The sequence below is a fragment of the Hemibagrus wyckioides genome, linkage group LG03, assembly GCF_019097595.1.
Source record: "Hemibagrus wyckioides isolate EC202008001 linkage group LG03, SWU_Hwy_1.0, whole genome shotgun sequence".
Taxonomy (NCBI): domain Eukaryota; kingdom Metazoa; phylum Chordata; class Actinopteri; order Siluriformes; family Bagridae; genus Hemibagrus; species Hemibagrus wyckioides.
In genome coordinates, this window is record NC_080712.1 from 18083018 (window position 1) to 18205597 (window position 122580).

A 122580-nucleotide genomic window follows, 5' to 3' on the forward strand; every position below is an offset into this window, starting at 1 on the left:
TTGGAGGTCTGTAGCGATTGACTCTGCAGAAAGTTGGCGACCTCTTCGCACTATGCGCCTCAGCATCCGCTGACCCCGCTCCGTCAGTTTACGTGGCCTACCACTTCGTGGCTGAGTTGCTGTCGTTCCCAAACACTTCCACGTTCTTATAATACAGCTGACAGTTGACTGTGGAATATTTAGGAGCGAGGAAATTTCACGACTGGATTTGTTGCACAGGTGGCATCCTATCACAGTTCCACGCTGGAATTCACTGAGCTCCTGAGAGCGACCCATTCTTTCACAAATGTTTGTAAAAACAGTCTGCATGCCTAGGTGCTTGATTTTATACACCTGTGGCCATGGAAGTGATTGGAACACCTGATTCTGATTATTTGGATGGGCGAGCGAATACTTTTGGCAATATAGTGTAGATCCTTAATGGTTTCCTTAAAATGGAGCCTTTTCTTTTTCCCTTGGAAAAAGAAAAGGGATCCTATGATACATAACGGTTCATAAGGGATTCTATGATACCACAGTAATATACAGCACTCACCATGGACAAGGCTGTATCTGCATGAGACAGAGTTCATGAAATGTATTAATGCCACCCTTTTAAAGAAAACTTCAGCTTCACACATGTGGATGTTTACCTCCTCTTAAACAATATTCCTGTAATTCTGCACTCTGCTGTGCTTGTATAAATCCACATTAGACTTCACACATTATTTTAGAAAAAATCTCTGTGGTAAGTAACTAGACCATTACAAATATTATTGCCTGCAATTGATATGGAAGACCCGCTAAAACAACTCTCAGCACCAGTGCAAAAGAGTGGAAATATTAGTCTCTGAGGGGAGTTGGTATGGTATACTTGGTACAACTGTGTAAAAGTACCTTAACCAAGTGGACAAGTCCATTTTCTAAGGCACATTGTAGGAAAAAGTTCATTTGAAATATAACACAAAGCTTTATTATAAAAAATGAAGTACATGCGGTCTATTTATGAGGTCTGAGTACCAAATGTTCGTTTCCTACAAGTTTTATCAAGATTGAGAACGGGATAAAATTATTAGGAATAAATAAACACTATAAAAACATGCCGTCATCTAGTGAGAAATATGATACAGAAGTAGTGTTTTATTTGAGAAAATTTCAAAAGACAAGCCTTTCAATAGACAAGATTAATAAAATGACATAATATCGTCTGGTCTAATTCATTTCTGGCTCCTGTGTTCATTTAAACAAACAGTTTCCACTTGATGGCTCCTACAACCATTACCTTCAGCTGAACCGTATCACTTAGCCAGCAGCCTGCAGAGACTTGCACCTCAACTGCCACCTCAACTCAACTCAACTCCCACCTTTTATAAGCCTTTCCCTCATCTCCTTTATATTTGTATGTGTATATCTTTGTCTTTATCTGTACGTGCAAAATAAATATGTTGATCACTCTTCCAACTGATGATGCAGAAGAGATAAGTTAACAAAAAGAACAAACAGCCTATAGAGCTGAGATGGAGTCTGAAGTTGAGCAATAATGTTTGATTTTATAGTTTGATTTAAAACAGGCTATCACTTGAGTCCCGCATCAACTAGGGGTGGATAAATCATCTTATACCAGGGGTGGATAAATCATCTTACTCAATACATAATAAACAAAAGATTCCTGCAAAAGGAAAAAAAATGCTTTATCAGGAGATAGGGATTTCCAAAATGCAACATACAGCTGTTTCAGTTCTGAATGCATGAGTGCGTCTTATATTTACAGTGTGCTCTACTTTGGCCAGTCTCCATACTGTAATGAGTATGAATTAGGAACAACTCTTTGTAGTTCTGGCTCTACTCTTCACAGATAAAAATGAGTTACTGATAAATATCCAGTGTTGGTAACTCTCTGTGGGTCACAGTTTAATCCATGAGAGGCCCCAGCATGAACGCCTATATGACTTCACTTTACGGGTTAAAACTACAAATGGTGTGGAAAGAGCTGACAGGTTAATTAATAGCATCATTGGAGAGTCTAAGGCAAGGCTAACCTAAAGATGCACACACTGTGGAGGAACCTCTGAACAAATGCTGGCCTCAGAAATTCAGGTGTTTTTGTGAGAAAGTCATGCAGATCATATGAAGAAAACAATAATTAATGATTAAAAAATCATCCATAATTGTGTAAACAATTAGTCAGTCACTAAATGGTTTATCCTTGTTATAGTCATGGGGTATCCAGAGCCCGGAACACTGGACATGACTTGGGAATACTGGATAGGATGCCTTTCTATTGCAAAGCCAAGCAGAGACACAGAACTTTAAATGTTGTATCTTGATGTGCATTACAGGCCTTTTATTTTATTGGTCTCTGCGTTATTTTGTAAAATGACAGAATCTCCTCATGCACCTTGCAATATGATTTTTTAGGACAACAGGATTTTCTTTTTTTCCAAATTTTGGAATACTAAATATCAAGAAAAAAGTATCACATCTCATTACTGCAACACTTATTCTGTGCACAACTGAAAGAGTTCTATAAAACTGACAAATTGGCAACCAGTGAAAGAACCAGTGTAGCAACATCCATAAACGAGTTCAAGTTGAGTTCATTTTAAGGATGGAAATATCACTCAGTACTTCCATGATCATGTGTTAATTCCGTTTCCCCAAATTCTTTAAACATTAACAGTCAATCTGACAAAACCGAAGACATTTCATGTTCCTTTTTTCGTTTTAATCTATGCTATTATCAAGATCTACAAACAGCATAGTTGACTGTAGCCTAGTATTAAGCCATATTTGCCATTAGTTGTGCTTTTATTTAACATTGCTGTGTCAAATCTTAAAACCCATGTGTGTTTCACTAACTTTTAACAGCATTTGTTGCACTGAATAATATGTCACTGATGGGCTTTTTTAAAGCTACATTCTTTAGTTATTCTGACAGCACAGATACTGGCATGGTTTTGTCTTACTAAATGATCCTGAATGACAAAGTCAAAATGAGGGATTATGTAAACAATTATGTAAAAGAGTGGGCGCCGCTGATTACTGTAACTGATTGAACATACACTATATTGCCAAAGGATTTGGGACATCTGCCTTTACATGCACATGAATTTAATATGGAATTGGCCCATGATTTGCAGCTATAACAGCTTCAACTCTTCTGGTAAGGTTTTCCACAAGGTTTTGAAGTGTGTTTATGGGAATTTTTGACCATTGCACTAGAAGTGCATTTGTGAGGTCAGGCACTGATGTTGGACGAGAAGGTCTGGCTCACAGTCTCCACTCTAATTCATCCCAAAGGTGTTCTATCGGGTTGAGGTCAGGACTCTGTGCAGGCCGGTCAAGTTCCTCCAGACCAAACTCACTCTTCCATGTCTTTCTGGACCTTTCTTTGTGCACTGGTGTGCAGTCATGTTGGAACAGGAAGGGGTCATCCCCAAACTGCTCCAACAAAGTTGGAAACATGAAATTGTCCAAAATGTCTTGGTATACTGAAGCATTAAGAGTTGCTTTCACTGGAACTAAGGGGTCAAGCCCACCCCCTGAAAAACAACACCTGAATTCAATGATTTGGAGGGGTGTCCCAAAACCTTTGGCAATATAAGCGTACAACAGCTTCAAAAGAGCACAGCAGGACATTACTGCCATCTAGTGGTGGTTTATACCTGAAAGCATCGTCAGGCAGTTCATCTTCAATGAACAGTGAACATACACTATATTGCCAAAAGTATTCACTCACCTGCCTTGACTCGCATATGAACTTAAGTGACATCCCATTCCTAATCCATAGAGTTCAATATGACGTCGGGCCACCCTTTGCAGCTATAACAGCTTCAACTCTTCTGGGAAGGCTGTCCACAAGGTTTAGGAGTGTGTTTATGGGAATTTTTGACCATTCTTCCAGAAGCGCATTTGTGAGGTCACACACTGATGTTGGACGAGAAGGCCTGGCTCTCAGTCTCCGCTCTAATTCATCCCAAAGGTGTTCTATCGGGTTGAGGTCAGGACTCTGTGCAGGCCAGTCAAGTTCATCCACACCAGACTCTGTCATCCATGTCTTTATGGACCTTGCTTTGTGCACTGGTGCACAGTCATGTTGGAAGAGGAAGGGGCCAGCTCCAAACTGTTCCCACAAAGTTGGGAGCATGGAATTGTCCAAAATGTCTTGGTATGCTGAAGCATTCAGAGTTCCTTTCACTGGAACTAAGGGGCCAAGCCCAGCTCCTGAAAAACAACCCCACACCATAATCCCCCCTCCACCAAACTTTACACAATGCATTCAGACAAGTACCGTTCTCCTGGCAACCACCAAACCCAGACTCGTCCATCAGATTGGCAGATGGAGAAGCACGATTCGTCACTCCAGAGAACGCGTCTCCACTGCTCTAGAGTCCAGTGGCGGCGTGCTTTACACCACTGCTTGGCTTGGCTTGGATGCAGCTGCTCGGCCATGGAAACCCATTCCATGAAGCTCTCTGCGCACTGTTCTTGAGCTAATCTGAAGGCCACATGAAGTTTGGAGGTCTGTAGCGATTGACTCTGCAGAAAGTTGGGGATCTCTTCACACTATGCGCCTCAGCATCCGCTGACCCCGCTCCGTCAGTTTACGTGGCCTACCACTTCGTGGCTGAGTTGCTGTCGTTCCCAAACACTTCCACATTCTTATAATACAGCTGACAGTTGACTGTGGAATATTTAGGAGCGAGGAAATTTCACGACTGGATTTGTTGCACAGGTGGCATCCTATCATAGTTCCACGCTGGAATTCACTGAGCTCCTGAGAGCGACCCATTCTTTCACAAATGTTTGTAAAAACAGTCTGCATGCTTAGGTGCTTGATTTTATACACCTGTGGCCATGGAAGTGATTGGAACACCTGATTCTGATTATTTGGATGGGTGAGCGAATACTTTTGGCAATATAGTGTATGACTGCATATATATATATATATATATATATATATATATATATATATATATATATATATATATATATATATATATATATATAATAAAAGAGCTGGAATTCCCATCTTTATTTTTTTTTTTCGCACATGCAACTTTATTACATGGTGAACGTAATAAATGAGCAAAGGAGTATTTGCGCGTTAATGTACCGTATTTTTGAGCTTGGTCCCTCTAGTGGAAAGAATAAAAATAAAAACAAACAAACTAGGTAATAAGTAAACATTAATGAGCTGCAGTGATATTTACAGCATTGTTCCAAATGGGGTATTTTTTTGGGTAATATATCTCATACTCGGTCTGTTTTATTTTTCAGTATCCGTGTTTCAGCTAATGGGGAAAAAAAATGCTGTTTAAAAAGAGACTTTTACTTTGAAACTTGGCCAGTCCTGGAATTTGGTGAGCTGCTGTTTCGCCCTTCACGAGCTCTTACGTGGTTAATTGTGTAACTAGCATGTGTTATGAGTAGTACACTTAGGAAGAAAGCGAATTTCAATGGATGTAACTGTACACGAATAAATTTTTGAACAGAAACAGATCGTTCTGAAGGTTTGTTCTTACTTAGATATCATTTTTCCATCGATGACTTGATAGAGAAAGAGCGTATAGCAAAGAATTATGTCTGAACATCATCTGTTCCTCCGCTAGCTAACAATAACAATCCCGGTGGCTAACAGACAATAGGCCACTCAGAACTGGACACCTGCTGTTAAAGTTAGTCTAAACCTGGTTTTGTCTTATTGTAATCAACAAACAGTTAAAGCTTGGGTATTTTATTTGGTTAGTTTAGAACATGAGCAGCTTTTACACAACCAAACGCACACTCCTGCTAGTAGTGGGCAGTCTGCTTATGTACTCTTAGCCATTAAAAGTTTGACACCTGTCTCTGTGTATTTCCTGCGTGTTCACATTGAGACAGCCTTCATGTTGTATCTCTGTAAATTCTCATGTTCCCATCCCCGTTTCCAGCTACATTAATATGCCTATAGACAATAATGAGGACTCAGACTGCCCTGCATTGTCCAGTCCAGTGAGTGCTCTAACACCAGGAGGGAAAGAGGACAATGGGTCCAGCAGGGTATCGAGTGGCCTCTCCATCCCGGAGAGCAGTCAGGAAGAGCCAGCTGCTGCAGCCTGCCCTAGTAATGCTGGACCAGAAAACTCCAGGAAATCACAGCTCCTGCTCCAGATCAACCGTCAGGAGATCCAGGCGGTGGCTCAGAATGATCAAGCAGCCGAGCTCCAGGGTTTGGGAGTGGACGTGTATGATCAGGATGTTTTGGAGCAAGGAGTACTTCAGCAGGTGGACCGAGCCTTCCAGGAGGCCAAACAGGCCACAGCGAGGGCTGATGCGGAGAAAGAATATGAATCGGTTCTGGATGATGTCAGGTACAGACAATCTCAGAGAGCTGCCAGTGAGTTACTGTCCACCATGTAGTCATTTATGCTTTCCAAGGTACCAGGTTTGATCCTAACTGTATTCCCATCTCACATTCGTTGTTCCTAGGATAGGCAATGGATCCATCGAGACCAGGATAAATCGAAGGGATAATTGAAAAATGAGAAAAAGCATAACACAGTATAAAAGGTGCCTTCACCTTTCAGATGGCCTTTTTAAAATACATTAAATAGACAGAAAGAAAGAGAGTCTTTTTGTATTCACACTGTCTTCAGCCTTAGATCTTGCACATAGGAGACTTGCTGATACCTTTCACCATCATTTCTTTTCTTTTTTTTTTTCTAAACACATTAATGTTTTTATGAGTGGTTACTGCAGGGTTCTTTATACAAGGCTCACTCCGAATATTGAGGAGAGCCACCACACAACTGCTCACACCACCATTTTTTTTAAACATCTTTTCTCAGATGTACCATCACATTAGCAATGTGAAGGAAATCTTCTGTATCGAAAAGGTTATAGAAACATTCAAAAACATTACATCGCTCAACAAATGAACCACCTCCTTCATTTCAAGTCCATTTCAATTGGCTGAAGTGAGGAAAACGTACTTAAGAGAATGGAATTTTTGAAGGAGAAAAAAAACATCATACTTAGTCAATGGATGGACCTGACCTTCTGTGACCTCTTAATAATTTTAAGTTAATTCCCAAAGCTTTCTTCTCCTACAGACCAAATATTATGTTTTGTATTGCATCTTATTAGGTCATGCACAAGTGCTCTAAAACACATCAACAAGATATTAGAGCAGCTTACTCCTTATGCCGCCTCCAGCAAGGACATCAGCCGGAAAATCGACTCTGTCAAAAGGCAAAAAGAAAACAAGGTAATTAATTTTTTAGCATTTTTCGCAAAAGATGTGACCCTGAGTAATCTATCACACTATGACATTCTAGGTTCAGCGATGGTAAAATATATCTCTATATAATATATATATATCTGTATCAGCATGACGGTAAGTTGTGGAATCATTTTTATCATTTATAGGAGAAGCAGTTAAAAAAGATCCGAGCCAAGCAGAGACGTTTACAGGCCTTTCTGAGTGGAGAGGATATTCAGAAGATCGAGGCAGAGTTATTGACTGAAGATGACACAGGTGAGAATGAAATACCGCCTTGTTTATACAGTTGGATGTCACCCAGTGCTTATCAGGGTAGCATTAAGGTACATTATGGCATTGTTAATGCAGTGCTTAGCTTTGTCCCAGTGGGTTAACTCCTGTAAACTCCTGCTGCCAGGTCCTGAGAGTTAAATATTGAACAACATGCTCACAATAAATGTCATATATATATGAAGTAGTGACCTTGGCCAGTATGTGTAAAGCAACCCGGACTGAAACCTTGTGAATTTTTATAAATCATAATGTTTATTCCTACACCTTGCTTTAAGAATGGGAGCAATGTGCAAAAATTCTTAAACCTTAAAAATGAGCGAGTATTTCGGAGTGCTTCAGAGTTGTGAACTTTAGCGAAAGGTGGCAGCAGTGAGACAGAAAAGACATGCACACAATCACTACAACTCTACTGTCGCTGAGAAATCCAAGACTCATAAATATGGTCCATGTTGATTATGAAGTTATAAGTTATTTTTTTCCACCAGTTTTGATTTCTAATCAAATACACTGCATGTTTGCATTTCTTGAGAGACAAGCAGTTCACACTCGCTACATCTGGCTACTCTGGTAAATATAAAAAAGCACACATTTCAGTTCAGTTTTAAGTGATTTGGCTCCTAAGCAAAATTATCCTGCATTCACTTACACCTAACCTCAGTATTAGCAGTATCATTTCATTTTATGAGGAGTGCTGAGCTGTCACAGTAACAGTAATAACCAGTCACAGACTGAGAAATTTCAGCTAATGAGGCTTCTTCTGTCTGTAGCAAAACCAATGCTGATATGCAATTTATGTTTTTTTATGCAGGGATAATTATTTGTCTGAGACATTTTATGCCCTTTTTTAATGCTTAGAGCTATGACCAACATTTTGTTGCTTATGCTTACATGCTGCATAAAGATACAACATGCAAAGCATTAATATCTGATTTATTTGTCACATGCATGGTTTTATACAATATATGGCTAGCAGTGAAATGAAAACCTGGCCAACTTCTCCTACTGCATTAAAAAAAAGAAATAAATGAAAAATAAGACATAAGTAGAAAGAAAGCTAAGTACACTGATCAGGCATAACATTATGAGCAGTGAGAGGTGAAGTGAATAACACTGATTATCTCCTCATCATGGCACCTGTTAGTGGGTGGGATATATTAGGCAGCAAGTGAACATTTTGTCCTCAAAGTTGATGTGTTAGAAGCAGGAAAAATGGACAAGTGTAAGGATTTGAGCGAGTTTGACAAGGGTCAGATCGTGATGACTAGACGACTGGATCAGAGCATCTCCAAAACTGCAGCTCTTGTGGGGTGTTCCTGGTCTGCAGTGGTCAGTATCTATCAAAAGTGGTCCATGGAAGGAACAGTGGTGAGCCGTGATGCACGTGGGGAGTGAAGGCTGACCCGTGTGATCCAATCCAACAGACAAGCTACTGTTGATCAGATTGCTGAAGAAGTTAATGCTGGTTCTGAAAGAAAGGTGTCGGAATACACAGTGCATGATGGGTCAGGGCTGTTTTGGCAGCAAAAGCTGGACCAACACCAATATTAGGCAGGTGGTCATAATGTTATACCTGATCTGTGTATAGCGCAAAAAGAGTATGTATACAGTAGAACTGAAAACAAAAAAGTAATGTATATGTCATATGTACAGAAATGTGCAAAAAATATGAATCTACAAAATATGCAGCAATGCTTTGCGTAGTAACAAAACAAGGTGCAGTGTGCAGGATGACAAGAAAGTTTCAACTCGGATTAAAACATTTTTCAGACTTATGTCGACTTCCTAGAGAGTTTTTTAAAGAGTCATTTTCACAAACTTTATACCTCCTGCCCTGGTTTACTTACATGGGTAGATTTTTAGTAGATTTTGAGACAGGATGCAGGGAGAGAAGTTAGTGGTGATTTTTGTAACAGAAAGTTTGTACTATTCTATATGCAGCATTTCCTTTTGCAGGATGAGGGGCCCATTTTCACTTAACTGATAATAGACTAAAGTGTTTAGGCTGTTTAGACTTCATGGTCAGTACATTGGCATTTGATTTGAAAGCTTATAGAAAGGCCACACCATTTTAGCTATGCATATAAAACCTATTAGAGAGTGATACATATGTAGAGCTGCAACCTTGACATTCCTTCATTTACAATGCCAATGATACAATACTAAAGTTTCTTCCTTTCTACTTTTCACTTTCCTTTTGTTAAAAACAGTTGGAAGAACAATAAACTGATGCACTAACATTGTTCAAGTAGAAGATAGGGGCACCTTACCCTGAATTTTTATTAACTGTGTGTTTTGTTGTTTGTTTGTGTGTGTGTGTGTCAGAGGCAGGCCCATCCACTCAGGGCAGCATGCTCATGCCTGCTCAGGAGACGGAGTGGGAAGAGCTCATCCGCACAGGTCAGATGACCCCTTTTGGCACACGCATCCCTCAAAAGCAAGAGAAGAAGGAACCACGCAAGTTGATGCTTAGCGAAAACTCTGGCTTTGACCAGTACCTCGCCGACCAAGCTAAAATGGCAGAGAGCAGAAAGAAACCTACCCCAAAGAAGAAGGGGAAGGTGTCCAGGAGTTCTGCAGAAGTCCAAAAAAACAAGCCGTCTTCCAAGCAGGAAAAGAAACTGCAGAAACGGATGCAGAAACTCCAAAGGACTGCCCTAAAGGCTCACCCCAAAGCAAGGCCCAAAACTGAGAAAGAATTTCCCCAGACCAGACGGAAGAGCTACAGGGACGATGGCTCGGACAGCGAGGGCTCTGAGTATGTGCCTAGTGATGAGCTTATGGATCCTGAGGAACCAGAGCGAGATGATGAGTTCTGGCAGGATGAAAAGGAAGAGTATGAACTTAAACCTTATAAGAAGAAGAAGGAAACTAAAACGAAGAAGTCAAAAAAAGAGGATGAGAGCGATGAATACCTTCCCAGCTGTTCTGAGGACGAGGACACTGATAAAAAAGTCAAGGTGAAGAAATATAAAGATGACGGGGATATTGAATACTACAGGAAAAGAATTAGGTAAGGCCAAATTTGCCTGGTCTGTGCTAATATTTTAGAAAGTTCATTGTCACAAACAAAAATATTTAGTTAATGATTCGTGTGACCATCATTTGCTTATTATGAGTGCAGGAATTGATAATCTGGCAGCTGTTCCTCAACTAAAAATCCATTCATTGTCTTCTTATTATAATATGCATGTATTTATTCCACAATGTGAAAATAGATGGTACCAAACATAACAAGATTTCAAATTCATATTTATAGTAAGAAATTGAGTTGGCACAGTGACTGTTTTCTGTACTTTTTGCACTGTGATTTGGAAATGAATGCAGATACACACTGGCGGTTTGTTGGCTCTACAGTGTGGAGTGAAGGAGGAAGGGGGGAAAAAAACGTAATTAACTGAACCAATGCTTAGTCTTGACTTAATTACAAGTCTTGCAGTCTCGGAAGCCCCAGATAAAGGGAGCAGTTTCATTGTGGAGTGACAGGGCCAGGTCCAAATGAAGATGGATTTTTTTTTTCCCTTTCACTCCTTTCTCCACACCTTTCTTGGGGAGCTCAAACTCCTAATTGTCTGTATCAATCTTAATTTGCTTCGATGATGACACTGCCACTAACTGCCGTATCCCTGCAGCCAGAAGTGGTTCAATTAAAGCTGCCCGGAAAGAATGATGGCTAGGGAGCTAACTAAGGCAGCACTGTGGCCTTTCTCTCTCTCTCTTTCATTCTCTCTCTCTGTCTGTCTCTCTCTCTCTCTCTCACTGTTTCTCTCTCTCTCTTTCTCTCTCGCTCTCTCACTCAGACTAGGAAATTAAAACTACCTGCCCATACAGTACTTCACCATGTTAAACCAAGTTTCCCAGAGGTGGCTAAATAAACAATGCTTGCCGAGTCAAATTAAGAATGCGAGCAGTCGAATCGTTTCAGTTGTGTCAGACTCATTTGGCTAATCAAAACCTAGATTGGACATTATGTCAAATCAGCATGAGAGCTATTTTCGGTAATGCAGTGACTGTCCTCCTGCAGGAATTGGAAGAGGCAGAGACTCCAAGAGAAAGAGCAGAAGAGGCAAGCAGAAGAGGACGAGTCTGAAGAGAGTGATGCAGAGTTTGATGAAGGTTTTAAGATGCCAGGATTTCTCTGGAAGAAACTCTTCAAGTGAGGAAATGGGAGCTACACTTAAAAACATGAAATGCAATCACTTTATGATTTATTTTATTCTTTATATGCTGACTTGTATTTGCTTTTGGCAGTAGTCAGACCATCAGCTTTTCAGAGCCATGATTGATTTTTTTTTTTTATTATTAAAATTACTTATTTATTTGAAAGAATTATGTGCAAGCTCTGTAAAGTAAACTAGTTCATGGAAAGCAGCATCTCTAGTACATAGATTTATGGTTGTGTATGTTTAGAGTTTAGGCTTACAACAGGAAGCCTCTGTTATTGTATTGTGTTTTACAACAAATCAATTGGGCAACACTTACAGGCCATTTATTTAAAATCAATAGAGATAATGGCCCTATGATTAATTGATCAGGTGCAGTGTTTGTGTTGTGCTGGCCTGGCATTTTGTCCTACATGCATGCTTTTGTTGTCCAGGTATCAGCAGACAGGTGTCAGGTGGATGTGGGAACTGCACTGCCAGCAAGCAGGAGGCATTCTGGGAGATGAGATGGGCCTTGGCAAGACCATCCAAGTAATAGCTTTCCTGGCAGGCCTGAGCTACAGCAAGTTAAAGACACGCGGCTCCAATTACAGGCAAGAGACCCCACGTGTCCAAACCCCTTAAATGCTCCTGTGGTCTCTCTCTCGCTCTCTCTCTCCTTCTCTGTCCCACCCACCCACACACGTTCTGGCCAGAATAGTCACACTTAAAACCTAGGAAAATAATTGAATTATTTGTAACTCTGTAATCCTAACTCTCAAATGTCTATTCTCCCAGGCTTTCTTTTTAAAGCTTATACAAACGTGCAAAATCTTATGCCACGCCCACTCTCACCCCATCCCTCCAGACTGGAAAGTCTTGATTGCAATGAATATTTCAGCAGCTGGATTGCTGGTGGAGAGAGGTTTGGTGTGAATTATTAAAGACGTTTCAATTATGATATCCCTCTAATTCTCTTAGTGGCGACATCAAAGGAAGAACAAGAACGTGAAATGAGAGCAAGTGTAGGGGAGGGGCAGGGAGGGAAATTAAACATGAAACACATAATTAAATACGTTTAAAGCAGTGCCTTTTTGTTTTTCAGTGCCGTGTTTGCTTAGGGTGGGGGCCTCCTTCCTGGTCAATACTACTATGTCTGGCGTCGTCCATCCGCAAATTGATTGTTTTGCAAACTCAATTACGGCTCAATATCAATGGCTGCCGTGATCCGGAATATCATATCATATGCTATAAGGCTCCTAGAGCCATTTAGTGCATTTTGTCGATTCATCTCCATTGGCGAACGCACAAAGGGAACATTATGTTGCCCTAGCTTCAGCTCAGAGTTCATGACCTCCTCATTTAGTTTAAATGTGTTGCAGAGTGACATACCATTTTCTCACCATTTTTTCTTAGCATTGCTGGGAAATGTAGGCCTCTCAGGATTTTTTTTGTTTGTTGGTTTAGCCTTTGAATAAGAGTCTCACCTATATTCAGAAACTTCATTTAATTCATGCTCTCAATCAACTGCTAAGGTGTGTTCATTTAATCAGTTATTGTTGATGTATGCAGTGTTATAGTGTCTACATATTAAATTACATGACATAATTCATTTTGTACCTCTTGTAATTTTCATACCATTCTAGTCATCTGTAGCATTTTTATTACAATTTCCATAACCACAAAAAGGACGTCTCTGTTTTATTGTAAATATTTCTGATGGGTTTATCATTATATGTGCAGGTATGCTGGATTGGGACCCACAGTCATTGTATGCCCAGCCACAGTCATGCACCAGTGGGTGAAGGAGTTCCATACCTGGTGGCCTCCATTCCGTGTGGCGGTTCTCCATGAAACGGGTTCTTTTAATAATAAGAAGGTACATCTTAATGTGTTATTCAGAACGCTAGCTATGACGTCCATGTGTAGGTCTGAGCCAATTTTAAAAAATCTTTGCTAGATCCAAGTTGTCAGAGATGACCATCGGGTTGCTGATGTCAGGATGATTTTTTTTTTTCCCTAAGTTTAAAAAGGCTGACGTTGTGGCACATAATGTTGTGATGATGTGGCACAACAGCCTCATAAATAGACATGACAGGGATTGCAATTTGGGTTACATGCCATTTTTAGAGTTATAGTTATATCAATTTAATTTCTTAAGTAATAATCTAGTTCGGATTGAATTCACGCCTTACTTTTTATTTTTGTATTTTTCACTAGCTAGCATTGCCCTATCACATGACCATTACCAAACAGGTTGGGTGAAGGCTAACACGTGGCTTCTCCAGACACTGTATCTTTTCAATACATTCAGAGGCAGCTGAACACACTCTGCACATTTACTCCCAGACACCCAGAATTAGCTAGTGTTGCTCTGATTGACAGGAGAGAAAGTAATGCCATCCATCCCACCCAGAGACCACAGCCAATTTTGCTCTCATGGCTCCTGGCCATAGATGCCTGTGGCATTGTTGTAATGATGGACCAACCAATTATCTGTTGCGCCAGACAAGAGCCCGTATTCTGTCTTACTTGTAAGTCATTTTGGATAAACACAACTGTGGAAGGAATATATGTAAATGTATTTTGAGTAATATAAACCCCAAATAGTGTTTTTTGTAAAGGGTTTGGTTATTTTAATAACAATGTAATATCGACTCTCACTTATAAGAGGGTATGCTTTGCTCTTATGCTCTTATGCTTTGTACTACATATAAAAAAAAAAAAGCTCTCCTGAAATGTTTATTCAGGTTTGTAAACTTTACCCACACCACACAACGGCCTAACACGACAACAAGACTGAGATGAAGCAGTACAACTTTGATTTACTGTATTTATGCCAGCATGGTATTTTTCCTTCCGTAAACAGATATCCTAGTGTGGAGTAGATCTGGCTCCAAGGAAATGTTAAATTAATTAAAGCTAAGGTAGCTGGAGCTGCTATAGGGCTGCTGTGATGTGTTTACTCTGAATGCTCTTCTCCACTCTCCCCTTCTCCCTGCCTGACACAGTGATTAATGGGGGCTGTTGCCTGGCAATCCACGCTTTGCCCTCTAGGAGGAGGATTGGTCTCAGGAGTTTGGTGGGGTGGTGAGGAGGGGTTTTAGTTCTGCTGCATTTGTGCCTAATGACAGTTTTCATGCTCAGGCTAACACTACCTCAGAACAGATGTACCTTATTAATTGGCTGCAAAGTGAAAAAGGGGAAAAACAAGGGGTTACATGGCTGCTGCGCTTTTAATTGGAATTCTCTTGAGGCTTTTGGTGTGAAGCGTGGAGGTGGACATGGACTCCAGCACTTTATAAAGAAAGGAGCCTTGTGCAAGTGACCTCCAATAATGTATGAATGTAACTGTAACTGAAAACAGCTTTCTAAGCAGTCATTATTATAGTCATCAAAGTCATACTCATAATGTTTTGTCTTGTTTTTCAGGAGAAGCTCATCCCCGAGATAGTCGCTAGTCACGGGATCCTCATTACGTCTTACTCATATGTACGCATTATGCAGGATTACATTCAGAAATACGACTGGCATTACATCATTTTGGATGAGGGCCATAAAATTAGGAACCCAAATGCAGGTGTCACTGTTGCATGCAAGCAGGTAACTGGGCCTTTATTTCATTTAGTATAAATGAAAAGACATTTTTAGTATTTGCAAGAGACATATGTACATAAGCAAACTGTATGTTGTTGCTCTGATTAAATCATTTGCTCCAGAGTCTTAGTTGTACTAAGCTGAAATATCATCTTACCTTGCATAGATATCTTATTTTACTGCCAGCCACTTCTTAATTAATTTATGTGTGCTGTAGCATTATGGATTACTGTATTAAAAAGTCCATTGGAAATTCCACATTGTTTCGATTTAGTATTGAATAAACTGAACCTAATGGTGCTTCTAGGACTAATGTATCATGAATTTTGATTGTCAAATAATTTTCTGATTAATAACTGCATAGTCATACCAACGAGGCTCCAAAAAATATTCTTAGTCCACATATTTGCTTCTACAATCGTTTTTGAAAGAATACTTCATATTATTTCATTTTGATCTGATTTCTTCCTCAGTTCCGGACCCCTCATCGGTTCATCCTCTCTGGTTCTCCCATGCAGAATAACCTGAAGGAGCTTTGGTCCCTTTTTGACTTTGTGTTTCCAGGGAAACTAGGCACGCTCCCTGTATTCATGGAGCAGTTCTCAGTGCCTATTACCATGGGGGGATATTCTAATGCCTCTCCAGTGCAGGTGAGGCCAAGCTGATGCTCACATTAAAACACTGACTCACATGATATAAACTTGAGTCTACACATATACATAGAAGCATAAACCTTAACTTAATGCTAATAAACTCATTAGCTTATACCTGTAACATGAACATCTTTTTAGTGCAAATAGATGATCAGCCTATACCAGGGTTTCAATCTGTTTCAAGGTACAAAAATTCAACAATAATTATTCTGGAGCATTAAAAGGGAATTCGTAACTCTACTGACATTACGTAATGTTTTGCCTTTGGACTGATTTTGATAGCACCCACTGGTAAATTATTATGGGTTTTTGCAAAGCTGTGTTATGTTAGATTAAATTCCATAGCCATCTATGCTATAAGCACAGACTGCTATTTCTAAACCAATAATTTTATTATGTTAGGCCTATATATATATATATATATATTTATATATATATATATATATATATATATATATTTATATATATATATATAATTAATATATATATATATATATATATATAAATATATATATTATATATAATATATATATAATTTTTTTTTTTTTTTCTTTTCTTATACACACACTTAGTAATTCTTTAACAATAGCCATTTGAATGTTATTTCCACTTTTGAGAATTTTATTTTCTCTCTTGTTTAACTCAAAATGCTTCTTTTCCGAAATATAGGAAATCATATCTTTAGTACGTTTACATAAAGTTTTGCAATATTTCATAATCACAGCTGTCAGGTTTAGAAGCCTACTATTGTTTAGCTATCGAGAATTATACTTATTTATCCAATAAAAACATTAAAAATCATAATTAAAAATTACTATAAGTAAATGTCAGTAATATATTGATAGTAATTTAGCAATTTCCTCCAAGTTCTGTATCCATATGTCAAGACTGATATTTCTACTGAGTTAATCAGCAATGAGAGGTGTACATGATGCCTGGAGCATTTTCCATAAGCTCCATTACTGTAGCATATGCTGTCCCACCCTACACATGCTCTCATTCATCTAATCGTGCTGTCCTCCCCTCAGTCGTTTCTTCTTCTCTCTCCATGGTGCTCTCTTTTGTTTTCTCGAGTGGGCTCTAATCCAGGCTTATTGTGTGCCCTGCAGTGTTGTGGGCCGACTGCTGGCTTCCTTTTGATCTGCGGATCCCTTTAAATTACTGCTAAATGGCATTTGGCCTAACACTGGATCAGGAGAACATTATTGATAAAAGCGTTTTGGCCCCCTCTGGAGTCCAGCAGCACTCTTATGAATCTTTAATGTGTCAATCTGCTGAAAGGAAGAGAGGAGGGGGCTGCTGCTGCTGACATGCCTCAGGACACACTGCTCTGCTAGCACTTCATAAAGTGTGTACTTGTTTGCCGTTATTTAAAGTGAATCTTTTCTGCATCTGAGATTAAAATATGTTCAATGAAATCTTGTAGTTAAACTTCTGTCAGTCCTTCCTTAAGGTATGATCATCAAGGTTCACCAGAAGTAAACTGCTTGTAGTATTTCAGGAAGTTGTTGATATTTTTGTTTGTTTGTCTCTTCAGGTGCAGACAGCCTATAAATGTGCCTGTGTCTTACGCGACACCATCAATCCGTACCTGCTGAGGAGGATGAAGGCTGATGTAAAGGCCAATCTCTCATTACCCGACAAAAATGAGCAGGTCTGCCTACAAACAACGCTAATGTCTTACACATGTACATATGACACCAGTCTGGCTTCAATAGTTTTTGTGTCTTTTCATATGAATAATACACATTTGCAAAAAGTTATTAAAGTCAGAATGAAAATATATATCCATATGTTTTCAGGTACTGTTCTGTAGATTAACCGAAGAACAGCGGCAAGTCTATCAGAACTTTTTGGATTCCAAGGAAGTGTATCAGATTCTGAATGGAGATATGCAAGTACGTTTTCAACTTGGCTGAAAAGTCATGTAGTCTTAAAATGGGCAAGCGTGAAAAAATGTAGGACATTTTATTGTTGGAATTTGTTTATAACTGTAGCCGTAGATAGTAAGCAACTGATTAACTATTGATAGCTTGGAGATTGATCAGTATAGACTGTCCATAGATGTAGTACTCAAATAAAGTGTTTCCAGATGGGGCTACTGTGTTCATTTACTGTTCATTTGTTTGCTGGAGTAAGAAAGCCTTATTCATTATTCACTTTACTCTATAGCAGTATGTCTGTTCCATTGCTTCACTTTCTTATGTTTGGAGAGTCAGCTTTCAAACTCCTAATTTTATTTGCAATATATATTTTCCTGTTTATTACTATACATCTGCTAATATAACCTATTTAAGGTCTTTTGTAATTTACATTCATGTAATGCACAAATGAACAGATTCAAAAATACAGTGTATAAACAATCACCAACTCCACAACTCTACTTTTATCTGTGCAACAATAAATATTTTTCCAAATAAGCTATTCATCACTGAGCTCTAAATGTGAGCGGAAGTGAATGCTGTGCAACTTTAGTGCAGTTTACAAACCCCCTTTTTGTGGTCACTGTAGTCCATTAACCCACATATATAATGCAACATTGAACACTCTGAAGTAAGAGACTTTACCCTGCTCTATGACCCTTATTAAATCAATTGAATTTATTAAAGCCTCTATGAGTAATGTTTGACATAAGGAATCTATTTCCTTATTTTTCTAGTATTTCTATAAATATGAAGCTTAATCCTGTTGTTTTCATTGTCCAGATTTTCTCTGGCTTGATAGCCTTGAGGAAGATTTGTAACCACCCAGACCTGTTCACTGGTGGACCGCGCATGCTGAGAGGAATACCTGCAGAGCAACTGACTGAAGAGGAGCACTTTGGCTACTGGAAGCGCTCGGGCAAGCTAATAGTAGTGGAGTCTCTGCTCAGGCTGTGGTTCAAACAGGGACACAGAGTCTTGCTCTTCACTCAGTCCAGACAGGTCAGTGCTTCATGCAGAGCAGGAACGAAAAAAAAATCAGTTGTTGAGAGATATGACGAGACTACTTCCTTCAGTCTTTTACAATAAATATGATAAAATATCATGAAGTAAATACTGCTTTATATAATGTGAATAGTTTTGCTGTTAAGTGCTCAATGATGATTTTAAATACATCTTTTACATTCTATTTAAAATATTTATGACTAAAATTTTATTTTTACAAATTTTATTTAAAAAAATTATTTTAAAATTTTAGTAATAAAATTTTAATATTACTTATCTTTTTTTTCGACCAACTGAAGACAACACCATTCAAACAGGATAGCTCTGATGACATTATACATTAAGTTGGTGGACTAAAAAGATTACATAATTGCAAAAAAATGTTGCCGTTATCTTTTCAAAATTCCTTTAAAATCACCCATTTAGTGTCTTCCTCTGTGGACATGCCTTTAAGTAAAAACATGCGAATAAAGCCTCTATATGATGGATAAGCTGCACTTGCCGTGTCTCAAGAAGAAGCAGCTAAAGCACCAATAAAGTTATTATGTCATTTTCCCCTCTAACAGAATTCATTATGAGCTCTTATTGCATTGTAGGGTGTCTGTCAGGACCCAGCTGTCTTTGTTCAATAGAAATGAGATTTGGCTTCAGAGAGAACCTAAAACCCACACAGTTGGTACTTCTGTACATGTAATATTAATCTCCCTTAATCCTATTAGCACTAATCCTGTTCTCAATGCTCTGTCTGAAACCATTTCTCCCACACACACAGATGCTGGAGATCCTGGAGGTGTTTGTCAGGGAAAATGGATACACCTACCTCAAAATGGATGGCACCACCACCATCGCGTCTAGGCAGCCGCTCATAACGCAGTACAATGAGGTGAGTGATTATTGATTGCTCATATGTATTGTGATATTCTATGCTTTTATTCTGTTAAATTGTATAAATATATTAACGGTGTGTCTAAAAAAAATCATTTCCTGCAGAACAAGGATATATTTATTTTCCTTTTGACGACCAAAGTTGGAGGATTAGGCATCAACCTGACTGGTGCAAACAGAGTAATTATCTATGATCCAGACTGGAACCCCAGCACAGACACTCAGGTTTGCCACAGTTGAACATGCTTGCAATGATTTGGTAAAATGTGAATATATCCACCTTTGCTGTTACAGCTGATTGAATGTTTTCGGTAGGAGCTCTGATTAAACAGAGTCTCTAGACTGTACTTATGTCTTGTCTTTAGGCCCGTGAACGTGCTTGGAGAATAGGGCAGAAACAGCAGGTGACTGTTTACAGGCTGCTCACTGCTGGGACCATTGAAGAGAAGATTTACCACAGGTTAGTTCAGTGATGTAGTTTTAAAATAAACAATGTAGTGTTTTTGTAAGACTATTGCTTTATTTCTGATGGCTCTTTTGCGTAGAAGTTGATAATTAGAATAGTTTTTTTTCGATAATAAGTTGTTAATAAGAATTGCTTTCTATTCCTCAGTGCTGCCTCTTCGCAGATGATTTAATTGACAGAAATTGAAATGGGTTGTATTAAATATCAAAGCAACATTTGCAAATTTCCCAATAAAGGCTATCCTAAATCATTGTGTGTGATTTTCTAAAAGGAGCCAATATGAGATCTCAGGCAACCTAAAATTATATTATAAATATATTAATGTATTAGTTTATGGCTGACTTGCTAATATGTTTGTACTATCAGCGGTTTTGGGTTAAAGCGGGTTAAAATCTAAACTGCTATGTTATGAGTCATTATGGAAATAGTAGAAATGTGGGTTTGCATGTGTGGTAAGAGTTATTCCTAAAAATCTAATCTTTCTTGTCTAATTCCATAGGCAAATCTTCAAGCAGTTTCTCACAAATCGAGTACTCAAGGATCCAAAACAGCGCCGTTTTTTCAAGTCTAATGACATTTACGAGCTCTTCACACTTAGCAATCCTGACGGCTCCCAGGGAACTGAGACCAGTGCAATTTTTGCAGGTATTAATGAAATGATGAAAAGGCATGAGATGATTTCTCTATCAAGACTTGAACGTAGCATGTTTTGGAAACAACTGAAAACTGTAAATTAGAGATTTTATTTATTATACTTCTTAGATTGTAATATTTATTAGATTAGCACTTAATTTCTTATTGTATTGCTTACTCATCATCCTTTATCATATTTTTGAAAATAAAAATGTACCAAATTAAGCACGTTTGTAAACCAAACATTCATTTCATAAAATGACCACAACATGGTTCTGCAACTACTCTTTTTAGGCACTGGCTCAGATGTACAGATTCCAAAGAGACGCAAGGCACCTCATCCTTCACCATCAAACCTGCAACAAATGTCATCAAAGCCAGAGAAATCCCAGCCGTCTTCACTGTGTAAAGAAAATGCTTCGTCTGAGCCTTTTAACAGAAGCACACCAACTCTCAATGGCCTATCCAGCAATAATGCCAACAAGGAAAGTGACTCTTTAGATGTTACATCCACATCAAACTCCAACACTCCTCAGAAACACAGGGACAAGAAAAAGCACTGTGATGTGACAGAGGCAACGAGTCAGCCCACAGATGAACATAAACATAAGCATAAAAAGCGTAAACACAAAGAAGATGCCCGGTTTGAGGGTCATCGAATCTCTCACCTGGTGAAAAAGAGGAGATACAAAAAAGAAGACAGCGAGGATCAGAAAGAGACAAAAGATGAGCAGAAGAACGATGACTATGTTCTCGCCAAACTCTTCAAGAAGTCTGGGATCCACAGTGTTATGAAGCATGACACAATCATGGAGGCATCAAACCCAGACTATGTCCTGGTGGAAGCTGAGGCCAACCGGGTTGCTAAAGATGCACTTAAAGCTCTGAAAGTGTCCAGACAGCACTGCAGGCTGCCATTCAGAGGATCTGCACCAGCAACACCAGCCCCTGTCAGGTAAGCTAAGTAAAGCCTCTGTTGCCTCTATCATGTACCTCTTTATTTGTATACACAACTTTCCACAACTGCTCCTGGAGTACTACCTGATCTGTACGTTTTAATGTTTTCTCTGTTGTTCCCTGCTCTTATTATTAAACTTCAACTCTTAATGAGCTGTTTAAGTCGGTTTCTTCTGGGAAAACATTTACCCTAAGCTGAATATCATATATTTAAACCATTTTTCTGTTTTAGGAAAAGATTTGGACAGAAGAAGAACTCTCTTCTCAACAAGTCCTTGAATACAACACAAAAAACAGGAGAGAAATGCAAGGTAAAAATTGTCTTGTGTACACTGTAAGTGTTTTTAATGATTTAATATAGATAAATCTAAATATTTGGTTGTCTGTTTAGGATGCAGAGGTGATAAAGAAAGTAGGCATCAAGAAAGCAGTATCTTCTGCCCACTTCAGTGGTGAGGGAGTGGATGAAGAAGCGCTTTCTAGCTCCCTCTCCTCCTCCTCACTCTTAGCCAGAATGAAGGCCAGGAATCATGTAAGCTTACCTCAGAGCCAAGATGAAGAAGAAGATGATAATGAGCAAAGAGCACAGTCTTCCACTCCACATGCTTCCCCTACTGAGCACGATGAGCTACTGGTGGATTTGAGGAACTTTGTGGCTTTCCAGGCTCAGGTTGATGGCCAAGCCAGCACTCAGGAGATCTTGGAGTATTTCACGCCGAGATTGACCTCCACACAGACTCCAGTGTTCAGAGAATTGCTTAGGAATATCTGTGACTTCCATAGGCTTCCAGGAAAAGAGGGGATGTGGAAACTCAAAGCTGAGTTCAGATGAAATGAAGAGAATATGTACTGTATACTGTTTATAGATTTTATAAATTTCCGAATCCTTACCATATGTGGTACGAGTCTGCACTGGAATAAATTAAGTCATTTTTCATGGTTAATGTATATTATTGTGGTCATGTAGCATGTTGTTCAATAACATGCAATTGATATAAAATACCTTGTTATAAATTTCATTTAAATCATTTTGTACTTTATTTTTGCAATATACTTGACAGGATTTTGTTTATTTTTTCTGCACTTTTTTCGTTTGTTAAACCTGAGATTTACTTGATAATGTGCTCTGTATAACTGACAATGAACACTTGTCATTCAGGGAGTTAAACATGGGCTACAAATGTGACTGTATTAAACTTTCTGTTTTGTTTTTGTCAACTGTAAAAACTTTATTGGGTAATGTCAATCTTTTTTTTGGGCACAGTGTTGTTTCTGTTTTGTGTAGATATATACAAATTAGTTTGAACCCATTTTAGTGCTGCATTTCAATGTATTTATATAGAACAGAATTCTGTGATTGTAGTTAGATGGTTTCAACAGTAAGGTATAATGTTAAACTATATTAATACCAGCCAAATGGGTCCAAATATTTTGTTGTGTCTGAATTATTTGATTATTTTTTCCATAATTCAGTGTTGGGGAAAGATCCTCCATATACATATTTCTCATATTATGCACATACAGCCATGGAATAAAAAGGTTATTATGGTGTAGCTGAGATTATTTTTAATTGCCTCCTTACTGTTGCTCAGGTTAATTCATTGGTTTAATTGCTGAAGTGGCATTTTGTTATACAGGCAATTTCTGTATTTTTCCTCCTCCTAGAGAGATGGAACATATACCTGCTTTTCAGTGATATCTACTTTGGTAACTAAATATAAAATTACACATAATTAGCCTAGATTGCTTTTGGATTTATGTTCTCTTTTAAACTGCATGAGTCAATAAGAGCACAGTGTGGCTTCAGGTCCCGCTGACCGTGGTGCTGAAATTCCACTCACACTTCACTCTGCGCATGTGCCTTCCACCACGCTCCTAAATGTTCTAAATGCTAATTGATATAAATGCATTATTTCTTTTATTTGTTATTGGGTGTAATGAAAACTTCATCTCATTTTTTTGTGGGAAAAATAAAACTTTTAAAAGACGACCATCTCCCCCAAATTATTTGGATTGTTAGACAATTGAAATTGCGGATATACCCATCAAAATATTTAGAATTAAATGAAGGGCAACGTTGTATAGCGTTAAAAGTTATAATCGTTATATTAATGATTTAAATAAAAATTGAGAAATAAACCAAAGCTATGTGTTAATAGCGCACTAGGGCTTTTGCTGTGCATATTGAAAGTCGGGTTCCACTTATAAATTTAAAATAGGAACCATTAAAATGATAAGTGGAATATGGTTAATTTAATAATAATAATAATAATAATAATAATAATAATAATAATTATTATTATTATTATTATTATTATTATTATTATTATTATTATAAAAATACTACTACTACTACTAATAATAATAATAATAATAATAATAAATTTTGAACGTTTGCTGTATAACAATTTCTTGCTATTATTTTTGTTGTTTTATTCTATTATTACTACTGCTAGTAATTCTCCATTGTTCCGACATCGAATTAAAGAGATGGACAGCTTAGTAATTGTCAGGATATTTACGTTTCCAGTAAACTATACACACGCCTTTCTAAAGTTGTACAGTTTTTCTATTTCTAGTTTTCTTATGCTTTTTTTCGAGGTCATAATAACAACTTTATTTTCAGCTGTGCATAAATTAATTACACGCATTTAATAACCAAAATATCATTATATTCCCCTCCTTTAATATCGTAAACGCTTTACGCCAGGGAAGCGCTTCATCGTGCACGGGGGCCGTAACGGGCTATTATCCTTGGGTAATGCTATTAGAGAACCAATTATGCGCCATTATACTTCCTCTTTTTGCCGTTTATGTGATTTCGTCCAATCCCGCCCTCGACTGCAAAATTTCAGCTGCTACTCGGAGCCTCATTTTCCACAAGCGGAGGAGCGGCCTGCATCCCGCGCGCGTCTTAAAAGTAATTGAAAGGGTCCCGGTGCACGTCATTTACGCGCGCGAGGCAAATCAATCCTCGGACCCCTTGCTGTGAACAAAATCAAACTGTGGACGTCCGGGCGCTCGACGAGCGCATCACCGCGCAAAGCGGACCCCTTAACCCATATAACGAGCAATTATTGCTCTGACAGCCAATTTAAAATCTAAAAAACAGTCATCTGGATTTTTTAATATAAAAAGCAACTGTGTGCAAAAAATGCACTGAGTGCGCGAGAGTTTATGATGTGGGAATAACAAGGCGCAACGCCGGGCGACGGGTGAAGTGGGCTGGAGGCGCGCGCGCGCTGCAACTGGGAGACGCTGCAGAGAATGTGACGTTTAGCACCACGTGATCGTGTCTTTGGGCGCGCGTGCTGGTGCCCCGTCCCAAACCAGTCAGCGCAGAAGTCATAGCAAGACATAATCAGGTTAAGTACGATTACGCATGAGATTATAAAGGCGGGTTGGTGAAAGCAAACACATTCCGCGGACTGCTGTAAAGACACGTGGCCATTTAATCCTGATGTCCTACAGCGAGCCGGGAGAGAGAAGAGAGACGAGTGAGTAGTTCAGGGAGAGAGAAAAAAGAGTGGGAGTGGAAGTGCCGGATAACTGAAGCTGAACAAGAGGAACTCGTATTCTCCCACAGACTCTTCTTCACGGCACCGATCGCTAACTCCTACTGCAGGTACGAACATTAGTGTCGTTTTTGTTGCAACATTTATACACAGCTGCCTGCCAACTTTAAGCCGCTTTACCGAGAGCTTTCGCGTGAATGTTATTCAATTAGCTCTAAAATTCAGTATTACTGAAAACGTTTTTTTCAGTTTCTATTATTATTATTATTATTATTATTATTATTATTATTATTATTATTATTATTATTTTCCCCACAGCATAAGCTCGTGGAATATTCCGTGGTAGAGTTTCTTCGATCTCAGTGAAACAGGATGTTTTACTTCCACTGTCCCCCACAGCTGGATGGGGAGTGCTGCAGAACTAATACCTGTGAGTACATTTTTCACCTGCCTTAAAGTTTACATGACAATTTAACCGATATTAATTATTTCTAAATTGGCCTGCATGTGTTATCTCAAAGACGCATTTATTCATTTTGTCCTTACAACAAAATAAAAACCTTTACTTAAACTTCTACATCAAATTTTATTCAGAATTGTTAACTTGTGTCTGGTCGAATTTATATAAACAGTGCATTATTAAATACTGTATGGCGAATTATTTTATATTAATGTCTTTTGGAACTGGGTGTTAGCTATAATATAAGCTATACATGACTCTCACCCAGAACACATTTTGCTTACCATATATGCCACATATTTAAATTCAGTACATATAAGTATTCAGTATAGCGTTTTACAATTTTCCCACAACTTGAAACGGTTTTGCCCTCCAGTCAAGGCCTTTTAGTGCCGTCTGCTTGGCCACAGATGGTCAATGTCATGCCTTTTAGGTTTTTTTTTTCCAACAATTTTATTAGCTCGTTTCAGTTTGTTATAAGACCCCAGACTGATAACTTAAAAAATCCATTGAAATTCGTTAATTATTCAAAATTCATGCAGAAAAAATTGTAGACGATTCTTCACATAATTTACACACACACACACACAAATATATATATATATATATATATATATATATATATATATATATATATATATATAGATAGATAGATAGATAGATAGATAGATAGATAGATAGATAGATAGATAGATAGATAGATGTGTGTGTGTGTGTGTGTGTGTGTGTGTTTTAACTAATTTCTAAACTACAATTTCAGTGAACTCAAACGGCTTTGGGAACCATGCCTCTGGAGACTTCGATGATGGTTTTCTCAGAAGGAAACAACGCAGAAACAGAACCACCTTCACTTTACAACAGGTAGCCTAAAGTGCTTAGATGGGTTAGATGTCTAGCTATTTAGACTTTCAATATGCCCCGACAATAAGATATGGGTGGATATATTTTCTTTTCTTTTTTTTGTACACTTGTCTCTCTGGCATCTTTTTTGATGTAACAGACCCATCTTTATTTAGTCCATGAGTTATCTAATGGAAACGAGTTCTGGGTCAAATACCAGGCTGCTCTCCCTCTAGGCCAGTTCATATAGTGTCTATGATTCATAACGATTAATAAAACAACTTCTTTATTTTCCAGTTAGAAGCCCTGGAAGCAGTTTTTGCCCAAACGCACTATCCGGACGTGTTCACAAGAGAAGAGCTGGCTATGAAGATTAATCTTACAGAGGCCCGGGTCCAGGTAAAAACCTGCTCTCAGCTGTTATGGGACAACGCATGTCATATAAGAGGTCTATGATAATACTATTCGTGCACTCAATTCCCTACTTCATTTTGTTTATTTAGAAATGATACACTAGTGACGGGAATAAACTTCATTATGGAATTACTGCAGTCTCAGAAAAATAGTACCAAATTGTATGCTTCCTTTTCTCAGGGTGGTACTGCTGGTATCTTTTGTACCTTTAATATGTATCTTTCTCCTGGAGATAGTGTATATGTTACAAAAAAAACTGAATCCCTAAACTGAATTTGTTTTTAGGTTAAACCTTCAAAAGTACACACAGTGCATCTCTCTTAAAGGTAAAATATACTAAGTATAGCCTTCAGGGCATCTCTCCAGCGACAAGGAAAAATGACTAGTGTTTTTTTTTCTTTCTGAGAGTGCATGGTGTCAGTCTGCACTAAACAAATAGAAAGGCCATACTGTTCTCTAAGCACGTTTGGCCAAAGACACTAAATTAAAGCTCTCCGTCATTTGTGCGGCGCACTTTAATAGCATCAACATAATGGGCAATATTAGATTAAGTTGATTAATCGGTCATTCATAATTAACTAGTGATAATGTCCTACACTAATTTGTCCGCGTCTCCAAGGTATGAAAATTACTTAGGTGTTTTTCTTTACTTTAGAAAAAAAAAGAAAAATAAGGGAGAAGGTTTAAAGCGGAATATGTGAACTGGCTGAAAGATAAAATGTTTTTTTTGTTGTTGTTGTTTTTTTGTTAAGGTGCTGCGCATCTGGAAACTTTCCCCAGTCGTATTTTGCAGCCTTATAGTACACATATTATGTTTGTTATAAATTCGTCTAGGTGTAATTAAATCCACGTATACCCGTATGTAATTTCCTGCGTTCCAGATTTGCTATTGGCTTTCCTAGATCTAATTGTAGGAGATGGAATAGTTGGCCTTGTGTTCCCCAGGGTCATTTTACTATCGCTTAAACCCGGCGACGGCAAAGCCATAATGGCATTCGCTGCTGTAAATTAGGGACTGTAAACAAATTATTGCCTCTCTAATCGGATTACCAGATTCGCATTATTAAATCTGAACATGAATCAGTTGCAGCATGCGGGGATATTAAGCTTACATTATTATTAGGAAATAAATTTTCTTTTTGTTGTATAGGGTTGCAGGCGACCCCTCCTCCTCCTCCTTTGGAAAGTGTCAATTGGTTTTGGTTGCACTAAGACCAAACTGCAAATTGAGATTAATGGTGCAATTATAGAGCATGCAGTGTTAGGGGATCATGACTCCTAGCTGGAAGGTGCAAGGGTGAGATAATGTTGCCACAATTGCATTCTGAATATTGTTGTCCTGCCAGTAAAATGTTGCCTCCTATTATGTCGAATGAATGCTCAATGTGTAGGGCTTTTTGTTTGCTGACATCATTGTACCTTTGCACAATGCTGGGCAGGCATTCGAGATATGACTCCATTATAGCCCTTTCCTATTCAAATATGATTAATGCGTTAGAGAGCGCAGCCTTAATCGAATCTGATGTTGTCAAACAATCACTAAATAGGGAAATAAACGACTTCATCACAGTTCCCTCTCAGAAGCAGGGAGACTGTCAGTAGGAAGTCATTAAAAAATGATAATGAAAAATTGCTCAATTAAATGTTGTTATAGGCAATGACCTTCATTCAATTAAGATACAAGAACTTGGGTGCATATGCTCAGCAGTTGTGTTCATGAAGTTAGAAGTAAGTCACCATCAACTCGTAATAAGGCTGACACTTAAAGGGCTATGACAGCAAACACAAGGAAAGTACTCTCAGAAACTGTAGGACCATTAAGTGTTCTTCAGTTGCCCCTCTGGGAGACCTCTTAATTGTTCTATGTAGAAACCTACAACAGAGTTCAGTGCTATTAAAAAGGGTTCCAAGTAGAACCCTTTTTCTCTAAAAGAGATTTACATGCAGTGTTCTAGATTTTGCAGAGAAATGTATTTTGAGTAAGAAAGTGTCTGTAACGGTTATGTTAATAAATGCAACGCTCTCTGTCCAGGTGTGGTTTCAGAACCGAAGAGCAAAGTGGAGAAAAACAGAGAGAGGCAGCTCAGATCCGGAAAGCACAAAGGAGCAAATGAGTGACGGAACTCCTTCTGCTAGAAACCTCAACCAGTCTCCTGTGGATCAAAGCAGAAACAAAAAAGAACCTCTGGAAGCCCAGCAAAAGTGTGTTGATTATCTGTCACAAAGTCTATGATGCACAACAAGTACTGTTACTGAATTCACATGAGCTTTGACTCGTTGTGCTCTTTTTCATGTACAGTGTTAACAGAGCAGTTGGTGCTGGAGGGCCCTTTTTCCCATCCTGTTTGCCTGGAACTCTTCTCAACACTGCGACTTATGCCCAAGCTTTGTCACAAGTGGCAACTTTAAAAGGTTAGGTGTTACATATAATGGCAACACAGTTAATAACTGATAGAACAGGTGTGAAGGGATATGTATGCAGTGGTCTGTACGTTATAGTCCTAATTAAAAATAACAAAATGAACTTTGTGATTATTGTGTACACCTATACAATACCATTGTTTATTTTAAGACGACAACATGACTGTATTATGTCTTATATTCCTGATATTATTTACATTTTTGTTAAAATTAGTTATTGTGGATGTTTATGACATGATTTTTGATTGATTTATGATATTTAGTTTAGCACTAGACATTTGTTTAGGAATTCAAATACCTACAAAATCCTCAGTACAAACCCTTAGTGTAGGCTGTGTGATTCCCTGCTTTGTATTGAAAAATCAATTATTGATTTTCTTGATTATGATTGATTTTGATATATTTAGTAATTGATTTCACATTCCTACCGATTGGCTTTTACCTGTGAGATCTTTACCATATTTATAACGTATACTGTATCTCCATCACTGAACTGCATGTTTGTTTGCTGTTTTTTCAGCAGGAAGCCCTCTGTGCTCTTGCTGCGTGCCTGACCCTATGGGCCTCTCCTTCCTGCCTCCCTACGGGTGCCAGAGTAATCGGACGGCCAGCGTCGCAGCTCTACGCATGAAGGCCAGAGAACACTCCGAGGCTCTGCTGCAGTCAGCCAACCTACTTGGGGCAGTACCAGGGCCAGGAGCCAGAGTTTCAGTTGGTCTCGGTCAAAGCACCAATACAGTGGGAGGGGAAGACTCCAGTCCTGCCTCTGGTTCCTCAAAGCTACCAACCCAGGGAACTACCCCCGAAAAGCAGCTGCATTGCCCAAAGGAGACCCCAGACAAGAAATAAGGGAATCATTTTTGCCTACACAGCACGTTTTCCCCTCTTGGACATAAGGAATTACAATCTCATAATGAATGCCTGCTGCCCCCTTCCTCACATGCAGTCAAAACAACAGGGCAAGGTGTTCAGTGTTATTTATTATTGTATTATAATTTGAGTGTGGGTGCATCAAGCTATTTATTCAATTGTCGTTTATCTATTATTGTTACATTTTGCCTATTATTATGAATGATATATTGCCTATATACCTTTGGCACTGTAAATGGTTTTAATGGTGGAGAGTTTGTGGGATGAATTTACCCTGGCTGCCAATGTGAATTCATATATTTTTCCAGCCACTTTGATGTAGGACTTATACTGCCTTGTATACTGTGAAGTCAGGTGATGTAAGAAATTGCATTGTGTGAAGGACAATTTTTTTCTAAAATGTAAAAAAAATTATAAATATATATATATATATATATTCCATGCGCTAATATAAATGACCTAATGTGAAATAATATGCAAGTGTATATCTATTGTGTTTTCTTGATCTGGTAAAAGCAATTTCGTCTCACTGGTCATGGGATGTGACACTCTTGTTGTCAACACATCTGCAAGGCAATGACAGACTGTGAGTGTTCTCACTCTGGTCCTGTTTTGACATGCTCTTTAAAACAATTAAACATGTAGACATTCATGTACGTCTTCTGTTGCCTATTGCACACACCATCTGGCTGTGATCAATTATTAATTGACTTCCTTGTATACGAAAGGCAGAGCTGAAAAACGGAAGCAAGGGTTGGTCTTATTATTTATTTAGTTTGCGCTAAACCACTGACTCTTTCGCATTTGATGCACAGACTCTTTACTGAGGCTGAATAGATGCTTACTAGGGTGGCGTAACATACAGGCTTTACTGTTCAGGGGGTGCCTTTCATACTGTGAGACCATCATTATACTTTTGGTTGTTCTGATTTTTCATGCAGTTATTTTTGACACTAAGAATATGCACTACGGGGAAAAAAAGTACCAAGCAAGAGATAAAAAAATAGATATTTCAGTTCGGAAACTAAACACAGATAGATTTTTAAAGTAATTCTTTGTCTTATAGTGATTTACTCATGATCATCTTTATCAATAACCGCTGATTGCATTGAAGATTTTTGTCTATAAGAAACTTAACATATCTGACTGAATTAATCAAGTGCTCAGATAAATGTAAATGTCTGAGTCAGATGTATTTGATTAGGTTTACTATAAAAATTCATTTTTGGTCTATTTTTGGTCAATATTTGAGACCCATGATGTTTTATTAGCTCTAGGTTTATTCATTATAAATGTATGTTAATCTTTTGACCTACACTGTATATGCACTTTTGCTTAGCCATAGATATGTTCTAAATATGATATGAAAGAGTTTTAAACAAATATTTTTATATACAGTGTTTGGTGTAGTGTTAAAGACAGTAAGACAGACCCTGACATTGAGGTCTATTGAAAAGTATTATTAACTTTGGGTAGGTCTTCTTATCAAGATCACACTGGTATGTTTCAAGACAGAGGCCAGTTTTAGTCACAGTATTGAGAGTCAGAGTTTAGGAATTGTTAAAAAAAAGAAAGAAGTAAAATTAGTATGTTTCTAGGTTGTGCAATCCTTTCATATAATATCATCAGTAATCAGCAGTAGACAATCATCATTTTCTTCACTGAATTCCATCAAAAATCACTAATTAAGGGCCAGACATGTGAATGTACAACACTTAATAGGACTGCATCTGAAAAAGACTTAAACTGATTAAATTCATGTCCTTGAGGATTTTCAGGAAATTACTTTTGATAGTCAATAATGCAATTAAGTAAACTACACACACATTAGCATGAATAATTGATACGGAATTATGTATCATCACAAAGTACTGTCTTAATAATTCATGACGCAACACCCTACTGACATGGCAGAGCTCGATAATGTCAGAAAAGCTGTGTGCTGCCAGAGCATGCTTGTGTTTCTCTAAAATCTATATTAAAGTGAATTTGCGTGCTCAACATTTAAATGTTGAAAATAGAGTTTAATTTAAACTTAATTTTGGTTTACTTTAGGATTGTTCGAACCACATTACACTTCTTAGAAAAAAAAAAAAAAGAATGTTATTAAAGTCATTCCTAATGGCAAGATTCTTAATATCCAATATGAAGATTTTTGGATCTTGTGCTGAGCTTAGAGCTCTGATATTTCTGTAAAATATTAAAAGATAAATCTTGCTCTGAATGAATGAATCAGTAAGTACAGAACGTACTTTGGAATTTTGTTGCAGTGTAGAATAATTTTTGGGGGATTTACTCAGAAATAGCACTTGTTTCAAGGCTGCTAGAAAAAAAAATGATTAAAAAATGGCCAGTTATTGATTATGGCAAATTTGACAAAAATGACTGAACATAGTTGAAGATCTCTTTACAGAAAGACAAAAGCATTAGAGACACTCTTATCAGTTACCTGTCTATTAAATTACATTTATAGCAATTAATTTCAGCTTTATTGCCTTTATTTGTATATTATATTTAATAATAACATAATGGCTTGTTCAAGAGCAGATCGAACTTATACACATACATACAGAATGCAGATATCTTCCTGCTTATTACGGTTGTCGTTTGTTACACAATCTAGATAACACACATTGTTTTTGAATTGACTGCTTTGACCTTGTATTGCAATGTATTATTTGTATTTTTATTTCTTATATCATTTTGACTTTGTGTGTTTTATATTGTATATAGGCCTCAGTGGTGAATTTTAAAATGATATATCAAGGATACAGACTATATGAATACATTATTATCAACTGGAAGGGTCAGGTTGTTGGTATATGTATTGGTTAGTTAAAAAAAAGGTTAATAACTTATTTTGTGTTTAGGAAAATATATTAAATGTTATAGTACATTTTGCAGGTCAATCCTCTTTCAGCACAAATAGGTTAAATCTATAACCTCTTAAGAGGGTAAAAACCTTCAAGCTATTACATTTCTCTCCAAGTGGAATCGTTAACTAACAAAATAACCCTTGTAAAAGCCTTTAAGGGTACTAAGTTAACAGTAGCTTAATTTGTTCTCAGCTGAAATCTTGACATTTTCCCTTTGCATCAGTTGACACTTCCTTTTTGAGCCTTTTTTAAGAGGGGTAGTGGAATGAGAAATTTGTTAATAATAATCTGCTTTCAAATTAGTTTTTGCACTGTTGAAACGAGCGAGTTGCCGTAAGTTAAACACTCAAAAGTTGTACGTTGAAGAGAGGTTTTAGTAATATTTGCATGTTCATGTGGATTATTGATTATCCAGTGCAATTACATACATTTCAACAATCTTTTAGTTCATTCTGAAAAGCATTGTTATATTAAATTAGCTGGAGAGTAGCCAAAACCTAGTAAAAAAAAATGATAACAAAAATCATTTGTTTTAAATTCTGTTTTGTCAGTTTTAATGGGTTTTTTTTGTTTCCATTAATGATGCATTGTCAGTGACGCTGTATCCAAACTCTGCAGTACTGTCAGTTTTGAGATGTAGGCCTGCTGCACATGCTATGATAAGGTCATTTGTATATACCACAACAGCCCATTCCTGCATTAGAAGATCAATAACTCAATCAATTGTGTTCATTTGTGGTAAAAAAAAAAAATTGTTAATGCATCTGACAATGGCCTAATATTTCCTTGTGCTTTCCTCAGAAATAAAACAAAAGACATCTAATGATGATCTCGAAACCTCCTCTTAAATGCAATCACATAATAAAGGAAATTTGTGTTTGTAATTGCAATCAGCACATTTTAAGCTAGACATTAAATATTTTATAGGCATGTACTAAAGAAAAGTTCCTTAGTTATTTTGAATGTATTCTTTTCACAATTTGACACCAGCCTATTATAAATTATGAATGCTACATTCTGAGAATTTGAAATAACAACAGACCATAAAAAATTCATCATCTCTGAAGGTTTCTACAGAAATTATTTTGAACCAAATTATCTATTATAATATAGCCTTGCACAATTGGCTATAAATTTCATCATGGAAAGTGACCTAAAAGGGTACAATACTTTCACAGTCCACTAGAGTGGTCTATTGTGCAGATGCTCTAACATTCAGCACTCAAACAAATCCAGTGGAAATAGAGGAAGACTGGATATTAAGCCCAGTGAAAGTTTAAAAAAATGCAATATTTCATTTTTAATCTCATAATGAATATTAATGCAATGTCATGTTTGCTATAAAATATGTGGCCTTGCATACAAAAAAACTTTCTCTGCATTGATTTTTCCCCCTTTAATAAGCCGGTGTCACAGGGAGGAACTTTTCTCTTAAATAGATGCCTTTTTTTTAGTGATAATAACATAATTATATGGCTGTAGACTATTTTTATAAGAGACATGATATTAGTTTACTCATATGTACTTATGATTGAATGAACTCTAAAACACTATGTAAAGAGTCATTCAACTCAAAAGTCGATTTATTGCTAAGAAATCTAAAATAAAATCACATTTTAATCAATAATGTGGACCATGACTGTCTGGTGTAACCTTAATAAAAAGCAAATTTTATCTTAATTTTTATCTTTATCTTGATTGATATGCTATCAGTTGTGAAATAGCCTCATTTCCAGTTAAGAGAAAGTTTACAAAGCAGTCAAAAGTTTAAAAAAAATATGGCAAAATGTATGTGTATAAAAGAATTCTCCTTGAGCTAATCACGTTCACAGAAACTTAAATGAACTAGGGAGTATTATAAAGTCCAAAAAACTTGCAAGCACAAACTCCTAGTGCTATGATTAAACATTCAAACTGGTTTCCATACAAGTCGAGGTTTGCAACAAAAGTGTTAAAAATCAGCTATGAGGAAAATTGATATATATAATTTATATGTATATGTGTTATTTTACCTTAGTTTACAATGAAACCACATGTGGCACAAGGCAGTCATTTTATAAATTTTCACTTTGAATGAATGTGGCTCATTTAAGACTGGGGAGATTTATGAGCCATTTACATGTGATTAGAAATGATTTCTAAAATGGAATGCATATCTCCTTCATAAAATTAAATAAATCTGTGTTTCTTATAGCACAACTACAAAGAAATATTGCAGTTTACAAACAAACCTTAAAATCATTGTCAAACAGCATATTTTTGTATTTAATAAATCCTTAAATAAGTTCTTATTCACAAAGTCAGATATACATGTTGCTCATGTGTACATGAGTCAGGTGTTCTCTATTGCAAAGTCCTCTAATTCACTCATTGTTATGATATGTGTTTGCCTTGGAGTCATTCTAACATTTTCAGTGTGCAAAATTTCCCTGCCAGTTTGTTCACGTGTCCTACAGACAGGTCTTTTTTGCTGTTGAACATTTCTGGGGCGTTCTGGTTCAGGATTCTCCTGTTCACTTGGTTCATGACTTGCTTTTAGGTTGTTCAGGTCTTCTGTGAGTGTGGCTGGTGCTGACATCTGGGATGATGACCTTACAGAGGGTGCGGATGAGACAGAAACAGGCATGGGCAGAAAACCCGGGTACACCACATACGGGTGACTCAACACCTCCAGTGATGCTGGTTGTGACAAGGTGCTTTGGGCTCTTTGACGCACATTGAGCTGGAGATATTTTCCTGTCTCAGGGTCAAAAAATGTCTTTGTCTTGACCTGCACTGGCATGTCCACCATGAAAATTTGCCCCGAATTTGGATCCTGTAGGAACTTTCTTTGGGTCATGGGGAAAGAATGAGCCACAATGCTAGGTGCAGGAGGTGCGTAATTTGGTTCAACATGATAATGGGATATCGGCGGTGAAGACTGTACTGACTGAGATGTTGACATTTGTACCATAGGTGAAGCAGGTAAACTGGAGACAGTTCTTATGGACTTGGACTCAGGTTGTACTTGGGTATCAGATGTCACTTTGTCCTCTACCTGTCTGATTCTCCTACTAGTGAGTCTTTTAGCACGGCGAAGGGCTTTATCTGTTTTAGGCGGAACAGTAGGTGGCTTGCTTGCTGGTCTCATGTCACTGCAGGCAGATTCAGGTCTCTCATAGCATGCTGATTCTGGTCTTTCATAACAAGAAGATACTGGCCTTGCATAGGTACGTCTAACATGTTCAGTGTTGAAATCTCTACTGTTTGTCATTACTGCTGAACTAGTAGCTAAACTCCGCACATCCTCAGATACTGTGCTCATGAGTGACCGGGATTCATCCCCTTCAATAACTTGGCTTCTTCTGTTGTAGCTCCTTGGTTCTTTTGGTGCCATGAACCCTGGGGACAACAGTCTGTTTCGAGCCTGGATTTCTTTTAGGCTTGAGAATCGATGTGAAGTTACTGATTGCTCATGCAAAACTGGAGAGTTAGCAAACTCTTTTGAATCATTCTCATTATCATAATCCACTTTGTCCTTTTCTGAACCATAACAGCTGTCAACTGGGGAGCAGATGCTGAATTCCTCAGAGAATGATCTGTGAAAGCGTGGCCTAACAGTTTTAGTAACTGAGGAAGGTTTACCTGTGTTATCTTTCACTCTGAACATAATAGGTTTCCCCGTGGCTGGAGAAGAAGTGTTGGACCGTGGCACTGTTGCTTGAATTTCAGTTAAGTCTTTCTTTGAACAGATATTGTTGCTTAATGAATGTGCTTCCTGATTATTTTTAGGTTTTTTCTCACTTTCCATTGCATTGACAATGTAGTATTGTAACTCCTCTGATGTTTCTTCATCTTTCACTTCTTCCTTTATTTGGTTATCTGTATGTCTATTTGCATTATTAAATTCGGTTTCGATTGACACTTGTGCTTCACATTGTGATTTTTTTACTTGAGGATTAACCTTTCTTTCCAGCATGTTTGCATTAAGTGGCTGCTGTGGACTGGGGTCATTTTTGTTCTGTACCTGTGTGTGTACAGGATGAGCAGCTCGAGGATTTTGGGGTTGATGGACTTCATGGCTTCTTGAATATCTATAATCCTGTGCAGTCAAAGATTGTTTGGTGTTTGATTGCATGTGGGTGGTTGATGTCTTTTCTTTGGTGCTTTCTGTATCTTTTACAGCACATACTCTATCATCTGAGCTTTTAGACAATGACCCAACTTTTGGATAAGCATTGATTTCACCCCTGGGCAAGCACTGTTTATGTCCCGCAGGTATTTCATCTGTAATTTTGTATGTTCGTCGTTCGTGGACTTGTGAAGGTGTTGTTGTTGCATTCAAATTCTCAGACTTTTTATTTACAGATGGTTGTTTGCTTTGCTCTGTATCACCCACAGGCATAGAAAAATTTGCTTTCTTTGGCTCCCCAGCTGATAAATTATACTTGCGATATGTGTTCATTTTTTGAAGTAAATCCTTTTCGGTAATGGTGTCATCTTCAGCAGCGATAACCCTCAGCCTAGCATAGTCAGCTAAAGCTGATATTTCTGGCCTAGTCGTTTTCTTCTCCCTCTGTGTAACCTCAGACTTAGTGAAGGTTCCCTCTTGTTTTGAAAGCACTGTATCATGATATTTACTGTGTGGATTAGACTCAAAGGTGTTTTTTCCATCATATGTATTTCCCTTTCTTTCTGGAATAGCATCTTTCTCTGGATGGTTCACAATACTAATTTGATCATGTTTGTCTCTTAAAATTTTTCCACTGGTTTGTGGCTGAGCTTTTGCTTCTTTTTGATTTTTTTCACTCTTACTGGATTCACATTCTACATTTTTGTCATCTTTAATCACAGGTAATACTGTCTTGGCATCTTTATTTAATGATGTGACTTCATATCTTATGATTTCTCTCTCCTTCTGTGTTGGTTCCCTTTTCCATTTCACATTTTCAGGTCTTTCTGTGTCATCATCTGTCAAGCCTGGAGCATATGATGCTTTTATTCCAATGACATTTGCAGATGTCTTGTTCTGAGCATTTTCAGTTACATTATTGGGTAGCGCAGCACCGCTAGTACTTACAGTATCTGTCTTCATTTGGCTCTTTATGTCTTTTTTATGCACTTTTTTATCTTCCAGTGGAATATCTGGTACACTCTGATCTGTCTTTCCAGTAGAAAAGGCATGTATAATTTGATTCTGATTGCCACAACTATTCTTTTCGATCCGTTCATTGTTGAAATTTGAAATTTCTTTCTGTGACTCTATCAACCTACTGACTTTTGCGTCATTACTTTTGACTTGCTCAAGTTCTGGGAATTTGCTTTTGCAGAGCATTTCTTTTGTGTCTTTTTGTAAAGCCTTGTTGTCTTCGCTGTGAATATGTTCTTTGCTTGCTTTCTCTTGTTTGAAGGCATCTCCTACACATTCTTCTTGTGTCCTGTTTTTGAGTGTGGGGCTTTTTGTAATAAATGTTTGATTGATTGCATTTTGATTGCTGTGAATTGAATACATTCCCGTGTTTGGGGTTTTAATCCTGACCTGACAATCATTTGTAGAGATTTTAGAACTGGGTTGGGAAGAATCATCACATGAGTAATTGATTGAATTATTGCTGATATTCGAAGAACTAAATCCAGCTGTAAGTTGTGAATCAGTCTCACATTTCGCTTGTACCATCTCATTATTTTTGTTAACTACATCATCATCATTTTCTTTTTGTCCTGTCTCCATTGTTTGTGCATTCTGTCCGACTTGCTTGTTTTCCTTCATTTGAACATTTCCATTTTCCACAATTTGCTTTGCTGCCTGAGTATCCACAAAGTCTTCACAAGCTGGTACAACCTTTGACATCAGGATTTCTTGATTCGCTGAGACATCCTGTTTAGTGTTTCTGTCAGAGTTCACAACTCCATCACCTCTTTGTGTGCATACTTCATTAGCTACCTGATGCTCTTGCTCTGAGTGACTAACAGGAACATGCTGCTCATGGGTTTTATCAGCATTCCTCAAAAGTTCAGGGGAGGCTTCTGGAGTCTTTGATTTTCTAGATTCTGGAGAATGCTTTTTAGTAGAATCAGCTGATGTCAATTTCTCAATAGGCGAATGGTCACCATCAATTGTATTATTTTGTGTTTTTTGTAAAGCGTTAGGGATAGATTCTTCCTTTTCATCCTTTTCATTTCCTTGATTTTTATCCTGCTCTTTTTGGTCTGACTCAACATGAATTGTATCTTCATTAGGAAGCCCATATTTGGCCAAGAGACTTTCATAAGATGAACTAATATTGTCCACCTCTGTTGATCTATAATAATCAAGTTTATCTTTGCTTGTAGGAGAATCATATTTTCTTACCACAGTTTCTTCTTCTGCCATATCGTTGTTTAAAATCAATTTTACCTCTTTACTATCCTCTTTACTTTCAAGGAAGTCACTTTCTTTATTTTTATTGCCAAATGTTTCTTTGTCGTCTTTTTCTACTTGCTCTATTTGATTTTTTTCTTGGTTTTCTGGACCAGGATTCATGGAAGCATCAGACAAGCTTGATACAGAAATGCTATAGATTACAGGTTCGTCTTCTGAAACAGCTTCTGATGTGCTGGAAACACATATACTGTATATTACAGGCTCATTTGTTGGTGAACTGTCTTCTTTGCTCGCAATGTGAATGACATGGCTTTCAGGTACTGGGTTTGTAATGTCATCATTGGACTCTTTCTTTTCAGCACTTTTGTCTGCAGCCGGTTGGCCACTATGCTCTTGATCTTTACTGTTTGTTGTAATGTTTGGCATGAAAAGCTTCTCGTCTGACTTCTCATGTTCACTGCATGGGGATTTTGAGTCATTACTACTATATATTCTTATGTCATCATTGGATTGTTTCTTTTCTGTAGGTTCAGGTTCTTGGAAATCTTTTGCCTTTTGGTTATGAGGTTTAATGTCTGGGGCTCTTTCACCATCTTCTTGTACTTGCTGGTTGTTGTTTTCAGTTACTTCTTTATCCATTATCATTTGCTGATTTTGGTTATCCTGACTGATCTTTAACTGGAATTGAGACACAGTTTTTAGGACTTCACTGTTTTCACTGTGTGGCTGCTTTGTTTGTGGTTCATGCTGGAGAGAATATTTGTACTCCTCTGAAGAATCAAGCTTTATACTGACTGGCTTGTTAAAGCTTAAGCTTGTTTGATATCCCAAATCTTTGCTAGCATGTGCGTCAGTGTGCTGAAGTTGCTGAAGAGAAGCATCTTCATTTGTTGGACAAGTTTGGATGGCCTCTGCCTGAATATCTTGATTTTCTAGCCAAGTTTCCTTTTCTGTGGGTTCTGTATTTGGCTTAAAGTACACCTGGTTACTAGTCTTTGGTAAAATTTCTGAAAGGACTGTTTGATTTTCACTTACTCCACTTTGAAGATGTTCCTTTTCTTGCTCAGTGTTTACTGTTTGTGTATTAGGGAAAGCAGTTTTAGAGTAAGCAGTTTCTGTAAATTCGGCCGTCTTCTCAACAGCAGGTGCATCAGCTTTCATCCAAACTGTTGGAGTTTTGTCTTGTCTAGTGTTAATTTCAAGGTCCCTTGCATTTGGTAAAGTTAAAGGACTTTCTTTTCTCGTGCCATTTTTACTTTTGGTTGTTTCTACCAAGTCATAGCATTTCAGAGAAGGTGTATTACTATCAGCAGTAGGTTTAGCTGTGTTGACATTTGACAGCTGTTCTTTTGCTTTGTTAACAGAGCTTTCGAGGGTTATAGCTTCCCCTGAAATGTTGTATAGTGCAAGACGGTTAGTTGCTGCTTTCACCAAGACCTCCTGTTTAAATGATGAGTGCTCTGTGTCATTTGATGTGCAAGGTTTGGGCAGATTAGATAAAGTCTTATCTTCTGTCTTGACAAGAGACTCCTCATTGCTAAAAACCTTGAGCTTTGGAGAGCTTGAAAAACTTTTGGCTGGATTTGTACCATTTGCAGCAACACTATCATTTGTAGATGGCTCTGTCTCGTTGTCTTTGCTAGGTTTGAGAAGTTGATTTTCTTTGGATTGCATGTTTAACTGGTGGACATAGTTTTTAACAAATTTCTGGACTTCACAATTTTTCTTGTCTACCTCCTCTTGAGATTTTATCATTTGAATCTTTGTCCTTTCTTTCTCAGTAGCAACTGTCTCTGAGACCCTTTCTCTCGTAAGTAATTCCACTTTTTCTGCTGTAAGAGATTCATATTTTGGCTCACCCTTTCCGTGATTTCTTTGTTCTTTATATAAGGGAACACTTGAATAAGTAATGTCTTGAAAAAGATGATTCAGTTTTTCTGCAGTGATTTCTTTTTGTGGTGACAGAACTTCCTGGTTTATCTGTCCTTTGTCATTGCTTATAGCTGAACTTTGCTTTATTGGATTTCTTGATGGAATAGCATGTTTAGCAAGGCCTTTTTCTTTAATTGCTGATATCTCCTTTTGAGCATGCGCTTTCAATTTTGAGGCGAGTATCTCGTGTTTGTTTTGTCCTTTTTCTTTATATGAAAGTGCTCTTAGGGTGATTTTGTCATTCTCATTACTTATAAATATATCTTTTCCTGGCCTCTCTTTCACATCATTTGGAATATGTGACTCCTTTCTGACATAGCCATATGATGCATTTGTATTTTCATGCTTGCTGTGGGATTTTCCATCTCGCTGTGCCCGTGACTGAACATTAGATGGTTCAGATTTAGCCGCTATATCCTCGGCTACATCAGATGTAACCGGAGAAGTTAGATTTTCTAATTTAGTTGGGTCACCAACTCTACCATTAAAACCAGATTTATTTTCTCTGATTCTTTTTGCTTGTTCACTGTCTCTGACAGAGAGAATGTCATTAATGTTAAATCTGTCCCCTCTTGCTTGTGAGCTGTTATTGTTTTGCAAAGTTCTTTGAGTATTTGGTATGTTAAGATCTGTATTCGTATGGCTCTGCTTGTTATATATCTGACTGGTTGGCTTGTGTTCCTCAGTTTTGGCTCTGTCTTCCGTTATCCAATTTCTTTGGCTAGTTCTTGCTGAATATGCTGTGCTTTGCTGCTGCATGCAAGATGTACTTGATCGGGGGTATGCATAATTTGATTCACCTGGTTGTTCTGCTTTCATTTCAGATTGCTGCAGTTGCCTTGACATGCACTCTTCATCCATAGTGTGTCTGTTTTCAGTTGTTGCAATATGCCACTGTTTGTTTGACTCGTATTTGTATGGCTGATAAGCAACAGATCCTTCATTATATCGATATTTCTCTTCCACTGATTGCAAAAATTGGGTTCTCTGACTATAATCCTTTGCAGTCTCTATATCACTTGTAGCATGTTTCATGGATCTCTGCAGACAAACTTCAGCTTTTTCGTGTGTTATAATTCCTGATCCCCTTGTGCTGTTTACCATTTTTTGTAGACCGTTATGTTGAAATTCATACAAATGTTGAGATGTTGCAGGTGTGTTTGTATGATCATCTTTTACCTGCTTATTTGAGAAGCGTTTTTCAGCATATGTCTGGAAAGAGCTTTCTGTGTCCTGAATCTGTTTTTCTTTCGGAAGCCAACTCCCATTTACATTCTCATTCACTTTATTTGTGCACATCTCCTTTCTCATAGTGTAGCTCTCATTGGCTAGAGGTAAATATTGCTTAGCAGTGGCTTTCCTCTGTTTGTCCATTTCTATCAGTGTAGCTATTTCTCCCTTATATGGCAGTGCATCTTTTATCCCATTATTATTAACCATCTGATTATATCCAAAACTTGCTTTTTTCACAAAGTTCCTCCCCTCTTTCTGAATGAAGTTCTGATGAGCTTCATCTTCTCTGCTACAGAAAGTATGTTTTGCTGACATGTCAGCTGACATATGTGCTGGTAGTTGCTCTTTGGAAGAGATGTTTTCTTTTTCCAGTCTTGTTGTGCAAAATGTCCTCATACTGTCATTAATGTGACCCATTGGACTCCCTCTACTATTATCATGTCCTGAATTTGTTAATACCTCATAATGCTCACTTTCTCGGTTAGTAAGCAGATTAGGATGAGTGTTCTGCGAGCCCAAGTAAGAGATATTGGAGTTTGTAGTGCCATACCGAGACACTAAGGTCATATTGTTATGTGATTTATCCGCACACTGTTTGTGGTCTGTAATTTGTAAGAAGGAAAGCTCATCATTTGATTGGACTGGGTTACAAAGTTCCCAAACACCAGGAGCTGTAGCGTGATCCTGATTAAACACTTTTGATCCTGATGTTTCTGAAAGTCTGGATTCACAACCTTCTTGTTTTGATGGTTGATTATTCATATCAGAAATCTCTGAAATTTTAAATTTTGTCGGACTGTATGTGCTCTTGACTCGTTTTCTGTTGTCTTTAAGGTTGAACAATAGACTGGATGCTTTGGATTTGTAGCTATCACGCAGTTGTTTGACATCAGACTGTGCTTTCGGGTCACTGTCACATTCAGAAGACAAGGGAGTATGTGCAAATTGCAGGATTTCTGATGTTTCTGTTTCCTGTCTTCCAGGAATTACCGGTGTCAGAAGCTGAGTGATGTTGAATGGGGTCGTTCTATTGGACATCTCACTGCTGCCTACTTTTCCTACTTTATGTTGAATTTCATATGTATGTCTACTATGATAAAGCAAGCTAGAATCTGGCCTGTGCACTTTCTCATTGGTTGGTGAGACTGTGGAGGGCCTGTTGCTTGGCAGTTTGTTTTTCACCAAGTTATTATTTTTCCATGGGGGGCAGTTAGATGCCATTTCAGACTCACATCTCTTCTCTATGGCTGAGGCTTTTTGGATTACTGTGGACCTAGAGCGCTGAGAGGCAGCGACGTCTTCAATTTTTCTTCGTGTAAACTGCCTGCCGTCTGCTGGAGAGCACAGAATCCTGTGTGTGGCTGTTAGTTCTTTGTAGAGAGGAGAATCATACCACCTAGGAAATCCAGTGGCTGATACAACCCCTGAGGGTTCATTCCTTTCAAAAGGGAATCTGTTATAATCCTTCCACAATTGGAAAGGACTGAATTCACTGTGAAAGAAAAGGTTATTGGTATTTAGTGCCTTGGACTTTGTTTTTGAGCATGTTGCTGAGTTCATCCGGGCCACTGCATGAATATTATTTCCATGAGATTGTAAAGGGCCTGATTTAAAATTCAGATGGTAACCAGAAGAGACCTCTGACAGTTCTCTCTGAATACTTAGCAGAGCTGATTTGTCCCATAACTCATTATTAAAGTCTTGGTATTTGTCTTGTACAGTGTCAGGAGCCCCACTGTCACAGCAATTCTCCCCTGAACTGAAGGCCTTAATGAGCGATGAAACTCTGGAAGCGCTTCTCTTCTGTTGCCATGTCCCCTCCATACAGCCATTGCTTATATAAGACAAACTCTTGTCTCCAAGAACATGCTCTTGTGCTACGTCCACACAGGAATGCTGGAATGTTGAGGCCAATTCGGGTTTCCTCTCAGTCTCCTCATACTGAATACAATGAGAGGAGAACTCCTGGGAGTTTGTCTTTAAATCTTTCTTTTGCAGGGCATCTTGGGCACAGGCTTTGCGTTGATCTGCAGGGGAGGAAACCTCCAAGTCATTGTAGATGGCATCCTCTCCAATACACAAGCTCCTGAAGGCTCGATCAGTGAGGCTGCTTACCTCCCTGTCTGTATCGTCCATGAAGCTTCCCACACTTGATGTGTCACTGATGCCGTTAGAGCACTTGCGAGGGCCATGTGTGCTTCCCCGCCGGTTTGCTTGGCGCTTTTCCAGAGAGCTCATTTCAAATACTTGCTCGCATGAGCGGGACACAGTTGCTTCTATCGCTCTCTCAGATTGACTACTTATGAAGTCTTGCTTTTAAGCAGGTCACCTTGCAAAAGGTGAACAGGTTGGGCTTCTTTCCTGCAACAGAAGCAAACAGTATTATGAAACGTGTGGCACAAGACAGCAGACCACTGATTTCTGAAGAAAAACATGTAAAAAAAATAAAATAAAATAAAAATTAACTCAATACTCTGAGTACACTCCTAATTTTTTTTGCCATTTTAAGCTTGCTAAAAATTTGTCACAGGGCTCAAAAATATATTGTCCAGCTGCAGTATGAGTCTCAATAATGACCTTCCTGACATGCAGTTAATAGAGACATGCTGTTGCTATGCACAAGAAAGAGTGTAACTTGCATCACATGAATTATTTTTAGAGTAGCAAGATGCTTTCCATGTTCAATTAAGGATGAAGCTATATGTCAATGTAAATAGGTATTACTGAAAGTTAAGAATCATTAGATTTAAAAATTCAATAAAAAATGCAGAATGTAAGCAATGATCTGGTTCTGTATTTCAGTTAAATTCATTTTGAATGGATAATAAAACCCTATAGTCATTCTTATAAGTATATATTTAGGCTTCTCTTGAAGAATCTGAAACCTAATTATCAGGCGTGTCTAATAGCACTATCACAGCAAAATTATAAAAGACCTACATCCCCATTTCTGTTTAAAAAGAACTTTATATTCGTATTTATTTTTACATGCAATATTCTTTAAGATTATCTAATTAGATGAATGTGCATGTATTATATAAAATATTCACAGAATATTTCACAGGATATTTTACCTAGTAATAGCTATATATATATATATATGTTATAAGTTACTATGTCATTATTAATTTCTTTTCATTTTGCAGCTGCTGCACAGTCCTCATACATGACCCAGAATAACTCCTTTAAAGTCCTCTTTTATCACTTGGCTAAGACTGCCATTCAGGAACAAGAACCACCATATCATATTCAGTTACAAATGCATTCAGTTAAACCACATACAGTACTGATCAAAAGAAAAGAAAAAAATGCAAACTAATCTTAATCACAATTTTTATTATTGCTTTATTACATATTGCATTATTGTGTTACTGAAATGAAATGCCACCAAGCACCTTAACAAAAATTCTGTCTGCTCACTAAAACAAAACTCTGTCATATCATGAGCACCAAAAGTGTTTGATTGCTCTGTACTTGCTTGTACATCAGGTATATTTCTGAACCTATACAATTTCTTGTATAGAACATGATATCTTGAAGCCATGCTTTCTGAAGATACATGCCCATTTGTCAACACTACACCCAAAGTACATTATATGAAGATTGTGCTTCATAATAGCAGAATTAATGAGCCACCAAAACATTTTTAGAAACAATTCTTATTTGTATTTGAACTGTGAATATTTTTTCTAATTCATTTCTTTAATCTATACCTAAATATATATCAATATCAAAAGCTAAAAAGCAACAAAATATGGTAAATGATTTCTGAGCTTACCTTTTGGCTTTAGATTCCATGTTGTAGTTGTTAAATTGTTTCCAGCTCTTCTAAACTAGAACATAATCAACAAAAATCCAGATCATATTGTCATATTATTGAGTCCACAGTTTTGCAGGAATGGCCTTCTGTTAAATTCTATCACCTCACATTATGGCAACACTTATTTTATGGTTCATTCCAGAAAGAAAATAAAAAAGAGAAGCAAAGCCCACTTACAATTAAGACCCCTGCTCCAACAGAGACATGGCTGTAGCCAAGACACGGTGTTAGAAAATACACTGAAATAGCAGTGACTTCAGAGAGCGAGTCCCCGAGTGGAGTGAGTAACACAGGCTGAAGGCTGACCAGTTGGTGTCAAGTGACAAAGTAATGAAATTAACATGCTTCTTAGCTAGTATCATGCTCAAACCATTTTTAAATTTACCTCATTTTGGCCTTTAAAAGTTGTAAACCCATTGACATGGAGATGATTGGATCAAAAATAAATATCCTCTTGTTGGAGTTGTTGTGGTGGTTCGCAGTTGTCTCAGCTTGGGCACATTTAGCCTGGGGTAAAAATAGCCTGTTGCTTCATTCGCTTTTTTTTTCTAGGACAGTGAAGTGCTTTAGACTTGTTAACAAATTGTTTATGACGAGATAAACACTGCAACACTGCAAAATATCATTGTTTCACTTATTTCACAATTACTGGCCTCTTCGGATATGACCAGTGCATAATTTGGATGAAAAATAAATGATATATACTTTGTAATCTTTCTCTCTGTTCAGTTACGTCAGAGTAATAAAGAGTCACAATGCAGTGGAAAAGCAACACTTCAAGCCATATCCTCCTAACCATTTTATTTACAAATGGCCCCTAACATTGAACCAGTCTTGCTTTTCACCCAGTCACTGCTATAATAGGAGATGGGTGCAGAGGCAACTTTCCCAGGAGGCCAGGCTACAGTCAAATGCTGGCTGCCTGTGAGTGATGGACACTCACATATGGACAGTGAGAACAGCAGGGTCGGCCATTATTCACCATAGCCGTCCTCCCTGCTCTTTACTACTCTGTTCTTGTAAAAGCAGTAGCTCCCCCACTGCCTCCTTAAACTCAGCACTCTTCTTGCCTCTGGATTGCCTCAGGGCTGTGTTTCACAGTGACAAAAACAGAACCTAGCATTCTTTATACTCAATGGAAAAGATACACCGAGTTAACGTCTTGTCAGGATGAAAAGGCTTTTTTTTTACAAAGGAGGTTGGAGGTGGATTTACATATGTACAGTCTTTTGTGACCTTTGCAGAGGATTTTTATTACCTTGTTTTTTTTTTCACTGTAAACTCCACCCTGACATTTTCCCCTTCTTTTTTTTGGTCTGTACACAACTTGTGGTGCTTCATTTACAGTTACACAATACTATCTTTTCCAAAGGATCGGTGTTGGCTAATGCAACAAAGAAAAGATTTACATGACTATAAAATCTCAGTGTATTAGTTAGTTATACCTCAAAGACAATTTAGTGAAAGGAGCAGAATGGTCAAGGTGTCTTGGATACAGGGGGAAAAAAGTTCAATAAAGTGTACAACAATTCTAGTTGCAATTTTGCAAATTTGTGAAACTCACTACTTTTAAAGTTATTGAAATTATTGTTCTGTTTATTACGATAGTTATTAGCCATTTAAATTGAATGGGTTTAATCCCAGCCTTAATAACTCAACAATAAGCAGATTTAAATGATTTACTGTAAAGCGTTCTATCTGTGAAAAGTTCAGTACTAGAAAGCTCTATGGATTTAAATAAATAGAGAAAATATGAATGTACCCCTTTAAAATAATGTCCATGAAATGAATATGTGCATGGAATTTATTTTAACAGGTAAATGGGCCTCTGGCAAGAGAAAAATTTGAGAAGCCATACATTAAAATATCTCATAACATAAAGAGCAAATGAAACTCCTGTTTATGTGCTTGATTTGCTTTAACATACAATAGATTTAATTAAAATAAAAGAAAAAGAAAAGACCATGGAGTATGCAGAAACTGATTGCATTAATGCAAAATCTAAGTGTTTGCATCTGGGAAGAAATCGGAGATATGCTTTAGATCTCATACCGGTAATTCTCTCTTTAAAATGCATTTGTAAGGTCAAGACACAATTACTACCAGTTTAATTGTAACATAATTATCCTTTCATCACCATTTAACAACTCTATCATAAGACATGTTGTGGGAGTTTGCATATCCATCCAGCACAGCAGTTACTGCGTGTATTTATTACTCTTTGTGAACAGCACCTTGCAGTCTTCGATAGTCAGAGGACTTGTACAGTGTTTATTGTATGTCCGGGTCACTGCTAAATTCTGCCAACACCATGCGCTGAATGAGATTCATTGCAATATAATTACATTCTGTGAGAATTTAATAACCATGATGCCACTTCAATGAAATTACCAACATAGAAACAATTTGATATTGACCAAATAGTCAATATCCCTCTCTCTCTCTCTCCCCCCCCAAAACTGAGATTCTAGTAATCATCCCCACCTACACATCTCACTGCAGTGCTGCTAGTGCTGCTTCTTGATGCTTTATGAAATGTTAATAATTATCACAGTTCACAACAGATTAATTCTTGGTGTTTCAAATAAAACCAGTGTTGCTAACAATATTGATTTCATCAGGGATATCAATCAGTGCATGACTTGTTAATCAAGTCCTGCCTTCCATTAAATAAAGTTTGAGATAAATTACTTTCCCCTGGGAGAGCGGAATTATGTCTTCCTGCATTAAAGTATTGCAGTGACTGAAAAAAAAATATTGCCAGCTCTTCTGCGACTCCTTGTTTTTCTTTTTTACTTATGCTTACTTGCTCTGCCTTGACCAAAATACCATATCATTTATCTTGGCTTTGTTATCACAACATTCCTGTTTTTCAGCCTGCTGGTTCTCACTCCTTTTCAGGTTTGAACTCTGTGATCCGATCTACGATATGATATGGTACAGCAATGTTATTCTATATTTAACTGTGTTGCACACTGTTGTACTAGATGAGCTGTCCTCATTTCATCAGGAGTGATGTCAATTTTTTATTTCCCATGATTTTTAAGAGAATGGGTTTCTCTTTAAGCTGGATTTGTTCTCATGTCTGCTCAGGTACTTGTTTCTTTCCACTGTTGTCTCTGGCTTGCCCAGTCACTTTCTAAATCTAGATTTAGATGTAGATGTAACCCTAGATGTATTTCTGCAAAGCTGCTTTGTGACAAGGACTTTTGTGCTATACTAATACAATGTAAATGTAAAAGAAATTAACTAAATTAACTTTGGTTGAATCTTACTTTCCTACATTAGCTGAAAGTGACATTATAATATTAAAACCATAAATGTATCTATATTAATACCTGAGCCTGAGGTTCTCAAACAGTGTAAAATAATTAAAGATGCACATTTATTCATTTGTCTGGTGTTTCTATCTATAGCTACTTACAATTGAGAGGATCCAATTAAACAGTTGAGGCTTTGTTTCAGGATCTAAAACTGGCAGCTTAGTGGCACTAGGTTTTGAGCTCCCACCTGTTCAAGCAAATAGACCAACTCCATCACCACCGAGCCATCTTTGTTCTCAGTTTAACCATGTTTAAATAATGGTTGTTATTTGTATTATTTGTTTTTTATAATCTGAAAATGTTTAACTGAAGCCATGGATATTCACACAATCACAGTTTTCAGACATCTCAATATCCACAAGACATTTTGCCAGAGTATGACAATACTCATAAAATCGCCTTTCACACAACTACCATTATAATTACAAAACCAATTGAGTGAGAATAATTTGCCCTAATGGCAGAGCCAATAAACAAGTAAACTGAGTGATTTAATGGAAGAGGGTTTTTGTTGCTGTGAGAGTGGCTCACATGAGTTTAACAAGAGCGAAGTGCACCCACAGGATGACACATATCCTGAATGTATGAAAGTGCATTTGGTTTGATTTCCCCTGATCCTCAACTTCCAAATAAAAGCTACAACAAGTGTCCCTGGAGCCTAGTCCAGTGCTTAACCATCCTCAACCTTGGCTGGACGGCCCTGAATGTGGTGATGAGGTGTGTGAAGCATATTGAGATATAGCTGAGATAAGACGCCCATCTGTTATTTTGTTGTATCTCCCGCTGACTTGTGTATTACATTAACAAGTCGTTTACTCATTGACGGAAAGCCTCTCGCCATGAGCTCTTTTAATCTGCGTTCATATGAAATGCTAGATTTCACTGCAGGCATCAGATCTGCAGGTGGCCAATGTCTTAGGCTTTAATTGAATAAGTGAAAGAATCAATTGATGTGTCTTATTATATTTACAAGTGATGACTCGATCGTAAATTTTAACTACTTATAATATTTTCCTCTATCCATTAATGCTTCACATTCCTGTCTATGTCTATGTATTGAAACCTCTTTATTCTTGTTAGTGCTAACCAGATGGTGTCACTGTGGAGTCCTTCTGTAACACAAGCAATATTACTACAGAATAATTACAGTGATCTGTCTCTCTCTCTCTCTCTCTCTCTCTCTCTTTCTCCTCTCTCTCTCTCTCTCTCTCTCTCTCTCAATACTTTCAGCTACACTCAGCTACTTCAGTATATATCTGTTTTTGTTTTTTAATTGTTCATATTAAAACCCTTGTTTTAACATTGTTGTTACAAATCTGATAAATTATGGCATAAAGGACTCAAATTCATGAAGACTAACTTTTGAAAGCTCACACTCCCTGTGATTTCAAAATCCCACCACATCCCTAATAATTTTTCCCCCTTTCCATTTTCAGGCTGTAGAATGGCTTATCACGTGCCTGTCAAATGATTAACATGGGGAAACATTTGGGTTATGATTAACTTTCAGTACTGCCAAATTTTCCCTGCTGGCAGACACGTCCCTCAAATGAGACACGTCTTGAATTTTCTTGCTCACACTTATGCTCTAGGGTTTTGCTCTGCCCAGAAAGTACCAGGCTGAAACTTGTTAAATTATAATTTCTTACTCTGTTTCTATACATGAGCATGTTGTGTGATTCCCCTTGGCAGCACTCCACCATCATGGAAAGCACCAGCTCAGCACATTGCATTGCCCCATAACTGGTTATGCGTTTAACCACAGTGACTGGTGCACAAGCAGTATAGGTGGAGGAGGGAGGAAGAAAGCCAGGGAAAGCCAACACATTCCTCAGACACCAGAATACAAGTGCTTCCATAAATCCTATTGAATGTCAGCGGTGTAATGAACTTCAGCGTTCTGAGTCTGACCACACTGCTGAACCCCACTCCACACGAATGACCCAGTCTTCGGGGTTAAATGTGTACACTTGTGGTTTTCTACACAAAAGAAACATTGTGAGGATGCAGCCCACCGTTTTCAGTCATTATCCAGGCATTATTGAGAACCTGGCCTCATCTGGAAATGTATGCTGCTTCCCAAACTCCTCTCAGGAAATGACATTTCCTACAAACACTTTACTGGAGAGGGGAGTGATTAAGGGAGCGAGCGAAAGAGAGAGCCAGAGAAAAGAAAGCGTGAGGAAGAGGGGTGTTTCTAACTGGGAACAGAGCTTGCACTGTTCCGTATTATACACACACCGAAACACACACAGTGAGAAAGAGAAAGGAGAGAAAAAGAGGAGAAATATCTCACACACTTACTTTTACTGGCTGTTGAGCTGGATGTATGGAGCATTTTGGTCTGCAAAATGAAACTCTCATCTCTTGTGATGGTTCTCCTGACTAGGGCTTTGATTGGAGGTAAGCATGTTTGTTTGAAAGGAACTTTAAATTAGCTGTGAGAGTGAATGAGAATGTTCAATGATGCTGGGTGGAGAAAACGGCATCTAGAAGAAAGTTTGACAAACTTCAATGTCTTCGTGAAACTTTTACAGAAGTTTCTACTAATACCAGAAGGATGAAATAGTTTTCTTAGTGCTAATGGTGCAATTTAGCAATGTGGTTTAGCTCATGAACTACAGAAACATTGTGTCAATAAGTATTGCAAAAGTTCTAGCAAGTTAGTTGAAGAACTTTTGCAAGGAGAGCTGACCAGTAAGGATACTGTCAGTACTGTCAACTTTTTTGAGATTTCTTGTGAAATGGGACCAATCATTGTTGTAAAAATTGTGGTCATTGTGATCTGGTTTCTATACTGAACACAATGCCCTGGCTAATCAGCTATGGAGCTCAGTACTGCAGACCAAACGTTAATGCAACAAAAATTTCCAACAGCTGCATCCAATCTTCTTGATGTGTTCTCTGCTCCCTGGTTCATGAAGGCAGGCAAATGTTTTCCACCTGTAGTTTTCTTGTTTCTGGGACATGTTGAGCCTGGACATATGCAGTATGGTTTTGTAGGCCTTTGGACTAAACAAAGAGAAAAGTACTGCTAAATTTCCTGCTATGTTATTATTTATTTATTTATTTATTTATTTATTTATTTATTTATTTATTTTTGGTTGCGAAAATGGTGCAATCTAGAATCTAAACCACACACACACACACACAAACACACACTAACCTTTTAACTAAAGTTTGTATATTAGAGGTTCTCAACAATATTTGCAGATTTCATTAAGCCTTGTCTACTTAATGTTCAAGCAGCAATCACTGTAATTGTTATATATTCAAATGTGGGAAAATAAGTAGGGCCGCGCGTTCCCATATGTCATTACCATTTCCTAATCAGAGCTAATTATTGCGTATTTATCTTTGTGGTGCCAAACATTAACTATTTATTTAGTGCATTGCTACAGTATTAAAATCTGGATGAGATGATTTAAAGCCTTCTGCTAACCATGCATAACTATCCTAAGCACAGGCTTTTTTTTTTTTTTTTACATCTCATCTTATGCACTACCCCTCTCTACTCTCTCTAAGAGTGGACTGAGGCTCTGAATGTGACAGTGACCCCTGGACCCGTCTCTGTGTGTCTGGAAGGAGAAAATATTACCGTGTCATGCCTGGTCTCTCAAAGGAAGAGGAGCAACAGCGTGCTGGTTCTGCGCTGGCTCTACTTCCCAAAGCCTGAGGATGAGCGGCTGGTGGTGAAGATGAATTTCAAGAAGGCGAAGTACTACGGAAACTACAGCCTAAGCTTTTCCCAGACCAAATTTTACCTGTGGGAGGAAGTGGAAGGAGAAATATACAGCTTGCTGATCTTCAATGTATCGAGGGAAGACAGAGGCAACTACAGTTGTAAAGTGCAAGAGATACGCAAACACAGAAACAAGTGGAGGGCCTCATCAAATGGCACAGGGAGCATGGAGCTACGAGGTAATGGCTATGATTTTGTTTTTAATGATATTAATATTATACATGCATTTATATATATATTATTATATATTAAGCAGTTTTCAGAATAATGTGCAGTGGTAGACATCCTGGTTGTTTCAGTATTACCTTGAATATTACTGAATATCATTGCGGCTGTTTTGTGATTATGAACTCAAAACAGTCCTGTAACACGAAATGATTCATCTGGAAAACAGAATATCATCATCCTATATATAACTTATCATATCATATGATATGCCAATCATTCCAGTCTAGATAAAAGTTATCACTGAGCCTATTTCCTAAAAATCATGTGGATGAAATGAACAGGACATCGCTTTCTCTTAAAAATCGCAATTTCTATTGTAAGCTTTACCTCATCTATTAGTTTTTCTGAATATGTAGGTTTTGGGATCCCACCTTCTTTGTATATACATCATTTAGCCTAGAAATGGTGCCAGAACAAACGGAGCAGAGGGCTGTAAATGTGAGGGATTTGGACAGGTTCTAAGGACGGAGCAGGGGATATTGGCAAGCATTCATCAAAAATATTTACTCTGGCTGTTTTAGTTTTCCTCTGCTGCTCCGGGGCTCTGAGCGAGAGGTCCTGTATGCTTTATATATATATTAGGTTAAGCATTCAGCTGATAAGAAGTGATTGTCTAAAGTGTCTTTGCCCTTCACAAAAAGACAATTCGGTAGTACTTATTATACTGTAAAGTTTTCTTTGTTGAACATGACATGTCATTTCTTTCTTTTGTTTTGAGATAATCCCTACTTTTATTATGCAAATTAAGCCATTAGCCAAGCCAGTTCATACAGCACAGACTATGCAAAAAGCTAAAAATATATATTTTTTCTTCATAGAAAACAGCATTGTGCATGAAATGAGGCAGGAAGAACTCCACAGACTGATTTATGCAGTTTTGTTAAGGCTCTGTATATTTACACTGTAGAGAATGCAAACAGCAGACATTTTGTGGTTTTGCTGGTAACACATTTAGACAACCACAAATTCCCCACATGCACTGAGCTTAAAGAGGCAAAAACAAAGAACAAACACAGTGAGGTTATAGGGAAGGATATAGAGGTCATGGTTCAGCACAGAACAGGGAATTTGAGCTGTTAAAGATATAGAAAAATAACAACAACAACCAGCTGAGATGCAGATCAGAGTTGCAGCACAGAGCACAAGTCGCCTGCAACAACTGAGTCCCAGTTCATGCACTTCACAAACAAAAAGCACAGCACGGACAAATCTAGTTTTCTTTTAACATTCTCCATGCTTATAATTTAGATCAGAATACACATTTTTAAAGAATGTGCTTTCATTACTTTTCTGCAGAGCTAGTGGAAAAACAAGTTAAACTCAGCAGTTGGACAAGCTTTACAGCTCCTCTTCAAACAGCAAATGCAGCTCACATGTGGACTTGTGTACCAGAACGGAGCCTGTTATTAATGCAGGTCTGGGCTCCGTCTGAGTGTAAGCCAGTGTTAATGAACAGCACATGGGCCGTGAAAAAAAAGATGTACACCTAGTTCCATTAGAGCCCAGAGCAGGGAAAGAGAGAGATAAAGCAGGAAAGCAGCCATGAAGCCAGTAAAGGCTTTATCATGCTGTTTGAAGGTCTTAAGAAGAAAGACAGAGTCTAGGTATTTCTTTTTTTTTTTTTTTGCGTTTTCTTTTTTCCATACTTCTTTATCTTATAATCGTAATTAAGTCCATGTGATCAAACATTGATTTTTATGGTAAAATAATGTGGTGTAAGGCTCATGGAGAAATATATAGCAAATGTTAACATGTTTATACAATATGCATAAATAGTATTAGAAATAGGAATCCTGTTCAGCAATGAGACATCATCTGGTTTAAGAATTCTTCTTAGCTTAGCTTCATTCAACCATATCCGTTTATGCGTTAAAATATTCAAAATGAAATGAACACTAGCATTAAAATATGACTTGGGTCAAATCAAATAAAAGTAGCTATTATACTGTATGCTTCATATTGCAATGTATTAACATATACTATTATAGAAGATTATAGAAAATGTCCTTGGCCTGGTTTTACTGGAGTCTCATGACACAAAAATCTCCAGACTTTCTTCAGCTTGCCATAGACTATGCATTTGTTTGGGAAGATGAGTGTTTAAAGTAAAGACTAAAACAACACGATGGAGTATGCGGTTATAAGAAAATAATTAGTGATGTGGTGATGCAAGGTGTTGCATTACACTAATTATTTTACTACAGCAGTTTGCTCACATTTTTTTTTGTTAATAATAATAGAAAAATGCAGCTTGTCATGTTAAGTAAACCTAACCCTCCTTCATGAAAACATTCTTTTGTCAGTTCCAGCTTTTTCATTACAAAGCACTGACACTGGAGACTCCTTTAAAAAAATATTAAATAAACATCTCCTCACACACACACACACACACACACATCAATAAGCATCAAAAGACTTCACAAATCAATGAGCATCCTTTATTATGGGGAGAAACATTTGTTTATATGAAGAGTTTGCTATACAAGTGCTTGTGTACATTGTTAGAGAATATCATATAGGAAGGAGGCAATTAATATAAACCATTTGTGTAAAGCTACTGCATCATTTGAGAAAATGAACCTTCTGACAAAATTCTACTCTATTAACAGTTGTATTATGCAAAACAAACCATACAGTTAAATTTGTAGAAATATATAGTACTAAATTTTGTAAATATCTTCTTGGGTACTCCTTGAGCACTGAAATCTACACAAATGTCCTACAGTTTGTAAAAAAACAAACAAACAAAAAAAAAAACATGCTTAAACCATCACTATCCTATAATCTTCCCACAATGGGTAATAAAAATATTTTTAAATGCAGTCTATGTTTATAATTAGTTAGGTTTCTCAAGATTTCCAAACTCTATTGTGTCTGGTTGATTTTGATAATAAATGTGCTTCAGTATATGTCCCAGGATTAGAAATATTCTCTATAAATGCATATTCACAATCGTATATCGTGAAAATGATTGCACTTTGCTGTGAGAGTGGGCTTTTTATTTTATTGCACATAGGAGGCAACTTTAGGAGTTTAATCCAACCTAAAGCAATGTGTTACTGGGAGGTGCGGCTCTCTTCACATTTATTAAACCTGTTTCTCCCTTTATGATTCCAGTGCACTACCTAGGAGTCCCGGAGAGCACTGATAACATCTGGCGCTGGTTTCAAGGTATAGAGTGATTTCTAATTTAAATAAACAGTGATACTATAGGCATACTGTATGCACTCTAGTCTGGAACATATCTCCACCATGAGAGAGTAATAGTCAATTACTCATATTTTCTTTAACGGGAAAAGAGCACACATCTCTAAAAGCAGCTCTTCTTTGGCCCAGTTTTTTGGCCAGCCCTTTCCCATGAGAGCACTCTCCACTCTTATATGAAAGCACTTGCAGGATTGCAGGGAAACACAGAGTGCTATCCTGTTTCCTATACTTTTCAACAAAAGCACAAAATTGAGTATATGCTCATTGCAAGAATGCAAAAATTACTCTGTGGCATATTTTGGGGAACTTAAATAAGGAGAACTGTATGCCTATGTTCACATACTAATAGCACAAACAGTCTGATTTTCTTATTCAAATTCTTCCTGTTCCAAATTTTGAATGCAAAATGAGTTTGTAATAAACATGTTTGTGAAGTGTGAACTACATAAAATATTTTATAACCTTCACTTTTAAGTGTTTCTTTCCCCCGATGCCGTATTTGCTGTTCAGGATCATCTGACCCTCTTCTGGTCAGATTGATCTGCATCTATTTGTGTTTAGTGTAAATAGACACTGCATATAAAATGCATCTTTGGAGCATGCTGTTGCTGGGCGTCACTCTGACATCTCTTTTGTGATTTTGCAGATCTTTATCTGTGTGCAGTGCTGATCTGCTCTGTTGGTCTCATTTCTACACTTCTTTTCATCATGAGAATTGCATGTCAATACATGCGGCATAAACAAAGAGGAAAAGGTGATGAGATTTATTTTCTACCATCTAAGCAGACACTTCATTTTTTATTTTACACAATTCACTTGCTTCACTATTTTGCATAACAATTAAAACAATTAAAAATGTTCACCAAAGTAGATTCCCGACTTTTAATATTAACCATATGATAAGAATTGCTTTAACATTAATTAAATTCTTGTAATTTTTTTAATATATTCAGACAGATTCTATTTGGTGAAATGTCCAGAGAGCAGGTAAGACATTATAAGATTTCTGTTTGTTTGTTTGTTTGTTTGTTTGTTTGTTTGTTTGTTTGTTTGTTTGTTTATTTATTTATTTATTTATTTATTTATTTATTTATTTATTTAATTATATTTTTTTTTTCATGAAATGTTCTTTAGCTCTGGAGAGACAGTGACCAGTGTTGCCAGCTCATCTCCTGGAATGCACAGGAAAGAAAAAAGACATAAAACACCACCCAAAGACATCACTGCATCGCCGCCAGTCATACCAGTGAAAGGTCTGACTTCCAGAACAAACCCTGCTGATCCTAAAATAACAGAGCCCTAAACGCTGGCAGCCCGTAAACATTAAGCTTTAAGCATTGAATCATATGGTCTTTAATCTGTTTTCCTTAACATCAGTTTAACTTTCTTGGCATTAACCTTTGGTTTTAATTCAGTAATTCCTGATATTATCTCATTATAAGGAGTACAATAAGCAATCTGTGGCTTATTTTATTGCAATAGGAGTCAAGTGATTTAGTGTGTGTTAAATGTTTGGTTACGCTTCATGGCATCACATCATCTAAGAGGAGAAAATGTTCACTGAGCTTCAGCTATGAACATCCTGAATTGTGCTATTACATTTTGCAATAATCAAGAATGAATTATATCTGCCATTTCCATTTAGGGGCTTTCTACTGAATTTAGAAATGCAGTCCTTTTGCAATCTATAATTGATTTTATTTTTATTTTTATCTTTATTTTTAATCTTTTTTTTTTCTTTATCTTTTTTTTTGCAGCTCCTGTTCCAAGTAAGCCACGCAGGACCAAACTTTTAAAAGTCCAGCCTAGAAAAACACACATGGTAAGGATGTGTTTTATTTAACTTGAACCAGCCATTCACTCACGCAGTATAACAGTGAAAGAAATTAAGCAACATTGAAATAATTTCATGAGGATTTATGCTCCTGCTTGGGTAATAATTGAATAATTCCTGTGCATAATCCTATTTTTACAAATTTCATAATATTTGTTTTCTAAAAACCTTGCATACCTAATCTTTATGTCAATTGAATTATTACTTGCAATATGCAAGGGAGAAATGATTGTTTTTGGTTGTTGATATTGCTGTATCACCATTTTCATGACTTGTAATTGCATTTACCTTTATTGCTTTTTGAAACACAATTATTTATTTAGCAAACTTGATTCTCATTGCATTACCTTTCAGTAAAATTATTGCAGAAAGATTAAAATCAGAGGAAAGTGTAGAGTGGAAAAAAGGGAATTAATGTGTGGTACTTAATCCTTTCTCTAAGAAAGGTTATTTTTCAGACTGTACCTGATATAACTGACAGGACGTTGAAATTAAATACGTGGTGAAGTGTTATTATAAAAAATATGTTTTTCAATTAAATGTGAATATTGTTAAATTTTTATGGACATTAGGGTATACAAGATTAAAATAAATGCATACTATTTATTAATTTATTTACGTTTATTTGTTTACAGCATATATTATATGTCCAGACAGCTGCACTGTGCAGACAGTGCTTACTTTTTACTTTCTATGGTCTGACAGTGAAATAAGAAAAAGAAAACAGGAATATAAAAAAATAAACCTATGGTACAGACTATATAAATTCTATATAAATAAGGAAAGGAAAATAGAAAAGGAAATAGCAGCTTCTATTGGGCAAATTTAAATATAAATTATAATTCAGTGTTTTTCTGCACAACTTTATCCCTATAGATTGTTTTGTGACTAAAACTAAAACTTTTTCCAAGGACACAAGCAACATTTTTTCCAGACAAACCAATCCTAAAGTTGGATCTGTAATTTCATGTTGATGTGTCCATGCATTCCCAGATCACTGAATGCAATTCCAGACCCTGACCACATACAGTAGTCTTCACCACACTGAAACGCCCTGCTTTTTTTTTCTCTGCTCTTCCTGTCCTGTAGCTGCGGGTGGCAGATGACAGCCTGACATACGCCGAGCTGGAACTGGTCAAGCGAACGCCCGAGGCTAAAAGAAGCAACTCAGGAGCTGCACAGCTGGAGACCAACGCACACTGCACAGGAACTGTGTACGCTCAGATCCTCTTTGTGGAAAAGCAAGTGTAAATTCAGTTGAAGTTGTTTTGTAGCAGAATTATTTATGATTTAGCTTTCGGTATTGTTTATAGGATCAACTGTTGTTACATTATTTTTAGTACAGAGGCAGAAGTCTGTTTTGTAATTGGGTACATTCTCCAGCTGTCTGTGAGCACATGATTTCTATATGTATATTTTTCTTTTTTATAAACAAAGAGGAAATATTGCTTTATTGTTGGATTTAATCCAATACCCATATTTAATTCTGATTTTATAATTGTGTAAGAAATGTAATAAAATATGGCATTGTTTGTTACAACCTATATTTCTTTTCAAGTCATCAGGGTCCTGTGAACATTACAATGATTGCAGTTGTAGATTCATAAATAGGAAGCAATTCTACCTCACATAAAACATCAAGCTTCATACAGGGACTAATGCAACCCACAGACCATTTAAGTAATTCCACCATCAACATATACGATATGCATGTTTGTTAGTACACTCTGGGGCTGATGTATAAGTATTTCCGCCCCTATTGAATGGCAGAATGCCATCTATAGCATAGTAGGGTAAAAGGTCAAAATGAAAAATTCTTGGCTTATGAATACCAGCTCCATCTGTCTTAGTGCCTCGGTGCGCTCTCAGGCCTGCTGTAATTCTGTGTTTGAGGTGTGAGTGAGAGTGTCTGAGTGTGTCTCCTCTGTACAGCTCAGAGTTAGTGACTATGATGAACCCTCTAATGGTTACATTTATTCAAATTAAACTAATTGTGATCATGGTTAATAATTAGTTTTACAGTGCATTATAATTGGGTTAGACTACAAGATGGTTCTGCCTAGATGCTATAATTTATTTGATTTAATTATTCAGAAGTGCCCAAATGGTTTGACATTTTAATATCATAAAACCACTGACGTATTAAAACTGAGATAGCCATTGTCTTTTGAGAAGGTCATTTGACTCTCTCTCTCTCTCTCTGAGATATATGATGATTATTTTCCAGTCTATTAAGCTCCTCCACTTAGCACAATTAGCCACTCACACAAAGGTTAAAGAGAGCGACCCCCCTCTCTTGGCTGTGGTCACAGTGCATATTAATGAGCAGCTCCACTGGTAGGCTAGCAGAGGGACCTGAGCTGGTTCAGAAAGAGAGAGAGCGAGAGAGAGAGAGAGAGACTAGGTCCAAAGATTAGTCACAAGTGCAAGGTAAACACAAAATTCAGTGAATCTCACAAAAAGTATGATGACCTCATAGAGTAAGGTGAATATGGGGCTAACATGCTTTTTTGTATGAAGTTATTCCATGTGGAAATTGCAGGAGAGAGACTGGAGCCGAGAAGTTCCACAACAGAGAAAACCACAAACTGGAGAGAGACTTTAACATGAACAACAAATAAAAAAAAATAATTATGAAACACACGAAACATCCCTTTTATCTACACTCAAATCTGTTGCTTTGCTCTAAACAGCATCCGCTTTTAAATTCAATCCAGATGCTCCATACGTGTTTTTCTTTTGTTTTGTAAAGCTCTTGTGGATGAAATTTGATTCTATCACTGTGCGAAAGTACACATAGTCAAATCATCTCTTTCCACAATGCTTGATAAGAAATTCTGTTAAAAACAGCTATGAAACCAAATGTTAAGAATAATATATACCTCCCACATGCACCTTAATGTACACTAATGAACTGACACACCCTAAAGTATCATGGATTAAAGCATCCTGTTATGGTGATGCTATGCTCCCATTGCACACAGCAGCTCTGCTCCCACTTCTTCTTCTCCTTCTCGTCTGCTTAATGACAACCATTAAGACGATGCAATCTCAAAAGGTTGGGAGTAAAGCAACAATTAACCCTCTTCCTGGGGGAGGTACGTGGAGCATGGCCTAATGGGAGTATCGTCAGCTCCACATAATCACAGCTCATCTCTGCCCTCGCCTGTAACAGCCGATAAGGAACAGTAGTGTAAAAAGGGAAAATCCAAAGTATAACACAGTAATGCCACACCTACATCATATACCAGAGACCGAAAGAAAAGTAATGTTAAATCATAGGTTGGGAAATCCATCGCAATTACCTGTTAGTTTAAGTTTGTATCTTATGCTTTTTGTTTCTATTTAATAAATATTATACTAATTCATTTTCTTTATCTGCAGTAAAACTTTATCCTGGTCAGGGTTGCAGTGGATCCAGAAAATAAAATATCCTGGGAACACAGAGTGTGTTGAAGGAATACAGGTCCATCACAGCACATTATGCACACACACACACACACACACACACACACTTTCACACCTATGGGTAATTTGTCTGTGTAGCCAGTCCACCTACAGACAATAGAAGAAGCAAGAAAAACACTATGGACAGACAGTAATGAATACATTTTATTTGCTAGTGTATTCATTTTATAGAGTGAATAACGCTGTGGTTTCATATTCTTGTATCGGTAAAATTCTGTAGCAATCAGTTCATTTTTTATTATTATTTGTTTAATTTTTCATAGAATATGGATGTAAGTCTTTCAAAAATGTAACTAAAACACTGCACTGATGGGAGAACAAGGTTCTTTCAAGGACAATTTTGATATTCTGTGCTTGCAGTTATGTCAATTAAATACAACTCCATTAATTTAATTACGACTTGAGCAGAAGACAGGTTGTCAGAGAAAGGTGATTAAATCCCAGACAAAATATTTCGCTGTAGTTCTGAAATATATTGGAAAAAATGTCTTAATCTTTATAAAATGTTACACACTTATAGTACGTATGTTTCATGTTTTTAAGTTTTCATTTTAGAATCAGGATAAAAAAATCTAAAGGGAAACTTTCTCTTATTTGGGTTTTTGATTATTTATTACCAGTTTCTCTGGTAAAGATAAACAAAACATTCTGGTGGATAACAAAAGTCAGTTTGTGAGTTTGGAGCTCTACTGTGAGAATTTATGAGCATGCAGGACAAACTTGCTTGCTAAGCATTTCTTAAAACCACAAAAGAAAGTGGGAAAAAAAAATCCTAAACAACATAAGCTTCTCTGTTAGTTGAACAAAACACACTGTCAAGCTGGAATGGTTGAGTCACTCTTGTTCTGTAAAAATTTCCCTGTATAAAAAGCAACTTAATCAGCATGAGGCACAAGCAATGCAGAAACATCTGATTCACTGTTGCACAAAACGTGCACTGTATTCACATATATGTACATGCTAGAGACTAACACAAAAGGTTGTCATTAGTTTTTACAACCTGGATTTGAATGCCAGACCGTGAGCAGAAGCCAGCTGCTCAGTGACAGACACATGCCCATACAAAATGATCACATGAGCCATCAAGACGTATGAAAAAGTAGAGTGAAAAAAAAAACAATCTACAGCTAAGATAACACATGCCTGGGACACGGCTGGCCATAAAATTCCAACAGGCCAATGTTTCTAAAATAAACATCATTTGGCTTCATTTGGGGAAAAAGGAGGAGTAAGAGACCATACAATAAAAATGATCTGTACTGTGGCTCAAATCGAAAAACACACACACACACACACACACACACCTAAAATCTGCAGCATCCTTCATTTCTTAAATAAGCAGTGTTCTGTTTCTGGCTTGAATAAGAATGCCTCAGTGAGTCCAAGAAACTATGCGTCATCCCTCAAACACGGCAGGCGCTGTGCAGATCTCTGGAGTCAGCAGTGGTGTGGCAGTCCCAGATGAGCTGCGCGCTGAGTATCAGGACATGATTGATGTTTTCAGTTGCCTGTCTTCAGTCCTCATAGGTCCAGGCAAACACCCTGCCCCAGGCATCACCTACCAGTAGTGTACCATGAGTCCTGCCATTAAACACACACACACACACACACGCACACACACACACATATGTGAGAATAAAGAGCCAATCAGTAAAGAGGAAAAAGATTCAATCATCTGCTTTGTCGCTGAAGTTTGAGATTTTTTATACTTACATATCAATATTACCTGATAATATTATAAAAGGATCATAATAATAATCATGATGATAAACATATAAGTATAGTAAAAAAAAATCTCTCTTTGTGGCCTTTATAGCCTGGATGTTTTTCCCTGCCATTCTGGCTTGCTCATTAGGGATCTGTAATCCAGCTTGAGCCAATATCTATTGTTAAAAGTGCTACATGAATAAAACAGAATTGAATTAAAGTAAATAATTCATCATTTAAAAAATTTTCCCTTGGGATCAATAGTCAGTCCATCCATCCATTCATCGATTCATCCATCCATCCATCCATCCATCCATCCATCCGTCCATCCATCAGGACCCAGACAAGCTATAATAAACACTCTTATTGGGGGGAATACTGTATACCAGCTCACAGTCCAGGACTTTATCTGTGTAAACATCTGGCCTTTATACCTGGATATGGCCAGTGCAGTGACAGCAGGATTGTTTTTGTAGCGGCGACGGGAGATGATCTGACTCCGATTCAGTTCTCGGCACAGCACCAGGTGTTTCTCCCATCTCGTCCTGGTGCGCTCTGCGAGAAGCATACAACAAGCCGAAGAGTGAGAAACAAGTCGCTGCTTTTATTAATGGTCAGCATGTTGTTAAATTGAGAAAAATACATCTAATATAAAGCGTTCACTGTTACAAAGAGTTCCCCCCAATTTAATTTGTGTGTTGTGATACTTATATGCTCTGACGCTGTGCTGTAACCAATGTGCACCAAATTGGATTTGGGTATTATTGCTTTCTAAATTGCATGCCTACATCAGCGAAATTGCTCATCAGTGTTTACCGGCTGTATGTTTAATAACTTTGCCCCATAATTCCTTGCAGCTAGCCCTAATGGCTTACACGAAACAGCGCACAATTATGAACTTTTCTCTGGATCCCTCCAAGTCAAACTTCTAGCCGAGTCTCAGCCATGACACTTAAGAGTAGAGACAATGTAATTAGATTTACAAACAACGTGTTTGAATGACACCTCATGGTTTGTTTCTGCTATTTCATTTCAAGCATTACTTGAAAAAAATACATTTTACCAGATAATAGTGTTTCGTTTCCCAATACTACAAGACAATTTTTGTTATATTGTTTCTATAGAACAGCACATTAGATGCATTAGGGAAGCTTATGGTTGAAATAGTCTTATAACCAACCAATCTAATCCAACACAGAGCCTGAGGCAACTAAGAACTAGAGAAAATCCAGGCTCTTGTTCGACGTTGCTGTTAAGGTGAAGTATATTAGTGTTACCTGTGTTCTCTGTAGACGGGGATACAGCATCCCCCGGAGACACCGAATGCTCTTCATGTCCAGGTAATTGTACCTTTGTATATTCAGTCTTCCATATCTGCAAGAGAGCCACACAGCTAATGAAGAAAAAAAAATCAAAAGCAATAGAGGCTATAATCATAAATCAAATTGGGAGTCCATTGATGTAGCACAGGTCTGTGCTCCAATTTGATGCCTAATTTAGAAACCATTTTGATTTAATAACTGCTCTTAGCTCATCTAAAGTGAGCATATGTTACTATCACTGCTTCCTTGGGACTCCAGATCCCAGCCGGCGAGGCATTTTTCAATACCACAGTCATCATATTTGAATATTTTGCAGCTGCAATGCCTTACTATTAAACAGACAAAGCCTTTGAGGAATGATTTATTACCTATAGACAGGATTTACTTGTATGAGAACTATTTCCTATTATTGCTCATTGTCTTATTATTGCTCATTTAAAATAATGATACGGTCTAAACACCGATAATGCCTAAGGCAGAAAAGTGTATATCCATAGTAAGAGTGGTTTAAATTGTAGGGCACTCACCCTAACAATACCATCTGCACAGCCAGTGATAATGACATTGCGTGGGTCCCACTCATACTTCTGTGTGAAGCAACAGCACAGGATGCTGCCCTCCGGTCCATACGGGGTGTTTACAGAGGCTAGCAGCTGGCCTTTCATTGTCCACAGGTACAGATTTGTCCCTGAACATGACACAATCTCACCCTGAGGGACAGAAAGAAAATAGTGGACTACAATGTAATCATGTATCAGACTTGAACTACTCACTTTACAAAGTGAAGGTGATGCAAATAATACACTTGGAAGAGCCCATGATTCATACCAGTCAACCAATTTAGACACACCTGCATATTCCTTTGTACAATGTTTCCATAATTTTATAATAATAATTAAGGCAAAAACACTAAGAAATAACAGAGAGACCAAGTAAAGTGTTACATAAATATTTTATATCTTATAACATTATTCCCAGCATTATGAAGCTGGGCACACTCTTGGCATCTTTTCAACCAGCTTCGTGAGGAGCTTCACCCAGGAGGCTTTTAGGAAACAATTTCATTTTAAACAAAAGATATTTATTTAAAGACCAAACTCACTACATCTTAAAATATGGGTTGACTCAAAAATAATTATGTATACACAAGAATTAAATTTTAAACTTATTTATTTACATTTGTCAAAGAAATAGAGTTTAATCACAAGGTTTTTTTTTAATCAGAATGTCTTTAAGAGAATGAAAATTAGAATTCAATTGTTTTCTGTACCCTGTTTGACTATTCAGATGGGCTACAGTTTGAGGACTGTGCAGTTTCTGCCACAGTGAGGAGGGAAGGATGTGGCCTCCCCTTCCTCATCATACTGGACGGTTTTGGCAGCAGGCCACAGAGCTGAAAGAGCATCACTACACATCACTCAGCACAAAAAAATGAGCCACCCAGCACTGTGACCTGAACCTGTCACACTATTTCCCAGTGACTACAGAGTGCAAAAGGCAAATGGTTAAATAAATATCAGAAGAGAATAGACAGATGGGGAGTGGGATAAGAGAACAGAAGGGCAGATGAGAGGTTAAGATAAGCAGTGAGGAAACCCCAGGGTAAATTCTATGTATGTAAACTTACAGTAAGATCATTGATGGCTAAAGCAGTAACACTGGATGAGTGTGCAGGAAGCTGAGTGATGTAGTTGAGTTCCTCCAGGTCCCATAAGATACATGTCTGGTCCTGAGAGCCGCTAATTATCACACTGTGGGACTCAGACACTACTACACAAGTCACTGTGTCTGTGTGTCCGTATAGGGCCTGTGAGTGAGATGGAAACGTAAAAAATGAATAAGTAAATAAATAAATAAAAATTAAAATCTTAAATAACATTAAATACTCTCCAAACAGTTCAATAAGTATCCTCACAGACCACAATCTGGGGGTGGACCAAAATATATCCAAGTATTTTCAAAAATACAGTAATAATACATGCATAAGCTTGGCTATAGTTTCAGAATCTTGTGTTTAAACATTAACCTGTGTGGCTGTTGTTCACAGACATTTTGGTAAATTATTTAGCTGAAAGCAGATCAATGATGCAGAGATTAGCTACAGGGCTAGAGACATTAGTTAAGAAATGAAAGAGTTCTCGCAGTCTTTTCCTTTTTGTCTCCTTACACAACTGATTATGAAAACAGAATGTGTGAAGATTATTGGAAAGTGAAGCGTGAGTTTATTCTCCCCATATCAATTTCAAAGGCAGTTCAGAGTCAGTGTTCCTAGTCAAAATGTAAACATAACATAACAATCTATATTGTCTTATTACAATAATTAGTAATGGTTAAGCATTAAAAGGAAAGTTGTCCTCATCTAGTCATGTTAGCAGCTTATCCATAGCTTTGTTTGCAAGGTAGTGATTTTTGTTTGTTTGTTTTTTTTAAATGAAACTGGACCTTTACACATTTAAGTTGAATAGGCCTTATCTATAGACTGTCTACTACCTGTCACATGACTGTTATGAGCATGGCTATTAAATGATTTCCTGATAAAACATTAACAGTTTATAATTCATGTTTATTAGATTAACTGCAGACAGACTATAAACTGTTAGATTGTTCCTTTTGTTTTCACTTTATTTGAATAGTGAAGTTTACGAATATTTATTTATTTAGTAGCTGATCCATGAACTAGTCCTTAGTGGTTTTACAATTTCACAAATCCAGCCAATGTTTTTTTTTCTTTCTTATTGAATTGCAGTAACCTGAGAAAAGAAAAATAACCCATGATACTCTTTTTCATCATTTCTTGGAATCAACATGTTGTTATGGATAATGGGGTTCCTGACCTGTTTGAGTTTCATGTACTTGAGCTTGTCCTTATGGATGGAAACATCCCACACACACACCACTGTGCTGCTCCCAGCTGTGATGATGATATTACTGTTGGGACAGGCAGCACACATGGCCTCTCCCCAGTCCGACAGACCTTCCCACACTGCAAAGTCCTGACACACACAATACAAGCCATGATCCACTTTCAGCTAGTCAGTCAGATATGATGCACTAATAAATAAGTAAATAATTGAATGAAGAGTATAAACACCTTCTCTGTTGTGTAATTGCCAAATGAGCATGTGTTGTCATAGTAACCCCAGCAGAAGTAAGTATTCCAGAGAGGAGGCATGAGCAACTTGTTCTTCTCCATAACCGAAATATCTCTCTCTCCACAAATGATTTGTCCGACAGGCCCATGCATCAGCTCTAGGTAAGCACACATAAAGTCATCTGTAATTTTATAACAGCTCATTGTTATGGTACACAACACATTATGTACTCTACCCCCATTCTGGATACTTTCTGAGTCATATAAGTTCATGTCTGCAATGTTACAAGATTAGGAATCTCATTTAAATACACACAAACAGCGACACAGAGTTATTCTTCTTGATCCCACTGATAAAATGAAATGAGGAGAGAGGATGAGAGTTACAGAGAGAGAGAGAGAGATAGAGAGAGTTTTCATCTCATTTTCTGAACAGACCCTTTTGGGATATTCAGATTATTAAATAAGCCTCAGTGGCAGCATCATCAAGATGCGCCTAACAAATAGAATAAGCTGCTGCCCCTCTGCCTGAGAAAATTAGCCCATGAACAGTCTAGCCAGCATCTTCTTCCCTGCAGCTCCTATCGCTCCCAGCGGACATGGCCCCATCTTGTAAAAAAATAATTGAGGGTGGGATAAAATAATAAGGTGGCTAAGAATGATTAAATGAGGGTATTTCTGAAACAGTGCTGCATGTTTTTCTGTCAAAGCCACAAACTATGTAAGGAGCTCTGTACCTTTTATGGGCTGGACTGACGGCTTCAGTTTCTCCAGTTTAAAGAAAAATGGGACGGTGTGATTGGCTCCAGTCGGATCTTTGCCTGAAGAGCTCTTGTGTGCAATACGGCTGGGGTGAGGCTTTGTGAAAAGCTGCCAAATAAACATTTATTATCTTAGTCATCATGTTTAGGTAAATGAGCCAAGTTCATCATTAAAATTATGCTAAAATTAAGAGATTGTTTACCAAATAAACAATTTTTCTTAAACTTTCTTAACATATAAAAATGAAATTAAAAATAGTACTTGTGTTTTAACTCTTGTGTTTATTAGCAAGTGAGATGTGGAAAATAACTGTATATACACATCATTATTACAGCTGAGGCAATATGTGTGTGTAATATGTGTGTTCATCTTGTCATAATATTTAAAGTGCTCTAAATGTTAATCAGGTTGTTTTACTGAGCACCTGTTTGGGAATTTGACCAAAGTTGCTGACATAGCCGAGGACTGTGCTTTTCTTTAACGGGTTCTTCATACTCTCGGCATCATGCTTATCCGTGTAGAAGTAAGGGTGGAAGGTATTAAGGGCCTCCACTGCAGCTGGACCCTGCTGTTTATAGCCAAAAATCAGATCGATCCACAGGTGAAGATTTGCACTCACATAGTCGCTCTCCAGAGCCTGGGGATAAAAAAATACACATGAAGTCAGTGCCTACATCCAAGAAACAATATAGAGGCAGAATTGTAATCCTAAGTATACAATAATAACTTTTGCTGACTAATGGCATGGCCTTCAATAAACATATTACAACTTTAAATGTGCTTCAAAATGGGGGGAAGCACAACAAGCACTTTGATACAGGCGAGAAATTAAAATATGATTGCATTTGAAATTGCGATTACATTCAGTACATTCGATCTTAAAAATCACAGAAAAAAAATTAAGGGCTAAAAACCTCATTTTGTTGGTGCTTATATTTGTTTGCCGTCTTGTATGCTGGTGAAACTTTGAAAAGGGCATGAGGGCCAAAGCAGCTCTAATAAGGCTATTCTTAATAACAGAAAAAAAATGCCATCCAGTAGCAACAGCCAACAGATCTTAGTGGTGGAAGTTTCCTATATTGTCTTTAGTTCATTTGCATATGAAGGAAAACAAGCAGACAAAATAGCTCATTTTGTGTAAACTGGAAACGATACGAATATTGCTCAGTAGATTGGGAGCTGATAAAGCCTGGCCCTTATATGCCTGCAGGCATTGCAAGGAGAGAAGGAAAGCATTCATTCCAATAAGCTGCAAGCTACAGTAATGGAGTTATGAGAGACTGCAGATATTGTGGTTGCTCTGAATTGGCCCTGTTATCATGTAATGACAATGGCGTTAAGTAGAGTAATGGGGCTTCCTTGATGAACTCAACAAGTGCCTATTATCTCTGGAACAGCACAAAGCAGAGCAGAGCCAGACACATTTAACTCTTTCCAAATGCATCCAGCAGGACATGAATGCCAAAAGGTGGTTATACAAAATAACAATGCCAAATGGTGACTTTGTTTTTGTTGGACTCAGCATGCATAATGTTCACAGCCTTTATAAGCAGAAAAGAGATGGTACCAAGGGGCAGAAGTTGTTTATTCTGTGACTCTGCTATGACACTACTAAGTCTACTAAGCAAGGCCACTAACTTCTCTGTGCTTGCGAATGAACTCCTGAGGATCTCCTTTGGCCCACGGTGGCAACACAACATCCCCCAGAGATGTTCCATCTTGCATGCAACCTGAAATAAAAATATCATATACATTACAAATGAACTTGTATATGACAATAATAAAAATAATTAAAAAAACATACATTTTAAAAATAATTCATCATATATATATATCATATATATATATATATATATATATATATATGGATATGAGGAAGTAACCTTGAGAGGAACCAGACTCAAAAGGTAACTCATTAATCTCACATTACTCTAATGTGTCTAACCTTAATCTAATGTGTGTTCTGTCAATGGGACATTGAGGAATAAAAAGCTATAAGATTCTAATAAATAGGAAGAATGTTATTGTATACATTTAATTATCCATAGAAAAATGAATCCTTACTATAAGGGTATGTGAACTGATATAGAAAATAAAAGCTTTGCTACAAGGTTTGAAAACCTCTGGTCTAGATAATTGGGTAAAATATGTATTACATACAGAAAAAAAGCATTTTAGAGGTATTTTTCTTTTTCTAGACTGGACTCCAAAGGTTAGGTCTTATCGAACTTTAAATGCTTAAGAAGATGTACTCTGGTAGGCATTAAGCCTAACTACCACCTTAACTGTTTATTCTTTACTTTAGGGACAAAACATCACTTTTTTTAATACCAAGTACAAGTACTTGTTAATATTGACTCCAATATGGATATCAAACTGAATACTACTTAGGATTAAGCAATCAGGGGTGTGATTGGACATTCTATTTAGCTATGTTTATATTGGTTGCTGTCATTTGGTACTAGCAATGGACTCCTCATGCTGAGTTTATGTTCAAGGTATTATGGCATTTAAACTGTATCTTTAATAGGGACAGGTTGGGTGACCTGAGAGAGCAATGTGAGCAGTGAGAACAAGACTTTGGCAAGTATGCCTTTCTCAGTGCTTACTGAATTAAAGTTCACATGATTAGCTTATCTTCACAGCACCTTGTTTGTAAGTACCTCCTCTTGACATTTCAGCAGAGAGCAATTTGCAGTCTGCTTTGCTTTGATTTTTAATCGTGAAATATGATTTCACTTCATGTCGTCTGTTCATCAGTGCAGCGACGTCCACTAGGCTTAGTGTCATATGTTTTGGATGTTGGAGCTTTTTTAAATGAATATGGAACCAGATTGATAAGTCAAAAAAAGTTTTAGGTCTAGACAGATCCCTACATCTTACATACAGTTTTTGGATGTGTGAGCTAATAAATGAAAAGACAAAATTAAAGTCTCACCAAACTCAAAGTTGTTGGAGTTGATAAGGAAGTCTGGCAAGTAGAAGAATTCTGGAATGAGCTCTCTCACATCACTCATGTTGTCTTTAGAGGCTGACTCCCACTCTTTCTGTATGCTGTGGAACATTCTCTCAGGAACATCAAACGAGCCGCCCTGCATGTTCCCACATCAACAGAACCATCAAAAACAGCCATTTACATCTCGGCCAAGCCAGAAACAACTAAGCAGCAAGCCCACCGTGGTGGAAGCAAAACATTACTGTATCTGAAAGCTAGTTTTGTGTGCTGCTTCACAACAACGGGTGTCTAGAAAGATACAGGCCAGAAACAAACGTGACAAATTCATCAGTATTGACTGAGGCTTTTCCGTGAGTTTAATTCCTTGTGGAAATGTATGTAATTTGCAGTAAAAAGATTATCCTCATTGAATGAAAGCAATAAATACTGTACATAGTAAATGCAGTTAGTGCCCCAAATCTTGTTATGATTATTACTGTACAGAAGAAAGCTGTTCATGTGCGGAAAATATCATTGTGGCGCGTCACCCTAATATTTGTATTGTGTTATGCTGAATATTAAATATGCATGACATTTTTATTTTAATCAATTGATTCCTGCCCTATAAATAAGATATTTTAAATAACAAAATGCAGTTTTGTATGCCTATGATATGAGCAAATTTATTTGCATATATATTAAAATTCTCACTTTAATTCACTTTTGCAAAACAATACAGTTCTCACAAATCCCAACAAGGCAAAAAAATAATGGCGCACCATTAGTTTAGGAAGCTTATTTGCGAAATGGCATTTCATAATAAAGTACGCACACAGTGAAGCTCTAGACTTTCACTTCATTTAAGAAGGAAACAATTTGCTCAATACTACCAGTAAATGTAAAAGGTCATGTTATGCTCCCGAGAGTGTCAGGAAAGATGGAAAAACAAGAGGGAAATCAGCATGCGAGCGATTACAATGCTATAGCGTACCTGCAAAGAGATGAAGGTCTGAGCGAAAGGCTCCATTCTCACAAGGTACGATGCCACTATGATGGCTGAGGAATAGTGTGTGCAGTAATGACATTGTGCAGACAGCTCACCTGCAACAGCCATAAGCATCACTTCCAGCATAAATCATAATTGCTGGTATAATCAGCTCATCAACTCATAATGAAATTAAAATTCAATGATGTTTCAGAGCAAGTCTGCAGAATAGTTGAAACTCATTTAGCTGGTGAACAATGATATAAATGAAATCTTACCATCATTACTGTCTACTTCATTATATCGCAGGATAAATTTCTCTCTCCTTTTCTCATTCTGAGCACCCATTGGTTTGGACAAATCCCTGAATGATGTTGGTGATGACAAATCCAGTGTCTAACAACAGATGAAAATAATTTTGTGTTTCGATAAACAAATAGATAGCAATGAATGAATTAAATGTGTAAAGACTGGTACCTCTGATTCATAATCAGCAATGATCCATGGAAACACTGGATACTGCATCAAATCATTGTACGTTCGTCCAGCAAGTGTGTTCAAATGCATGAGGTATTCAAAGTTACTCATTTCTCCTTTCTGTTTAAAAACGTGTAGGTATGGTTAACATGATGCACTGGACAGAATAACACATGATTCTCCGTAATGTTATACTTGTAGTGCTAGACAAACTGCACCTACATTACCTGCCATTTAGCAATAACCATCTTCTCAAGTGCTCCTGTCTTTCTGTAACAAAACAAAACATAACAACAAACTTAAACAAAGCCACTGCCATTAAATTATTTTTCATAAATGAACCACATTCAGATGCTGAAAAGTAAGAATTCTGCTGTGATGAGGACACTTATATTGGGGTTGCATGGCAACAGGCCCAGATCACAGAGACACTGAAAGACACAGAGGTTCACTGTTACGGAGCAACAAGAGTGGCCTGGGAAAAGGTAAGCTTTCTGATATGTCAAAGGAAACTTCCCTGAATTAGCAAATGGTGCCATCTATGGGACTTTTGACATAACAATCAACTGGTTTATGGATTCCACAACAAAACAAGAGCATTTACACTTTTAATAGGAATCTCAACATATAGAACTTTCGAGGATTCTTTTATACACATATATGGATATATGTTAAAAGACAGGTATTGAATAATAACAGGCAAATGTATGTTTACACTACACACAAAAGTAAACTGTATTGATAATGTTAGATAAAATCCTATAAAGTATAAATGTGGCCCGATACTGGAAACAATGCTTTACTCATTAGTTCTAAAGCATTATTGAACGCAAGTATATGTCCCGAAACATTCAAATGCTAATGCAGCATTTCTTTTCCTTTCTCTCTGGTGACTGCTGGCAGTAAAAGGACAATAAATACTCTGCACCTCGGGCATGTGTTGCTTAGCAGCAAAGTTAAACAGGACAAAGCTGTTTTTACCCTCCTGCCACGGCTGAGTGAGGAGGCAGTTTTGTTTTTATCTGAAGCTTGTCTGAAGATTCTCGACTTGCTTTTTTAGCTGGATATGTCAAGCTCATTTAAAAGTAACAAGTAAAAGAAACAACCAAGTATTTCTCCTTTAGGACACGGTGAACTAATGCTGTACAAGAATGGCTGATTGGCTGTAATACAAACAAGGATTAACAGCAGTGACCAGACCAGCTCTTACCTGACCATATTTACACAGAACCGCTGTATGAAACTGGTAAGTAGTGAAATATGTAATAATTATTATGTACTGCAATAAAACAACAAACTGTACTGACATGCTGACTTAAAGCAAAAGAAAGGATTTATTTGAACACACAGTTAGATGTTGAAGTAGTGTATTCCTGATTCTTACCAAGAAAACAGAGAGAAAACAGCAATAATTTTGTACATTTTGCCATTGAACGTTTTATTATATCACTGTGTAATATAAACATTATCACATATAATCATCAGCCATATAGAGGATGTACTGAACCTGTCGTAACTTCTAGCACATTCCTCACCCCTCCAGCTAGATTACTTTAAATGATCTGCTTTAAAATTATGTTAAAGGCCCTATTACATTCAATATATCAAGGAAGCGTGTAAACATATAAATGAAATCCGATATTCAGCTTGGTTGATTTGCCAAACTATAACACATGAAGATAAATCATACTATTGGTCAGCTCTCCATAATTGCACATGTTTGGATGCAAAGGACTCACACAGAAAATGGAATAAAAACAAGCTAAACCATATTAGCCTTGTATCTATATGCACTTGAATATGATTAATGAGTCACGAAAGGGCCCGAAGGGCTTACAATGCAGCCACTCTTCTTCTTTAATAGGGTGGTGTGAGGTGCATGGGTTTTAAATCACTTCCCTGAGTGTCATTTATCAAAGCACTGATTTGACTCTATCCACACAAGCCCTCAGCCTGTAAAAGCCACCCTGGATCAATCAGCTGTAACACAAGAAGCTCCCACCCTCACCAGCAACAGTCCACCCCCCACCTCCAGACTTTACATTCATTGCTCTTGTCCTCATTGCTATCTGGTATTAGCCTCAATTACAGTGCAGTATGATTTTAAGAGATCCCTTAAGGGTGAGATGGGTGAGTGAGCTAGAGTGTAAACATTACACTCTGTTCATTCCCCAAAAGACCCCCAAAACTGCCGCAGGGCCTACACGATACCACCACCCCTATGTAAATAAGCAGGATGCTTTGTCATTAAGCTGTGCATGTTTAGTTAAAGATATTAGATCCTAAGATAACAATTACACAGATCAGGTTACGATTTAATCAGGTTGATCCCAATGTGCAAAAAACTTAACCATTAATCTGTGTCCACAGAGCACCATGGCTAAAGGGAAGAAGGGGGGATCAAAGGGCAAAAAGATCACCCTGAAAATGGCCAAGAAAGCCCTCAAGGTGACACCTGAGGGAAAACGACGTCTTGATCTCAGCAACATGGGTATTGACACCTTTCCAAAATGTCTCCTAAAACTGACTGACCTGGAGGAGGTGGACCTGAGTCGCAATCATCTAAAGAAGATCCCAGATTTCATTGGCCAGCTCATTGGTGTGCTCTGGCTTGACCTGCACAGCAACTACATTGAGCAACTGCCGAAAAGCATCGGAGAGCTGGAGTCTCTGTGCCACCTTAACCTGTGCAACAACAGCTTGGACTCGGCCGGTTTACCCGCTGACATCGGTAACCTGAGAAACCTGCAGATGCTCAACCTGGGTATGAACCGACTCACTGTTCTTCCTCCCACCATGTCTGCTCTGACCAACCTGAGAGAACTGGGCTTGTTCGACAACATGATCACTGTGTTTCCTGAATGCATCCGCATGCTGCCCAATCTGAAAAAAATCAACATCAAACGCAACCCCATAGCCTATGCCCAGAAAGATGCCAAAGACACAAGAGCAACTGAAGGCATGTATTTGGTGAGGGAGGAAGATCTGTGTAAGCTTTGTCTGGAGAAATGTAGGGAGGAAAGACAGAGACAGGAAAGAAAACAGCTTTCAGATCAATCTCAAAGGAGAGGTAGATTATCAGGGCTGATCACACCAAACTCAGTGGCACGAAGCAATCAGGAGCTCTGGCACTAGACTTTATCCTGAAGACAACTAAAACAACTAAATGCCATAATGTCAGAATGTTGCATTTTATTTTGATGTTTTAATCCATGAATATATGAATGTAGTTTATTAATGAGGAAATGTATTATTAGTTACGTATAAGTAAACGGTTTTGACCTTACTTGAGTATCAATATCAAGCTCCTTAATTAGCACTCAATCAAGCAATGTCAAGCAAAACTCCGTATTATGTATTCTATGTATTTTAAAAAAAAGAATATAGTGTAGACAATATATTATCAAATTACAGGAATTAGTTCACAAGTAAGAGAAGCAGTTTTCAATTGGAGGAAGTTTTAATTCTGCAGGCAGCAGTTACTGGTGTGTTTCATCAGATTGGTTAGGGGATTGAGGATTGAGAACATTTCTGTCACTCATTAACAATGTGCATACAATGTCTTTCCCAGAAGCCTTTAGACATGAGCTATCTCCTTTCAATCTGTCTTTTCTTTTTTGGTTTTGAGAAGGCAGCTTTGGGAGAGATGATGATACAGTGCAGGGACACTTACCTAACATTAAGCACAGCCTCTGTCACCCCTCTTCCCTTTAATGAAGGTACTACAGAGCATAACCTAGGGAAAGAACACAAGAGAGATCAATCTGGCTTTGCCCTGTCTAATCTCACATACTCATTGGCTGGTATATACACTCACTGGTATATATACTCACTCACTTCCCACCTTTTAAAAGCACTGACATGGTCTTTGTTCACAAACACCAGAAACACTGAAGCACCATTCTTCAAGAAGATTTCAATTGCATTTTCCTAAAAAAGAGAAAAATTTGAATACTAATATATTGCAAAGGAATCTGAACAGTAGGTATCTGTGAAAAAGAAAACTAGAGCTAATTCCTCATAAACAATAAAGCTCAAAAAGTATGTTAAAGAAAAAACAACACCTCTAAATCATTGGTTTACTACAGTGGCATTAAATCTGACCTCAAGAAGGAATCGTATAAAATGAGCCTCTTTAATGTCCTCATATGACCAGCGTCTGCAGGCTGGTTTTACAGAGCTCTGTTCTTTCTTCAGCATGCCGCAGATAAACGAGTCTCTCACACTGTAATGCACAGAAAACATCAAACATTAACTGTGAAAGTATGCATAAGAACAACTGCTAATAATACGCTTATTAATATATAAACTAAAAAAAAGCATAATGTATTTATGCAGCACATAAATTATCATAGTTTTTAATTGTTTTTAATTGTTGATTATCACTAAAAGTTCATCAACAGTGGAATCTTTGCAACCTCAGTGAAGAAACCCTCAATGGATACCGCATAATCTATGCTTTACAGATGTTTCTGTTCAAACAAATTTAACAATTTAAAGTTCAAACACAATTTAAAGCCTTAAATGAAAAATAATATAAAAGTATGGGTTGACTGTTGAAGTCATTAAACAGTTTAACCATGCATATTCAAATAAAATAAGTAGAGCATGACAATTGGGAGGTGCAAAGTTTTGAACATGCTAATAAATCTAATAAATCTAATAAAAGTGTCTAATAAATCTAATAATAAAGTCAGCTAATAAATGCTTGGACCCAAATTAATTTTGCAACATGGTTTCAGGGGGATCCATGTGTTTTTACCAAGAAAATCAGAGCAGATCTGAAAGTCACTAAAGCTGAGTAGGAGTACAGAAGTAGCAGAAAAGCTTTACCTGGTGGGATGGTGGTTTCTACAGCGCACATCCCCACTGGAGGTAAGCGTGAAGCCCTCACAAACGTAGAGATCTGCCTTCCCAAACAATAGCACTCCCTCCAGTAGCATATGGCCACTGACAACAGCCACACACTGCTTGACTTGGATCTGCGACAGGAGAAACACAGTGCAAAATGATATATTAAATGCTTTCGATGTGAATATACAGTACACACATGTTTGAGATATTTCAAACCATACATTTGCATTTGATTGTTTTGAATCTAGGACGGATACAGTACATTAGAGTAAATGTAAATTTAAGCAAGCTGTTAAACTGATGGGTTGGGCAAGCGCTAGTTTATGGACTGTTTTTTTTGGATCGAGGGAAAGGCATGAGTGCACTGAATGAATGAATAATGTAAATGTGAACACCTCTTTTAAGCAAGCTGTTTAATTGATGAGGATAAAGTCTGCAGCACTTGCCTCTAAACCCTTGCTCTAGGGCGAAGATGTCAAAGAGGCACAGCCCTCTCTCTGATTGATCGCTGTTACCACTTCATTATCTACAACAACATGGTGGCGAAACAAAGCAGGAGAACTAAAAGCATGGATGACTAGTGTGTTTGGGAAAAGGGGCCGGAGCACTGCAGGCATTGTCCTGTGATTATGCACGGCTAATTTTATTGTCTCCCTTCATTTCACACCATGCGATTGCACCTGGCCTCAGCGGCAGCTCCACAGCTCCGGGCCCTTGGGACGTGGGTCTCCAAAACATATGGGGCTCTGCTGTAGCAGCAGCCGCTCCTCAATTAATACAAATCAAATCAGAAGATATCCTCTCCATGCCAGCACCCCCTCAGCGCCAAGCTGAGGGCCCCACTGTTTATTACTAGAATTAATCAATGACATACACAGAATAGCAAAACACTAATTGATTAAAGCCTAGTTTCAATACATGATACACCTGGTGGATAGTCTGAGAAACTAAAAACAGAATCAATTCTGACCTATGATGCAATTCTGCAGAGTCCAAATGACCCAAAAGGCATATTTTAATGTCATGAGATACACATCAGTTAAACACCTAGCTTAAAGTGATATTCACACTGATATAATCCATTTATCTATAGTGCTATGTATGGCCAAAAATAAAAGCAAATCAAGCTAAACATCACTTGATATCATATCCATTCTTGTGTTAGTTACTATCCATGTGCACATAAGCTAATTTTCAATAACTATGATTTTGGGCCGTTAGCAGTGCATGCAGATTAATAAGCATGGAACAAACTATTCATCTGACAAACAGCACAGCAGGATTCGACGCCCTCAAATAAAAACGTGAGGTCTAACATCACCCCCTACAGCTCCTTATTAATACTTCTGTCAAGAGCTCACTCTTCACTTTAACCCGTCAGTGGGAGCACACAGCTTCATGTGTGTAGGCGTAATGATACTCACACGAACATACTAAATAAAGTGGAGCTCCTTCACACTTGGGACTGGAAGCTAAATAGAGGTCAGGTGCAGTGTGTGTTGGCGGCTCTCACCTCCTCGTTGGGAGCCAGCTGCTGGATTATGAGCTGTGACTCCACACACTCCTCAGGAATATTTTCAGTAGGACTCAAGACTTCAGTCAATGTGGGGAAGAAGGTTAGATGCTCACAGTCCAGGCTAGGCTCCTGCTCGGCCTCCCTGCTTGGCTCACTCAGAATCCTAAGCTCTGACATCCAGAGAAAGAGAGAGAAAGAGAGAGAGAGAGAGAGAGAGAGAGAGAGACAGAGTTTAGATTTACTTTTAAATTATATATATATATATATATATATATATATATATATATATATATATATATATATATATATATATATTTGTTTTAAAATTCCCAAGAAAATCCCTAAAATGTTGATGCTAGTTGACCTAAACATAACAAAATAAAGTTATTTTAAGTAACACCTAGTCTTGGCAAATATTAAGCGAAACAGTGTACAATGAGAACTTAACAATTCATTTGACAGCTGCATTACTATAAAATAAACTTGAAAAGTTATGGTCTGGGCCAGTGAGACACTCACTGCTAAATAGTCAATTGAATATGGCACTTAAAAGTATCCTGATACCTGCATCTGCAATGCCGTGTTCTGCCACACCTCTGCTCTCGTCTAAAGGGCTATGTTTCATGTACTGTCCTGGCATTAGTGATGGAAGCTGTAACAGGAAGATAGCACTGTAGATGAAGGCATGTTATATATGTATAGCCAAATACAGTCCTAAATCATGAGATATAAAGGAAATAATAGTATGTATGTACAGTGTGCATGTACAGGAGCAAATGTATGTACAGTATGTATGTACAGGAGCAAACATAAATTTAGAAAACAGTTTCATGTTGTCATTAATGACCCCTGACCTTTTTTGAGCGCCTCGCTGCCTTCCTGCGAATGCGGAATCTGGTCCGGTTGGGCCCCTCAGCTGCGTCCTGCACCCAGCCCTGCTTGATGAAGACTCCTGGACCAGGGCCAAACAGCCCTCTCTCACGAAGCAAGTCCTCCTCCATCTTCAGCCACTGAACAGCCATTAACTCATTCTCACAGTGAAGTGCCTGCACAGGACACAACATCTCAATCATCAAAGATACAATGTGAGCAGCAAATCTTTTTAGTGTACTATAAATTATATGCTCATGCTGCTCATACACTCTCACTGTCTCAGGATAAATTCTGCCAAACCTGTTTCTGATTTTTCATCAAAGTCTCAAACATCTCTTCACCGATCTTTCTGTGGACTTCCATGTCGGCCAAAAATGTCTGGGAAAAAGATATGAATTTTTTTTGGTAAATTACACATTCAGGAAGCTATTTTGCATGTATGTGGTTAACAATTACACTTCATAAACTGCATTCATCATGCAAACAAGCTAGTGGCTACTGAAACCTACAATAACCCTGGCTCCAAATGCAATCGTGTGTTCTCAGTGTGTAGTAATTAAGTTAAAGTATAATATCAGCACAGTGTGAAGTGGCCGCTGGCCCTGTGCCACAACGTGTGCCCAGCTGATATATTACACTGATTGGCATTAGCCCTTCAGGAGGTCTGTGTACAATATCATTAATGCATTCAGGCTAATATTTACTTAAAGAGTCATCAAGTTAATCATCACAGTGGTCTCCTCTGCAAGAAACTACGAGAGCTCATTGTAAAGCCTGACTCAGGAAGCGAGTTAACTCCCCCTCAGAGACGGGTACTGAACCCTGCATCCTTCGCAGCTTAACTTGATACAACAATGCATCGTTTAGGTAAAGCCTGCGAAGTGCAAGCAACAACTTTGATAAGTGAAGATTCTTTTGGGACAAACACCATCTTGAACCATCTTACAATAAATGTCAACATTGTATTTTAATACACCAAATAATTCTTTTTAAAAAAGTCTGACCAGAAGGTTCAGCAAAAGCAAACCAGCCTTTAGAGAACAAAACAATATATTATCACAAAATTGGATAAATTAATATTTATCACACACACACACATATATATATATATGCATATATATAAATCTACATTAACTCATATAACACAGAACATACAACTGAAGAGCATTAAAACCCTAGCATCAAACCTTTAAAGTACTCAATTACTATAGTCACAAAATTAGCAAAAAAAAAAGACAAATCACACCGTTGTGCCAGATGGACAGGAGGATTATGAAGTGTTACAAAGTTAAATTCAGAGAAGCAATTATAGCTTCATTTTCACGGATAAACACTGAATCACCTAATCGTATTCCTTTATTTAGAAAATCAAAAGTAATATATAGCATTAATTACCCTATTTACCAAGCACACAAACTTATTGGCCTCTTAAACGTGCCACATTAAATAGCAACCCATCTGCAATTATCATCATACTGATTTACATTTTAATTATTTTCCGGGGAAGAAAACATCACCTTCATAACATAACATAATGTCAGCTTCATTCTGAGACATTGCTGAATGTGTAATAAACCTAACTTGATCATTAGACCATGTTAATTATCTTTCTGTTAGGAAGATATAATTATGCTGCCAGGAAATTTCTGACATTAATTGAGAGAAAAGTTGGAGCTGTGCTGTGAGGAGGAAGTGACACGGATATTACTGAGTCCAAGATGTCCTACAGTATTCTGAAACTTTAAGACTCTTCAAAATATAGAAATTCACTTGAAAAAATTATTCAGAAAAGTATAAAAATGGCAAGCTGATTTAGATGCTAGGCGATTTCAGTCAAATCAACACATATGACTTTGTATAGGATAAGGCTTGTTATCAAATTGTAACAAGAGAACTATATCAATTCATAAAACTTTTCTTGCTCTTTTATATATTGCCCTGACATATAGAAAAATTAAACGAGTCATTTCCCAAATTCTTCACAGCACCTTCCTGAGAGGAACAATTCATCAAAGCGTTTGATAGGCTGTCAGGAGTTGATATGATAAAGTATAACACAAAATGAATAATGTTTTCATCAGATTGTGACTGCCTATAATTACCACCCCAGTTTTGGAGGTGGAGACGGAGATGCCAGCAGTTGCACAGAAACGGTAATTTCATGCCTTGTGCCTGAGTAATATCTCTGCGAATCCTTTTCCAGATGGCGACGTCTTCAGTGGTGGGGACTAATGATGTGGGCCAAGTTTCAGGGGGAAAAACAACAATAACAGCGTCTTTAACCTTCACCAGCAAACACAATGTTCTACCAAGTGTTCCCGTGGAAAAAATTAACAAATATCAATTACATTGCCCACTGAGGTGTACTCAGCTGTAATGATCCAAATTGATTTCAAAGACAGATTGAGACAGTGCCACAGGCTAGGTTGAGACTGCTGGGTGTGATGACTTTGGCAAGGTGGTAGGGCACAGTGTCACTGGGCTAAGCACCTGTGAACAACTCTCACTTAATAAAGTGATCGGCTGGTTAAGATAAAACAGTGATCCGCAAAAACTCTAGTACCTGTTTGATCAAATTATATTACTGCCAAATTAGTATATCCTACCTCCACAATAGGGTCTGGGTTCTTTCCAGGTGTCCTCTGAGGTAATCGACTGCTAAGAATACTTATCTTTCTCTGGCCAGTATTCAGCTTCTTCTTCTGAGAGTCTGAAGAGAGACTTGAGTCCTTAAGTAACTTACCCACTCTATACAGTACATTATTGTCATGAAGGTTCCTCAAAATGTTAGAATTCTCTGATTTGATCTCGAAACAGAGTAAAAGCATGTTGCTAAAAGCTAAAATTAAGAAAAAATACTGACCTATAAAAACTTGCCAGGATTTCATGGCTATCTCCTCCCATAGAGGGCTCACATCACTCATCGAGACCAGGGTCTCCTTTCCTGCTTGCTTGGCTGAAAGGTCAATCTTATAGGCCTCTTCTAGTGATTGTCTTCTCTCCTGCATGACCATATCCCACGTGCTTTCCACAAGCTTTAACAGCTCGGACTCCACTGCACAAGTAACAATAATAAAAAGAAGTTTAAACTTATATAGAATGGCTAATCTATATAAGTTGACTTATAAGTAACTCACCCTCTGCCGAATTAGGGATGTCAACTGGGGCCGTCATTTGGGTGTTCTTGTGGGGAAAAAGATGTCGCCAGATTTTTTTGCCTGTTTTTTTATGCATTTCACACCCGAAACCTTCAGGAAAACTGAGAGAGAAGAGTAACACTAATGTCAACGTTGACTTTAGTTACCTAATGCAGTCATTATATTGTATGTTTAATATTATAGCCCTTCACACCACGGCTCAGTTGAATTCTCAATTCTGATTGGTTAAAAGGTGTTGATTCATATTTTCAGAATAGCATGACACTTATGGAAAGTCTTGTGGTTTCTCAGTAATGTGACATACTGAATTTTTTTCTTCAATGTGCCAGGGTGATGGATAACACAAGAAATAACAGGAACTAACTTGTTTGATGTTTCCTATTATGTAACATTAAGCGAATAGAAAGTACAATGTGCCATTCTTTAATAATAAAACATAGTTACTGTTTGTTTTATTGTTGTGGTATGAAAGGCATAAAATACTTGAAGATGTGCTGTTATTAAAAAAAATCATGTCACTCCACATTGTTAATTATTTTCCTATACCAGCACATTTTATTGTGTTTTATTCCTTAATTAGTATCATTGTTATAGAATAATTTTAGCATAACAATACAACTAACCTTTAATTTTTCACATATATTTGATATTACTTAGATTTTGTTGGCTAATATTTGTTGCTGTTTGTCTGCTATGAGAAGACTTGCATAGAAATTGCTTAACCTTCCTGAGCGAATGAGCAGAAGGCAGTGCAGCAGGCAGCTAATAAAGTGGACACTGGCATTGTAGGTGGCCATGATGATATCCCAATGCTGTTGCAGCACATGGAGGGTCCTGAGGATAAGCTCCTTCTCAGCTGGGGTGTGCCTGGGACGGGACAAGAAGTACAGCACGGTCCTATTCAAGCTTTTGTATAGAACAGAGACCGAGGCCTCGCGCTGAGGGTGCTTTCTCTCCAACGCCTGCCAGAGACACAGGATTTTATGAAACTGTGCAATGCTCTGTAAGAATCAGACACCAGGTCAGCAGCAGATAACACACACACACCATGGATATCTGCTCTACTACAAAGACCAGCAGATTTTCTGGATCCACCATAAACATGCCGTTATAGAGTTTCTTCACCAGCATCTTACTGAAGAAAGCGACATTCTCTGACAATATGGTAAACTTCCCCTCTGAGCTGTATGCAGATGAATCTGAAAGAACAGTCCAAATAAAGAGCTTTTTAAGAGCAGTGCATAGTCTGAATATAATAACAAGTTATGGATTGATAAACAACAGTAGCAAACCAATAGGAATAAATATTGAAAAGTCTGTATGAGATATATAAGTAAAGAGTATACATTTAAATTAAAACTCATCATTCAGTATTTCTCCAAAATATAAAAGCCTGATTAGGAAGACTTTACCATCTCTGGCTAGATGTGTAGACTGACCCCCTTCTTGTCCTGTTATATGGATAATGTCCATCAGAAACTCTAACAGCTCAGTCTGAAAGCTCTGCTTCTGCTCCTGACACACGTTGTCTGGCGAGAACTGAGAATACACCAGTACGGTAGTGAAACAAGCAAAAAAAACACACGTAGACTGACATTCACAACTTAAACACCATGTGTGACAACAATCTTCACAAGTCAATCACTATTGCTTATAATCATAATATCACGTTAGCTGGGCTTTGTGAGAGGCACAGAGCCTTCCACTGGAGTGCAAATGTGCGTTCAGTGCATGTCTCTGAAAACTAAGCAAAGAGTGGCACCTTATGGACAAAAGAGTTTACACACTGAGAAAGAAATGAGAACATGATTACACACACAAAAAATGCTCATGTATATAAAGACAATCACATGAACTCCAACCTAAGACTATTCAAATACAATTTCATCAAATAAAAATAAATAAACAAAATTTAGATTTTTTTAATTCAGCTTGAATAATTAACTAGGCATGAGTCAGTGTGTGAATGTGACAGCTGTCTCTGCTCACCTCCAGCAGCTGGATGAAGGGGTGATGCTGGTCTTTGGCTGGGATGTTTATGAGGCTATCCATTAACAAGATGCGGATGAAGTCGCACACCTGCTTCCTCGCAGGGTGAGATAGGCGAGGAGCGGTTGTGTCCACAGCATCCTCGTTACTCTGAGGACCTGCAGCACTCTGCATATGCAAATAGTATATTAAGTAATTAACTGAGTTTTTTCTAGTTGCATTCTAATTCAGTGTGCAACAAGCATGGGAAGTACACGGTCCTTGTGTCTCACCTCAGTGATTTCAGTGGGGAAAACTGCACTGGCTAAAGAGCTGAGGAATTCAGAGGAGGCCCACAGAGTATCTCGTGGATAGTTGCTGTGGACCAAACAGAGAAACTGCATGACACTCCCTGGGTACTGGACATCCCAGCTATCTTCACTTCCTGTTAAGGGCTTTTTAGTGAAATAAAAGCACAAAAGTATAAGTAATAATGAAATATATGTAACATGCCTTTGCAATACAGTAGCTGGTCAATAAACAAAAACATATTGGCCTTTCACACCTTACAAATGATCATCTTGACCAGTTCAATAAGGACACATGCTGCTTCTGTGCACAGCTGGACTCCCTGCTCATTAGCAGAACTGTCAATCACACTCTGGAGCATGCTGTCAAGATCTACCTGAATTGGAGGTAAATAAAAACAACTGTATAAATTACAGCTGAGTGGAAATGTTTACATGCCCCAGGGCTTTTAAATAAAAAAAAGACAACAGAAATCCAAGTAAATCTATATGTATGTAAGTATGTATGCATAAATATATATGCGATTGGGCGTGTGTATGTGTACAAATTTATAGAAAACACAAAATATTTTGAAAAGTAGGTTTTGCCATGATTAAGAATCAATCAATTTTCTCACAAGTTACGGTTAGGAAAAATGTCCCAAAGTGACCCATTTTAACAGTAAGGTGACCAAAGGTTTGTGGACATCTGACCGTGGTTATTCCCCAAACTGCTGCCACAAAATTAGAAGCAATTGTATAAGATGACATTGTATTCAATAGCATAACAAGTTCCCTTTACTCGAACTAAGAGGCCTAAACCTGTTTCAGCATGAAAATGCCCCTGAACACAAAGCGAGCTCCATAAAGACATGATTTGCCAAGTTTTTGGAGTGGAAGAACAGAGCCCTGACACTGACTACACCCCTGGCCTTCTGCTCAACATCAGTGCCTGAGCTCTAGTAACTAATGCTGTTGTGGCTGAATGAACAAATCCCAACATCCACACTCCAAAATTTAGTGGAAAGCCTGCCCAGAAGAGTGAACATTATTATAACAGAAAAGGTGGGCTAAATCTGGAATACAATGTTCGAAAAGCACATATGGGTGTGCAATTTTATCTTAAATATCAATGTTTGTGTATGGTAATGTTACAGTAAATCCATTTCAATTCAACAGTTACCTGTCCATCCGGTACATGGAAGTCTGATTTTCCAAAGAGCAGTGCAGCAAATGCTCCATATATCTGTGAAAGGTTGATATGATTGAGCAGCAGTCTGCACAGCACAGTAAAGCCCGGGAATGTGCCACTCAAACACCCATATGACCAGGAGCGCTTTTGTAAGTTATCTGAGGAAAATGGTGACACATCACAAAAAGAACAAAATATTAATGCTAAATCCATGTTTTTCGGTGCCGAGCGCTGATTGACTGACTTATAGTTCAGTGCTGCAACAAAAAACAGAAAAATACCACGTTATTACTGTCTAGTGATCTAATGCAATTGTTTGCAGTCAATATTAGGCTGTACCTGAAATACCAAGCAGCACATGCACTAGCTTTCCACTAGTGTTTTCCACTAGTGTTCCTGATGATACAGATTCTTTGAACTTGGCTCGTATATTTTGTTGTGACAGAAAGTGGACAAGCATCTTAAGAACCAACAGCACTGTGCTGGAGTGGATGTGTCCCTGCAGGAAGAGAAGGAACCAGTCTGACCCCAGTATGAAGAACAATTCCTCCTGCTGCCTACAAAACACAAGAGCGCATTAGCCGAGCAAAATTCACTTATAAAGATGATGTTAACAAGTCCTCAGTGCTGCACACTCACTTGTTAGGAAGAGGTGTGTCAGAGATGATTAGTGAAGACAGCACCTCAAGCAGCTGGTTCCTGATCCAGATGGTTCTTCCAGGTGTTTGACTCAAGGCTAGACAGAAGTATAGACAAATCATTACCGAAAGGAAAACATGTTGACTTCAATACTGAACAACATATTTTGGAAAATTCAATATAGTAATGGCATGCCAGATTTACATTTGGTGGCATTTACCTTGAGATTGATCTTCACAAATTACAGATGGAAATGCTTTTGTTTCATTGACAGTTGGTGGAAGCAGGGTATGAATCAAGAAAAGTCCAAGCCTGGAGGAACAAACAACAATCTAGAATATAATATATAAATATTTTTTCAATCACATTTATAACGATTCCAGTAAAATGTTTTGTAAGCCAAAGACTAAAAACTATTTTCTATTTGCATTGAGTTCCCTGCATTTGTTTTGTCCTAATTTAATAACTTAACTTTAAAAATGTTCATTAGTGTTTAGGATTGCTTTCTTTTCTTAAGTTATTAATGCAAAATAAATAGACAAGCAAGTTAAACTTGATATCATAATATAGTTTTAAAGCCAATACAACAAAGTTTACATTACTGAGTTTTCTTATATATTCATATATGTATTGAATGTTTTTCTGATCTTACAAATACCACATTTCTTGAATAAATGTTCCTGTCAATGATTTATAAATAACTTATTTTGTATAAAGCATGATCAATTAGGCTAAATATTATTAGGTGCTATAAATGTTTAGGATTTGGAATTCAGACTACTGTACAACTTAAACTAACCACGCTTTACATTCCCACTATACATTTGAACAGGAAATGTTGGTGTTAATGTGTATATATCCAAATATCTAAAACAGTGTAAGTGCTTTTACATCTTTTTGTCCATTTACAAATTTGCAAATAACATTTTTAAGCACTCAGATAGATTCTTTCCATGCCTCTTTATGTCTTTGGGGTTGAAGTGTTTTTGTAACAGGCATGTGATGATGGTGCAAATGACAGTGACTTTTCTGTGAGTCACGGTGGGATCCTGCAGCAATATCAGGAGCTTCGTCATCAGATCGAGACTGTGTATGGCCTCCGCATTCTGTGGATCTCCACTGGAAAAGATTTACACATCAGTCATATGATGGTTTACTCATGCAAAGTCAAGAAACAAGCAAGAACCCTTAGCACAGTGCTACACCACGTTTCCTGTTTATTACTTATACATTAATGAAAAGAGGAATTGAAACAATACTCTGTAACCTAGAAATTGAAACATCTTTACACAAACCCCTGACAAGTTCACATACAGGAACTGTACTGTATGGTGTAGGGTAGCATACCTTGATGATTTTAGGATATCAACAAAATGGTTTAAAACAGATAGATCAAGACCTTCTGGAGATTTTTGCCAGACCTAAAGTAAGACAAATGAATTAGGAAATGTTTAATATTCATATAAATAAATACACTGAATACAGGGTTTATGCAGGAAAATCCACATTCAAATATAAGCTAGAGAAGCATAAAGATACCTCAAAGTTACAGAGGATGCCCTGAAGAGCAGTGAGGTCATGGACATACACACTCCCTGTTCCCAGCTCCAATGTACCCACTATGGCCAAAATCAGCTGGAAGGTCCTGCAGCTGATTAGGTGAGCCTTCATTTTCAGAAGGAAGGCAAAGAGCTACAACAGGACAAAAAAGTGTATCGGAATCTAGTGTTCATTTGCATCTTATTTCTGTTTGTACACATTCTGCAAAAGAAATGCAAGAACCTTTTAACATTTTAATGTGTATTATCAGACGTTTTGAACATTTTGCATAATATGAAAGATGGCTTTAGCATTTTTTTACTCTTCAATAAGTAATAAAATCCAAATGACAAAATAGCTCAGGCAGAAATAGGAGAGTTAGGAAAAGACAGAAGCTAAACTTCTAACTGGAAGCAGTAAAAGAAAAGCAAAGTTGGAAGTTGGTTGTCTTATGATAGTTGTATTAGATATTATTGTTTTCAATCCTTAACAACATCATCATGGCTCAGTGGGATATCTGGCACAAATGATAAACGCCATTGATCTACATGCCTACACTTGCAAGGTGATGAATCTATGCAATCCTTTTATTATTACAGGATTTGAATAAATGAATCAATAATAAAGTATTGCGTATTTTTTTAAAATTAATATTTCCACTGATCTATAGACACACTGCATTTTGTATTTAATTCAGGGTAATCCCCTCACACTTGTTTGGTACCTTATAGCCACTGATGCATTTCATCTCTTGTTTCATCACAGGATTTGTGTCTAATACTGATAGCAGAACTTTGACAGCTGCATACAAAGAACTGTCATCTGTTGCCATTGCAACCAGGCTGAGAACAACTGCAGGTCCTCCAATGTACTGAAAACTGCTGGAAGCGGTGTTTGATGTAAACGTCCTCACTCCTGCAAGGCAAGTTAATAAATATAAAGAAGAGTAAAATCAGATGACTCTACTTGAAGGTAATATTAGTAAACACCAGTAGTATACACTCTCACCAAAATCACCAACCAGGGCAGCCCCAATAGTTCTAGCAGTTCCACTGAGGTGCTGACTGATATTTCGGGCCAGGAAGACAGGAGTGGAGTTATCCCTTGACTGAATACCCAGCTATAAGATAATTCATCATATTTTCGTTAATTATCATCTTTATAAAATATAATTTAAACTAAGCCAGAACTGATCTGATAGCAGCACCTCTTTGGCAATCAGACGGCAGTCCACCTCATTGTACTGATCTCTGATCTCTGCTACAGTAGTGACAGTAGCCACTGCTGGGTTTATTCCGAACGAGATCCTCTCTGGAGGAACTAACTGCACTGGAGGAATATCTAATTTTCCATTTCCTGATAAAAAAGACATGATCACACACACTGCTGTACATATTCTCCACCACAATTAAAATGAAGAAAAAACTTATACATTTGAAGCAAAAAATTGCATAGTTCAGCAGTTATACAAAAAGCTACATTTTACCTTGAATATCAAGTGACAGGTAGTTGCCCTGGTACCTAGTGCCTTGGTCATACATGATCTGTACAAAAGCAGAGCTCAGGACTTCCTCAAAGAAATATGTAGGACCGATGCGCCAGATCAGAGCTGCATGCTGCTTCCATATAGGGGGAGTGCCAATAATTCCACACACGTCAATGACTGCTGATGCATCCATTGCAGTGCATTGGCCTGGAAATGGCTGGATATAACGCATCTATCAGAAGATACATATAGTGGAAGTTAATTCAGTATTAAAGCAAAAAATAATAAATGAATAAGAATGAATACATAACTGCACCATTTATACAAACCTTCGATGCTCCAATCATTTCTCCATTCAGATAAGCAGCTACTTTGCAGCACTTTTTGATGTCTTTGGCCATAGTAACAACAAGGTGATGCCATAAACCTGGCATCAGCTGTTTGGAGCACTTAAAGCGCACAGTAGCTGGCAGTGAAGTTGGCGTTCCTTGCACTGGCTCCATCATGTCTGGAAACCAAACATTATTATGAGCATAATCTAATTCAGTCTAATTCGACTTGATTGGTGACTCTTATTGCATCATGAGGTCTTATTTCTCATGTGTTTTCACAATAATGTAAGAAAAGTAAGTTATCACCTAAGAACTGGTAAGCCTCCTCCTCAGTACTGATCACCAGACAGCCATCAGTAGAGCAGATGCTGACTGACAGGCAGCTGAAGTGCTGTTCAGCACGGGACATATGGCGCACCACTGTCAGTAAACGAACCGGGTGAGAGTCACAGGCTGAGCTGAATCTGCTGATCAGAAACCAACAGGAGAAAGACAGACCAGCAGAGGGAGGAAAACCCCGGCAGTCTGAGAAGCAAACACATGTCAAGTCAAGTCCATTCAAGCCAAGAAGCTTTTTATACTCATTTCAATACAGCTGGTACAGTATACAGTAAAATGAAACAACGCTTCTCCAGGACCATGGTGCTACAAAAACTCAAGAGACACTACAGGAGGCAACAGTACAATAATGCAAGGGACAGTGCAGAGGCGACATTACAGAGTTTTGTTATGAATATAGTGCAAGAGGTTAATTAAATATAGTAGAAAAGGTAATATGCTGTAGATGTAAACACAATAAAAAGGTAGCAGCAAAAATGTAAGTGGTTCATACAGTATTCTGCTTTAGAGGGGATCACTAGACCTCTATTAGGTTGACATGTTACTGATGACTGATGTCCAAAAAACATAGATTTGCTTGAAATCCTGCTAATCTACAATAGGAACAACAACAAAAAAAAAAATCTCACCACCACCAGTGCCTCCTGTGGAGATGGAGTCAGCACTAACACCTTTCACTGTAGCAAGAGATGGCAGAAATAGACACCTGGAAATATAAAAACAGCCATGATCATTGTGGAGCATATATGGAGTTTTAGCAAGGCCAATTTTAACTATAAAATAAATAAAACTCCACCGGGAACGCACCCATATCCACGGTCAGTCATGTCAAATTCCACAAATGATGGAGAAACAGAGACTTTGTGAGGCCGGAAGCTCCGTGGTGACGTTATTGAAACAAGGCTAATAATCTGGTGAAGAGAAACAGGTGTCCTACAAGTTGATGCAGTGTTCAGTAAACTAAAACTCCTTTTCGGAGTCTGTCTGCCATTTTTAGAACTGGTCATTTCACCCTCTGTGGAATCTTCAGTGCCATGATTAGCACAGTCTCCTGGAATAAATAAAAGACAACATTCGGCTGACCTGATAAATGTATGTTCAGACAAAAGGAACTAAAAAGGTAAGTGTTTATAATTCTGTACCATTAGAGAGAGGATTTTGGTGTGATGGGTCTTCCTCTGAGACAGGGGAAGAATTAGACTTTTCAGTTGTACATGTAAAGGGAGCTTGCAAACACAGGAACTGTCTAGAAGTACAACAAATTAATAAGATATTATATCAAATTATCAAGCAAAATGAATCAAAAAGAGAACACAATAACCCTTAAATGTACGCTGAACGTTCTGAAGTGCTTTGAGAACAACCTGAGACACTTATGATCTATAGACTGAGAGGCCAGTTTTTCCAGGATGCGCACTACAGGAAGATGCAGTGAGTGCGTGCTGTTACTGAGGATGTCTCTGCAGTGACTCAGCAGGGTTTCCAGCAGGTTGGACTCGCACATGATCTGCCTGTTCCGCTCAGACTTCACCAGAGTCTGCACATGATGGGCCACAGCTAACTGGAGCTCAGCAGACAGCTGCAGGGGAAAAACCAAAACCCACAATAACGTGCCTGTGCAATGTCATGCCTGTGTATTTCAGTTTAAGGCTGGCTGATCATATTTGCATGTACATTTATTCACCTGGCCAGTGCTTTTATCCAAAGAAATAGTCTTGGCATTCAGAATTAATAACTTTCTAGTCACTAAATCAGATCCAGTATGACAATGTTATAGTTTTCCATTGCATTATTGGTATTAAAATTACTAACCTGAGGGTCACTGGGGCAATAGATATGAGGCAGGAGAGTCATGATGACCTTAATTGCTCCAGGGTGCAGTATTGTATGATCACATGTAAACCTAAAGAGATACAAATTTCTCATCAGTCTTTTCACTAATGCTAAAAAAACCTAGTAAGTCTAAGTTTAAATTCAAATGCAAATATTATATTATTAGACTGTACATTTACACCATTTGCAAACTTTTTTATCCAGAGTGGCCTGCAGAAGTGTATTCCATTAAAAAACATACTAATGTGGACATGGAAACTCACTAACATAAAAATGAATGTGGCATTAATAAACTTGGTGTTCATTTTGTGCCATTGTTTTGTAGCTTACTACTAGTTTGTAAAACAATAACAAACCTTTTCTAGATTAAAAAATGAATGAAATGGAAGTGCAGTTAGACCACTTGCTCTACCTAGAAACATTTTAGTAGTCATTACTCTGTTTTGGAGCTTGCTGCTAAAAATTATGCAATAGGAAAAATTAACACCTCTGATTCATATGCAACCTGCGTACCATAAAAAGCCTGGGTCAGTGGAAAGACCACATAAATCTGTGGTGAAAGAGCATTCAAACAGCAACAGAAATACTGCTATTGTTCATATATTACATAAAAGGGAACAATTCATTTCCCCATTTTTTAACTGAGGGGGTCTGAATTTTTATTGTGGTGTCTGCCACAAAATTTCCATGGAGGAAGAACAGAGTAAAAGGCTAGTGTCGGCTTGTGACCAGTGTTAGGCTCATGTTTGCTAATTGGCTATGTTGAATGCTTTGTATTTAAAATTATGCACAGGCCATGTCAGATGAGAATTCATACTTGATTTCCATTATAAGAACTTTTAAGCACTGTGGGGAAAAAATAGACATTTCAAAAAAAGATAATTTAAACAATTTTTAGCAATTCAAGGACCTGCGTATAAACTGTATTTAAGAAGCCTGTGTTTTAGACAAATACATGATTTTGCAGCCGTCAAACTAAAGTCATGATCAGTTTTGCATTTTTAACACAATTAAGTACTGCACATCTACAAGTTCAGCTAATCATCAGCTAAAAGCATATAAATTAAACTGATATTTTTTAAAGTTTATAAATGTACTGTTAGTATTAAAAAATAGCTTGCAAGATAAAGATAAAAATGTACCTCAATCACCCCACAATGATAATGATAACTAACTTTTTTATTTCCTTCTTTTCTTTCTTTCCTTTTTCTTCTTTTTTAATTTTATGGTAAGGTCATAAACATTTTCTTCAAAGCGATTAAGGTGATATATACGAATGTAATATACGTTTCTGTACTCTTTAAAGTTTTTGTGTAGGGGGATGAAAGGAGGGTACCTGAAGTGCTTTGTCAGACTGCACAAAAAGCTGGTAGTGACATTAGCCATCTGGTACTATGGTACATCTGCCTTTTATCCAAATCAGAAACCTCATAATTTCTAAATATCAGGAAAGCAATCAATAGTCCCTACCTCCCTGACTCTATAGTCACAGACGAGATGGTGAGAGCTGCTTTTCTTATCCGACCCTGGAAGTCATCCTCCTCTGTCTTGTGGTTTGTGACATCCTGCTGATTCTCCTCAATCTCTGTAGACTCCTTTAGCTCAGCACACAGATCTATAGCCGTGCTGAGCCCTGTCCCAAATTGCTCCAGGAATTTCAGCACTCGTATGCAGTCCTGCAGTGGTGCTGGAAGGACACATCCAGAACTTTCAGTCAACTTTAAAAAATCCTGGAAAGTCCTGTGGTCCTTGGTTGGGTCTATAGCCACTGGTGGACCACCAAGGAAGCAGCCGATCTGCAGCAGGGCCTCGGCTAGCCTCTCGTACAGGTTGGTGACTTGGAAGAAGTGAGCGTTGACAGGATGTAGCTGCACAGCCGTGGCCATGGTGTGCAGGGTAAGCAGCATCAGCTCCATCAGACCCTGGTGACTAAGACAGGCCCACACACCTAATGGCTGCTGCAGCAAAGAACCTTCCATGTCCACCAACATGGAGAGCAGACCAGTGAAGCCACCAGCTGTGCGGAAGGCATTCCAGCTGTTCGGATTGTCAAGTACTTTCAGGATTGACTGGGGGAAAAAAAGATATACAGATATCAGTAAAGAGGTGAAGTTTGCTCAAAGCTCATCTTGTCTTGTAAATGTTGGAATTATCATAATTTATTTATGTTTTCTCCAGGCAGGTCAATAGCCAATGCAGATTTGTTTTTAAAATGCACTGATAAATTATGTGTATAACTCCAGATTGGTTTAGGCTTATTCCCTTTACTCCTCTATTACATCTGAGCTAATGTGCCATAAAACAAAGCCAAAGCCAATTAGTACTGGTACAAGTAATATGAATAGCTGGAACACATTTCATCTGGTTTCATGGTCAGGGAGAAACAAATTGTTATAATGCACTATAATAGTCTGTAAGTTAGTATTCTTGTGCTTGAATGTAAAATATGGACAAACAGTAACAGGTTAATTTGGTTACATTTAATTGGATTGCTTTCACATTCCCTGATCTGATAATGCTCATAATTTTCAGTGTGTCACACTGCTGGGCTGCAATCCTAATCAAATTGAGCTCGAGTTAACAGCGAAATGTATATTAGCAAATCAATCTGAATTTAGCTGTAATGTAATCAGAGTCCCAAAGGCTACGGTAATAAATTCTCACACTTATTATGCTTTAAACTTGTTATAATTTGTTACAATTAGAAATAAAAACTGAGTCTGGATGTAGTCTCTAAACTTTGAGCTCAATTCTGGACAGGGACACTGAGCAAGACTGGAGAGAGAATAGTAAGATGGAGACAGTATACAATAATAAAATAATTCAAGTAATTCAAACAATGATGCCTGACAAAACAAAGAAATCATTTAAATGTAAATGCCATACATGCAGCAGGTCTTGTTTGAGTTGCAGTTCAGATTCTGTGGAAGAACAGAGAGCTCCTATAGCAGTGCTCATGTACTCCTCTGGGTTTGTCTCAGACAACTGCTCCAGGATACACAGAGCTGGACTGCGGTACATTTCATCATCCAGGAAGATCTTTATGTAGGGAATCATCCCAGAGTCCCGTATAAACACTGATGCAGTGAAGAGAAGAAAAATATTTATTCTTCTAACAATTATTCCTTTGCATGTACACTCATATACACTCACCAACCACTTTACTGGGAACACCTGTACTTGCATGAATATGCAGTTCCCTAATCAGTTTGCCAGTAGCAAAATGCAAGAATGCATGCATATATAGGTCAAGACCTTCAGTGGATGTTCACATCAAACATCAGAAACTGTGATCTAAGTGTCTGTAGCCACGGCATGGTTGTTTGTACTAGTTGAGCTGGTTTGAGTATTTTACACACAACAGCCTCTAGAGTTCATACAGAATGATGCGAAACACAAAAAATCATTCTGTGAGAGCAGGATTTGCAGGTTGAAATACCTTGTAGATATGAGAGATCAGAGAAGTTGACAAGAAACCTTTAAAACTGAAATATCCCTTTACAATTATGGTGAGCAGAAAAGCATCTCAGAACACACAACATATCAAAGCTTAAAAGCAGAAGACCACATCAGGTGTGCCGGTGTTTCTAATAAAGTGGATAGTAAGTGTAGTCTGAACTTGGGATTTTCAATGGATTTGTTTGCAATGTCACATGTTTCAACACTCACATGCAAATGTTTTTTTGTTCTAGTCCTGTGTTTGCCCCTGTCCTGTACTTGTTTTGATTTTTTGCCCTACGGACTTGCCCTGCTTTGTGTGAATTCTTGATTAGTTTGTCCATATAAACCCTGCTGTAAAGTCTCATCATGCATATTTGTACCTTTAAGTTCATGCGTTGTTTTCCTAGTCCAGACTGTGTGTAACTCCATGGTTTTGAACTTTGCCTGTTTTCTCATTTATTGATTATGGATTTCTCTATGCTAACTCTGCCAACGTGTATTTTAACCCCCACCAGGAACACTGTATATATTTCCTGGATTTCCCACAGTATAGATGTAGATCCCACAGATTTCCCACAATTCATCCGCATGATACAGCTGCGACAGTAACAAATTCAAACTATTTTGCCTGTGCCATGTAAGACATGCCTATACAAATCAGCAGCCTCATAACATGATTTAAGGATACCTGTGTTTCTGATGGCTTTCATTGCCAGAGCAGCAACTACATTTAACATGTTGGTAGTAAGCTGTCGCTCACAGTCTTCCATTCTGAGCTCCCCGTTATTCACTATACACAAAGAAAGTAACAGATTAGCACTGAGGACTTGAACAATCGTACACACTTGACCTACATGTTATAGACTTCACCTGAAATGCCAGCCTTCCTCAGTATCTTAGCTCGCCGTCTGAGCTCCACCAGCAGCAGATCCATCAACCCCCCATCAGTCAGCACCTCAGACAGCAGCATACTGCTCATCACCATGCCATGGAAAGACTGCAGAGCAGCCATGCTAAAGGCTGGAGATGATCCTTCCTTTAGCACAGCCTGCACCTTCCGTAATGTATCATGAGGGATGTAGGAAAGCTGAAAGACCACAGTCTCTAGAAGCTTAAAAAAGAAGGTGTGCACAGTTGCTGGCTTCTGCCATGTGCTATCAGCCAGCTGGGCAAGACACTGCAGTGTCCACTCCAGCAGGAAGAAGTTGGCCTTGTCCCATGACCAAATTGTGTGGATCGTGCAAAGGATTTGACTGCAGGTCAGTGCGCTGCCTGAACGCAAGAATGAAGTCTGAAGAATCTGAAAAGCTCTGAGGTTCTTCACTGCTCTGCCTGGAAAATGAAATAACAAAATTATATATAAAACAATTATTAATAATTAATAATGAAAATCATTATTTATAAGACTCTGTGTAGCCCTGTGTCAGAGAATGGCACAAAAGTACACATTTCTGCAATGTCGCCTTTGCTTTCAACAGATTAATGTTATTATATAAATGCTATTTTCGCAAAGTCAGAAAGTGATTTACATCTACCAAGAGAGTGTCATGACATTACAAATACCTTTGGGCCTGTATACACAGGAAACCCTGCATTTAAATAGAATTACACTCTTTCAGATTGATTGAAACTATGTTATTTGGCACATGTGAAGAACATCTTGGAGGTCTATAATGAAGTGTGTATATAATCCTGTCAAAAGTCTAAAAACATGGCTTTTCTCACTAGACAAAATGCACTGATGTTTAGGGTAAATAAATATATAAGTGGAAGAGTAATAAGATTTAATTTCACCCTTAATTAAAATCACATCAGGGCCAAATGGAATCAAGTAAAAAAAAAAAAAGGTTTCCCACATTTCCTTCTCTCTGGAGTGAGGTGCTCTGCTTGGTGATGAATGGTGGATTGTGGTATGGAGGAGGAGAATGGATGCAAGGCATCTTAAATAGGTTAGCGAGATGAGTTCTACTTCATCATGTTGGACATAATTGCCTTTGCCTTTCTGTTAATGGGAGGTGATGGTGGGGAGATGCAGTGGTGCGTACAGGATCTGTGGTGTGTCCGTACCTGTGATCAAAGGTGGGTCAAATTTAAAGCCTACTGGCTGGGGGTTGTTCACACAGAGGGCCACCTTTAACTCAGCTTTGCCAAATAAAGTGAATGAGGCAATGAGACTCAGGAGGTCTTGCACTGGAGAAAAATCTTCCTCTGATGTTTCCTCCTCACACCTGTAAAGGTTTAATAAAATATTTTAGTATGCTCTTAAAAATAATAAATAGAAATGTAAATTTTGTTATTTAGTTCAAATCAGTTTAGAAATCTCTGCATATCCTGGTTGGGTGCAAAGATTAACATTCATAAAGTAACATTAAATGCCATAACAATGTTATGTAACTCACTTGGGTGTTGACAACTTGGCAAGAAATTACAAAAGGTCTATACAACATGAAAATATTATACTTAGCCTTATCAAGTAAAGTATAACTAAATAAGACAATGGTATGGTAATAAACTTGACTCTCTTGACTCTCTTAAATGTAATGCCCTGTAGTGCCCTGTGACTGTGAATATGGCTGTGAAAATGACCATTTCCTGTAAAAGTGGGAGGTTTCATCCTGCAGTAATCTCATTTACTATGATTCGTGAGAGTCAGAAAAATGGCCAACGTAATGAGATTGAGTTCAATTTAACAATGATCTCATTATGAGCTCCTTTATTATTTAACAGAGTAGTATTCACATTAACTGGAAAGTGAGAGTGAGAGACAGTATTGGAGGGAAATCCCCATGTTTTTCATTAGAGACCATCCTTTATAGCAGCTGCTCTATTCCTGAGAAGACTTTCTTGAGATAATCCCAAATCAAACTGGTTTCTCTATAAAAATTCAGCTCTCATTAAGAAATGAAATGAGACATACAGTACCGTGCCACGATGGCCTGGAGGACTGTATAGCCATCATTGTTCTCAAACTCTTCAAAAAGTGCAGGGTTGTTTGGGTAGGAATCCTTCACAAAGCTGAACACATTCACAGCAACCTCAGCTAGAATCAGCCCATCAACATGCTTACTCATTTTCAGCATGTTTTGGATGCAGATCTTCATACAGTTCTTAGCTACACAGGAAAATAATGGTTAACACTTTACCTTTAGGCAATGCTCATATAACTGTCTACATGATAACTACATAAACCTTTCATGAAAACTAGAATAAACCTACATTTAGATACCCTAAGCATCAGCTAACACAAAGACTGCTTTTGCTAATTTCTTCCATTAGAACATGACAACTGGTTTTGTACCTCTATGCATCTATGGTACATCAGAGTCACATGATGATGATTGTGAGGTTAACTGGAAAATCTGAACAATGAAGAATTTTTTTTTCAAAAATGTACCTTATGAGCTCCAAACTTGGTAGGAACAGAAGCAGAAAAATCTGGTATATAACACTGTATAAGGTTACACAGTGAAGGTTTTAACAATGACAATCATAACAACATGAGTTATGCATAATTTCTTTGATGTGTATGTAAAAAAATGTAAATGTATGCATTTAGGATTGTTTTTATTAATATTTATATCTATACATATCTTATAGCATCATTTCTCTGAGCCTGCTAACAGGAGTTTTTATGACTGGAATGACAGTTATTTTTTCTGACCCTTAGTTGCAGTTTGTTGTCAGCTACTATGTTGTCATCACGTTAGTCAGTTGTAATGATGTTCTTACACAAGCCAATAACAGAAAATGTCATAATGTTATGTCAACAGAAAATCCTTGTCACTTGACATCGAAAAAAAATGTCTATATGACATATGACATAAGCAATAAACAACAAATAACAAAACAATAAACATAAACAACACCCTAAAATATTAACAACAAGGAAATGGTAACAAATGGCTTTGTTGAAAAGCATGTATACGCATTTTAACAATTACCTTATATGGTAAGAATTTAGGGTAGAGTATGACTTAAACTTAAATATATGTCTATAAGGCTAATTCCAGTAGATGTTGGCTCTCATATAGACTGCTTTTGTCAGTTTTGGTGTTGGAATAACATCACAAGTGACCTTTCTTTTTCTGACATTTGATAAACTGTCCACATGCATAGGCATACTGTACACACTGTATTGTCTATGCATGTGTAAACATTTATGCCTGTGTTTTAAATCTTCCACTTAATTACTTACTTTAAAGTTCCTTCAAAGAAATTAAATTAACAATGAGAGGTCATGAGATAAACTCTGGTAGCATAATATCACAAACAAGCTTCATATCTTTAGTGGAGTTGTTTTATTTATTATTTGAGAATCATGTGAATGCAACTTAACATCATTTTATAGACTGCAGTCCTATTCCACTAAAAACAACTGAAAAACCTGACTACATTTTTCTAGACCTCTACAAACTGAAGTTTACTTTGTTTGGGAAAACTTTTAATCTGATAATATTAAGATGCTTGGAGCACACAGATGGGTGAAAACCTATGCAAATCTACACAATAAAAAAAATCTACATCTATAGAGAGATTAGATAATGGAAATATAATTAGCGCCCAAAGACAGAAGAAGTGAAAATGTGTGGGTGTTTAAACAATTCTAAAGCACACACTCTGCCCTGTGTGTAGAGCAAAGTCTTATCCCTGAAGCTTGTGGGTCATTAATTATATGATTGTGTGTGTTTGTTCATGCAAATGTACGTATCAGATTGTCTGTGTATATTTGTGTGTGTGTGTGTGTGTGTGTGTGCATGTGTGCACATGTGTATATAGGATAAGATCACTGACCTTGCAGTGCTGGAACTGTGTTCGGAACCTGGGCTGCTGATACAGCCCTGAGCACGCGGGAGACCTGTCTCCTCCATGAGGAACTACACTGGTCCCACAGGGAGGTGAGAGCAATGATCACACACTGCAGCTCCTCTGTTTCCACCAGCTGTTCCACAAACCGCACCTGTCTGCACAGCTGCAGGATCACCTGAAGAGCACAGCACTTACACGCTTAGCTCATATGTTGTATTAAAAATACATAACGTGGCTACATAACGTGACATCACAAGATCAGAAGTGATTTACCTTAATTAACATGTCCTGGAATGAACACTTGTCATCCTCCTGGTCACTGGTTGTTTTGGCAGGAAGGGCTACGAACAGATATAGGCACTTCACTAAAGCAGCAGCTAGTCCTGTGACAATTGCTGCATTCACACCCTGTGAACAACAAACTATTATCAGTTATACTGTTTAACTAAAGTACAGCATTTCTGAGAAAGAGTGCTTAAATGTGTATGGAGCTAAGGGGAACAAATCAGTGAGTGAAACTATGAGGCCTTTCTAATATAGACAAAAAGCATTAGCATGCCATAAAGTACAAAAATCAAATGAATTAATGACTGTAGAACTAAATCTTCCCAATTGTTATAACATTCCAAATTGCTGAATCTTTCAACAGACATTTAAAGAAAGCATTTTTTATTTCATTAATATCATATGTAGATTCACTGCCTACAGATAAATATAATGACAAAAAAAAATTTAAACAGCTTAAAATGATAATTTATCTGGTTACTGACTACTAGGAAAAACTTTCAGCATTTCAATCTTTAAGTGATTTCAAACTTTAAATGATTAACACCTCCCCACTGCTTCTCTAACAAACTCTAATTAATCAAAATAATCTACCACTGAAGGGAATCATGGAACAGTGTGAGTGAAAGATGCTGGTTATTCAGATGCTGGTTAGTCATGTGGCATGGCTTATCATGAACTGCAGCATTAAAGGTTAGAGAATGTCTTCACCAGTTGAAGCTAATGTACACTTACAGCGTCACTAGCAGACAAAAAATATGCAGCCTTCAACAGCAGCCATCCTTTACATCGGCCATTTTCTGTCGGTTGGAAAAACTGCTCCACCTCATATCGCGCTTCCTCTATTAAAAACAAAGACACAATATGGAGATTTAATCCTTTTTTTTTATTCTTCCATTACAATTTAAAGTAAAAGTTTGAGAATCTAATCTTAAAAGATTTTCATGGACCGATTTAGCTGTATTAAGGAGAAACTTTCATTTGATATGTATATATTACAGGTAAATGTTTTTCTTCACATATCCCAGCTTGTTAGGAAGTTGGGGACATGGTGAGACCCGATACAGTGCCCCTGAAGCAGAGATGGTTAAGGGCCCTTAAGCGCACTGGGGCTTAAACCACTGAGCCACAACTGGGCATTAAATAAAGTAAAAATGCAAATCATTCTAGAGTTGTAACCCTCTAGCACAGGTGTTTAGGATTTGGGGTATACAAAACGTATGGTACAAAACTGTAAAATATACCTAAAATATTTGCATATAGTTTGCTTGCTGTTAACTTCTATGTCATAAGAATGAATGAAAATCAACATTGAAATAATCTTACTCTAATTACATAATTCAGGACTGTGTAGAGAACACATTTCACAGCCTTATCTTCATGAAAAGGAGAAGCAGCTCTTTTCATTTTAAACATACCAACAGCTACTTTCAGTTACTCTTCTGAGGTGCTATAAACATCCTCAGTTCCACCCAGTCTGATACATGCCTGAAGATGAGCTGAAACACAGTTAATCAGTCCTAGCTCTGCTGAAAGGAACAACCTGAGGGTACCTGCAGGTTTTCCTGCCACTCTCTGCTGTATGTGAAACACCAGAGTCTCTGTCACGTGAGTCGCCAAACTCTGGAGATCCAAGTCCTCAGGGGTTCTACTGCTTTCACAAACCTTTATAGACAGCAGAAACACGTTAATATTTCCTATTGTTAATATACAAGTTACGTTAATATTTCTGAGGATCTGGTCAAAATATTTGAGCATATGAACAGTTTCCAATTTCTATGAAGCTCATGTTCATAAATCTTTATAACTGTGATTCATTAAAAGTTAATAATTATTCCTTATTACTTTTTACTGTTACCTTATTACTTAGTACTTTTTTTGACAACTTATAATCATGGTGTAATTATTAATTCTAATAAATAGCCACATGGTATACTGCACTTTTATAGTAGAGCATAACTAATAATGGTCTGTGCATAATTATAAAGCAACTGTAATATTTATTAATAATTGGATTTATGAAAACACAATAAGTAAAACATTTGAATGCTTCAAGTGAATTATATAGTAAAGTATTCGTCATTATATGTAAGTGTTAACCAATTTTGATGTACATAAACCCAAGTCTCTGGTGAATTATCACTTCCAGAAAGTAAACAGCAGAAGCATTCACTCCATGTTCCTGTGCACTTTCAGAGGCACAGATGGATCTTTCATTTCTCTGTTATACGAGCACAAGTAGGAACACCTTCGATCGATGATTTCTCATGACCGCTTCAAAAGAAGTGTTCTTTCAGTGGACCTTAAAGTCTGCACTGTTGATGTCTATTTACCCCTATCTATGACTCAAGGCACACTGCTTATCAGTGTTACACATTTATCAGTGTCAATGAGCCATATCAGGGGTGCTCACAAAATCATGTACATATAGAGTTTAGACAGGAAATATTTGTTTGGTCTGAGAGGATGTTTGAACTGAAATTTGCCTTTATGAGTGTGAGGGGTGTTCCACCCAATCAATACTGTACTATACTTAAAAATAAATAAATTTATACATATAAAATATGTTGTTATTAGTGTCATGTTAATTCCAAACTTCCAAAGATTCCTCATTTGTGAAATTGGATTAACTTTTCCATCTCTTAGTGTGTTGTATTGTTACCTGAATAAATATGGGGAGAAGGAGGAGGAGCTGCTCTTCTCTCTGTACTGTTGTTGATTTGGCTAATTCTAGGAGTTGCTCTTCAAGAGCTGTGGCTGCGTCCAGTACTGCGCGTGTTTCCTCCTCATGCCCAGGCTCTATCTGAGGTTCATCACTCTTCAGCTCTGTGCTCTCTGTACTTTCCCCTGAGGCACTCAACTCTCCAGTCTCCTTATTGATCCTCTCCATATCTCCACAAACTTCCTTCACTAAACAGGTCACAGGATCACACACACACAAACAGCTTTATTTCTAAACTGCTTCCTGTTTAAAGAGCCAGTATCCTCTGCTTGAGGAGGCTTAGAGAAACAGTCAAGCATTATTCATTTCCCCACAGAGAACAGCGCAAAAGCATTATTACACAACCTAACACTGCAGGCATTATTGTTTGTTAATCCTCATTTCACAAGATGGCAATTAGTCCTGTGATGGTGCATGCTTCTTGTGCTGAAGGGAGGATAAATCGTACTAAAAAAGATCTTTATTACAGCAGCTATAGAGAAACCCCATCTGTGGTTAATGCTCAGCTTTGCACATTATTTGTAGCATCAAGTGTAATAATATAAATGTATGCTGGGAATACATGCCAAGAATAAATGATGGTAAAGGGGGGTTTTATAGTCTTTTTAAAGTTCCCTATTTACAGTTTCTATCTTGTTCTACCTCCCCATGCCACAGCAGAACTTGCAGGGCAAGGTTGTACGGCAAAAGCTCATACCTCATCCCTCACCGGCTGAATGAGACAGAACACATGCATATGACAGGAAATATAAAACCCTGCACTGTACTTAGTTGTCATACTGATGATATACAATGAGTTTAACCAAAACTTCTAAAAGGGTTCTATAACTTACCTGTTGTTTGGAGAGAGGCATCACCTTCTGCCTTCAGGACAGTGAGGAGACAGACCGAGAGACGCAAGGAGTCTTGTGTATTTCAGCACTTAGAAAGAAACCAGCTGAGACATGCCTGTTAGGAGCCTACCTCTTTCTACCAGTTAATAATCTGCACTGGGGGCTTGAACTTTGCACAAAGAGAAACTCTTACATCAGCGGCATACGGTCATGTGCTTCACTTCCTAGACAGGGAAAAAAAAAGAGAAGTGAAGGTCTTGTATGTTTTTCTGCAAGTGACTCCAGATTTTTAGGCTCAAATATAGAATTTTAATTTTAGTTTTATATTTATGGTAAATGACAGTTCTCTATCATGCAGAACCCCAAACACTAAACACCAATGACAATTTAAAGGATTTATGATTTCTGATCTCAGAAATGCTTATGCACATAAAACTAATATGATCACAATTAAAACCCAAAGTCATGGCTGCACTCCTGAAAGGAATGTGGGGGGAAGGCGGGGTGTTGTGGAAGGACAAAACATGGGAGTTAACTCGGGGGAAAATAAGCAGCCTACAGTCGACTAATTTGAAACAGTACTGACCTCATGTGGCGGCTTGTAGTATAGGAGCAGGATTCAAGCTGTTTTATTATGGTGTGGATAGTAAGAGAAATGGGGTAGGTGTGGTCCTGAAGGAGGAGTTTGTGAGGAATGTTCTGGAGGTGAAGAGAGTGTCAGACAGGGTGATGAGTCTGAAGTTAGAGGTTGAAGGGGTGATGTTGAATGTTGTTAGTGGCTATGCCCCACAGGTAGGTTGTGAGCTAGAGGAGAAAGACAGATTCTGGAGTGAATTAGATGAGGTGATAGAGAGTATTCCCACAGGTGAGAGAGTGGTGATAGGAACAGATTTTAATGGACATGTTGGTGAGGGGAACACAGGTGATGAGGAGGTGATGGGCAAGTTTGGAGTTAAGGAAAGGAACCTTGAAGGACAGATGGTAGTGGACTTTGCTAGGAGGATGGACATGGCTGTGGCTAACTTATTTTCAGAAGAGGGAGGAGCATAGAGTGACTTACAAGAGTGGAGGTAGGAGCACACAGGTAGACTACATCCTATGTAGAAGAGGCAATCTGAAAGAGATTAGTGACTGTAAAGTGGTAGTGGGAGAGAGTGTAGCCAGACAGCATAGGATGGTGGCATGTAGGATGAATTTGATGGTCTGTAAGCAGAGGTCAAAGATAGAGATGGAGAAGAAAACCAAGTGGTGGAAGCTGAAAAAGGAGGAATGTTGTGAGGAATTTAGACAGAAGTTGAGGCAGGCTCTGGGTGGGCAGGTAGTGCTGCCAAATGACTGGGAAACTACAGCAGAAGTGATCAGGGAGACAGGAAGAAAGGTGCTGGGTGTGTCATCTGGAAGGAGGAAAGAAGATAAGGAGACTTGGTGGTGGAATGAGGAAGTCCAGGATAGTATTCAGAGGAAGAGGTTAGCCAAGAAGAAGTGGGACATGGACAGGACTGAAGAGAATAGACAGGAATACAAGGAGATATAGCACAGAGTGAAGAGGGAGATGTCTAAGGCCAAGCAGAAGGCGTATGACGAGGTGTACACTAGGTTTGACACTAGAGAAGGAGAGAAGGACTTGTACAGGTTAGCTAGACAGAGGGATCGAGATGGGAAGTATGTGCAGCAAGTTAGAGGTATTAAGGATAAAGATGGAAAGGTGCTCACAAGTGAGGAGAGTGTACAGAGGAGATGGAAGGAGTACTTTGAAGAGCTGATGAATGAGGAAAATGAGAGGGAACAAAGAGTAGAAGGGGTGAACTCTGTGGAACAGAAAGTAGATAAGATCAGAAAGGATGAAGTCAGGAAGGCTTTGAAGAGGATGAAAAGTGGAAAGGCAGTTGGTCCTGACGACATCCCGGTGGAGGTCTGGAAGTGTCTAGGAAAGGCGGCAGTGGAATTTTTAACTAGTCTGTTTAACAGGGTTTTAGCGAGGGAGAAGATGCCTGAGGAATGGAGAAGAAGTGTATTAGTGCCGATCTTTAAGAATAAGGGTGACGTGCAGAGTTGCAGCAACTATAGGGGGATAAAGTTGATGAGCCATACAATGAAGCTCTGGGAAAGAGTAGTAGAAGCTAGGTTAAGGAAGGTAGTGGAAATCTGTGAGCAGCAGTATGGCTTCATGCCCAGAAAGAGAACAAACAGATGCAATTTTTGCTCTGAGAATGTTGATGGAGAAGTATAGGGATGGTCAGTGAGTGTTTGTAGAGTTGGAGAAAGCGTATGACAGGGTGCCAAGAGAAGAGCTGTGGTACTGTATGAGGAAGTCAGGAGTAGCAGAGAAGTATGTCAGAGTGGTGCAGGACATGTATGAGAGGAGCAGGACAGTGGTGACATGTGCTGTAGGTCAGACAGAGGAGTTCAGAGTGGAGGTGGGACTGCATCAGGGATCGGCTCTGAGCCCCTTCCTATTTGCTATGGTGATGGACCAGTTGTCAGAGGAGGTCAGACAGGAGTCTCCTTGGACAATGATGTTTGCAGATGACATTGTGATCTGTAGTGAGAGCAGGGAGCAGGTGGAGGAAAACCTGGAGAGGTGGAGGTTTGTGCTGGAGAGAAGAGTAATGAAAGTCAGTCGTAGTAAGACTGAGTACATGTGTGTGAATTAAAGGGAGGGAAGCGGAACAGTAAGATTACAGGGTGAAGAGGTGAAGAAGATACAGGAGTTTAAGTACTTGGGGTCAACAGTCCAGAGTAATGGAGAGTGTGGGAAAGAGGTAAAGAAGCGAGTGCAGGCAGGTTGGAATGGGTGGAGAAAGGTGTCGGGTGTTCTGTATGGTAGAAAAATAGCAGCGAGAGTCAAGGGGAAGGTGTACAGGACAGTGGTGAGACCAGCCATGCTGTATGGTTTAGAGACAGTGTCACTGAGGAAGAGACAGGAGGCAGAGATGGAGGTAGCAGAGCTGAAGATGTTGAGGTTCTCTTTGGGAGTGACAAGGTTGGACAGGATTAGGAACGAGTACATCAGAGGGACAGCTCATGTTGGACATTTGGGGGACAAAGTTAGAGAGGCCAGGTTAAGATGGTTTGGACATGTCCAGAGGAGGGAGTGTGAGTATATTGGTAGGAGAATGTTGGACATGGAGCTGCCAGGCAGGAAGAAAAGAGGAAGGCCAAAGAGGAGGTATATGGATGTAATAAATGAGGATATGAAGCTAGTGGGTGTAAGTGTTGAGGATGCAGAAGATAGGGATAGGTGGAGAGAGATGATTCGCTGTGGCGACCCCTGAAGGGAAAAGCCGAAAGAAGATGAAGACTGACCTTATGTGGCGTGAAGAGGAAAAATCACAAAGGTGAAACAATATTAAATAAGATATGCAAATAAACAGCTAATCACCCAATTACAGTGCATGACTACCAAATAAACCCTAATAAATGTCCATTAAATACATAAATGTAAACAAAACAACAACAATAACACATTTACTATACATATGTAATTATTATTGTTGTCTGGTAACTTCTTCTAATGCTAATAAGTAATAATTCATATTCTGTTGAGTCAAAAGTCAAAAACACAGTCACTGCTACTGCAGTTAGTACACTTGGCCTTTGTAATGCACTGTTGGTTTAATTTTGAAGAACATGAAAGATGGAAAATGGCAAAATTACAAATGCTTAAGACACCAATTCGGGTTAATTGATGACATCGTCAGCAATAAATTGATGGCTAAAAAGAGATTCCATTAGCAACATGCTATTTAGCTCTCCATAAACTTAATTTGCTTGAACATGTTCAGTTATATGTTTAACATAACCTGTGGTTTTTGTCATCAAATATCTCAATACATAGTTACAATCTTTCCACATGACATAAAAGTATCTTCTAATGCATTCCTGTGAGCATTCTTGTTCAATTCTTCACAACCTAAACTATGCCAAAATCAAGTACATCTAGTGGTTTTTACAAATAGGGCACATAACATTGTATTATATTGTTTTATAGTATTTATACTGTATATTATAGGCATGGAATTGTAATTTTTTGCTCTTCTTCTTCTATAATATATAATCTAATAATAAACCAGATTTATAAAGTTCGTCATGGCAAAATTTGACTTGACGAAGCAAGTAGGGTTCCAGCACTTTTACAGGTGATTGGATAGGTCACCAGAATACACATAGCCCACTTCTCCTCGATGTGAATAATAATAATAATAATAATAATAATAATAATAATAATAATAATAATAATCGGCTTATAAAGCAAAACAGAATGTCGCCTCTTTCAAGCCAACATAAAAAGTGTATGGATTAATAAACGCTGTATGGATTAAGGCTGTGGGCAAGCACATTTTCAGAATAGTGACACACACACACACACACATACTAATTTAAAGTAGAGTAGCTTATTAACCTTCTGTCATGTGTTTGGTAGAAGGGAGGAAACCAGATGATCCAGAATGTCACACAGCAATAATCTGTGAAACTCCACATAGAAAGTAAACTGAGCTCAGGATCGCACAGAGCCCCTGAGCTGTGCTCGAGCATGCCCCGCTTTGCCATGATGCCAAAATGTCTGTAATATTCCTATTCCTGTAATATCCACTGATAATTGTGAGGCACTGTGGGGAATACTATGCTCTGATATTAGTTGAAACTCCACTTAGTGTTGCTTCACCATTTCCCACACAAGTCCTTGTTTTATCAGTTTTCCTCTTAGGCTGGTGGTAGCTAAGTAACCGGCTAAATACACGCTGTTTGTCACTAACTGGATAATAATATTATTCTAACTAAAATAAAGGGCAGACGACAAAAAGACAGAGAAGTATCGGAGAAGCATCGCAGTTTGTTGTATATGGGGCTGCATAGCCACAGACCAGTCGGGGTGCCCATGCTGACCTCTGTGCACCTCCAATGAGCACATGAGCATCAGAACTGGACCACGGAGCAATGGAAGAAGGTGGCCTGGTCTGATGAATCATGTTTTCTTTTACATAATGTGGATGGCCAGGTGGAAGGTGTGTGTTGCTTACCTGGGGAACACATGGTACCAAGATGCACTATGGGAAGAAGGCAAGCCGGTGGAGGCTTGCTTTGGGCAATGTTCTGCTGGGAAAGCTTGGGTCCTACCATGTTACTTTGACATGTACAACCTACCTAAGCATTGTGAAGACCATGTACACCCTTTCATGGAAAAGGTATTCCCTGATGGCTGTGGTCTCTTTCAGCAGGATAATGTGCAGTGCCACAAAGCAAAAATGGTTCAGGAATAGTCTGATGAGCACAAAAACAAGTTTGAAGTGTTGACTTCAAACTCCAAATCTGCTGCTAACATCTTGGTGCCAGATACCACAACACACCTTCAGGGATCTAGTGGAGTTCATGTCTCTACAGGTCAGGGCTGTTTTGCAGCAAAAGGTGAACCAACACCATATTAGGCAGGTGGTTATAATGCTATGCCAGTTTGGTGTATATAAAACGTGACATATATGTAAAATTCCACTGGTTGTTGGTTTCTAATGCAAAGTAATTACACATTACCACACACCTAATACAGTGATACACTGGTGCATTGTGTTATTATGCTGCTATGCTACTAAGTAGTAATTAGACAACAGTCAGTGTTGCAGAAACTTTTGGAAATGTTTAGCTAAAAATCCATCTTAGTCTGACCATCTACAAGCTACAAAAACATAGGTCAAAATGGTCAAACTGGTAGACCATCTTCACCAAGTGGAAGGGAAAACATTTCTAAATTTACCTCCTCAAATGCATGTTGCATAAAAAATCTCAAACATTATTATTATTACAAAATTATTTTTTTTTAGTTTAGTTAAGGAATAAGGAAGCTGGGAAATAACTTACTAGCAAGAAATGATGGTATACCAGTTTGGCCAGCTCAGCCTGTGTTTCAGTAGCTGGTCAATGGATTTTTCAGTAAGGGGTTTGGATTTAAAATGTAAACACAATTCTTTCTTCATTTTTTCTTGCAATATCTGACATCCTTCAATTATATGCAAAAATCAACCAGTTAATAGCAACATTAAATGTTAATAACTTGACCTTACTGATTTTGAAGACTATCAAGTGTTATATGTGTGTATTTTCATGATTGTTCATTCATTCAAACACTTAAATATTTAGAGGAGATTGGTTAGAAATACAGAAAGATAAATGTAAAATGTTAATGAGCTGGATCGTATATATACACCGATCAAGCATAACATTATAAGCACTTATAGGTGAAGTGAATAACAATGATTAGTTCCTCATCATGGCACATTAACAAGGGCCAAATTGTGATGGCTAGACAACTGGATCAGAGCATCTTCAAAACTGCAGCTCTTGGGAGGTCTGCACTGGTCAGCATTGGTCAGTATCTATCAAAAGTGGTCCAAGGAAGGAACAGTGGTGAACCAGCAGCAGGGTCATCCGATCCAACAGACGAGCTACTGTTGCTCAGATTGCTGAAGAAGTTAATGCTGGTTCTGATAGAAAGGTGCCAGAATACACAGCGCATCACAGTGTTTTGGAAGCAAAAGGGGATCAACATAACATTAGGTAGGTGGTCATAATGTTATGTCTGGTCGGTGTACTTGTATTTTGAAGTTCAATTATATTTATGGTGATATATTGTCACGTGAACACACGAGCCCAATCAGATGCGAGGGGCGGAGTTCTGCTTCTGTCGAATCAGTGGTATCAGCGGTATAGTGGGAAATCGGCTCACTTTACTCCTGCTGTTATTGTTTTTTTATTCCGCTGCTCTTTGAACAATTATTGCTGTTTTACACCGACTCAGGAACTATTTTCTTCTCCGTTAAAGTATGCAGATCGTGCGGATGAATAGTATCATATAGCTGTGGGTTGTAATTGCAGCACTATGCCGCTGGTGACTGGAGGAAGCGGTGTGTTTGAGGCGGTTCAAAGGGGAGATGGTGAACAAGTGGCGCTGCTCGTTCAACAGGACCGGAGCATCCTGAAACAAAGAGGTGGGTTAATCACACAGCTTTGTTTAACAGGCCTTATCTGTGGTTCTTCAGACAGATGTGTTAACTAGACTTGTCTGTGGTTCTTCAGACAGATGTGTTAACTAGACTTGTCTGTGGTTCTTCAGACAGATGTGTTAACTAGACTTGTCTGTGGTTCTTCAGACAGATGTGTTAACTAGACTTGTCTGTGGTTCTTCAGACAGATGTGTTAACTAGACTTGTCTGTGGTTCTTCAGACAGATGTGTTAACTAGACTTGTCTGTGGTTCTTCAGACAGATGTGTTAACTAGACTTGTCTGTGGTTCTTCAGACAGATGTGTTAACTAGACTTGTCTGTGGTTCTTCAGACAGATGTGTTAACTAGACTTGTCTGTGGTTCTTTAGACAGATGTGTTAACTAGGCTTGTCTGTGGTTTTTCAGACAGATGTGTTAACTAGACTTGTCTGTGGTTCTTCAGACAGATGTGTTAACTAGGCTTGTCTGTGGTTCTTCAGACAGATGTGTTAACTAGGCTTGTCTGTGGTTCTTCAGACAGATGTGTTAACTAGGCTTGTCTGTGGTTCTTCAGACAGATGTGTTAACTAGACTTGTCTGTGGCTCTTTAGACAGATGTGTTAACTAGGCTTGTCTGTGGTTCTTCAGACAGCTGTGTTAACTAGACTTGTCTGTGGCTCTTTAGACAGATGTGTTAACTAGGCTTGTCTGTGGTTCTTCAGACAGATGTGTTAACTAGACTTGTCTGTGGCTCTTTAGACAGATGTGTTAACTAGACTTGTCTGTGGCTCTTTAGACAGATGTGTTAACTAGGCTTGTCTGTGGTTCTTCAGACAGATGTGTTAACTAGGCTTGTCTGTGGTTCTTTAGACAGATGTGTTAACTAGGCTTGTCTGTGGTTCTTCAGACAGATGTGTTAACTAGACTTGTCTGTGGCTCTTTAGACAGATGTGTTAACTAGACTTGTCTGTGGCTCTTTAGACAGATGTGTTAACTAGGCTTGTCTGTGGTTCTTCAGACAGATGTGTTAACCAGACCTCAGTTGGCATTTCCCTGCATTTGCATTTCGCTCTTATGTTGTTATTGGCAGTGCTTTGTCAGGTCGAGCTGCAGCTTAAAGTTTAGTTTCTTCAACATGTTTTTCTTTAAACACTGATCTTTACATATTTATATATAATGTTTATCAAGCAACATCATGCTCAGGCTATACAACATCAGTTTGTTTGTTTGTTGCTTGGTTTTTCAGTGTTTTATAGCTTTTAAATGTGCTATGTGCAGAAAAGAATGAGAAAACAACAACAATATTAGTAGATTTCATATGGAGATGTTAGTAATATGGAGGAATAACAGTAAAAAAAAATAAACAATTTATTGCCTTCTTATATATGTCTTATTGCATGTGCAAAATATACTAATTAAGAATACAGCTATGTAAAGTAAGAATGTGTATTCTTTTCAGGTTGGGGTGGATTTACTGCCCTCCATTTTGCTGCTCTTCATGGGAATAGGCCAATAGCTGAACTCCTCCTGAACAGCGGCGCAGACCCCAATATACCCTGTGATGCCGGACAAACCCCCTTTCACTTTGCTTGCCGGTATGGAGTCCCTTCAAAACAATATATTAATCCATTTCATGTTGTTAGTGAAAGCATTTATTTGCATTATTTTCAATCCACAATTGTTGAACAACTGGTGTAGTATATGTGTTATTGATTTTTTTCTCTGTAACAGAAATGGTAACATCAGCATCATGCACAAAATGATGCAGCATGGAGCAGACCTGCGCATTGTAGATCAGCAGGGAAAAACGTCACTGCATCATTCAGTTAGTGGAGGAAACATGTGAGTAACTCAATATTCTGTTTAATCTGATTTAAAAATTTCGCTCATTTGGTCTGTAACCTGGGTTGTGTTCTGCATTAGTGTAATTCCTGTGAGCTCAGGATAAGCAAAGAGGCATTGCTGGAACTGGGAGAAAATGTTAATATCTTATAGCACTGATCCACTTTTTTCACTGCTGTCTGCTGATCAGTGTTGCCATGCAGTACCTCTGGGAGACGACAATGTTCCAATTCTCAGATGCTGATAACTTCTTGATCACGCCACTTCACATGGCAGCATCCACTGGCAATACAGATGTGGTCCGGTATCTGCTCCGAGAAAATGTAAGCGGCTGAAATGGATTTGGAGATAAAAAATATTAGAATTATAACTTATAATATATAGTGAGTACTGTTAACACTTTTATAGCATTTAGTGACTTTTTCTGTGTTAAATAAAAGTTTTACAGGCATTATTTTAGACTTTTCATCCTCTCCTTTAGTACAAGTGTATGGTTCATGGCATCTGTTTGTACATAGTTCTTTTAATCTGTAAATTATGATATGTCCTCGATGTGAAACTAGATTTGAATAAAAATGTTGATCTTAAGAAAATACATACAATTTATAATAATAATAATAATAATAATAATAATAATAATAATAATAATAATAATTCAGTGGTGTCAGACAGTCATATTAAAAATCTGGGATTTAGTTTTTCAAAAATAGGAAATAAACAGAAGGCTTTAAATATTCAAAACAAAGAAAGTAAATGTTTAGTATCTTGCATTTATAATACTCATGATTCTGCACTATTTCTGGGTTTGCTTTGTACAAAAGTTCAGATATTCCTCATGTCTAATCTATTCTGTTGAACTATGTGTTCAGGTAGCACTCTGATGGATTTGAGCATAAAGGTTTGTACAAACTTGAGGAGTCCTGCTCGAGTGCACAGTGTCATTAAAGCCAAAAGGGAAACTTTGAAATGCATCTAAATATTTCAGTGGTTACACTTTTCACTCAAGTTGTTGTCAGTAATATAATGTGTAATGAAAGTTGCCACATTAATTTAGAAACAGATGCAATATAGAGGCATTTTCTCTAGTGTTCTCAGACCTTTGGACCCCACTGTAAAATTGAAAAGTGAAATAGATACACAACACATGTTTTAAAACATATAACACTTAAAAGAAATCAACTTTGATAAAATGAAAATTGATAAAATGTCCTGAGGTGTCATTATGTAATATATTTGCTGTCATCTTCCCTGCTGCCTCCTCATACACCGTCTGGGGTATCAAAAATGTTATTTCTTATTCAATGTGTCTATATAGAGGAGGTTTGAAATGTATTTACACACATATCCCTATATAACTACACAAATTACACAAACTTATTCCAACAAAGATTTAAGTTCATTAACAGTGGTCCTGTTATTACTGTGGAAGTTAAAGCATGATTTTTAGGAGACTTATTGATAGTTGTCTATGTGCAGACCTTCTGATGGGTCACTGTGGTGAAGTGGAGCAGACAGAGATTTCAGGGGTTTTAAGTAATTGGCTTTAGGACAATGCCATCTTAACCGGATCACGCAATAAAGTGTCAGTCAGGTGGTAACATGGTTAGAAATCATTGGATTCTGTTTAATAGTATTAAATTTTTCAATAAATATTTTTCCAGCTGATTTTGTTTTTGCACTCCCTGACTAGAGATGTTCAGCAGATGCAGTTGACCACCAGGGGGCAACAGCGTTGCACGTGGCTGCTGAGAAAGGCGCAATTGAAGTATGCTGGCTACTACTACGCAGCACCGGACTCCACATTTTACACATGAAAAACCATGCTGGCCTCACACCTTTAGACCTCTGCAGTCGTGGAACAACTTTTAGGTGTGTTGAGTGCAACTATTTGTCAATAGTTACTACTCTTTGACCAGAAGGAATATTATAAGCTAGAAGAAGTCATTCTGCAAAATCACCTGCCCCTTTGTTCACCCGGTCGGTTTTATGTCATTGTTTGTATTTCTTATTTCTATATTTCAGGCATCAGCAGCTCACCAAAATGTTAAAGCAGTTCATCAATAAACCAAAGGATCAAAAACCCAGAGAATCATATGGTAGCATTGATCCATCAGTCACTATAATATTTGAGAATTTCTGTTCTGGATGGATGAATATATGGATGTTTTTTTTCTAATACAGAAATGTACTACTGGACACTTCTTCTGCCAAGTGTCACTGGGGCAGTGGTGCTGCTCATAGCTGCAGCCCTTGGAGAAAAAGGAGGTGTGCTCTGTGGTTTGTTGTTTCCCTTGCTGGCAAAAGTCACCTTGTCTCAATACCACAGAATGAGTGACTATCAGAGGTTAGAGAGTTATATTATCATTCTGTATGATTGTGCTACATTATCACAGAATTTATTTGGATTTTTTTATCTCGTCTGTTTTTTGCTTCTAGGTTACCAAATCCCATCTATCTTGGAACTTTGACTGCAGCCATAATTCATACCATAATATGCTTTTACTATAGAATTCTGCCTGATATCCTTCACTGGTAAACGCGGAGCCTTTTAACCTACGCTGAGGGAATTTTGCTGAATGAGAGAGACATGAGTTTCAGACAGCATGGTCTTCCAAAGTTTATTAAGAGACAGAGAGTATATGCAGCATATAAAAGAAGAAATGCAAGAAACACTAACATGACATTTTCCTCATATGCTAGTTTCAGCTAAAGCAACAGTTTTACTTCTGTGAGCTGAGTTATGCCAAATATGGTCTCAAAAACAAGGATAGCAGTTAATGTCGAGACATCAAAAAGGAAGTGTCTGAGACAGTGAAACAAAGACCACGAGACGAGAGCATGCTAGTTACATTCAAAATGCATCATTTATATACTGTATAAAAGGTGTTTGGATTGTTCTGATACACACTACATTAAAGTTGTCCTTAACCCTATTACATATTTGGCCAGCTTATACTGTCTTAAATGTTTCAGTACTACACTTCTCTGTGGTTCTCTGGCTTTTCTGGAAGCTTCTAACCCAGCATCCAGGCCGATTGAAGGCAGCTGATGCAGATCCTACAATCTCCAGCATAGCAGACTTGGTAGAGTCTAACCAGAATCCCAGTCGCTTCTGTATTTACTGTGAGGTGAGAAAACTCCATAGCAAATGGAAGGATTTGGTTTGTGTTCATTTCTTTTTTAAGTCGTTTTGATTAGAAAATAATGCATTGCATTTTTTTTCTCACTTTGTATGTATTCCATTGATTTCTGCTGATTTTATTCTATTCCTTTATGTCATGTTAGCTGTTCCAAGTGGCCAACTGCAAGCACTGTCGTCTGTGTGACCTTTGTGTCATGGATTACGATCACCACTGCCTTTTCCTAAACCGCTGTGTGGGCCAGAACAACCACCGTGTCTTTTTACTCTTCGTCCTGGCCATGATAGTGGCTCAGCTCTTTTTCGTGAGCACTGCTGGATATTACCTTCATTGGAGGTCAGAAGTGGAGAAGAGCTTGAGCTGGAGCTCAGTAGCAATGAGAGAAGCCTGGGTGCTCCTGCTTCTCATCATCAATGCGCTCGCTATCCTGTGGGAGACTTGGCTGCTCTCTGAGCAGTTTAATGCCATCTCTACTGGAACCACCACATACTTCAGACAGGGTCACCATAAGAAGTCATCCTGGAGCAAGTGCGTGGTTACAGTTCTTTTGTTTTTAATTGAAGGGAAGAATTTTAGGAGTCAAAATCAAAATGCTGTAGATATTTAGATGTAAAACAATTTACTTGTTGCTTTTACAATAACAAATTATTAGTTAATTAAGACTGATGAACAACTGTTGTTACTTGAAATTGGTTTTAATTGGTGCACAGTTTTTATTTATTTTTTTTGGATGCGCATCACTGTGCTTCCTACAGAGGAAATATTTCATAGGTAAACCACTGTTGTTTTCATGATTAGTTTTCACTGAACCGCTTTATTTACACTGTTCATACACTTTTTGGTATTTTTAATATAATATATAATAAATATCCTTGATGATGTGATCATTTTGAAGGCTCAGGATGGAATTAGATATGCTGAGCTTATACATGTAGTCAATGGCAGCTTATCTGGTCTAACCACCATATTAGGTTCACTTCGTAAGTAAAAAAAAAAAAAAAAAAAAGCAAACAGCTATGCAGTTTTTCAGCCAAACTCTTTCCATCGCTGGGAAGAGATCATCAATGATCAGACATTATTTGCATGGGGTGGATTTTCAGCAGTGACACTGACATGGTCAGTATACCTATCAAAGTGGACACCTGAGTATATGTTAGGGGTGTAATGCAATGGCATTCTCTGTATCTGTTTAGTGCTACAAATATTTCAATGTGCATCAGTATTTAGATTTGTGGTCATGGTCTAAACACTAAGGGCTTTTATCTGTACCACTGGAAAAAAAAACATAAACAGTGGTAGAAATGTCAGCAGGTCATAAATAAATAAATGCTGTGAATGCACAGCACAACACGAAAGCAAAAACCTCCCACCCAAGTGGCTTTTTGTTATGTTCTGCATCCACATCAGTCTTAACTAGGTGCTGTGTGAACAAATAGATTGCCTCCTATTTGTATCTGTATTTGTACACATTAATAATATTTTAGATGTTATTTTTGTTCAATCTGAATAATGCATTTGTATTTGGTCACTTGTGTGTGTGTGTGTGTGTGTGTGTGCGCCATAACATTAAAATCACTGACAATTCTCAAAATTTATGTGTTGGAAGAAGGCAAAAATTGAAAATGGTCAAGCATAACGATCTGTGTGACTTTGCAATGGGCTAAATTGTGATGTCTAGACAACTGGGTCAGAGCTTCTCCAAAACAGCAGGTCTTCTGGGGTGTTCCTGTTATGCAGTGGTTAGTACCTACACAAGTGGTCCAGTGAAGGACAGGTAAGAGGGTCATGGGCACTCAAAGCTTAGTGATGCGCATGAGGAGTGAAGGCTAGCTTGTCTGGTCAGATCCCACAGAACCGCTACTGTAGCACAAAAGAAAATGCTCATGAGTAGTTTGAGGAACATGGCAAAATATGAAGGTGTTGACTTGGCCTCCAAACTGACCACTGTAATATGAACACCTGTACACCTGCTTAATCATGTAATTATCCAGTAAACTAATCACGTGGCAGCAGTGCAATGCATAAAATCAAGCATATAGAGGTCAGGTTGATGTTGATGAGTCCCAAACATCAGAATGGGGAAAAATGTGATCTGGCTACACTACACCGCTACAGTGACCCATATAACTACTCTTTACAATCATGGTGAGCAGAAAAGCAAAACAGATTGCACAACACGTGAAATTTTTAGACAGATGGGCTACAACAGCAGAAGATCACATTCACCTCCTTTCCTGTCAACCAAGAAAGGGAAGAGAAGGAGGCTACAGTGGGCACAGGCTCTGGACTATCATCTGTTTAGTTTTAGTAAATTTGTTCTTATTGTAGCCTCAGATACCTGTTTCTGTTCCTGTATATAAATACACAAAGTTCATGTATTATACTGAAAATTCAAACCCACCTCTCTTTGAATATTAATAAAATTAATATTAAACATTAATTTTTAAAACAATATATAATTTTGACCTGCCTATCCTTATATCTAATAAATAGCTGAATGATGTGTACCAATGTCAGGATTAATCTGAACATAGGCAGCATATTCGATTTAGCTGTCAAATCTAATAAGTCTTTTAAGTTGTTAAGAACATGTTTTGCAGCACTGGAAAAAGACCTCTTGCATTAGACACTAGTGTGCTCTGCCAGAGCGCTAATAATGCTTTTAAGCTGAGATTTCATCATCAGTCATCTGCATAGTCTGTGTTTGCTCAGATCCTAATTTATCATTGATTTTCTTGTGGTAAGGCCAGTCAGTAAAAGAACATGAATCTGCAGGGTTGAGAAAGATGACCATAGATAATTACATTTTATTACTCAGACACAGGCCTAGTCACAGTTGCATCCACCCTTATCCCTCCCTCTTTGTCTTGTCAGTGCAGATTTCAGAGGAAATGCAATTTAGCTGCTAATCTCCAAACGTGCATCACAGGCTTTAGAGCAGTGGGTTTCAATCAGCGGCCTAAGATGGTAAAGCAGAGAAGCCATCAATGTAATCAACTTTAAAATAATCATAAATAATATCTAAAAGTTTTATTGCTAGTCAGAAATTTGAAATTTGTAGGTGAATAGAGTCAGGATAACATTGTGGTACAGTTGCCACCTCAAAGCTGCAGTGTTCCTGTAGTGTATTGGCTAAATGTTAAATGTGAGGCTCCTTTAAGAGGGTTAATGATGGTGAGAGGTGGGTTTTAGTTGTTCCTTCAGGAAGGGGGGTGTGTATATAAAACTTATTGAAAAAGTGCTAACTGGTGTTGGTGTTTGATTCGGTGATTGTATTAATAAAAGGATTTAAAATCTACTGCTGTTTCCTCCTGCCTTCAGTATTCCACAGTACCCATTTCAATACTGAACCTGGTTTACTGTCTGTTTGGACTTTCACATGATGTCCCCATATCTGTGTCAGTTTCCTATGGGTTATCAGGTTTCTTTCCACTTCCCAATGACATACCAGTAGGTAGAGTGGATATGCTAAACTGCCTCTAGGTGTGAATGTTTGTGTGAACGCACTACATGTGTGCATGATCGACTGGTAATTCATCCAGGGTTTATTTATGACTAGTGCTCAGCGTTCCTTGGATATCCTCTGTGACCCTAACAAGGATAATCAGCGTAAGGTCTTTTGTGAAAAATTTACACAAATTGCTCAGAAATTTTTGTCAGTCAGGTAGGTTTCTATATGTACAGAGGTTTTTGTCTTTTGCTTGTGTTAGCCAAAAACTGTAAAAGATTTAAAATTTCCCTTATAAAAAGTAGGATTGCAGAGGTGCTGCATTCACTACATTGACGGTTATAATAGGATTTAAAAAAAACAAGTGGTTAAAGAGCTTGTTTAAGGAAGTGTTACCCAATGACTGTAAGAAAATGGTGTTTTATTCAGTTGACAGTCTCTTTCATGGTGGGCAATAAATCGTGGTTCATAAATGTCATTTGACATTGCATTTGGTTCTGGTCTGGCATGTCCAACCATACAGGCTTTATTAGCAGATTCAAATATAATTTTCTATAATATGTTTATTTGCTGTAGTTCTGCTTCTGTAGTTCTGCTTCTGTATATAAACTGATTATATTTGCGGGCATAAATGTCTGGAATGCTGTCATGCCAGTTTTTATGTGGTTTGGTTGAGGCTTCAAAAGCAAAGGATTTTGCAAGCAAAATTGGTGGAATGGACATCTTTGGGTCGTTTCTTAGTTTGCATAACCTGCGGTTACATGTTGGTACAGGATGCAGAGCTTACTCAATCTGTGTTTATTTGAGCTATTGTAATAGTTAACCAGGTGTCAAAACAGGCTCATAAGAACGGAACAAAGTAACTTGAAATGCTTAAAACAGACACTAGGGTCTAATCTACTGAAACAAATTGAAGATAGGTAAAAGATTGCTGTGCATTATAAACAAGCATGCAAGTCTCCAACAGTGAGAATACATATTACGTACCAGCTAATATCATTGTACTTCAGTCATTTTGGCTGTTTTGAAACCCAAAATCCAAACAGATACATCATCAGCCATCGGCTGATGGCTGATGATGTATCTGTCTCAAAAAGCCTCCTCAAAATCCTCAAAAGCCACGCCTTCAAAGCACACGCATTAGCTCGATCTAGCCTAATGGTAATGTAAGGCAAGCTGTATGAATTGACCATCCACATTACTGACAGGCAAGCATAGATGTCTCTTTTTCCTGATTAGATGGATATTGGTTGTCCACAGTATTTGGTTTTCGCTCACATTTACAAAGCTGAGGCACCACTATAATCAGATTTGTTTCCTTCTGAGCAGATTTCATTGACAGCATTGACAGCACAGTGCTAGGAGCTAAACATTATTAGCTACACAATAAGTGTTCTGAAAAATTGTGATCTCTGTTGGTACCAGATGTACTGGTTTGAATATTTCAGAAACTGATGATTTCTTGAGAATTTCACACACAAAACGTGATAAGAA

The 122580-nt window shown here is 37.9% G+C and overlaps 7 protein-coding genes across 12 annotated transcripts; 5 read left to right on the plus strand and 2 right to left on the minus strand.

Moving 5' to 3' along the window:
* The first annotated feature begins 5338 nt into the window (after positions 1 to 5338).
* Positions 5339 to 23761, plus strand: ercc6 (excision repair cross-complementation group 6). Of its 4 annotated transcripts, none has more exons than XM_058386260.1 (20): positions 5339 to 5492; positions 5913 to 6332; positions 7108 to 7228; positions 7390 to 7498; positions 9839 to 10526; positions 11538 to 11669; positions 12111 to 12269; positions 13399 to 13534; positions 15088 to 15258; positions 15726 to 15902; positions 17443 to 17559; positions 17708 to 17803; positions 18611 to 18829; positions 19605 to 19715; positions 19823 to 19942; positions 20083 to 20177; positions 20683 to 20828; positions 21111 to 21771; positions 22006 to 22084; positions 22165 to 23761. In XM_058386260.1, exons 2-20 carry the CDS (start codon positions 5923 to 5925, stop codon positions 22603 to 22605), a joined length of 4188 nt encoding a protein of 1395 aa, XP_058242243.1. In that variant the 5' UTR covers positions 5339 to 5492; positions 5913 to 5922; the 3' UTR covers positions 22606 to 23761. The 4 variants fall into 4 exon arrangements, with proteins under 4 accessions (XP_058242243.1, XP_058242244.1, XP_058242245.1 ...); XM_058386261.1 differs by having other exon boundaries at positions 9845 to 10526; XM_058386262.1 differs by lacking the exon at positions 5339 to 5492 and adding an exon at positions 6451 to 6531 and having other exon boundaries at positions 6248 to 6358.
* Positions 23762 to 25116: 1355 nt separating this feature from the next.
* On the plus strand, positions 25117 to 31260 carry drgx (dorsal root ganglia homeobox). Of its 2 annotated transcripts, none has more exons than XM_058386102.1 (7): positions 25117 to 25398; positions 25607 to 25718; positions 26509 to 26609; positions 26886 to 26987; positions 29035 to 29204; positions 29302 to 29414; positions 29944 to 31260. In XM_058386102.1, exons 2-7 carry the CDS (start codon positions 25661 to 25663, stop codon positions 30270 to 30272), a joined length of 873 nt encoding a protein of 290 aa, XP_058242085.1. In that variant the 5' UTR covers positions 25117 to 25398; positions 25607 to 25660; the 3' UTR covers positions 30273 to 31260. The 2 variants fall into 2 exon arrangements, with proteins under 2 accessions (XP_058242085.1, XP_058242086.1); XM_058386103.1 differs by having other exon boundaries at positions 29947 to 31260.
* A 4147-nt stretch (positions 31261 to 35407) lies between these two features.
* LOC131345427 (uncharacterized) lies at positions 35408 to 46989 on the minus strand. 2 transcript variants are annotated; one of them, XM_058378324.1, is made up of 3 exons: positions 46883 to 46989; positions 46456 to 46510; positions 35408 to 45038 (listed from the first exon to the last, which is right to left on the minus strand). In XM_058378324.1, the coding sequence occupies exon 3, from the start codon at positions 44913 to 44915 to the stop codon at positions 35502 to 35504; it is 9414 nt and encodes a 3137-aa protein (XP_058234307.1). In that variant the 5' UTR covers positions 44916 to 45038; positions 46456 to 46510; positions 46883 to 46989; the 3' UTR covers positions 35408 to 35501. The 2 variants fall into 2 exon arrangements, with proteins under 2 accessions (XP_058234307.1, XP_058234299.1); XM_058378316.1 differs by having other exon boundaries at positions 46675 to 46967.
* A 5091-nt stretch (positions 46990 to 52080) lies between these two features.
* vstm4a (V-set and transmembrane domain containing 4a) lies at positions 52081 to 60709 on the plus strand. Its single transcript, XM_058384466.1, has 8 exons — positions 52081 to 52223; positions 53346 to 53741; positions 56908 to 56961; positions 57644 to 57751; positions 57951 to 57984; positions 58132 to 58250; positions 58755 to 58819; positions 59921 to 60709. Exons 1-8 carry the CDS (start codon positions 52172 to 52174, stop codon positions 60080 to 60082), a joined length of 990 nt encoding a protein of 329 aa, XP_058240449.1. The 5' UTR covers positions 52081 to 52171; the 3' UTR covers positions 60083 to 60709.
* Positions 60710 to 62425: 1716 nt separating this feature from the next.
* On the minus strand, positions 62426 to 105857 carry wdfy4 (WDFY family member 4). Its single transcript, XM_058384441.1, has 62 exons — positions 105682 to 105857; positions 104789 to 105036; positions 103680 to 103791; positions 102862 to 102968; positions 102115 to 102249; positions 101827 to 102016; positions 99958 to 100147; positions 99103 to 99263; positions 97906 to 98367; positions 97724 to 97825; positions 96481 to 96671; positions 95065 to 95663; positions 93574 to 93664; positions 93126 to 93340; positions 92904 to 93007; positions 92569 to 92812; positions 92391 to 92467; positions 91729 to 91947; positions 91420 to 91598; positions 91091 to 91322; positions 90812 to 90960; positions 90613 to 90724; positions 90329 to 90519; positions 89605 to 89757; positions 89413 to 89486; positions 89023 to 89184; positions 88286 to 88377; positions 88066 to 88162; positions 87766 to 87983; positions 87418 to 87584; positions 86513 to 86632; positions 86241 to 86402; positions 85969 to 86136; positions 85392 to 85518; positions 85027 to 85178; positions 84703 to 84941; positions 83959 to 84080; positions 83685 to 83876; positions 83428 to 83531; positions 81122 to 81199; positions 80803 to 80994; positions 80513 to 80600; positions 79946 to 80118; positions 78412 to 78560; positions 77683 to 77803; positions 77423 to 77508; positions 77252 to 77314; positions 73806 to 73848; positions 73579 to 73698; positions 73380 to 73497; positions 73108 to 73217; positions 72120 to 72273; positions 70820 to 70911; positions 69606 to 69818; positions 69157 to 69289; positions 68420 to 68577; positions 68163 to 68321; positions 66956 to 67135; positions 65856 to 66038; positions 65284 to 65380; positions 64441 to 64561; positions 62426 to 63880 (listed from the first exon to the last, which is right to left on the minus strand). Exons 2-62 carry the CDS (start codon positions 105014 to 105016, stop codon positions 63814 to 63816), a joined length of 9537 nt encoding a protein of 3178 aa, XP_058240424.1. The 5' UTR covers positions 105017 to 105036; positions 105682 to 105857; the 3' UTR covers positions 62426 to 63813.
* Positions 74576 to 77791, plus strand: lrrc18a (leucine rich repeat containing 18a). The gene is made up of 2 exons (XM_058384453.1): positions 74576 to 74824; positions 75949 to 77791. Exons 1-2 carry the CDS (start codon positions 74816 to 74818, stop codon positions 76711 to 76713), a joined length of 774 nt encoding a protein of 257 aa, XP_058240436.1. The 5' UTR covers positions 74576 to 74815; the 3' UTR covers positions 76714 to 77791.
* Positions 105858 to 112344: 6487 nt separating the features above from the next.
* si:ch211-223a10.1 (uncharacterized) lies at positions 112345 to 121054 on the plus strand. The gene is made up of 10 exons (XM_058386726.1): positions 112345 to 112661; positions 114116 to 114251; positions 114388 to 114498; positions 114689 to 114821; positions 116189 to 116367; positions 116521 to 116594; positions 116680 to 116842; positions 116935 to 117017; positions 117436 to 117626; positions 117784 to 121054. The coding sequence occupies exons 1-10, from the start codon at positions 112553 to 112555 to the stop codon at positions 118243 to 118245; spliced, it is 1641 nt and encodes a 546-aa protein (XP_058242709.1). The 5' UTR covers positions 112345 to 112552; the 3' UTR covers positions 118246 to 121054.
* The last annotated feature ends 1526 nt before the right edge of the window (positions 121055 to 122580 follow it).

What these genes read in the sequence shown, in the direction of transcription:
- si:ch211-223a10.1 (XM_058386726.1), top strand. Translation starts at nt 112,553, where the DNA reads ATGCCGCTGGTGACTGGAGGAAGCGGTGTGTTTGAGGCGGTTCAAAGG. An exon ending in TCAGTTAGTGGAGGAAACAT is followed by an intron (nt 114,499 to 114,688) that starts GTGAGTAACTCA and finishes TCTGCTGATCAG; the next exon opens with TGTTGCCATGCAGTACCTCT. An exon ending in GGTATCTGCTCCGAGAAAAT is followed by an intron (nt 114,822 to 116,188) that starts GTAAGCGGCTGA and finishes CTCCCTGACTAG; the next exon opens with AGATGTTCAGCAGATGCAGT.
- drgx (XM_058386102.1), top strand. Translation starts at nt 25,661, where the DNA reads ATGTTTTACTTCCACTGTCCCCCACAGCTGGATGGGGAGTGCTGCAGA. An exon ending in GTGCTGCAGAACTAATACCT is followed by an intron (nt 25,719 to 26,508) that starts GTGAGTACATTT and finishes CTACAATTTCAG; the next exon opens with TGAACTCAAACGGCTTTGGG. An exon ending in CCTCTGGAAGCCCAGCAAAA is followed by an intron (nt 29,205 to 29,301) that starts GTGTGTTGATTA and finishes TTTCATGTACAG; the next exon opens with TGTTAACAGAGCAGTTGGTG.
- ercc6 (XM_058386260.1), top strand. Translation starts at nt 5,923, where the DNA reads ATGCCTATAGACAATAATGAGGACTCAGACTGCCCTGCATTGTCCAGT. An exon ending in TACTACAGGAAAAGAATTAG is followed by an intron (nt 10,527 to 11,537) that starts GTAAGGCCAAAT and finishes GTCCTCCTGCAG; the next exon opens with GAATTGGAAGAGGCAGAGAC. An exon ending in GAAGAGAAGATTTACCACAG is followed by an intron (nt 20,178 to 20,682) that starts GTTAGTTCAGTG and finishes CTAATTCCATAG; the next exon opens with GCAAATCTTCAAGCAGTTTC.
- vstm4a (XM_058384466.1), top strand. Translation starts at nt 52,172, where the DNA reads ATGAAACTCTCATCTCTTGTGATGGTTCTCCTGACTAGGGCTTTGATT. An exon ending in AGGGAGCATGGAGCTACGAG is followed by an intron (nt 53,742 to 56,907) that starts GTAATGGCTATG and finishes TTATGATTCCAG; the next exon opens with TGCACTACCTAGGAGTCCCG. An exon ending in GCCAGTCATACCAGTGAAAG is followed by an intron (nt 58,251 to 58,754) that starts GTCTGACTTCCA and finishes TTTTTTTTGCAG; the next exon opens with CTCCTGTTCCAAGTAAGCCA.
- LOC131345427 (XM_058378324.1), bottom strand. Translation starts at nt 44,915, where the DNA reads ATGAGCTCTCTGGAAAAGCGCCAAGCAAACCGGCGGGGAAGCACACAT.
- wdfy4 (XM_058384441.1), bottom strand. Translation starts at nt 105,016, where the DNA reads ATGGAGAGGATCAATAAGGAGACTGGAGAGTTGAGTGCCTCAGGGGAA. An exon ending in GAGGAAGGCTGGCATTTCAG is followed by an intron (nt 97,826 to 97,905) that starts GTGAAGTCTATA and finishes CTTTGTGTATAG; the next exon opens with TGAATAACGGGGAGCTCAGA. An exon ending in TGCCCTGGTTGGTGATTTTG is followed by an intron (nt 90,520 to 90,612) that starts GTGAGAGTGTAT and finishes CTTGCCTTGCAG; the next exon opens with GAGTGAGGACGTTTACATCA.